General features: G+C 39.7%; 1 protein-coding gene across 5 annotated transcripts; it reads right to left on the reverse strand.

Annotated features, from left to right (window-relative positions):
* Window positions 1-6,543: 6,543 nt before the first annotated feature.
* ARHGAP12 (Rho GTPase activating protein 12) lies at window positions 6,544-118,088 on the reverse strand. Of its 5 annotated transcripts, XM_059909905.1 has the most exons (19): window positions 117,949-118,088; window positions 100,694-100,732; window positions 98,333-99,087; window positions 53,750-54,013; window positions 47,825-47,965; window positions 46,666-46,746; window positions 40,323-40,448; window positions 36,982-37,056; window positions 29,982-30,043; window positions 25,826-25,907; window positions 19,990-20,091; window positions 17,286-17,384; window positions 14,404-14,506; window positions 12,742-12,858; window positions 10,852-10,950; window positions 9,457-9,534; window positions 9,223-9,357; window positions 8,891-8,993; window positions 6,544-8,054 (listed from the first exon to the last, which is right to left on the reverse strand). In XM_059909905.1, exons 3-19 carry the CDS (start codon window positions 99,008-99,010, stop codon window positions 7,880-7,882), a joined length of 2,520 nt encoding a protein of 839 aa, XP_059765888.1. In that variant the 5' UTR covers window positions 99,011-99,087; window positions 100,694-100,732; window positions 117,949-118,088; the 3' UTR covers window positions 6,544-7,879. The 5 variants fall into 5 exon arrangements, with proteins under 5 accessions (XP_059765888.1, XP_059765848.1, XP_059765879.1 ...); XM_059909865.1 differs by lacking the exon at window positions 47,825-47,965 and having other exon boundaries at window positions 117,949-118,085; XM_059909896.1 differs by lacking the exons at window positions 47,825-47,965; window positions 53,750-54,013 and having other exon boundaries at window positions 117,949-118,086.
* Window positions 118,089-144,179: the final 26,091 nt, after the last annotated feature.

The following is a 144,179-nucleotide window of genomic DNA, read 5'->3' on the forward strand; positions in this document are numbered from 1 at the left end:
GATATTGGCCAAAATGGGCCCTTGGAACTTCTGGGGGTGATGGAAATGGTCTTTGTCTTGTTTGTGCCAGTGGTTTACACAGGTGAGTACGTTTGTCACTAATCAAACTATACACTTAAATGGGCATATTTTATTGTATGTAAATTGTACCTCAATAACGTTGATTTAAAATGTTACCAGGTTTTCCAGTTGTTCTCAGCTGGAGAATCTTGATTCTCAGGGACCCAGGGGATGACAGAATTAGGATATTCCAGAAGTGTTCATTTGTTTAGTCTCCTGTTACACATACACCAACCAGAATAATACCACCAATACAATTACTAAAAATATTTTTGAATTTTTGCATATGTCCTCCCCATTCATCGTAACAATGGTACTAAATCTTCATTTGGAAGGGTGTATGTAGTCATTAAGGACTATCTATCCTCCCTGTTGGCCCTCATTTAGTCTTATTTCTATTATAAGTAACTAAATATTTAATATTCAACCACCAGTCCTTATGCTGATGTCTCCAAGACATTTTGGTAGCCTGAAACTCTGTAATCTGTAGTCTGTAAACTTCTGTAATCGATTCTTAAAGATGGGATCATGAGAAGAGCCTTTCTTGAATTCTTAAATGCTGATAACAATTTGTGCCTTTTATATTTCAAAGTCCGTTTTGTCAGATAGGAAATCCTTGACTTTCTTTTCTTGAGAATCTTAAACACATTGCTCCACCTGCATCTGGTATAAAATAGTATGGTTGAAAATTCTAATAATCTAGTAATTTCCTCCTTACAGTCCAGTAATTTCACTAGAGTACATCTTGCTGATGGTTATTTTTGGTCAATATTAGTTATCTGATGTGCTCTTTCAATACATAATTTCTTATTTCAGGGAAGTACTTCTAAAATATTTTTAATGTCTTTTTCTTGCCTTGGTTTTCTTATGAACTCCTACTGGTACTATGTTTGACCTTCTTTACCTATCTTCAGTGTCACTTTTTAATCTTTTAAAAATCTTTAAGTCTTTCATTTTTTATTTAAAAAACTTTTACACCTTCTATTTCTTTTAAGGCATTATCTGTTTTATTTATCTGGTCTTATGTTTCTATTTATGATCCTAAAATATTTTATTTCTAATTCTTTCCTGAGTTGTCATCTTATAATTCTGATTTGATGTTGTTCTTTCATGTCATACTATTTCTTAAAAAGCTCATTTTGCAATAAAAAAATACAGTTTTCTTTTATGGGCACATGTTTCTGGAATGCTCCCATTTTCCATAGGGGTGTTATTCTGCTTATTCTTTTTCCTTATAATTTCATATGGGATTTGGCCTTGATGTTATTATTTTGCTCATTTTCATGTAAAATTAATTTTCCTGAACTTATGGACTAAGGAGTCAGGAAAGCTTTGTTAACTTCACAGATTCATTCTTGTGTTGTTTCTGCGTTGTATTAAAAAGTATGGCAGCTTGATTCCTGGGACTTCCTGGCTCTACTTCCCCTGCCCACCTTGAACTAGACAACCTCCTTTATCTACTGTCCCTAACCCACGCAATTTTGATTCTATGCCCAGCAACTTTTCTTCAGTGTGAGGCCTTGTCCTGGAAGGGATCTCTGGCAAGTTAGTTTTGAGAATTCCTGGGGTGACAGTGACTCAGCCCCTTCAGTGCTGGTGGTTATACTGTGGTTCTCCTGCCCTCAGGTTTATCAGATGCTACCCTACTGCCTCCTTCAAATACTGTACCCTTCCAGATCTTGCAGCTGGTGGTGCTTTATCCCCAGCTGCTCGTATTTTGGGGGATGTGAAGATATCTTGTTACCTAGCTTTGCTGTCAATGTCATCTTGCTGTTGTTTTAACATGGGAATTGAAAAACTATGCCATCACCACTACCTCCCCGGAATCCTTTCCATATATTAATTTTCGTACAGGAGGTATGATGTGGATTACTTGTGTGACCACTAACAATGTTGTTAAATGCTTTTCCTGACATTTTAGTTGAGAATGTCCCACTTCACATTTTATTGCTTCATGCCACGATAATCCATCTGCTGTTTAAAACCAGGCCTCATCCATTGAAACGATGCTTCATCAAAGCCTTTGACATCGCCTGTATTTATTTGACAAACTTGCCTAACTTCAACTCCACAAGTACTCAAGGATTATGACATTCTCAAATCATACCCAATCACGTAGCAATAAATCTTAGTTCAATCTCAGCAACCTGGCCTGGCCACTAGTAGCTGACTGGGAAGGCACATTTATAATAAAACTACTGAGACTGACCATTTCAATTCACCCACTCCATAAGGGTTTATGTCAGAACTAAATATATACCAGTTGTCATAATACCAATCTCAAAACTAGAAACATGGGACTTTCCTGGTGGTCCAGTGGTTAAGACTCTGTGCTTCTGTTTTGCTTACCACTACATCCCCAGAGGTTAACACTATGCGTAAACACCTAACACAACGTCACTGAATTTGTTGAATGAATAAATGCGATCTTAGCAGGTTGTTTATATTAAACTCTCTTCAGTGGGGGATGTTGCAGTACTACCTGTTATTTAAAACAGCACTTTCATATTGTATGATGCTGGCTTTGTGGAACCACTGATGCCAACTGAATATGCTCCAGCCGCTTCCGAGTGTGGTAAGATGGTAAGAAGGCTGAGCTGCTGGTACTGGCAGTGCTCAGGCAATCAATCTGGCTAACGTAACAGGCCAGAAGACAGGGCCGTCATAAGATGCAGCCAGGTGTCAGAAACACCACATCTGATCTGGTTCCCAACGTAAGGCATTGAATTCAGGGAACCTCATAGTCAGAACTAAAGCTATTGGTATCTTTAGCTATTGTCCCCCTTTATAACGCAGCTGTACTGGCTTCTGTAGAGGCCTTTGATTCCTCTTTAAGTCCACCCTCTCCAGGAAACCTGGACACTGTGGACACAAGGGCCTCAGCAAGCCCCAATACGGCCTGTCTGAGTAGGCACACATCTGACTGTCCAAGGCAAACAGCAACTGCTGAGACAGGCCACCTCCAGATCATAAGAGATGTACACAACATATAAAAGAAAGAAAATAGAAGTTTCAACACGCCCCATAAGTAAAAATTTAGCTTGAAAACAGATGTCCACAATAGGTAGACAAGCTACGTTTCCTCCTCAAATGATATTATGTGAACATGCCACAATATGCTTTACTTAAATTCATCACAAACTTTTTTTTTGGCCACGCTGTGTAGCATGTGGGATCTTAGTTCCCCAACCAGGGATCAGGGATTGAACCCGAGCCCCCTGTGGTAGAAGCGTGGCGTCTTAACCACTGGACCGCCAGGGAAGTCCCTGTCACAAACTTTAAGCAGAAATAACGTAACTAATCAAGATCCCTCAGGCTTCTGAGCCGCTAACCAGCCATCAGGCTGTAGGCACTCACGTGCACCCTGGGCCTCCGTAACACAAGACTGTGAGTGTGAGAGTCCCTATGGTTCTGGCCTGCTTTATCCATCAGTGAGACTCAGTTTTACGTGACTGTCAAGATACCCATTTCTCTTGACTACATATATAAACAATCTCTCAAAATGCCCAGGAGAAGGAGGCCCTGAAGGTCACGCAGAACCCGCACTAGTCATGACCCCTGACCAGACAGCTGTTTTGACTTCTACCTCCGCAAGGGCTCTGTTGATAAGAGCTTCCACGGCGCCGTCACTCTGGTGTCAGTAGGTTCCATGAACATTACAAGGTTCACGACAATTTACAAGTTTCAGTGCTACCTGCAGTGCCAGCCACAAGGATTAGAACCACCTAGAAGATCTGGCTGTCGGTTAAAACCTTTACCAAAGACTGCTCTTCTGAAAACGTGGAGAGAGCAAGTAAAACAGAGGGAGCGGCAGGGGGATGAGAGAAAGTAGGAAACCAAACTTCTTTAAATTCGTATTGTAGTGATTTGTTAAACAGTTACCTTGTCCTGGAAGTGCTCTGTTTATGAGGACCATGGAAGTGCTTTTTTTCTTTTTTTTTTCCTGTGGGAGAAGGGAAGCAATGAGGGAAATGAAAGAGTTCATTTAAGTGCCATATTCACATAAGGCTAATTTGTAAAAGCTCAAAGCAGCTGAATACATTTACAGCCAGCACTGGTCCACAAAACTTCACTTGAGAAGGCTAATTGAGATTCTTCGGGAGAACTCCCGGCCTTCAGTAGTTACGGAACGTCTCATTAGCATTCTGAACCTCCCCCTTCTCTAGAAGGCGAAGTCTGACTCTGCCCGGCCTGGGTTCACGGCTTGTGAATTTCCAACAGTGTCTAATCACTATCATTGTAAGGCTGCTGATGTGGTTTTGCAGCCCCTTTGCCTTTTTTTTCTTCCTTTTGGTTTCAAACTAAAGTTGCATTTAACACGACTGTATTAGTTATATAGGAATACTGTTTAAAAAAAAAACAAAAACAGAAATGACGCCCCACCTCCAGGACCGTAACATACAGGCTGAACTCGCTAATTAAGACACCCCTGTCTCAAACTAGAGGCGTGCTTTCTATAAAAGGGAATCATTAGAGCTGACGGCTGGAGTTCAGAGACCCGTAAACTCAATAAAATCTTATTTTCTACCATTTTCAACTCTATATAGATGCAGTATTTGAGCAGTTGACTTTTTAAGATCAGTGAGAGGATGACACCCATTTGACTATTCTTATTTTTTACTAAAATGACATGTTGTAGGTTCCTCTGTATATATATATATTTTAAATGCTCAAAGATGTTGGAGCAATCAGTGTCATGGGAAACTGCATGTTTACTTTAAACATTTAATTAGAAGCCTCTCCCACGAACTAGGAAAAATTTCCTCTCACTGCTATCTTAATATCTATTATTACAGGCTTACAAAGAATCACAGGATAAAACTAAAATAGTACAAAGGTCTCCAGGTATCTGCCATGATTATTATTGATGCGTTTTCATTTGTATGTAAGCAATGACACGTACACACACACATTTACATACACATATATGTGCATACGTGTATATAACACAACTGCCTAGGCCCAAAGTTTGGCTGAATTATTCCATCTGTACTTTTCACATAAGAAAAAAAAAAATCTATAGATTTGCCTCTATCTAAAAGGTAACATCTTTTTCCCAGAAATATTTCATAATTTTTCTAGAGTAAAAGGTAAAATTTCTTACTGCTGTAAGATTTAAATAATAAGTATTTTCCTTCTATTGGATTATAATAACATATTGAATATACTTTTTCCTTTCAATTTCCAACGACTTTTTTTAATGACATTCTGAAGGAAAGCCCATTAGTAAATGAAATTCCACTGACAATTTATTTCAGCCTTTAATATATTTTCTACTAAAAATCAAGCTGTCAAGACAGAAAAATATTACTGGTTTTGTTATGACAAGAAAACAAGTGAGAATTTTTAATTCACAAAGGGAGAAAACACTAGACATTGATCTCATTATACATACAATATTACAATAAGCTGATTAGCTGTGGACTATTAAAACATTTAAGACTTCACATACACACAGGTGTACTTTGAAACAAGAAACACAGGACAATTTTAATCTTTGATATGTCATAACTACCAAGAGAAAGAACATCACTGATTTGAGTCTAATTGTTTTCCTGGCATACAATCACTATATAGGCCAGGCCTAAAGCATACTGTATATTGTTAAGGACATCTTTAGGCAAATATAAACATTCTCATTTGGGAGCTTTTTCTCCCTACCCAAAACAATGCTTTCCCATTGCTGTCAAGTAGCTTGGTTTGTTATCAATTTAACAAGATCACAACAACAAACAACATTTTCACCACAAAACTCAGGTGAGAGGTTTTTACGCAGGTCATACAAAAAATATTTGTCCCCAAGAAAAGTAATCGTAAATTGCAGATGCAACCCTAAGAAAAAGTGTCTTGGCTACAAATCATTCACTTTCAAATATTGATGAAGAAATAAAGAATGGAGGGGGTGGGAGGGGTGGGAGGCGATGGGAGGTGATGGGAGGCGACGGGAGGTGATGGGAGGGGATTCGAGGGGATGGGAGGGGAGAGGAAGGGATGGGAGGGGTGGGAGGGGAGGGAGGGGGTGGGAGGGGAGGGGAGGGGAGGGGAGGCGTGGGAGGGGTGGGAGGGGAGGCGAGGGGTGGGAGGGGTGGGAGGGGAGGCAAGGGGTGGGAGGGGAGGGGGAGGTGAGGGGTGGGAGGGGTGGGAGGGGAGGCAAGGGGTGGGAGGGGAGGGGGAGGGGTGGAGGGGGAGGGGTGGGGTGGGAGGGGAGGGGTGGGGAGGGGTGGGAGGGGAGGGGGTGGGGAGGGGTGGGAGAGGAGGGGGAGGGGAGGGGTGGGAGGGGAGGGGGGAGGGGAGGGGTGGGGTGGGTGGCAGAGGCACGGGCATGGCAGGGAGCACAAAAGGTGTGAAATGAGGAAAACATTTGCCACAGGAAGTACTGGATTCAGTTGATTTTTTTTTTAAATGAGGTATTATAAGAGTGTGCCAGTAAATGCAAAAACGAAACAAAATTAAAAACCAAAACGCACATTTCCAATGGAAAAATCTCTAAACCTCTTATAGTTTTCTTTATTCAGATTAGACATTTCATATACAGCAGTTAATCTAGAAAAATACATTTTAAAAAATCTTCAGCAGACCATGCTCTCTGTAACAAAACCTTCCAAACCCTGTTTTATTATACAAACCAATCTACAATAGTAATGTAAAAAGAAATTCTCAAATTTAGCAATGTCATTTTCAATCTGACATCCCTCTAATTTACATATGGGTTTCCACTATTCGTACTGCAGAGTTAGAATTCTGTAATAAATTTTTTCTAATGTATTCTGTACATATTAAATAATCTAAAGGGTTCCTCTTGTAGTGCATTTACCATTTAGCAAGTCTATTCAGCATTGTTCCAGTACCATTTGCATTACAGTGATTTGCCTGTAAATGTAATTAAAATCTAAAAGTGCACACAGTTAACTTTCTCAAATAACGGCCTATTTCTGGAGGAAACCTAATATTCACGGAGAATTACCAATATCGTGATTAGAAATGAGAGGTTAGAATGTACTCTGAGACTATATAACACAATTATATACATAAGCTAAAGGACAGTGAGTCTTTAGCCTGTATTTACATCAAATAACGTTGGTTTCCACAGGGTCATACCAAGAACTCAGTATGGCACCAGGTAGATTAGGATTGTTAGCTACAAGTCAGTGTAGCACAGACAGCCCCAAAATACCCTGAACTGGCTTATGCTAAATTAAACTCCAGTATATCACAGTGTTTTAAGTACTATTAGTATGCTGCTGTGCTACTCCGTAAAGACAGCAAGCCTTCATCAAGGGATCGCATCTGGGTTATAATGGGTCCTAGCAATCAGACTGCCACTGCATGCAGAAACCCCCCCCCAGAAAATACACAGGTTTCAAAACAGCTATACTTCATTTTGTTTTAAATGCCCAGGAGCGTTTTCAAAATAGCTGATATTAAGTATTGTTCTATTGAGTGATGAACCTATTGAATCATGAGAAGAAATTCTACGTTATCCAGTTTGAGGAGAAAAAATGTAGTATTCTTACCAAATTATCCAGTGTATATGACTGGTTAGAATCGCAAGTTTTGCTTTTTACTGAAATTCAGAGTATGAAATGCAAACATTCAGGATAAAATTAATTCAAACGTACACACAGTTCTATCAACTTGCAACAAAGCAGCAAATATGAGGGCCTATCACACATCTGGACTCTCCCATTCCCTTCTGATCCCTCAGAAAAGTGCAAAATCAAAGAGTCACTGCTTGGTCCACACACAAAATACATCAGGTATAAGGACTTGGAATCTGATGAAATCCGGCTTCTATTCCACAGGTTGTCTTCAGTACGAGTCAGCGTCCGAAGATGGAATTTATCTCGAGAAGAATTAACTCTACAATCTGATTCTGGTAGACGGTATGAACTGCTATGTTGCCAGTCTCCTTCTCTGGCTTTAACAGAGTAGGACCAAACACAATTGCTATACTCTGATACGTCATTCTGTTTTTTTCTCCGTTTTCTATAACTCTAAGAGGAAAAAGAAAAATTGTTAAAAGAGAAAATTTTAAAATAGGGGAAATTCTTCAAAGAGTATTATAAACAGCTTGCATTTAGAAAAGAGAAATAATGCTCATTTTCCTAAGGTATGTATAAACTATTTAACCAAACAGAATTCAGTCTGAATAGCATGTAAAGCTTTCTTTTGCATAAACACAGCTGAAAGGTATACGTATTCTCACAAACTTTAAATGTGTGATATTTCAGCTTAGTTTTAAAAATAAGACATAGACTTGAATACCTATTACAATTCAGGGAACAATGATTCCTCCGCTAGGGTGACAGGGGGAAAATGTCATTAGGGCACAGAGATTAAACTTTGAATTTTACTCATTTTATGCTATTTTTAAAAAAAATCTCTCATACTGTGATCACTTATTTTAGTAATCTCGTGTTCTTTCTATCAGAAGTTTCAGAGTGACTATGTAGTAACTTAGACCTAATTACCTTGACTTCAAGGTAACTGAATATTCCTCACTTAACCAATCTCATCTTCATCATAATTAACTTTTAGCAACAATTTCTGAACACTTACTACTTGCTAGGCATTATATAAATGCTTCACATATGAAATCTACTTCAAGGTATTCTTTATACCAAACCATTTTACCTACGAGGAACTGGGGCTCAGAGAAGTCACCTTTCTCATGTTACAAAGACAGCAGACAGCACAGCCGGGCTCTGAACCTAGGTCTGCGTGGCCCCGCCCGGCCCCGGGGGGCCTGCACCGCATCTCATACCTGTGCACTCCTCCGACCTTCTTTTTCCCCCTAATTACTCCTTCTCTTTTGTGGTGAGACTCTTACCTTTTGAGATGTCTAAACAGAGTCTGCATTGTGTCCTGATTTGGCTTTGGCAACTGTTTGATTAGATCCTTCACAGCAGAGACACGCTGTCTTGGTTCTTGTTCTGAAAAAAGACAATGACTGGAGATTTTGCATGAAACTGAAAGCAGTGACATTATTTTGGAACCTGGTATTTGGTAATACACAGTGACACCTGGTGGTTACATTTAAAATTTCTGGAGTAGAACAATCCTTTGAAAAAACTTGTTTAAAATATCAAACAGTGTTGTAGCAGCTACAGAGGGTTTTCAACATCTAGGGAAAAAACTGAGTGGCATTAATTACATACTTACTAATTGCATTAACAAAATCATTAAAATGATTAAATGTAAAGAGAGGTTCTGGTAATTCTCGAAAAAACATTTTCAGTGCTCCAGTGATGACATGAATATCTTCCCATTTACTATCCTTCAAGTCCAATTTCTCATCTGGAAAACAGTAGGAACGGGAAAGTTTTTGAAATTATTTTAAACCAATTCTAACAGTCATGAGTTATTTATTCTGTATGTAACAATATATGATCTTACCATGATTGACTGTAAACCTCAGCTTCTGGATCACTGCGAGGTTGCCACTAACTCTATAAATCCCATCAACATCCAACCCTAAGAGACAAATAACAATAATTTTATGTTTAAAGTTCTTGTTGTCTTCTTCTAAAGATGCTTTCATGTTTTAGAATTCTTATTAACATTAGCCTAAAATAAAATTACTCTTTTCCTCTAAATGGCTTTTTATAGATGCTTGGCAGAGAGAGAGGGGTGGAGATTCACTCTGAATTGTCTGGTAAACAGCAACAAATCTACTTTATCATGTAGACTGTGGATCACCATCTCAAGGAAATCATCTCAAACTTGAAATACTAGCAATTTAAGATAAACTTCGGCAAACACCTGAAGATAATTCAAGAAGTAAAGGAAGCCAGTAGATAAAATCAGCCCACCCGTTTCTTTGCACGTCATTTGAGAGTGTAAATGTACATATTAAGGTGCTCTCTGAATCAAAGTGCTTCTCATATTAAGTGCTTGTAATAAATAAACTTAATACAAGCCAGCAACTAAAATAATGGTTCTATAACAACTGATAATTTGATAGTTATTAATTTCTTTTATATGTGAAATAGAATCATTTGAAATTCACACAATGAAGCCCAAAAATTCATATATTCAGTAAATGATAATGATGCACACACTTAACATTATCTAATGTGCTACTCATTTAACTTCTAGTAAAGCCAAGTAGCATGGCATCTCTATTGTCAGGCTGAGAGTCAGAGATCTGTGACTAGCAGAAATTACATTTTATGCAAATATTTTAATTACACGAGATATTTCTGATGATATACTGATATAAGTTAATGGGACTGCAGTCAAGATACTGTTATTTTAAAAGCTAGTATAAATATTATAAACATGTTAAAATTAACCAAAACAGAAATTAGTTTAAGTCTTCAGAAGTACAGGAAATGACATAAAGAGGATTTGTCCATTTGCACACTTTAGAGTTGATTTAGCAGTTTGGGAATGTCATCTCATTTTTATTATAAACAGAAGAAACTTCCCCTTAGTAAGCAAACACTCTCTCCTCCTGTCTCTTACACTGCTGGATCATTTCTTAATAAACACAGTTTCACAATCACCACGTCCATTTTAAGCCAATGCCAACTCCCAATGGCTTCAAGGAATACCATATGCTGAATCAACCCTAAGTACTGAACATGCAATAGATGACTGCAAAGGTCTTAATTTGAAACAATACCAAAAAAATAAGTTTTTTTGCAAAAAAGATGCTTTTCTTGACAACTTATGACTATAAAGAACTTTTGGTTGCAACACTCAAAATCATAAAAATCCTAGGGATTTTGCTGGCAAAACAATGGGTTGTGTGCTTAACTTTAAAAAAAAAAAAATTCATTTTCTTACCATATTGTTCAACATGTTCAATGCACAACTTCACAAATTTTGGCACTGTGCCATTCTCTCTCTGACACAGATTAGCAAGGTTGGCTCCAAATACCTGATCTGAAAGAGATTTCAAGAAATGAGTCACCTTGCTAAACTTTAGTTCACAAAATGGCTAAATGATGCACAGTGCAACAGAAGATACCCCTGCACGCAGACACTTTCACCACAACGCACGCCTGCCTGACCTGCACTCGCCTAGCTCTTCCGACTCCAAGCTCCGAGAACACCCTCCTTCATTCCTGCCGGGCTCCCTTCTTACCTTCTCCTCCTGTGCAGAGATCAACCTTCCCCCAGACGGAGCTCCTTCTCACCACTCCTGGTCTCAGCTAAAATGTCACCTCCTTTTAGGAACCCTCTGACCATCCTAAGGCAGCCCAGTTCCCGTCACTCTCTGTTTTATCACTGTGTCAGATTCTTCACGTAAGTCACCATTATTCCGAATTACCTTGTCTGTCTCTCATCTTTATAGAAGTTTCATGCGGGCAAGGACCCTCTAATTCTTGAATGCCAACAGGTATTCCCAGCACTGAGGTTCAAGTCCACCACTTAGCAAATACTCAAATATTTTTTAAACTATTAAAACATGCCCATCAGATTGGGATGGATATATATACACTAATATGTATAAAACGGATAACTAATAAGAATCTGCTGTATAAAAAAATAAATTAAATCTAAAAAAAAAACAACACATGCCCATCGTGTGCCAACATCTGATTTCACAAAATATATCAAAGTCCGCTCTAGTAATCTTTCAACCCAACAGTTTTGAAATTCCACATGAGTGCTAAATATTCAGGAAAACAAATAAAATACAGTATTTGAAGTGGATGAACACCACCAGAAAGCGGCAACCGTTTATATTTCTCATTGAAAAGGTCTGACGAACAATGAGCCGCAGTTTCTATTCATTTATTTGTCAGGCTTTTTTTTGAGGTTCTAAAGCTCAATGTGCTAAATTCACGTGCATTATCTGGGGGTACCTGTCTACCCTTAACTCTTTAAGGTCGCTAATTTGAATCACTTAATTAGCTGGACTCTTCCTAGAAGTTTTAAATAGCTTTTTAATGAAACTCATTTGTGTATTTTAATCTAGATGCTTTGCATAACAGATGTTTCTGCAATGGTCTTTGTTAGAAACTTCATAATCAAAGACAGCTCTAACATATATGGTATAAATTATGTTACCTTTTGCTATATTTTTATTATGAACAAATGTCTCTGTTTTGAGTCATGTGTTAGAAAATTTTATCTTTGGAATTAAACATGCTTGTAAAAACTAAAGGTATATACAAGTATATGTGATTTTAAAGAATACTTTCCTATTAAGAAAAAATTCTGTTAGTACATTATGGTTCTTATACATGAAAATAAAACGTAAAAATTAGTTAGAAAAAAACACTTTATCCTAATTTTAAAATTACCTTAAATGAGAACTGAAGGCAAACAATCAAGAATAAAATTGTACATTATTTTTTCTTTCTTTCTACAGCTAGTGATTATTTATTTGAAATTTCTTCTGATCTGTGCATCTCAAAACTAAAAATCTGTCATTCTGAAAATCTGCCACGCCATCCCATCACATCCATGTAGCTCCTCTGGTACAGGGTTTCTAAAAAGCTAATTTGGTATTTATGTCTGTTTGATGCTTTAGTTAAAATAAACTCTTCATGTCCATTAAAAAATCAATTTTAATTACTCAAATGTATTTTAATCACTGAACCTGATAACTTTATGAATAAAGAATGAGACATTTTTGCCGTTTGGAAAATTTTCAGCTTTTAATGTAAAATATCTTATTTCCGATTTGGGCCAAAGTTCATTATTATAAACATCACTTCTACCTACCTTTAATATAACCTTTTTCACGAACAGCTTGCAAAGTAGGGCGTCGTGTAAGAAACTTCTTTAAGTTTTTCTTGGTTTTTTTCTGTTCTGAAGAATCTATGCTAGATACTTTCGTGGCTTAAGACAGATAGATATTAAGCATTTTATAAAATACTTTTTTGATGAAAATTTTTCCACCTAGTACTCAAAATGTATTAATCTCATATATAAAAAATCACCGTATATAAATTGTTTTTCTAACTTTAATATGGTTTAAGAGTAACACATGAAGAATCAAAAACTAACACAATTTCAAAGTGACAAACCAAATGAAACATTTCATTTTTATCACTAAACACTGAACGCAAACTGTGCCTTCTTTAGTATATGTGCCAAGACATTTTAAGTCATTCTAATTTATATTCATTATTTCACAAATGATATAGTCTTGGACTCTCCATCAGGTTTAGACGGTAAAATGACCAGCAAAAAATAAAGTAGCCAACCCATAAAACATAAACAAAATCGCTACCCTTCCCCATCCTCACTGAACTAGGAGTCAGGGGATATATATGTATACATAACCATCACAATTATTTGTACTTCAAGCTAAGACTCTTCATAATTATCTCTACTCCGAGCTAAGGATGGGACCACCTGGATTTCCACATTGCCTGCAGTCCTGATTTCTCTTTGGGTTACAATAATAAAAATCCAGAAAGTAAATTTCTTGAAAATAACCATATTTGAAGAAAGTTGAGAGCACAAACAATATATTAGTAAAGAATTAAAACAATAAAAGTTTCGTGGTTTACACTATTATACAGTGACAGTGTCAGTAATAGGCCTAAACTTCTTAAGAATGTGGGAGAAAAAAAGGAGAACTGATTTTCTAATCATTCAGTTAATGTGAAGACCAAAAATTTCTCAGTTAAATGTGGATTTGTTAAAATAGATTTAAGCAGGTTCAAGTCACGGGTAATGGCCTATTTAAAGCACATAATTCACAAGAGGCCTGTGTTAGAAAATGCAATCCTTGGGAATTCCCTGGCGGTCCCGTGGTTAGGACTCCGTGTTTCCACTGCAGGGGGCACGGGTTCCATCTAAGATCCCCCATGCAGCATGGAGTGGCCAAAAAAAAAAAAAAAAAGGAAAGAAAATGAAATCCTTACAACTGCTGGTGTCTCTGGTCCTGTACACATAACATGTGGTCTGCAGATTAAACGCGCAGACATAGCCCGGTCTGGAGACGCCTGCCCGGCACCCAATAGGGAGCACAGTTCCGTACGTACCACAGGCACATGTCCCGTGACTTCTGGCTTCTTAACGTCTAAGGGTCTGTCTAGGACCTTAAACAGTAATCATATACTTTCCAATCAATAAAGTTCAGCTTCCTAGAGACCTCAACATAAGCGCATTCCGTTGTGCGCATTTTTTTCTCTTGAAAGGGTATCATAATCTCTTAAAATTAATATGATGCCATCGGGGTGCATACGATTAGGCTGAAAAATGATGATGAGTTAATGAGGAGAGAGAACACTGAACCAGTGAGGCTGCAACTCCTGAATCTCAGAAGTCTTGTGACACTGGAGAGTCCACTCAGCTTTTATATATTTACTCTAAACCTTTGCTAAGAGAATAAGCTCACTCAAACCACTAGCAACACAGGGAAAGAAAACTTACAACGCAATTTCTTCAGATCCTTATGGTCCTTTTCTTTATCGTGCTTTTCTATTCCTGGTGAATCTGGTATATCCTCCTCAATCGCTTCATCGGGTTCTACTGTCTGTTGGTTAGAGATTTTCCAAACACATATTACTTTTGCTATTACTTTAGATGTAATTCTCAGAATGATCAGTAATCAACTCTTCCAAATGATTTTAGGGAACCAATTAGTATACAGGATATATGATTTAGATATTTGATAAATCTTTAAAAATACTCTTCTCCCCACCCCCACTGATGGCATTAACTCTGAATTTCGATAAGGAAAAAATTACTGATAATTCACAAGGATAATGCGCTTGTACTGATGGTGATGCTATCTTGCCTCATTTTGATCAGGTGACAAGTAGTAACAGTTAAAAGGTTGGGCTATAATCTGTGGTGATAGAACAGGACGATGCTACATTGTTGATAATAGGACAGATAAAGCTAACTAGCAATGGTACCTTAACTGCTTCACACCAACAATCTTTTAAAATTGCACTTTGTGTCAATTGTTAATTGACATTACTCATTACTCACAGACCTACGGATATCAGGAATTGAAAGAAATCCTAGAACTCATTTACAGCCTAACTACGGTCACTTTTACAAGTTAAAAAGCGGACTGAATTCTCAAAGCTAAAAACACTGCTCTGCCTTTTACTCTGAGGTCCTTTCTCCACCCAGAGTTTATTTTTGTGCACAGTGTAAGGAAAGGCTCCAATTCTTCTCGGACATCCAGCTGACCCAGCACATGCTCTACCTGGCACAGAGTGTCCAAAGGTACGTGGGTCTGTCTCCAGGCTCTTTATTCTGTTCCACAGGTCTGTATATCTATCCCATTATGGATACACAGCTTTATAAGGTCCTGACATATGCTACAGCAAGTCTTCTTCAAAGAAGTCTTGCATATTCTTAGCCCTTTGCATTTCTATATGAATTTTAGAATAAGTTTGTCAAGTTCCACCAGAAAACCTACTGGGATTTTGAATGAGATTCCAGAATCTCAAACCTACAAATTTATAAGTCACTTGGAAGAATATTATATCTTTACATAATTGAATCTTTTAATCCATGAACATGATATACGTCTCATTTAAGTTTTTGTCAATGTCTCTTAATAAAGTTTTGTAATCTTGCCCATCTCTTTGCCCTCAGTATCTTTTGCCACTTTGTAAACAGTATACATGTAAAATTTTTAGAGTCAATTATATGTTCCTCTCTTTTCAGTTGGCTTATTCCCTGAACCCTTAGGCCTTAATTTAAAAAGCCACTTTCTCTGCAAGGCCTCCCTTGATCCCTACACTAGATTAGCCCCTACTTAGTCAGAGTTTTTATATGTTCATTATATTAACTGTTCAGTTGTCTGTCCTCCATAATCTTGTCTTTGACTGCAAGCTCCATGCATAAAGGTGCAGCATCCGGTTGCACGCTGCTATACCCCAGTGCGTAAGGCACTCACACGTGTGTGAGATGGACGCAGGCACCCTTGCTTTCAAGGGGTAGCGAGCACATCGCAGTGACTAGACCTGCAAGCCCGTCCTGGGTAGAGTAGAAGGTACATTTGAGAAGACAGACTGGGCTCAGGTTGTTGAATTCTAATAGGAGTCACGTAAGGTTTCTGTGCAGGGGAGGATTATAAAAGTGACGTTAGGAAGTTTCATACAGTAGTGGCATTAACAATGCATTGGTGGGGGATGAGATGAAATAAGGAAAACTGTTTAGGAGGTTACTCTTAATATCAACATTTAAAGGCCTGTCCATGGTTTCAGGAATAAATGGAAAGAAAGGGACAAGGTTCAGAAATATCACACAATATTGCAAATTGCAAAGGAAGAATTCACATCTAGATGGGTAAATAATTTGCTAGAAGAGGTAAAAGTTGGAGGCGGAAGAGTTAAAGAATAGTCAGATTCCAAATCTGGGTGATTTGAACTGGGTGAATCATAAAATTTTGGAGCTTAAAAGGATACTTGCAGACAATCCAGTGCAATCTCTCTATTTTTTTTAAGTAGAAAAACTGAGACCCACAGAAGGAGAACACCTTGGTACAATCACAAACCTTATGAATAATGAAGCATCACCTATAAAGTCTCTGAAAGACATCTCCATCTCTACTAAAGCCAGTGATTCCCCAACTTTTTTTGTCTCCATTTAGTTTAAAACCTGTATCACATACTCCCGTAAGTATTCACTTTCATTTCACTTCTGTCACTGATACATGATCCTTAATCAGGAACCATGTCCCCATATGGTGAGGGGGTAAGAGTACAGTCTAAGAAAGTACAGCTTCTAGTTGTTTATTACTGCTCTTACAAACACAGCTTCAGAATATAAATGTGAGGTTCTTTTTGGTTGTAATACACATGAGAAGAAGTTTTCCAGGAACATGGGGTACTCTGAGTAGAAAGGTCACTAGGAAAGAAAAAGTATGAATGACAAGACGACAGCTTCATGCATCTCACCATTTTGCTCAGGACCTGTTTCCACCAAATAGGATGATTTCCAAAGCATTCGCTCCATGAATAAATACTACGTACTAGGCACAGTTAGACTGTCCCTACCTCCTGAGCTATTTTTTTTTTTGAACCAATGCCTCATGTGAAAGTTATGTGAAATCTACTGGTGGCAAAATCCTATAAATGACAATGTTAAGTCACTCATCAGCCCCTGGGAATTGCTAAACTAATCACTGTCTTTCCTACCTCTGTCAAAATATGTATTTTTTAAAAGTATTTTTTCAAATATAAATTGGAAACTAGATATATAATAACCAGTTAGAAAGCCAAAAAAAAAAAAGGAAAAGAAAAACAGCTCTAAAGTCAAAAAAAAAAAACTTACCTGAGTCAAACACATACCTGATTACTGACAGTGCTACTGAGAACTTTAAACCACTCATTAATAACAGCATCGTTATCAGACTGAATCAGCAGTTCTGTTCCTTGACGGGTTTTCAGCTTTAGAGATAAGAAGGAAAAAAAAAAAAAAAAGTATGGTTAGTGCTTTCAATGAAGTAAATAAATACATTTAATTCAAAGTCTACAAAACCACCAGAAGATTGGATGCCATATGTTATATTAATAGTGGAAAGGTTACAGTACTCCACAGTGATGGAATTATCTTTTATTTTAGTATAAAAGAATACCAGCCGGATTATTTTACAAAACATGACGTTTTTCTCACAGTAAATTCTCAATGAAAATCTAATAATTTAGGATCCCAAACTCCGTCACACAAACAACATAAAACTTGCTGGAATCTAGAATACTTTATCATTAAAAAATAAGTTGAAGTATCTACGCTGTGCATTTTAAATGAGAATTGAAACATAATTTGTTAAGAAATAAAATCTATAAAATTTTAACATAAATTTGAGAACTTCTCTCTCTGGCTAAAAAAATATATGTAGAAAGAGAATATATAAGAGTTAGACTTTCAATATTGACTATATAAGAGGAAATTATAATGACTTGGTACAAAGAGAGGGCACAGACAATAAATGTCACAACCCTTTTGGACAGAAACATCACTAAATTGTCAAATCAAGAACTAACTAAAGTAAGGACACTATGTATGATTCTATATGAACGCAATAACCCATTTATGTATGATCTCCTGGGCTCAAAGTTTCTCACACCTGACTGAGGAAGAATTTTGAGGTATTTATAGAAATCATTCCTTCTATTTTCTGTTTGGTAAGTGTCTGATTTTCTTTTTTCCTAGAGAAACATATGGCAATGTTTCCCAAACAACATTCTGAGATATATTCCTCAAACAGCTCCTGAAGTAATGTTTTAAAAGGCATTCCTCAAAAAAAATCAAGAACTCATTATGTGATGTTAATTTGGGAAATGCTGGATTGAAAAGAGCTAAACAAGATTCTATCCTTCGAGACCTCTCAGGGTTTTGCTATTCCAGGGCGCACTGTGACCTTGTAACAGAGGAATAAAATATACACTATTTCCCAAATTTAATTGACCGTGGGACCTTCTTCATTCTGGAATGAAACAAGGCTATCTCAGGTAACAGTGACTTCCTTTCCTGCATTTCTTCTACAGAGTGGGCCAAGGTACTCTGTTAGAGGTTCTCACTTTATAAAAATAAGGAAAAACATGCAGTCTCTTTGCTCGAAAAGAAAATTTTTTAATAACCTAGCGGGGGAATAATTTACAGATGACGAAAGCTCCAGGTGCATGAGAACAAGTGCTATGTACAGATGATGAAAGCTCCAGGTGCATGAGAACAAGTGCTATGTTAAAGCTCCAGGTGCATGAGAACAAGTGCTATGTTAAAGCTCCAGGTGCATGAGAACAAGTGCTATGTTAAAGCTCCAGGTGCATGAGAACAAGTGCTATGTTAAAGCTCCAGGTGCATGAGAACAAGTGCTATGTTAAAGCTCCAGGTGCATAAGAACAAGTGCTATGTTAAAGCTCCAGGTGCATGAGAACAAGTGCTATGTACAGATGATGAAAGCTCCAGGTGCATGAGAACAAGTGCTACGTTAAAGCTCCAGGTGCATGAGAACAAGTGCTATGTTAAAAGCATAAAGCAGCAGCATCTGTGCTGTGGTAACGTTTCTTGTGGGTCTTGGAAGAGAGGGAACATTGGACAAGGAGAGACCAGCAGCCGTTGGTATTAAAGGCAGGTTCATCAGGAGTGAAAACCCGGGTTCCACTCGGGAAGTATCAACTCTTCTAATCTGCCTGGACGACAGGCAGGAAAGACCTGAGACAGGAGAGATTCTCTGCAAAGACGGGCCGAGCGCCCTCTGCTCTCCGCCTACGCAGCCCTGTGCAGTGTTGCCGCCCCTCCACCAGCGGGGGACCGTGAATCCTCGGCAGCCCCGCGCCCTGCTTTAGGCCACGGAACACACTGCTGTTTCACTCTCACATCCGGGCCCCAAGAAGCCTCGCGGCTTCCACTCTGGCCCGCCTGGAACCCTGACATGTGAAGAAGCCTGGGGTCACCTCCTTGAGGAGGAGAGATGGTGAGAAGGAGCCCAGCCAACAGCTGGCACCAACCCTGGAGGTGGGAACTAGACTGTCAGCCCCAGTCAAGCCACAGGATGACTGAAGCCGGGTGACCGGTCCGGGGTGAGATCAGCAGAACCATTCACCTCCGCACAGGCCAAACCAAACAAACAAAACGGTTCTTTCCTCAGGCTACTAAGTTTTGGGATGGTCTGTTAGGCAGCAATAGGTAACTGATACAGGATCATGTATTACCGCAGCCGGCTTTTAATGACAAATAGGAAGGTTTTAATTTGCTCTTTAATATTAGAGTTGGTAGGCAAAGGGAACCACACCCTTTTATTGTTGCTGGGGAAAGGCACGACTTGTGGAACAAAGGCTTGTAATACATCATCTGAGATCCAATGACTTATGCAAATGAAGCCAGATCTTTACACCAGCTTTTTTCCTTAAATTATGATACAAAGTAACTTAATGACTAACTTTGCCTTAACTAGTCACACTGAAAGACCATTTCCCGAAATAACTCAAAACAGAACATGAAATTACTATGGTCAAGAATGTGGATTATACTTAGAGAATAATTTATTACCTCAAATACATTCTTTTTGCTGGATTTATCCTTTGAAGCCATCTCAATCGTCGCCCCCTTAAGGTCCACCGTGAACTCTGGTTTGGACTGATTACTCCCAAACTTCGTTTTAGAAAAAAGGAAAAACCTTTATGTTATATTCATGTACATGTGTGTATCCAAAAAGAATAAGGCCAATTTTATATTAACAATAAATCAAAAAGGTGGTCACCTCAAATTCCTCTTCTCTTTTTGTATTATAAAATAACAAATTCTACTTTAAATTGAAATTGAAAAATGTAAGACATGATTATATATAGTTCATAGAAAAGGAAACAAAATGGCTCAACCTCCATCATTATAAGAAAAATACAAAATAAAGCCATAGTAAAATCTTTTTTCACCCATTAGTGCAAAAACAACAAAAAAAGTTCGATGAAAAACTGCATTGGTGAGGCTACAGAGTAATAGGCCCTCATGTGCAAGTAGGATATAGATTGGAACTCCTAGAGAAGAAAAATTGCTCATACTATATTTACAAATTTATAAACACACGTATCCTTTGGCTTAGCAATTCTATTTTTTGGAATTTATTCTAACCTATCTATGACTAGGTAAAATGATGTGTTCAAAAGGCAATATTCTTATATACGTATAAATAATATCTGACAGAAAACCAAGTTCTTTTCCACCTAATAAATATTCTCTAAACCTGATTTTTGTGCTTTCAAGGGTTATTTTCTTATCAACTATTTATGTTGTCGACAACTAACAATAACTTGTAAAAGCAAAATCCTAAGCCCCATGTTCTTCTATTCAGCCTTTGCTAGAAATAAAAACTAGAGCCACGTGCTCTAAAGCCTCAGCAATTTAATGAGGAACCGTGAACAGAAGAGGAAAACAGCTGACATGGGTGGTTTGAGAAGAAGCCGCACTTAGCTATTATATTTTGTTAACCAGATAAGGAAAAGATTAGAAAATATCAGAACATTTATGTTAAATATAGACCTACTCTGTATCTTGCCATCATAACTTAAATTTCTGTTTAGTCTGTTAACTGAGAACAGAAAATAGCATTCCTATGTTAGTGTAGGGTTTGGGGGTTTTAAAATCTTTAAGGGCTGATGAATTGTAATCTTTAAGGTCATAAAGATTTGTTACAGGAAATTTCATTTGCTAAAATATTTTCAAATTATGTTTGTCATTGGAAATGGATCTTACCCCCCCCCCATCTTGTGGTAACTTACCGCTATTCATAACATTAATGACTACTTCGTAGTTTCACATTTAATAAATGGTTTGATTTCATCTGTTCCCGCTTACTTCATCTTTTCAGTGTGGACTTAAATAATATACTTGTTATAACGAAACAAAACTTAGGATAGTATATGAAATTTATTAGTGGAATCAAAACAAAATTTAGGGTATTTCATGGAATTTTATTAGTGGTATCATAATAAAATTCACAACTAAAATTTCAACAATTCTACAAAGCCTTTGCCTTCCTTAGTACCTTCTGTCATTCAAAAGACATGTAATTAATCATAAAGCTATGATGGGTACAGATAACTTTCTGAGCAAATTTGATATATCTCAAACGTCACAAAACTTAAATGGACACATTTAACAAAATGATAGAAATCAACTTAATTTGTCATCATGACATGCTCTGTAGATAGTTAGCTATAAGGTAAGCTATAAGTAGCCAACCAAATAAGTTATAGCAACCAAATATAAATGTCAATACAATCACATGACATGGAATGCTATAAAAATGCTTCAATGTGGTTGGCAAAATTTTGGGTTTGTTATCCATTATTTCTCAAAATCTAGTCCTGCTTTTCTCTACTGTAAATCGCTCCAATGCATTCATGGCAAAGAAAACAGAACTACCGTGGCAAAGGACATGCAACAAGAACACATACAGTGACAGCGGACACAGGAGCAGATTTTACATATGCGACAGCAGGCCGGCGGCTGACAGAGTTTGTCCAGGAAGAAAGCAGCGAGAGCAGGAGCTCAGAGACTGAACCCTGCCGGCAGAATGACTTGATGGGAAAAGGGAAGAAAATGACGATGTCATTACAGTGCACAATGGCAAAGTGACGTACAAGAGAAAACCATAACGGAACCAGCGAGGACAAAAACAGGACTCTGTAAGCAGGTAACACAGGCCAAGCTGCACCTCCAAAATATTTTTCAAAGGCCCTAGAATTTATCTCAGAGTATTTTCTGACTTCTGAATTTATTCTATAAATTCACGTTTTATTTTTAAGATGAATGCTTCATACAACTTACTTTAAGCTAACTTGTTCTCCTGTATACTCACAATGGAAGCCTTGGGGGAATGGAGAGGAGTCCCTGAGCCCCTCCTGTGGCCTGCGGGCCTTGTCCTCTGGTCCCTGTCTGCGTCCTCTCTCGGGAGAGGCCCTGCCACCCAGCTTGCCCTCCCCTTCCTCTAGGACAGTGGATCTCAACCAGAGGCGATTCTGCCACTCGGGGACGTCTGGCAATGTCTGGAGACGCTTTCAGTTGGAGGTGGGGTGCTGCCGTTACCTGCTGAACTCCCCAATGCATAAGACAGTCCCCACAACAAAGTATTATCTGGTCCAAAGAAGCCACTACTTTTAGAAATTTGAAAGCATCGTGTAAATGAATTTGAACAACTACCAATATCTGTGGAGTGACTTTTGATATACTCAAGGAATATGAGTATTTAAATCTGCAAGGAACACAGTGTATGTCGTGTCGTCTTGTGACTGTGCACGTGCTGGTCCCCCTGTTACAGTGTAAGCTCTGAAGACGGGGGTCACGTTACTCACTTCTGAACCCCCAAGCCTAACACCAGGCCCAGAACAGAGCAGGCTTTTATGTCTGCTGAACAAATGAGGTGAAGGAAGTAAGAAAAGGGCAAGTAAAATTTAAGTTACTGATATAACAACCCGGGAGATAACTAATATTTTCCGGAAAACAAGTGACGTCTACCTATCCCAAGGAGAAGGAAAGGCTCGCTGGATTCTGGATGATACAGCATTGGTGTAAAGTTATCTTAGAGTGGAGCTGCGTGTGGCATATGCACATTTCATTTACTCAGTTTTTACTACCCATGCAACCAAAAATAAACACAAAGCATGAATGGTTTTCTAAACACAGAGCTTCAAACAGTACGGATGATTTTGCCCAGCATCCCATAGATGAGTATATGCCCTGGGGTCGACTGTAAGATTTGAACTGGCTATTTCTTCCAGTGGATCTCGGTATAGGTTTTTGCACCAGGTGTGAAACTAATCTATAAAGAACCATACTTCTCCAGCATGGCCCCGGAACAAACCATCTGAACCCAACTGAAGGAAGAGCAATCTCTTCTAACATCAAAGGAAAAAACTGGCTCTGCGAGAGACTAACTTCTCACAGCATCTTCCTGAGAGACACTCAAGGGAAATTTTCACTATAGGTGATTTTTGTCTTTTGAGCTTATGTGTTAGCCTCAGGTTAGGTGTGATTTCACTGTATAAACAGGATAACGTTTTACCTACGAAAGATCTAGCTGGTGACCAAGCATGGAAACAAAGCTAGGATTCTTTCAAACCCTTTTTGAACAATCCTAATTACAGAGTTAATTAAGAAGCATCTTGCATATTTCATCAATTTTTAATATTCATGAGTGTTGTATATGCCAAAATATATTACACATACTTACACACTTTTTATTTGAATAATCTTACTAGCTTTTACTTAGGTCACTTAAATTAGTTTTCGTTCTCTTAATATGTATTACATATGGGAAGAAAAAGCAAGGCAGTTTGAGATTTTTTAATTAGCCATAAAATAAAAATTAAGAATTGACTGTATAAACAAGCATTTTATCATATCTGTTTAGTTTTTAAGACTATAAAACACCGTATGACTATATTTTATTTAATTATACCAACCTGAAATGATTACCGTAATGTACTGTATTATTAACAACATATTAATAAAATTTCATTTAAGGGCAAAAATTCAAAGAGTAAATCTCTAAAGTTAAAACTCCATTAAGAATTCTCCAATTTCAAAATTAGCTAGCTCAGTGAATTTTAAGCTACGCTTCTGGTAATGCAATAACACAACTTTAGCTGATAAACAGAAATACCCCACACCCTCTGTCGGCATTAGTTTTAATTATGAGTTCTGAGTTATGTAAGGTCTTCAAGAGACCTTCATAAAATGCAACCAGCCTGTACTAATGGTTCTGTGCCAGGGTATTCACTTAACATCTTCAAATTTTTTTTTTAAATTTCATTTTCTTTAAATCACATACATTATCTGCCTACCTCAATGATGCCTCACTTACCAAAATGATCTATGTACTTGCTTTATCTGTATATACCACAACCTTCAATATTTAGGGGTCAGTAATTATCAAACAAATGACCATTATCCAGCTTTCTTCAGGAACTTTTTTTATTATTTTAATCTCTAATTGCTTCTCCATTCCTTTTCTTTCATTCACTTCACTCAGTTTCAAATAAAAGTTGAGCCACGAGTAGGAAGAAGAAATTTAACTGCATCTTCTTCTAGAAATGCATTAATATAAACAAAAAAGTACCATATGCTTCACCTCAGGGGAAAAAGGAGAAATAATTATCAATTTACTTTAAGACAAGTCAAACAAAAATTTCAGTCTTTTAATGTGGAAAGCCTATCACAGGTCAGTTCCACTGTACTGGCTGACCAGAGAGCAAACCAAAGCATCAGTCAAGCAAAAGGGAGGAAACATTCCAGAAAGTTCACGTTCGTGCTCAATCCAGCAGATTTTTGGGGTTGCCATATCAGAGTATTAGAGGACTAATATGCTTTGTGGCAGTCCTGGGTCAGAACAATGTTACACGGTTGCACTGTAAATGTGGATGACTAAAATTTGCTTGAATTTTACAAATGGATTTCTCTTTTATCAAACGTAACGTCAATAGGTCCTGTTAATTTTAAATCAACTCCGTAATTGTAAGAAATATTGGTTAAGGCAGGATATAAAGCAGACTAAAAACATTAGACTAATTTCATTTTAAAACCTTTTTGGAAATACCCAGAGCATGGACTCTGGAGCCAAAATGGTACCCAGATCTGTCACTTAGTAGCTGTAAGACCTTGAGCGAGGCACTGAACTGTTTTCTCATCTCCAACAGGGTAAGAGGGAATGATAAACAGCACTCTCCCAGAGTTAAGAGGATAATATATATACCATCCTCTACACTTAGAACAGGACCTAATACATTTTCAGCATTCAAAAAATGTTAGCTATTATGATATGTCACAAATTATAATTTTTGGTATTTGTATTACAAATAACCAAGGAGTAACGATAGTAAACACTCAAATATACGAAAAGCTTCAAAGTCCCACAAGTAATGGTGACATTTCTTTTTCTTCTCAAAGCTGGCTGATATCATATATAGACATGGAAACCTGACTAGTCTCCAAGGGTCAGATCACAATTCAAGGTGGGGCTTGTCACATGACTGCTTATTTTCTGACTAAATATCTGAAAGAGCCAAGTCACAAACACAGGAAAGCTTTGACATCCTGAAAACAAACCAAGAAATATATCTGTTCTCTAATGCCCAAGTAGTAAGGCCACCTTTCAGTTCAATGCATAAAATATAATTGGTTGGTTTTAACAATATGAGTCAGACTTTTCTAAGTAGCCCTTTTCTTTCTCTTGTGAGTCAAAATGCATCTTTAACTAAGAAAACCTCATTTACTCTTATTTGCAAGCTAGCGGTAGCTAGGAGGACTCTGGAATACTTCGTGAAGTTCAGGTGCAACACCATCCACATAATTTAAATGTAGAAAGCCTCCAAAGAAAAGAAATACTTACCCAACTTGTGCTACTTCCTTGAGTTTTGGTAAACAGTAAAGATGAACCCTGCAACACGGCCCAAGAAGACAACCAGTTCTTTCTGTAATGATAAAGATGGCCAATTAAAGCTCCATATCCAGTTTTTCCCACCAAATTTAAAAACTTAAAACCTACGTAGCTGTTATCAACGTCGTCCACAATTTACAGTCATACTGACATTCTAATTGTTTTTATTGGGGATATAATTCTAATGGAAATTACAATCATTTAACGGCCCCAAAACAAATGAAGTCAATGAGAGATGTAAGTTATCAGAATAACTACACACCTAACTATGTGCACTGGGGGTGATCCAGCACATCTGTGATCAAGGGCACTAATTTAGAGTCACACGGACTGAACACTGCATTTGGCAAGAATTCTTATTCACAGTTCAAAATTCGACAAGCATGCTCATCTTACCTCATTCTCTGTAGATACAGATTGTTTCATATCTCTTAGTTATCTTCCTTCCCCTAATAAGGCTACACCAGGTAAGCGGTAGATCGTATAAATTACATGCTGGTTGATAACTAAGGTTACTATTACTAAAATGAGGCTTTTAAAAAATCTTCCCTAAATTACAAAATCAACACACATACTCCATCAAAACTCTGAACGTAGAAATGTATACAGAAAAAGGCCCCATTTCTTCTCCTTCAACCCTCTCTCCAGAGGTAACCAGTGTTTACCTTATAAGGCAATATAACTGCTGGCAGGCTAAAATGAACGTCAAATGTATCTTCCACAGGAATTTATTAAGGCTCACCTTACAGCCAAACATATGGCCAGTTTTGTGAAAACTTTATAGGCACTCAAAAGGTTTATTCTCCATATTCAGAATGTAGAATTTAATATCTACCAATTAGACCTACTTGATTATTTTATGTCCACTTGAACTTGAAAAGCGAAATAAAGTTTACTCCTACTGAGTCTCTATTTTTCCTTTTATTTCCTGTTGTTTTGCTTATGGTCATTAACACTACTTACTCAGTGAATGGCTATTTCTAATGATGAGATCTTCACTGTGGACTGATCCACAGTGCTTTATCGTTTTAAAGATGCTCAGTGCCTTCCCCCTGAGTTGAACCTGTCTGCTATTAAGATCCCTATTCCTGCTTTACTTTTTATGCCTTTGATATGCCTTTTTATTTGTTTTAACTTTTCTGAATCATTTTTCAGATGTCTCTTTTGTATGTAATATTGAATTGGGTTTTGCTTTGTGTTTCAGTCTGAGCACCTTTTTCTTTCAACGGATGAATATAGTGCATTTACATTATTTATACTGATATGACACATATGTTTGGTACCTGTTCTGTCATCATTTTATTATATTTTCATTTTATTTTATTATTTTGTTTTGTGTGGATCTCAAGATATTTTGGAAGGATTTATTTTCATTGGTAAATTTATTTTATATTCAATCTTATATTTCTTTAGATAATATCTAACTTCTCTATGCTGAAAAATGCTAAAATATATTCCCACTTTAAAAATATATATGTATGTATTTCCACTTTAAATAAACTTTTTGAGTTTAATTTTCAAAATCAAAAAAACTGTAGAATGTATATCTCAGAACAAATATTGAATATTTGGATACTGAATGAATGACAGTATCCAAATATTGAGTTGCAGGTAGAATTAGTCATACCTTTTTCATGGAACCAATTTTTTCCTGAACAAACAACTGACGGATACACTGTGATTATTTAGACTTGACTACTTGGCAGGTAGACATTATCTCAAAAATAAATGAAGTGAGCCTTTCATTTCAAGGAAAAGAAATGATAGTATATGTTCACAGTAACAAATTAAAACTTTCAAACAGAAAGCAGAATTTTGGAAAACTTGGCACATCTGCCACTGTGAGGTTGACAATATTCCAAAACTTACTGACTTTGATGATGATATTACTGATTTATGATTCTTTGATATTATAAAATAAAATGTGCCAACATTTGAAAAATGGGCAAACTTAGTAAACCAGTATTTTCCAAATGACCTACAAGATGCTACAAAATTATGTATAGGTAAAGATTCATTCACAATGCAACACAGACCCATGGATTTTAACGTAACTGAGTACTGAAAATTCAAGGATAGTTTTTCAGAATCTTCATTGCAACTAACATTTTTGGCGTTTTGGTGTAGCAGAAAAATACGCACAATTATCTGAGAAGGCTATTAAAATATTCCTCCCTTTTCCAACTTTATCTATGTAAAGGAGCATTTTCTTTATATACTTCAACCAAAATGATATGTCGCAACAGACTGACTGCAAGCAGAGATGAGAATCCAGGTGTCTTCCATTAAGCCAAATAGTAAAGATTTCTGAAAACATAAAACAATGCCACGCTTCTCATGGAAGTTTTCTGCATTAGAAAATACAGGGGGTTTTCTTCATAAAAGATGTTATTCATGTTAACATGTAACAGGTTATTAGTTTTAAAAGAGTTAATAGAGATTCTTAAAATTTCTCAGTTTTAATTTCTTACAGTAAATAATTCTAGATAAACTATATAGACAAAAGTTCTTTGCACTAACCAATAATTTTTAAGAGTTTAAAGAGGTCCTCAGAGCTAAATGTTTGATAAACACTAAAATACAGGAAATTAAAACACCACTGTGCTCAGCTCTATATAAATAAATTTGAATATAATGAAATGGATGATATTCCTAGGAAAAGTATTCCAAAAAGTATTCCAAAATAAGTAGAAAATCTAAAAAACTAATTATCACAGGAAAAATGACAACAATGAAAACAGGGAAAGTGGCCAAAGACCTATCTGCACTACATACGCCCAAAAGGGAGAAAAGAAAAAAAGATCCAATTCACATGATTTCTACCAAGGAACAGCTTCAGGAACAGATAATTGCAGTATTTGTAAAACTATTTCAAAGCACTTAAAAGAAAAACTTCCAAGTACCAAAATCTGACAAAGACAGTTCAATTAAAGCAAATCTTAAAAACTCAACTACATGTAAATTTTAAACTCTTTCTTAAACAACAGACTGATCTCACTTTGGCTATAAAACCATAGCATTTCAGCAGTTTTTTAAAACTGGGGAAAATGCAACTTATCTTACAAAGAGTTAATTTCCTTAATTTATTAACCAAAAAAACCCAACAACCCAACAGAATAAGAGACAAAGGGTATAAACTGATAATTCAACAACAACAACAAAAAAGAAATATAAATGGCTTGTGGCACTCTACCCCACTAAAAAGAAACACAAATAAAAATACCATTTTCTCTCAAATCTCTATTAGCAAAGATCAAAGAGTTTGACAACACACTGAATGGGCAAAGGCATGGAGAAATCCAAGGCTCCTGAGGTTGGAACTGACTGAGGGCCTTAGGGCACAATTTGGAATTGTATGAAAATGACCAACTGCATATGGCCTAGCAATTCCACTTTCATAAAATATGTTCTACAGGCATATCTACATACTTGCAAAATGAGCTGTGCAAGACACGGAGGGTAATACTGTTTGTAATAGCAAAAAATGGAAACATCCTAAATGTCTACCAATAGACAGGTATATTTACATACTTTCAAATAAATAACAGTTAAATAAACTATGATGCAACCATACAACATACAACTATGCAGCAGTTAAAAACTATGTGCCAGCTGTACATGCAATGAAATAGCACAATCTCCAAGATAAACTGTTAAAAGATTGTGTTAAAAAAAATTTCATCTATGCACATATAAATATATCTATTTTCTATCTCTGGAGGAAGACAGTACATCTCACTAGACATAACTGGTTACCTCTGGGGAGGGAAACTGATGGCTGGTGACTGACTTTTGACTACATGTTTTGTGTACGTTTGTATTTTGTCATGTGCATTTATTACTTATTGAAAAAAAATTTTAATAAAGCTAATGCCTGCTCAGAATCCTCTGCCTTATCACCTCTGAATTTAATCTTACCTTAAGAAATACGTCAAGGCAAAGAAAAATTTTCCTCTACTTCCTGACAATCTTATATACATGATATTAGAAAATACATTTGAAATTCTTTGAACCTGTTAATCACTTCTACTAGAATATAATTATATTCAGTTTTTATTTATATCAATCAGATGAAACATGTGAGAACATTAATGATCTGTGTACTTACCGAACCTTTTTCCCATTTTCAGTAATTTTTGTTACATTTAATAATCCATATTTCTCTTGACCCTATGATATGGAACAGAGGTATTACTGTTTATAGATCATTCATACAATGAGGTCCAAATTCTTACATAGGACTGAATCAAAATGATCTGGTATTCTAAATATTAGCTTAAAAGAAAAGATCAGTCAGTGTGTAACATGGTTAGTTCTAGACTACCTTAAGAATATAATTTCTTAATATGTCTGTAAAGTTTTTTTCAGTTATTTTTGTAATTAAACACTTGGTCTTCTCAAGTAATAGCAGCCATAAGGTGAAATCAAATTAAATTTCCATATGAATGCTACAAGTCAGCACTGGAAAAATGATTTATGACTTCCTGTTCAAAGCAAGTGATACGATGCTATAAATACCACAAAAAAGGAACTGTTTACTTTGCTGTCATTTTACAACAGTATAGTCTGAAAATTATTTAAGATACTAAGCTACTTTATCAGAATGTGAAAATAAGTAGGTAGAACAAATGCAGTGACTGTATTTAATAAATTACTTAAAAGTAAGTGGCACTATGCATAGAACTGGCCTTAATGTGGCATAAAGAATTCAATATGTACTTCATTAAACATATTATCAGATGGCAAATTGGGCTCTGGACGAACTAGATCTATTAGTCAGCTGATGTAAAAAACAGCAACACAGCTTTATCATCAAACCCTAGGAAGGCAAAAGTCACTGTGCTCAAGTTAAATGTTATCTTAAAATTCTTCCAGGTGGAAGTGAAGAAGCACTTTCTCATTGCTCTAACCTTCTACAGTCAAATGAATTTAATCAAAATGAGTTTGTGCATACAGCAATCATCCATTAGTGAGCACTGTATGAGAACGACAAAGCAGTCAATTTTACTTCAATTAAAACACACACACACAATACACACACATACAGGAAAAAATATTCTCCATTCAGAATTTATTTCTAACTATTTACCTCAGCTATTTTCTCAATGTACTTTAATTAGAAAAAAAATTCTTTCTTGTATGAGAGATAAACATAGCATTATTTTCTCACTAATGTCTAAAAGATAATGTTTGAAAGTTTCGCCTGGTCTGATAATAACTCACATCTATAGACAAAGCTGACAAACTATTATGCTATTCACTTTTGTTATACTGGGAACTTGGGAAATATCCATATTACTATAATTTTTTCACAAAGCTTAGGTTGGATCTCCTTAGATATGGAAGCCTGATACGTTTCATAAGAGCTCTCTGTTGCCTCTCAATAAAAACATCAATGACACGGTGATAAGTATGCACAGGATGTTACGTAAGAACTTTCCCAATTTACCATCAGAAGCAGGGAGGGAAAGAAAACCTTTCAACGATCCAGGAACTAAGTCACATTAATCTGGGAGCACAGGCGCTGGAAGGGCGGAGGTGGGAATAAGCCTATTAAACAACACCAAAGCTGGAACTATGCAGGGTAAAACAGCCGAGACAGGAAGGAAATACCAGCATCCAAACAGGAAGAAAAATGCAAGGGACAGCAGCAGTGACAGACGGCCAAAGCCTAAAGGGGAAGGAGACACTCTGGATCAGGGATTCTTACCTGGGTCGTGGATGGACCAACACTGCACATAATCGTGCATGTACACGCATCAATCAAGGGAAAGGCCCAGAGCTCTCATGAAGTTCTCACAGGGATCAAGACCCAAGCACTAATGCTCTAAGTAGTAAGCACTCTAACGTGAACATAAAATAAGAACACAATGTGCCACGTCCAAAATGTACCACTGCAATGACCATGACCACGCGGTGTGAGAAGTGCTCTGAGGAAGGCATCCTTAACTCCACCTGAGAGGGGAGTAGGGAGGAAGAGAAGCTTCCCGGAGACCCTGAGCCAGGAGTGAGGAACAGGAGTCGGCCAGACAGAAACGACAGACGGGTAAAGGCACAGACGCTGGAAGGGCATCATCTCTACGAGGCTTAAGTTCCCTCAGCGTACGTGGTGCAGGGAAACAGCAGCAAGAGAGAGGGGGCAGTGGAAAGAGTGAGGCAGGAGCAGGTGACGCAGAGCCACCGGAACGCTATTCTGATAATTCCTATCAATGCAAGAGGTGCTGGCGGCCTGGCCCAGGGAGAGGCCGTGAGAGGGTGAAGAGAGGCCACACGTGAGAGCGAATCGGAAGACAGAACTGACAGGGACGAGACGGGACGGGAGGTAAGAGGCAAGATCGGGGAGACTCCCAGCCTGAGCAGCTGGGTAGCTGGGGGCCCTCAGCTGTGACGACAATCTTTAGAGAAGCCGCCCCCGACCCCTCCGGTAAGAGCTCCTCCGCCCTCCAGTGAGTGACGACGGCCCCCAGTTTGTTTCCTTCGTCGCACCTAATGCAAAGCACAATTACATATTATTTATTCGCCACCTGCTGCCAGGCTTTGCGTTGGGACCACATCTGCTGTGCTCACCATGTATGACAGCGCCCAGCACAGCGGCGAGCACGGTGCCGGGGCTCAACACGTGTTTGCTGAAGTAATTAAGCAACAAAGCAGCCGTGCCATCACACTACCAAGAAATGTAAGAGAAGGTCAGTGATGGAGAAAATAAAGCTTTAACTCTTAAACACTGAAGTTCTGAATTGGACATAAAAGTGACAAGCAGGCAGATATAGGTTTGGCTATACAGGTGTAGATTTCAGGGGGAAATTTAGGCAGATTATTATTTCATACTGTTTGGTATACTTTTCTCTACTTAATATGATTCAAAGTCATCCAATGTTTTTGTGTAGCCTACTAAAATAACTTCATAAAAATACCTTGTTACGTCCTGTAAAAACTGCCCATACTCACACATGAATATTTCTTAGTCTAAATATGTCGATACTCCAAAGGAAACTTCGTGTTGAAAATAAGCAGGAATGTTTTAATATGAACTGGCAAAATATAGTTAAATTTTAACCAAAAATATTGTAGTAAGATTGTCCTATCCTAATTAAGGCAAGAAAACAATAAAATGTCAGTTCTATTGAGTAATCTGGGAAAACTTCCACAGGTTCATAATCACTTTGCAGGCTCCAGAATTTCTAATTGATTTTACATTCATTTAGTAAGATAAGCATTTCCCAATTTTGGCTAATAATTATTATATATCAAAGTCAATACCTCCCATTAAAATCTTTACCTTCAGTTAATCATGTTATAATCATGTAATAAAAAGATTCTTTCTATACAGAGTGAGTAACCTTGCCCTGTGATATAATGTTGAAAAAGAACCAGTGTGATAAAACTTCCAGAGCAGGTAAATCCATACAGACCTTCAAACTAGAGGTTGCCATGGGGAGGGGAGAAGAGGTGGGGAAAGGTGCAATGACTCTTTAATGGTAGGGGTCTCCCTCTGAGGTGATGAAAGTGTCCTGAAACTGGGCAGGAGTGACAGCTACACACATTGTAAATACACTAAAGCCACTGAACTATATACTTTAAAGTGGTTAATGGCTAATTTTATGTTATGTGAATTTCACCTCAATTAAAAAAAAAATGTTTAAAGAACCAGTGTTATAAAAATTTGTTTAAATCATGTTTTTAAAAAAGGCTTTAGAATAGTAATATTCAATGAAAAAAATTAGCCTATTTGTCCACTAAACCCTTTTCGTAACGAACATGTTGAAATGTCCTTTTCTCCAAAGTGAGTAAAGCATTTTAATACCATAATTGGAAACACAAGGTCAAAAGCTCAAGTTTCCAAATTATATACTTAAAATTGTATTCAGTATTCAGTAAATGAGAACTTTAAAACGCATATCCTCATAGGCACATTGGGACAAATAGAATGAGGTTCTCAGATCAGCCTACAAAATCCTGTTTAATCCATGTTGCAGTCAGATTTTAGAGAAATATCAATTTTAAAAAAATGTATACACTACCTATTTCAAAAAAGGACTTGAAGTGACTATGAAAAATAACAATGCATTTGAAAACTGGAAATACAACAAGAAAAAATGAACATGTTTAAAATTTATATTAAGGGATGAAATTTTAATCTGGTTTGATTAGAGGAGACTGAATGAAAACATCCTATGCTGCGTGAACAAAGCCTGTCAAACAAGACCATGTATTCTATGACTCTACTCATGTGAAGTGTCCAGAAGAGGCACATCTCGTGAGATAGAAAGCACATTACTGGCTGCTTAAGGCTTGATGGGATGTGGAAGTAGAGGGGTGACAGCAACGAGTACTTCTTTTCGAAGTGATAAAGATGGTCTAAAATGACTGTCCTGATGGGTGCACTTATCCGAACATACTAGAAACCACTGAACTGTATACTTCAAACGGGTGAACGGTGTAGTACGTTAGTCATATTTCAATACGGTTTTAATAAAAAAAGAGAGATTCAAGAGGTCAATAGGCAATCTGCAGAGATTGAAAGATGCCATCAGGTAACGAACACTGATTACAATGTCAGTTTCTTTTTCTTACCACTAAGGCTTTACACCAACCAGATTTTAACTCACAAAGAACTAAAGAAAAACATCTGCTTGTATTAACTGGGCAAGAGTGGGAAAGGCAGGCAAAAGACTCCGTTCAAACAGGGCACGTAGAGGAGAGGGGGCAGAGGCTGCAGGAGGAAAGAAGGGGCTCCGGGGAGCAGAAGCCTGGGGGGCCAGACCGGGGCTTGGGGGGGAGGACGCTGCACACTTACAGCGAGACAGAGCTGCATCGGCAACATTAACAGAGCTGCTCCTGTCTTCCACCTGAAGGCGAATGAAGAACGAAACGCAATCCTGCTGACGCAGTTCCCGGCCGTGGCCATGAGAGGGGACCCTGAGTCCGGGGCGGTCAGGTGACTGGCAAGCTCTTGAGGAAGGGGTAACTGCCCGGGGAAATAACTTGCAAACCGTCCTTTGTAACTCCCATGCGAACACTTATAAACTCATGTTTCCAGGATTACCGAGAAATTCCCTTTTACCAAAATGTAAATAATTTATAAAAGGTCTTCTCAGAAGTTACGTATTACCCATATTTAAAATAAGTTAAAAAGGGTTTCTGCTTCTTTTCTAGATGGATGGATAGATTAAGAATACTGCGGTAATAGCACCTTACATTCACACAGGAAATCCTGACAAAACCACTAAAATCATGTTCACTTTGATCTTTATTTAATGTTCATGCACCCAGGACTGTGTTAAATAATGCAAAAGACAAAAACCATTAGAAAGCAGCCCCTCTCTCTCTGAGTCCCTTCAGAGTTTAAACCCTTAGCAGAGAGCTGAGGGGCACACGAGGTAACTTTCACACCATTAATGCCATCAGTGACTTGAGAGCTCAGAGAAAAAGAAGAGCTGTTATTATGCCGAGGTGAGCGTGGGCAGGCCCTAAGGGGTCACCCACTGGTCAGCACAAGATTAAGTGTAGGTGCAGAGAGGCTGAGGACCATGGTGGGCAGGGAACCCGTCCGAGCGATGTCAGCAGGACCGCTGGACAACACATGATGGGAACCAGAAGACCTGATTTGCTCAGGGGATGGAGAAAAGAGCATCTGTGAAAAACCTGTGCCTGTAGAAAATCAGAAGTATCCTAATAACCAAGAGTCTACTATAGTTTCTTAAAATTAAGGAAGTAACAATAAAAGTTTGTCTTCTGGAAAGCTTTAAAAGTTTCATTTCTTCATTTCGGCAGAACTCCACGGAACAGCTGCTCTATGGCGCTGGGGTTACTCTGGCCCTGCTCTAAGGAGTCTTTCCCTTGTCTAGTGGGGAAGACATTAACTGAGGGTTGGAAGTTCCTTCAAGAAATAGGAAATGAGAAGAGTTACTCGATTTTATGGAATCAAATAACATATAATTAAATGTTATTAAGAGTATCACTGGGAAACCTGACCAAATCTAGAGGATCTGAGGAAAATTCCGAGTCTGAACCAAGCTCTAAGGAATGACCAGAAGTTGACCAGGCAAAGACGTGGGGGGAGACGGGTTTCAGGGCGTGAAGGGCCTGGAGCTGAAGAACAGGCTCCTTTGCAGAGAGGAGAGCAGCGGGGCTGCAGGAGAACACGCAAGGGGGGGCAAGGAGGGGGGACGAGGACCTGGGACAGGCGCCGTGCTGCAGACCTCGTCACAAAGTTGAGTCCTCCTGCTAAACGGAAAGGAGAGCCACTGGAGGGGACGAGCAGGAGGAGCAAGTCACAGGGAAGACCTGGGGACGGGGGAAGCTGCAAACACCGAGACCAAGGAGAATTCCTCCAAAGCTACGACTAAAGAGAAGGGCTTCCCTGGTGGCGCAGTGGTTAAGAATCCGCCTGCCAATGCAGGGCACACGGGCTCGAGGCCTGGTCCGGGAAGATCCCACATGCTGCGGAGCAACTAAGCCCGTGCGCCACAACTACTGAAGCCCAAGCACCTAGAACCTGTGCTCCACAACGAGAAGCCACCGCAACGAGAAGCCCGCGCACCGCAACGAAGAGTAGCCCCCGCTCACCACAACTAGAGAAAGCCTGCACACAGCAATGAAGACCCAACGCAGCAAATAAATAAATGAATGAATGAATGAATAACTAAAGAGAAGTCACTGTATCACCAATATTACCTGGCCTAGGCTGGGCAATGCACTTGACAGCTGAGCGGGGAAAAAAAGGCATCTAAGCTCGTTAAGAAGGAGGGAAATGATTCTTACCTTTGGACTGCTGGCCTGAGGAAGGAAGGGTAAAGTGTAATTTGACAGTATTCTCCAGGGATTTTTATATTTATGTTTAAAAGCCAAACATAAATTCACTGCTTACAAATATGGTATACAAGTTGATCACGAAGATACCATATTTTGCATAAAAGGGGGAATTTTTACATCAATAAAATCTGACTTTTAATTTAAACCTATTATCTGATTATTTTTTGAAAGACCAATGAAATTTAATAGAAGCCCAAGAGATATTTTTAAACATTACACTTAGAGAAAATTAATTTACTGAAATTGATTGAAATAATTGGACTATATTATCTATATGCTGCTATCATACTAACTGTATCTTGGTTCTTTGGTGAAGAGGGAGAAGACTCATTTTCAGGATAGCAGGGTTTTGAGGCAGTTGGAGATTCCTACAAGAAATAAGTAATGAAAAATGTTACTCTATTTCATATAATTATATTTCTCCCTCTACTCACAGTGGGAAAGCTTAATAACGGAGGCTAAGAAAAATTTTTTCCTAGTTATTTCCCTTCTATATTCAGCTATGAAACTAATATGGTACAGATGTGAAAACTACAGATGTCATAAAGTTTATGAAATATGGCATATTTTATACCAATTACAGTAAATTTAAATACCACATACGTAATTACTCAAAAGAAATGATGCATGTTGCCTTAAAATCATGATGTTGCATGAGCTTAAATTAACCATAGTTAACATAAGTAAAATCTGAACACTTACGGATAAAAATGTAACAGTCACCATACTAACGTGCTCTTGGTATGAATCCTGGTAGGATTAGGCAAGGAATAGTCACAGGAACTACTTGGCAACTGCCAGAATGAGAACTTGTATTAAGAAATTAAATTAAATTGCTCTTAATATTTAATGTAATTTATAGCGAACTTTCCAATTATTAGAAATAAGCAAGATTGTTTAAAATGCAAAGAAGAAACCTCAGATTTACAGATAAATAACTCACCAGGAAAAAAAAAGAAATATTTTAATGTCTAAGCCTACAAGAATATATAATAAGAACAAACCAATAATGTGCATTTTTAAAGCAATTCTGCTTTGTCAATATTAAAACACGGTATGTGATTTCTACCTCAGATATTTGTAAAACTATTCATGGAGGATAAGACTGAAAAAAACATTTTTTGGTACCAACAGCCAAGCTCTATTTTTCTCTGTTCTCCTAGAAGCTTTGAATAATTTCAGGTAAAGAGAATTAGGAAAATCATATGCCAATGTCTATTATTATTTTTCCTATAAAACCAAATAATTTACTTGGACATTCATCTTCACATCTGTATCATCTACTTTACTATACTTATGAAACTGGATAACGTACTGTTGATAAGCCTGGGAATTTGTACTAAATCACAATACAAAAAACCATTAATAAAATCCATTCACTTAGAAAAAAAGTCTTCAGGTTTATATCCTGTACAATTCGTAAATACAGAAACCAGGTAGCAGTGAAACTGTACAGGGAAAATCCTTGAAGGTAACAACCTTAAAATCCAAGACCTACACTAAATGGAGAAAACATTAAAATCATTATCAAGTATATCTTTATAAAAATTAACTACATTTAATGTCCAAATATCAGTTTAGCCTCATTTAAGTATTTTTTCTAACAGCTTCAGATGTTTTACTTTTCAATTTCTTGACTTCTAAAGGTGTCTAATATGAAAACACTCTGAGAAAAAGAGGAAAGATTTGATGACCCATAAACTAGAAAATAAGTAACTGAATAAAATGAATGGTAATTATAACTTATTTTTCATGGCATCAGTCCTACAGAAATGAAAACCATAGCAAATGGAGTAATAATGTAAACACAACAATTATAATTATTATAAACGAACAATTTTACATTTACACATTTGTTTATGTATACTTATAAATGTATATGCATATATAAGTACATCTTAAATGTCTACAAGCAGCAGGTTTTAGTAAAAATCATACATAGGCAGAAACAAACAGATGTATCCATACACACACACACACACACACACACACACGCACACGCACACACACACACACACACCTAGCCCCACCAAGGTTGTCTGGCAACTGAATTAGAACCCATATCATCATAACGACATTCGCTACATAGTATTAGGTTTCTCTGATTACCTTTCAAGTTATACGCATTTCACCCATTATCATACATTAGTCAGCTAGTTTGTTCTGGTATAGTCTCTCTTTTACAATCTCAAATCTTAAAAACGTGTATACTGTGTGATGATAAAGAGAAGAGTTTACTTGGTGAAGTAGCTATCTATGACTCCATTTACAAAAGTGGCGGGTGAAGACATGTCTACCAAAAATAAGAAGAGCTCTGGTCTCAAGAAAATCATGTTATCACAGGCTGAAACAATTAGATGGAAAAGGATATATAATAAGAACTTCATGCAGGTTATTCTAACAATAGACTGAAAATGAATCTCAAGAAAGACTGTAAGGGAGTAACGAATTTTAAGTCTACATCACTAAAATAACCATCCTTTTTGTTCTAGTACGAAGAGGCAGTAGAGTTGGCTCAACAACGGCTTTTGCACTAGAGCTTTCATTACATACAGTAGGCGCTTTCTGTATACACTGAACTGTAATCTGGTTCTTGGAGTTAAATGAATTTTTCTATTAAAATCTCTAGGACTCTTACCTACACAAGTTAACCTCAATGCTAGTATATTGGGTTGGCCAAAAAGTTCGTTCGGGTTTTCCCACAAGTGCTTATGAAAAACCTGAATGAACTTTTTGGCCAGCCCAATATTTTCAAGCATTCTTCAATAGACAGACTCCAAAATTTCATTCCTTTAATATGCCCCCTACATTCAACCACATAACATCCTTACAAGTAGAAATTCGAAGTACCTGTCTGACTGACTGAGATAATTTAGAAAGGAATTTAAAACTGAAAGTACACAAACACAGAGAAATATGCCTCAGGAGAGTTCATCCTGTTTTCACTAACTACCTAAAAGTGCAGGAAACCTATTAATCATGTCAAAGGAGCAGCCTGGTGGTAAAATAACAGAGAGTCCCCAGCGACAAATATTTTAGCTTTAGGGTGTTGCCACCACCCTCAGATTTTAACATTAGTATGTCTGCTGTTCTACAAATTCGTACTAATTTCCTATTCTATCCCCAAAATGAAGCCACAATGTAAAGATGTAACTCACAGGGAAATTCAAAACTTCATGGCTTTTCCAATCTCATGTTTGCATCAAAATGCATTCCCTATTTGAAACAGAGAACATGACTTCTCAGAAGCACTTGTGCAAAGAGCACTTAGGGAAACAGGAGGAGCAGGGTTCCAATCTTCCCTGGGATGGGAAAGTTAGTTAAACGTCTTTACCATTAAACCTCCTAGAGATTGAAGACAAACAATAATGGATATGTGACTTTAAAAAGAGATGATGAAAAAACACCTGTCACCTACTAGGCCCAAATGTATCACGAAACACATCGTTATGCCACATGTAAGTCAGTCCACTGTGCAAAAATCAAAAAACTTCAAAACCAAACCCCACTTGGGGACAAACTGATATGACATACAATAAAACAGTCATCACCAAGGTATGAGATTCAGCCGAGGAGAAAATACAGAACAAAGAACTTGGCAAAGTCCGCAGCAGATTTTCTCAGACGGTCCTACCTTGTCATTGGTGTCCAGCACAATGGCGCTATGTCTCCACTTTGTTAACACTATTGGTTCTTGCAGCCGCCTGTCCAGACTCCTACTTTTAATAATTTCTCTTTGCTGCTGAGATGAGGCATTATACTAAAGAAAACAAATTATACCTCATAAATAACAGAAACAAAAGGGGAATCTAAACATGCTGGCTCCAAGTGACACATGGTGTTAGGCAAAATTCACCATGTGACACTAACCTGAGTTTTCTCATCTTTGACCAGCACTGTGACACAATCAAGAAGATCAGAGATTTGGGTACTGGAGAGACCAAGTTAATGTTATCTTTGGCAAAACACTTAATCTCCACAAGGCTAAGTTTCATCAACTATAAAACAGATATAATAGAAATAGGGTTCTAAGGATTAAACAGTATAAAAAGTGCCAGATGTAGCCCTGATAGGTTCTCAATAAATAGTAGTAGTTATAATTTATAAAACGAGGTCATTGGACAAATTAATTTTATAAGGTTCCTTCTACTTCGAAAATCCACATGAATTCAATTTGTGGTTCAGGTTTTTTTAATGATGCTTTCATATACAACAGTATTCTCGCATTTAAAGGAGTTTTTGTTTTTACTTTTACTTTCCATATATAGGCCAAACACACTATTATCTGTTTCTCTGAAGTGGTAAAACATAACCAAGTCAAAAGGTGGAGATGGTACTAGTTCCAAACACCAATCCTGAACATATCAGTTGTGTACAAAGGACAAGTAATAACTACCAACTGAAAATGAAATATAAAATTAAGAACACATTATCAATAAGGTATTAGGTCTTGTGAGTGTCTGAAATGTCAAGTAGACCACCAGGCATAAACATTTGAGAAATGTGAGGTTTAAGAGTTATGCTGTTTTATACAGGCAGTTTTAATAAATTACAAATAATAAATTATAATAAAATGACAAAAGAAAATTCATCTACTTTTTAAGGGGTACATTCTTCTCCTGAAACCAAAGGATACCTAATATCTACTTCTCTAAAAAGCCCAGTGAATCTTAAATTTTAATGACTCGTAATTTCAGTGAAATTATGTTTTATTATATGTTAGTTATACTACTAAATCTCAGTAATATATTATTATTTATATTGTTTTTAATATTTAAAAACCTTCCAACATCTTTCTCCATAATATGCCATTTTTTCACTTTCCAAAATGAGTCCAGACAGGTCCCCCAAACTGTTTCCAAAGCTGTTACTTTGTTTTTTACATTAAAAATTTGCCAAAGCCAGGCAATCACATATGGGTATATGTTTTTCCTTCATTGTTGCTTAACAAACTGCCATCTTAAAATTTGTCACAGAAGTTCACAAAGGGATCATTTCTAGAATGAACAAAAGGCAAAGCTTAAAGGCTTCCCCCCAAAAAATTCTGCACCGTAAATCGCTAAATGAAAAGAGACCGAGTTATTAAGCAGAGCTCCTTCCAGACAATCATCGTTAGCAATAATTAAAATGTGTAGTTGCGTGTAAGCTTGTGTATGAACTTTAATGGATACCTACCCTAGCTGTTGAGCTTTATAACTACAGTTGTTTAGAAATCCTTTCCAAGGGGCAAAAAAAATAATGTAAAATTAAACGGGGTAATATTCACAATTTAAAAGGTGCTGGTAATTTTATTAGGCAACAGTATGTTCATAAAAGCAAATAAACCACCAATAAAACGTCATATAAAATCTAGGGTAGACAGAAGACAAAAATAAAGTGTCACATAATCAGAGAAAAGAAAAATAAGATGACACCACAGCTAAAATACACACACACACACACACACACACACACACACACACACACGTCTAGTTAAACAAGATGGCTAAAACAACATTTTAGAAATCTTTTTAGAACACCTTTTCTCTTTTAAGAATTTTAATTGCGATTTTCTTTGAATTATTTCAAACATACAAAAGAACAGCGACTATAATAAAAACCCACCACAAGCTTCAGCACATCTAACATAAAACAGGTACCTTTTTTTTTTAAAGAAAAAAAATATTAGAGTCCTCTGAAGACATCTTCCAGATTCCATTCCTCTCCCTCCCTCCCCGACAGTACCATATAGTTCCGTGCTCACCATTCTCACACGCTTTACACTTTAGTACATATGTATGTATCTATAAATACACAGTACCTGTAAGCTTTTAGATTTTATATAAATGGAATCATATCACATGCATCAATCTTCGACTTGCGTTTTCACTCAATACGTTTTTATTAAAACAAAAAAACAAAAAAAACTGCGTCCATATTGGTGAGTATGCAGCTCTAACTCATTTGTGTTTCACTTCTATGTAACACTACATTATACGCAGATACCACGATTTAACCATTCTGTTATAAATGGACATGTCTGAGGTGGTGGTACTAATTACACTTCTACCAGCAGAACATAATACTTTGGACTGCCCTACTTGGTACTGTTGAACTTATATGCATTTGTGTATATAAAATAAATGTATGTACATGTGCACAAATTTTTAAAATTCTATTAGAAGAGTGAAATGTTACCTCTTTTTCATTCTCTGATTACTTATAAATTTGAACATCTTTTCAAATACTTATTTCATGAATCTCCCCTTCTCTGTATTGCTTAGTCATATATTTTGCCTATTTTTGACTGGGTTCTCTCTCTCACTAGTGTGTACAGAAAGAACCAGGAGGCTCTTTATATATTTAGGCTTCTAAGGCTTCGTAAGCTATGTGAGTTGAATGTAGCTTTTCCGAGTCTGAAGCTCATCTCTTGCCTTTTGTGTATGGTATCTTTTGTATCAAAAGGTGCTCTGTTGAATTTTATGTAGTTATATCTGTCCATCTTTCCCTTTATAATTTTTCCTTATACAGTCTTGTTTAAGAAATCCTTCCCATTCTGAAGTCAAAGATATTCTTTGACATATCATTCTTTAGCCATTAAAGTTTTGCTTATTATGTTGACAACTGTCATCTACCTGGAATTAATTACTAGGTAGGAAGTCAAGATCTATGTTTATTTCATTTCTTCATGTGAATAACCAATAATCTTCGCAACATTTATTGCACAGCTCATGCTTTATCTGTTGATTTGTGATGCCACATCTGAGATTCCTATTCTGTTCTGCTTGTCTATTTCTCTACACATGTGCCCACAACTTAATCACTACAGCAGGAACCCCATCCCTGCCCCCAGATTCTCCCTACTCAGGAATATTTTGGTTCTTCATAGACCTTTGTTTGCAAAAAAAAAAAAAAAAAAGGTAGGGACGGCAACAGGAAATGGAAATACAGTGAATTTACAGATCAATGGGGACATTTATAAAATTAAGTCCCAACCCAAGGTCATAATGGTGTATTGCACCATTTCAGGTCAACTTTTATGTCCCTCAATTCTGCTCTGAAATTTTCTTCATTAAGATCTTACAAACCTTCTACAGGCGTATTCTTAGTTATGACTCTTCTTAGTGTTGCTGCTGCTTCTAATGTAAAAAAGATCTTTATTCCTATCACATTTTCAAATTGACTTTTTATTAGAGACATGGGTAGTTTTTAGGTTGATTTTAATATCATCACTCTTCAGTTTGCCGAATCTCCTGATTTTCTAATAATCAAAAGAACAACTGAATCTTTCAATTCATTTTTTTTTCTTATTTTATTGTTGAATAGAAACACTGATGGGAAAGTTATAGTCTAGGTCCTAACTCTATTGGCAAATCTTCTGTAATCGCACGATGAAGTATGAGATTTATTGTTGATTATATGATAAATAACCTTTAGCATGATGTAATATATCATTACATGTGAAGTGATCTTTTTGTAGAAACATATAGTTGGGTCATGGTTTTTTGTCATTTCTGAGAATCTTTTAACAGCTGTGTTTAAACCATTTACATTTAATGTAATTATTTATATGTTAGGATTTAAGTCTATTTTATTTGTTTTCTGTTCTGTTTATCATTCCTGTTTCTCCTTTCCTGCCTTCCTGTGGACTACCCTGAGGAGTTTTTACTATTACAGTTTAATTTACCTATAGTTTCTTGAGTCTATCTCTTGTTACAGTTTTTTAGTGCTTGCTCTAGGGATTACAATGTACATACTTAATTTCTCACAGTCTACCAGTATCAGCATTTTACTATTTCAAGTGAAATGTGGAAACCTTACCAACAATTACATCACACTACTCTCCCCTCTTTATGATATAGTTGTTTTAAATATCATCTCCACCTACAATGAATACTTCTTCAGAAATGTTATAATTTTTGTTTTAAAGGTCAAACATAATTTTTAAAACTCAGGACAAAACTCTCCTCAGACAGTCACCCTTCCCATTGTACTTTCTTCATTCTTAATGTTCCAAGTTATCTTCATTTATCATTTCTCTTCTGTTTTAAGGACTTCCTATAGCAATTCTTTGAGAACAAGACTGCTAGTAATATATCTCTTAGTTTACTTTCATCTGAAAATGTCTTCATTTCACCCTCATTCCTGAAGGATATATTTGCTGGACGTACAATTATGGCTTGACAGGTTTTTTTTTAAGCATTTGTAAAATGTTACACCACTTCCTTCTGGCTTCATGGTTTCTGATAAGACATCCACTGCCATTCAAATCATTATTACCCTACAGGTACTGTGTTGTTTCATTGAGCTGCTTTCAAGATTTTTTTTTTGGAGGAGGAAAAAGGGAAGTCTTTAATTTTCAGAAATTTGATTACAATGCATCTGGATGTGGATTTCTTTGAGTTTATCCTGTTTAGTATTTATTCAGCTTCTTGAATCTGTTGATTTGTCTTTTGCCACATTTGGGTGTTTTCAAACATTGTTTCTGCATATATTTTTCAGCCTCACACTCTTTCTCCACTTTTTCTTGATTTCTGATGAAATGAATGTTAGATCTTCTGTATTTTCCCACAGATCTCTGAGGCTCTGTTGATTTTCTTAAAATGTATTTACTCCTTCTGGGTCCAGGAGGCTACTAGCCTGGTGCATTCCTCTCATGGCAGTGGCAGAAGCCGAAGAGCAAGCCCTGGCGCACAAGCCCATTTCAATACCATGTTTGTGACACATTTGCTCATGTCCCACCAGTGAAAGCAAGTCACATGACTAGACTGGATTCAGTCATGGTAACAGCAGGACAATACGCCCCATCCACAGCGGGAGGCCACTACAAAGGTACACAGCAGACAGCACAGATACAGGAGTGGGTAAGGAATGGGTCCAATGCTGCAATCTGACACCACAGGTAATTTGGCTGTCTACCCTTTGATGGCTTTTAAGATTGTCTCCTCTACTGAACTTCCATAGATCCAGTAAAATCTGTCAACACGTGTATTTATTTTTCTCTCTTCTGGTCCGTATTGAGGGCGTATTTTCCAGTTAAAAATGCATGCCTTCCTTTAGTTTTAGAAAATTCCCAGCAATTATACTTTCCAATACTATTTCTCTACCATTTCCTCCATTTTCTTCTTCTAGAATTCCTGATATAGGAATATAGGAAACTTTCCACCCATCTTCCATTTCTCCTAACCATGCTTTAATATTCGTTACCTTCCTGTCCCTCTGTCTATAGTTTACACTATCCACTGCACTTTATGTTTCAATGATTTTTTTTCTATATCCATGTATCTTTATACTAATAATATTTTTCTTTAAACTGACTTACTCCAGGACAAAGAAAACTAAAGTCTATCTGGTAATTGACACTACAGATATGTCTACTTACACTTGTCTTCTAAAACATTAAAATAATGTACCAATTAAACTTTAAATGTTTGCTCAGATTTCACTTAAAATTATCTGAATACTAGTAGTGATAAGTATATGACCACTATGAAACCTCCTGCTTTAGATAAACTCAGCCCTGGTGCACTTAGCTCGAGAGAGCCAGTGAGACCCTAGATCTCATTGCCACAAGCTGCTGATGACTGACTCAATTACAACACGCATCTACATACAAGAATAAACTTGAATACTGAGTTGCTTTTCTTTCTTTAAAAAAATAAATATAAGACCAACTTCATGTAGAAAACGCAATACATTCAAGGGAACTATTGGCATTATTGGCACTGAAGGGGACACTGTATCCAGGAACAATGAAAAACTGATTTCAAGTTAAACCAAAAGAATCTTTAAATAGGGATTATCAGTATTATATAGCTATAAGATAATGCACATCTTAGAAAAATTTAGCCAAAGGATTCTCGATGAATTCTGAAAAAACTAGTCTTGCTGCTTTTTAGACGTTGAATAAAAATTTAAAAGTGAATCTGCTGTAACCATTTTCAGATATTATTTCATCTACTATTTCTAAACAGAAATCCAGTGTTAATGTTTATTACCTTTGGCAACTCCCATTCTGACCGAGATCCATCTGCACTGTAGTAATATTGTCTACCTTGATCATCAACATGCTTGAGCCACTATAAAGACAAAACAGGTGTTATGTTTTAAATGTACATAAAATTGAGTTTAAGCCTATACAACCAGAGATATTAGATGACAGTCTTATGAATTTTATTCTACTTGCTCAAGACCACTGCAAAAGAAATATAACAAACCTATACTAATAGACTTGCATTTTAAGTTTGTTAAAAATAAGTAAACTAGGGACTTCCCTGGTGGTGCAGTGGTTAGGAGTCTGCCTGCCAATGCAGGGTACACGGGTTCAAGCCCTGGTCCAGGAAGATCCCACATGCTGTGGAGCAACTAAGCCTGCACACCACAACTTACTGAGTCTGCGCTCTAGAGCCCATGTGCCACAACTACTGAGCCCATGTGTCACAACTACTGAAGCCCGCACACCTAGAGCCTGGGCTCCGCAACAAGAGAAGCCACCGCAATGAGAAGCCCGCGCACCGCAACACAAGAGTAGTCCGCGCTCACCGCAACTAGAGAAAGCCCGCACAGCAAGGAAGACCCAATGTAGCCAAAAATAATTAATTAAAAAAAAAAAAAAGCATATCTCCATTTATTCCCAAGGGTCTTATTCTTTAAACTAGCACAACAACCCGTTACCTTCTCTGATGATAAACACATAAAATTTCAACATGCATTCTCAAACTAGTTAATTAATCATAAAATACTAGATTCATGGTTTTTGTTTTATGTAACTTGGTTACAAAAGAAAAAGGAGTGTAGGAAGTGAGGTGGTATGTCATAACAGCATGTTGAGAAAACTATTCCCAAAACACTATTCCCCAAGAAAAACACAAAGAAATATGTTTACTGAAGAAGTGTAAGCAGACTGACACTCAACGGGTCTACTCTTCAAAGGGTCTGTCTTAAACAGGTTGACACCACAAACATTACTGTAAACTGGAAGTAGTTTAAAACCATGAATAAGTAGTTACACTGAGTTTTCATATTGTCAGTTGACATGATTACAGAATTACAAGAAAATATTTTCATGAGTTTTAAAAATACTACTAAAGCTGCAGTACACAATGATTTTATGAGAGGAATCTGCCAAGAAAACTAGATGAGAGAAAAAGAAAGTACCTTTTCATTAGTACAGTCACTGGTATACAAGGTGTGCCCACGTTCATCCAACTCTTCTGACCAACCCCTTGGAGGAGAACCATACTGACTATCTGACTGGCTGTAACACATGCTGTGGTAGTTTTCTTCCGATGAAAGAAGCTATCAATAGTCAGAAACATAAGGAGTTTTCTTCTTTGAACATATATATATATATATATATATATATATATATATATATATATATGTATGCAGCAGTTGAAAATCTAAGCAATTGACTTTATTTGGCTATACATACTAATATATCTCGAATATATTTAAATATTTAGTTTTCAAAACAAATTGTTTAGTCTTTCTAATGGTACACTGTAAGTGGTAAGGTGAAATTAGTAAGTTATTTTATCGCATTAATGCAAGCCTAGAAAAATTTACTAGAATGAAATTGAGGACAATGCTTTCAGACTGAGAGATAAAATGCTGCCTTCTATTTAATGCTGCTTTTGAACTGAAATCAGGTTAAAAAATGACAGGGGTGCATGTGTGTGTGTGTACACACATCTATGTGTAAGCAAAGCAGGAGGTGAGGGCACTTCATTAGACTGAGATTCTTGAAACTTCTCACCTATTTATTGCAAGTTCCTAGCCAAATGCCCCGCAAAAAGTGCTCAATAAATATATCTTGAACTATTTTTTTAAAGCGTGTGGGATGGAGATGGGGGGAGAAAAGACACTAGCTTTGTAACACTCTATTTTATGTTCTAATTTACTGTCAAGTTTTCTTAACTCACTCAACCAAATGCTTCTTAAAACTATTCAAAACTACACTTTGAAAGAAGAAAAAATAATATTGAGAAAATACAAACACAATACAGAAAGATTTAAAAATTCAGTATGTAATATTTACTAGGCTAACTCTAATGTGCAAATGACCCTTCCAGGGTCACGTTCAGGTAAAATAGCTTCTACAATTAAATCTACTCAATCAGACTGGATTTTCTACCATAATTTGGTCTGAAACACTAAGATGTGTAGATTCTCAATGCTGTAGAGGTAACATACGTAAACATCCTAACGTTAGTAATATGTTCACAAAAACTGACATAGACAACTTAACAGAAGCCTTGTGTAGAGTGAGCTATATATGTTTTGTAACAGTAATGTTTTTAAAAAATGAAACACCTAACTCAAAAATCAGGATTTATTTTAATTTAATTGAGACTACTTAAAATGTAAGCTCATATAGGAGAGGTACAATAAAATCTTTTAGAAACAGAATAAAAGAAGGCAATCTGTACAGGAAAATATTATTCAACCATCAAAAAAAAAAGAAGGAGGGCTTCCCTGGTGCTGCAGTGGTTAAGAATCCGCCTGCCAATGCAGGGGACACGGGTTCGATCCCCGGTCCGGGAAGATCCCACATGCCGTGGAACAACTGAGCCCATGCGCCACAACTACTGAGCCTGTGCTCTAGAGCCCACGAGCCACAACTACTGAAGCCCGCGTGCCTAGAGCCCATGCTCCACAACAAGAGAAGCCACTGCAATGAGAAGCCCGTGCACCGCAACGAAGAGTAGCCCCTGCTCCCCGCAACTAGAGAAAGCCCGCGTGCGGCAAAGAAGACCCAACGTAGACAAATAAATAAATAAATAAATAAGTTTATTTTAAAAAAAGAAGAAGAAGAATCCAGAAAGGTAAGTAGAATAAAAAAGCAGCTTCCTCCTTGAAGGCATTTGCCAAATCCTGAACTAGAACATTAGTTTTCAAGGCCATGCAGAAGTGCTGGGGAACAGGACTCGGAACAACCTAAGGCAGTGAGTCCCACAATAAAGAAAAGGGACCCCAAAGAATTATACCTGCAGTTTATGGGGTGAACCAGAAACAAATCTTGGCCCTTTATTCCATGCTAGGAAAATCACAGGACTAATCAGGGGAAACTGGGGGAGAACGCAACAAGCCACTCTTCATGCAATCCAAAATTACTACTACCTTAGGTGGCCTGTGAAAACGCAAACTGAAAATTTAGTTTCAAATGTTCACAGCATACTAGTTTCCTCAGGCACCTGGCAGAAACAAAAGCAAATCCTCTCTGAAGGAACAAACTTTCAACCCTAGCATTAAACTTGCTATATATGAATTTCCAACAACTATAATCTCACATTAAAACACACACACACACGATGTAAAACAAACACCATGAGTGAGAGTCAGTAGAAAAACAGCATATTCAGACTCTTAAAGACTATATACTGAAATTATCAAAAATAAAGTAGAAAACAAGACTTAAGAAAGATATGACAAATGAATGCAATATATGATCCTTCACTGGGTCCTTCACTGCAGGAAAAAACTATAAAGGATATGAGTTGACAAGTGGGAAACACGAACATTACCTTTGTATTAAATAATATATTAATATTAAATTTCTTGGGTGTGATAATGTATTTTTCACACACACACAAAAAGATTTTGCTGGAAAAAGTCCCTATACTTAGAGAATAAAATATTATGTTGTCTGGTCCAAATGATTCAGAAAAAAAAAAATTACTGCAGAGTTAGAAGGGTAAAAGGAGGGAGAAAGTAATAAGGCAAATGTGGTAAAGTGTTAACAACTTGTAAATCCAGATGAAGGGTACCTGGCAGCTCACTATACTATTCTTTCTACTTTTTTTGTATGTTTCAAACTTCTCAAAATAATAAGATGGGGAAGCTCCCCCAAAACAAATTAAAAATAACACATTTTTTAAATTCAAGGGTTGGTTTAATATCAAACAAACATACATGATGAAGAGAAAAACAGTAAACAGGAGCTTGACTTGGAAATGACTGGGAACAAGCAGAGAGAGACACAGCAATAAAATGTTAAAGTATAAGGGAAATCAAGAGACATGATAAACGGAGTAAGCAAATTAATCGTTCATCTAATCAAAGTCCCAAAACAAGAGGAAAGAGAAAATGGGACAGGAGCTGTATATAGACAACGCCTAAGAGTTTTTCCAGAACTAATCAAAGATGGAACGCCTCAAATTTGGGATTCCCAACAAAGCCCCGGAAGGAAATAAAAAAGATAACTTCACCTAATCACATCATAGTGAAATTACAGACACGAGATCCTCAAAGCCACCCGCAAGAAGAGACCTACAAGTTGAATCTTCCACATCAACAATGGAAGCCAGAAAACATGAGAATAAAGTCTTCAACGAACAAGGGAAAAATAAAAAGCAATTAGCTTAGAACTGTGTACCAGGCAAAGATATTCTTGAAAAATAAGGATGAAAAATAAATTTGCAGGCAAATGAAAACTAAGATTCTATCACTAACAGAGGCTCACTAAGGAAATTTAAAAGTAGGTACTTAAGACAGTATAAAGTTATCCAAGATAACCTAATTTGCCTAAGAAATGTGAAAAAAGAAAGTGGTACGTATGAGGATAAATTTTAAGAGTCACCATGTAGAACAAGTAGTAAGGGAGCTAAAAAATAGAAATAAAATAAACAACAATAGCACCACTGCACGTATAGTTCTTGTACGGTTTCAAGGAGCAAGAAGATGCTGATTAACCGCAGACTTTGATAAGTACGCCAGTTACAACTTCTAAGGCGGCGTTTCTCATCAGCAGCACCGTGGACAGTTAGGGCCAGATTGTTCCTCGTGGTGGGAGCTGTCTTGTGAATCACAGGATGCTCAACAGCTTCTCTGGCCTCTACCCACGAGATGCCAGTAGCCCTCGCTGAGTTGTGACAACCCAAAATATCCCCAGACGTTGCCTAGGTCCCCCCGGAGACAACACTGCCCCACGTGAGAACCACTGTTCTAGGGCAACCACTGAAATGACAAGCTTCTGAGTTCGGACGAGAGGGCGAGCACCTGCCCCCTCTCAAACCCTACTAAAATAAAAGTATCGAAACAAGCCTAGAAAGACCCGAACCGTCAAGAACAGGGAGAACACAAGGAGACACAACAGCCACAAAACTCTGGAGGCTGAGAAGCAGAGGAACAAACACCTAAATTATCCGCAAAGAAAGCAGAATCTAAACTGGTAGAGGGGGTGGGCGCCGGGGAGGGAAGATGAAATCCAACAGGTCTGCAGAGCGAAATCTTCAAATGGCCCAGGAACTGACAGTATTAGGTCCTCCTGGAACCGCGGGTACTGAACTGAGGGCTGAAATCGCCAGACTCCCCTTCCTCATGCCTGGCCACTAGGTGTGCACCCCTCCCTCATTCCAGCCCAAGTGTAGGGTTTTACTCCCTCTCAAGAGGGATGCTGAGTTGGAAGACAACAGGCACGGCTGGGACGCAGGTACCAAACAGAAAGCGGGGAGACTAAGGAACTACGTGCAAACTAAACGCCGGGTACCAAGACCCAGGCGGCCCTTACTGTCCAGGCGTGAAGACTTCTGCAGAGACGGGTCAGCCTGAAAGGGAAGACCGAATGGTTCCAACCCTGGAGACACCCCACACGCAGCCAACTGAGATCGCCGTAAGGTCAAGTTCAAGATGCCTTGCAACTGTGAGAAAAAATGATTTCCAACCTAGACTTCTTCACTCAGGCCAACTATCGATTAAATAGGAGGGCAGAATACAGACTTCTTCACACACAAAGTCTCAGTGTTGCCTCCCATGCACAACCTTTCTCAAGAAGTTACTGGAAGATATGCTCCAGCCACTCTGGAAATACCTATTTTACACAATACCTGCAGAGAGTGAGTGGTGTGAGCTCAGACTCTGACATACTAATCACTCCCATCTAGTCACTGAAACAGAAAGCTAAGAAGGGTTGTTAAAGTTCCCATGTATACTTCAAATCTCTTTAAATTATTCTACAATTTGGCCCTTACCCTAAATTTTCCAAATTATAAGATTTTACTTTGATACACAGGACAACTTATTTTCAAATCTTTCTGGACACACAAATTCAAATAACTTTCCTAACATTTTCCTATTATAGTAACACATGAACAATTTCTCACTATCCTCCACCTCATTCCTGAACACTAAAAGTGCAAGTTACCACCAAAGCAAAGCTATAAATATACAACTGAAAAACGGGATAAGACGAGGGGTCATTAACTATAAGAAGCTTTCAGATTCTGCTAGATACAGGATGTGTTACCTGACTTCTCCAGCTCCTACCTAACTGGAGTTCTGTTCTTACTGTGCAAGCCAGCCGCTCTCTCTAAGAGCAGGTGTCCTGTGCGGGTGCGGGGGCCGCCGTCTACCAAACAGCAGGATTCAACTCCACTCTATCCACCCTGCCCAAGCTTCTCCTGCACATCTGAACAGTCCCAAGGACTCTCTCCAGGCCTCGGAGATAAGTGTTTCTCAAAACCCCGCTGACCAATTCACCGCACCACCCTCTGAGAGGTGGGAGGGGGGTGAGACCAAGGCAGGTGGGGAGACAGCATGGACACGTGTTAGAGAAAAGAACGATACAGAGTGAACTGTCAGACTTCGAGGGTGGTCCGTTCACAGCAAAGGAATTACACTTATTTCCCCTACATAGAAATAAAAAGTGATCTTGTATCTCTAACAAAAACTGACAAGTATCTTGCTAGCCCCACCAAACCATAAAGAAAAGTGTCAATTAAATAACTTTGTTTTTATTTGTTTGGCTAAATCATATCACATATCTTCTCTCCTTTTTCTAAAAGATGTCACTCCTTGGGCAATAACAATGATTGAATTAGTATCTTCTAGCGCATGAAGGAAACTACTGGCTCTAGGCAACATTAACCCAGTTAATTCCGGAACTAGTAAGCATGCTACAAGGCTAGCCGCTGTCCACTAGTTAGAGATTAGGAAGCAACAAGCAGTAATATAATAAAACGTGGGAAAAAGATTTAGTATCTTAGAGATTTCAAGGGTTAGAAGCAAACCTATTCACTTCTTTGAGGAACAAGAAGAGAAAAAGCTTGGTAACTCACTGGTTGACCCCCTAACTCCTCATACCTCTTGATCTCCTGGACTCTGGGAATCTCCTTTGCTTATGTTTGTATCTCGAGTCCAACGAGGGGGTTTCCAAGTTCTTTCCTGTGTTCCTCTGTTATAGTAATAACAACGCCCTGAACTATCTTTATGAGTTTCCCATTCTCCATTAATCTGAACTGCTGGGCTTCCAGGGATCGGGGGGGGAGCCGACTGGGATATTTTCAGTTCTTGCAGGTTAGCGTAGACAGGAGAATCTGGCCGCCCTTGATTTGGAGGTGTTGTCGCCTGTGAAAAATGTGAAATATCCATGTTTAAACTGGCATAACGCTTATAATTAAACATGAGATTTATAAACATAAATACTAATTCATTTTAAAACATATATACAGGTGTATATATTCTTTTTAAGGAAATAAGAATTTAACAGTTTTAATATTCATAGTTTGAAAAAAACATAAGCTTTAAAGAGAATCCAAAGTGTGCTTGGGCTTCCCTGGTGGCGCAGCGGTTGAGAATCCGCCTGCCAATGCAGGGGACACGGGTTCGAGCCCTGGTCCGGGAAGATCCCACAGGCCGCAGAGCAACTAAGCCCGTGCGCCACAACTACTGAGCCTGCGCCCTAGAGCCCACGAGCCACACCTACTGAGCCCACGAGCCACAACTACTGAAGCCTGCAGGCCTAGAGCCCGGGCTCCGCAACAAGAGAAGCCACCGCAATGAGAAGCCCGCGCACCGCAACGAAGAGTAGCCCCCGCTCGCCGCAACGAGAGAAAGCCCGTGCGCAGCAACGAAGACCCAACGCAGCCAAAAATAAATTAATTAATTAATTAATTTTTTTTTTTTTTTAAAGTGTGCTTAATTACTTCCCCTCACCCTGAAAGAATACTCGACTAGAAGTCAGGAGCTGTGGGTTCCAGTTCAAGATCTGGCCTAACAAGTTGTAAGACAACGGAAAAGATCACTTCATCTCTCTGAAACTGAACTATTTAATCTCTGTAAGTGAAGAAACTGGATTAAACCACGTAGGTCCCCATAGGCTCTAAAATTCTATGATTTTAGGCAATTTTTAAAATATAAAAAGCTTACATATGGGTAACTCAGCATTTATTCAGAAAACTGTCAAAAGAAAGATTTCATATCCTAAGCTCTAATATTAAATCAAGAATATAAGTAAAAGACAAAGGAGATACTGCATTTAAGAATTTACCACATACTACTTCTCAGCCATAATTTCTCAGTAGCCATAAACAAATCTTTCCTCTCTTCCTAGTCTACTTATTTGTGAATTTCCTAAGACTGGAAAAACAATTAGTAGTAACTCTGATTTACATGCTTATTCAGTCTCAACCTTCAGTTTTACTTTTTATTTTTAAATGTCTCACTAGATGTCAGTCAAGAGCAGAACACTCTTCATACACTTTGCAGAAGGACACTGTAAACCGTAGTAAGTTAGAATTATAACTACTGAAAGAAAAAGTACGCCTTTTTAATACTGTGTGTTTGTATCTGTGTGTACATCTTTCCTTTTACAAGAGGGTTTCTCAACCTCAGCACCACTAACATTTGGGAAGAGATCATTCTTTTTGCGGGAGGCTATCCTGGGCGTTGTAGAATGTTCACTAGCATCTCCAGCCGCCACCCACTAGATGACAGTGGCTTCCCCTCACTGTGACAATTAGAGTCTCCAGACACTGCCAAATGTCTCATGGGGACAAACTGCCCCTGGTTGAGAACCTTTGCCATATTAGTCCTAGAATTATTCAGATGTTCAATTACTTCTATAATACACCGTTTTATGAACACTTGAAAACACTGAATTAAAAAAGGGAAGATAGAATGCCCAGAGATAAACCCACGCACATATGGTCACCTTATCTTTGATAAAGGAGGCAAGCATATACAGTGGAGAAAAGACAGCCTCTTCAATAAGTGGTGCTGGGAAAATTGGACAGGTACATGTAAAAGTATGAAATTAGAACACTCCCTGACACCATACACAAAAATAAACTCAAAATGGATTAAAGACCTAAGTGTAAGGCCAGACACTATCAAACTCTTAGAGGAAAACATAGGCAGAACGCTGTATGACATAAATCACAGCAAGATCCTTTTTGACCCAGCTCCTAGAGAAATGGAAATAAGAACACAAATAAACAAATGGGACCTCATGAAACTTAAAAGCTTTTGCACAGCAAAGGAAACCATAAACAAGACCAAAAGACAACCCTCAGAATGGGAGAAAATATTTGCAAATGAAGCAACTGACAAAGGATTAATCTCCAAGATTTACAAGCAGCTCATGCAGCTCAATAACAAAAAAACAAACAACCCAATCCAAAAATGGGCAGAAGACCTAAATAGACATTTCTCCAAAGAAGATATACAGATTGCCAACAGACACATGAAAGAATGCTCAACATCATTAATCATTAGAGAAATGCAAATCAAAACTACACTGAGATATCATCTCACACCGGTCAGAATGGCCAGCATCAAAAAATCTAGAAACAATAAATGCTGGAGAGGGTGTGGAGGAAAGCGAACACTCTTGCACTGTTGGTGGGAATGTAAATTGATACAGCCACTATGGAGAACAGTATGGAGGTTCCTTAAAAAACTACAAATAGAACTAGCATACGACCCAGCAATCCCACTACTGGGCATATACCCTGAGAAAACCATAGTTCAAAAAGAGTAATGTACCAAAATGTTCATTGCAGCTCTATTTACAATAGCCAGGACATGGAAGCAACCTAAATGTCCATCGACAGATGAATGGATAAAGAAGATGTGGCACATATATACAATGGAATATTACTCAGCCATAAAAAGAAATGAAATGGAGGTATTTGTAATGAGGTGGATGGAGTTAGAGTCTGTCATACAGAGTGAAGTAAGTCAGAAAGAGAAAAACAAATACAGTATGCTAACACATATATATGGAATCTAAGGAAAAAAAAAAAAAAAAGCCATGAAGAACCTAGTGGCAAGACGGGAATAAAGACACAGACCTACTAGAGAATGGACTTGAGGATATGGGGAGGGGGAGGGGTGAGATGTGACAGGGTGAGAGAGTGTCATGGACATATATACACTACCAAATGTAAAATAGATAGCTAGTGGGAAGCAGCCGCATAGCACAGGGAGATCAGCTCGGTGCTTTGTGACCACCTAGAGGGGTGGGATGGGGAGGGTGGGAGGGAGGGAGATGCAAGAGGGAAGAGATATGGGAACATATGTACATGTATAACTAATTCACTTTGTTATAAAGCAGAAACTAACACACCATTGTAAAGCAATTATACTTCAAAAAAGATGTTTAAAAAAAAAAAAGGGAAATGTGGGCCATCATCAAAAAATCTACAAACAATAAATGCTGGAGAGGGTGTGGAGAAAAGGGAACCCTCCTACACTGTTGGTGGGAATGTGAACTGGTTCAGCCACTATAGAGAACAGTATGGAGGTTCCTTAAAAAGCTAAAAATAGAGTAACCATATGACCCAGCAATCCCACTCCTGCGCATATACCCAGACAAAACTATAATTCAAAAAGATACATGCACCTCTATGTTCACAGCAGCACTATTCACAATAGCCAAGACATGGAAACAATCTAAATTCAGCAGAGGAATGGATAAAGAAGATGTGGTACATATACACAATGGAATATCACTCAGCCATGAAAAAGAATGAAATAATGCCACCTGCAGTGACATGGATGGCCCTAGAGATTGCCGTACTGAGTGAAGTAAGTCAGAGAAAGACAAATATCATATGATATTGCTTATATGTGTAATCTAAACAAATGGTACAAATAAACTTATTTACAAAACCGAAATGGAGTCAAAGATGTAGAAAGCAAACTTTTGGTTACCAAGGGGGAAGGGGGAGGGAGGGATTAATTGAGAGACTGGGATTGACATAGACACACTACTAGATATAAAATAGATAACTAATAAGAACCTATTGCATAGCATAGGGAACTCTACTCAATACTCTGTAATGACCTATAAGGGAAAAGAATCTAAAATTAAAGAGTGGATATATGTATATGTATAACTGAGTCACTTTGCTGTACAGCAGAAACTAACACAACACTGTAAATCAACTAGACTCTAATAAAAATTTTATAAAAGGGAAATGTGGATGGATACACTGAATCAGTTTTACTGAAATTAAGGTACTTTAACTTCTAAAATATTATTTGCCTATAAATTAATTATAATGAATCTAAATTACAGAATAAGCTTTACAAAAGAAAACAGTAGGGACTTCCCTGGTGGCTCAGTGGTTAAGAATCTGCCTGCCAATGCAGGGGACACGGGTTCGAGCCCTGGTCCAGGAAGATCCCATATGCTGCGGAGCAACTAAGCCCGTGCGCCACAACTACTGAGCCTGCGCTCTAGAGCCCGTGAGCCACAACTACTGAGCCCACGAGCCACAACTACTGAAGCCCGTGCGCCTAGAGCCCGTGCTCCGCAACAAGAGAAGCCACTGCAATGAGAAGCCCGTGCACTGCAACGAAGAGTAGCCCCCGCTTGCTGCAACTAGAGGAAGCCCGCGTGCAGCAACAAAGACTCAACGCAGCCAAAAATAGAAAAATAAAAATGAAAGAAAATAGTAAAACTAACCCAACACCTGAATACATTTATAAAACGGTTACCTTTGGTCTTTTTAAACATGGTAATTATGCAAATATTGTACTCAGTGATACAAATTAGACCATTTTCCTATAAATGTTAGCTTTGAATTTAGACTATCACCAAAGAGCATTTTTCTATGAAGAAAGTCTATCCATGAAGACAGATTTCCATGTGTTTCTCTTCCAGACTAATTCCAGATCCTGATGACTTAGCTGGATAACAGTGCTTCTCTGACTAAAACCAACTCTGTTAATATAACAAGCAATTCTATATAGTAAATCATTTCCCAGGACCTTATCTAGAAAATTCAACAAGTGTTAAAGTTCTTTGCTCCTGATACTTCACTAGACTTGGGGAAATAAAGACGCCAAGAAACAGCAACTTTCTAAACAATGTTAGAGACACATTGTACTACAGCTTTAAGAAATAACTCATTCCTGTCGTTTAAACAATTCAAATTTAAACAGTTTTCCCCAATTTAAAAAAACTGAAATGCCTTAACAAAGTTTATAAGGCTAGCATAATTCTGAAACAAAAGCAGAAAATTAAATGAAAGAAAAGTACAAACCAATCTCACTTATAAATATAAATGAAAATATACTAAATAAAACATTAGCACTCAAATCTAGCACTGCATTAAATAAATCAGGAAAAAGCAGAAATATTAAGGGAGTCTGTCTTCTGGAATCTCTTACTGTAATTCTTTACATTAACAGATTAACTTGATCATCTCCACAGACACCAACAAAGCTATTGATAAAATTCAACATGGATTCAGGATAAAACTCTTAGCAAGTGAGGAACAGGTGATGCCTCCTTAATTTGATTTTTTAAATTATTATTCAAAATAAACATCATACTCAGCAAGACACTGAGAGAAGCATTTTCATTAAAGTCAAGAATAATTCCAGGGGGAGTTCCCTGGCAGTCCAGTGGTTAGGACTTGGCGCTTCCACTGCAGGGGGCCTGGGTTCAATCCCTGGTCAGGGAACTAAGATCCTGAAAGCCACGCAGCACAGCCAAAAGAAGAAAAATCCCAGCATGCCAAGTACCATGGCTTTTATTCAACAAATGTACAATACTAAGATATGAAATGTACTGAGACATGAAAAATGAGTTAACTCATAAATACCCAGTAGGAAAACAACCCTGATATTTGTCACTGACATAATGAATATTTGAAAACCTAAGTCCATGAAAACTACTAAGAAGTTTAATAAGTTGGCCAGATAAAAAGATCATTTAAAATCAGTTTCTGATACATGAGCAATGACAAGTTAGAAACTGTAACAGAATTTTAAAAATCTCATTCACACTAAGAATTGTTAAAACACAGTTAATAAGCTTAACAAAAAGCTTTAAAAAAAATAAGCTTAAAAAAAAAATGAGGAGTACTTCTAGATAAACTGTTGTTCCTTAATTTTGTAAATGTGTTCCTTCTCAAAAAATTAATCTATAAATTCTATAAATTCAATGCAATGTTTGGCACACAGTATAGTTAGTTCACAGCCTTGCATACAGGAGCACTGAAGGAAATTTGTTGAATCAACAAACAAGTGAACAAAAGAATGCAAACATATATACCCAAGTAAAAGCAAAACTGAAGGACTTGGAAATGGTTACACGTGATAAAGAGAGGAAACTAGGAATCATCCACATTTCTAGCTTGGGAACAAGGATGGACAACTGTGTCACCATTTAAGACAGGACTAAAAGTGGACTAAGCGTCAAACACGCAGCGGTGCTAAGGTTACAAATACGATTAAAAATTAGTCTTGTCTTCCAGGACCTCATAATGTAGTAAAAGAACGTGAAACAAAGGTCATTTAAATGCATAACAGACCTCATGCTAGAGCTACACATGGGACAGTGTAGGAGCAAAATCAAAGAGACTTGGAACCAAGGGAATGAGCCTCAGAAATGAATACATCAGAATTAGCCAGGTCAAAGCAGGGGACACAGGGGGCAGAAGAACAAACGTCTGAAAAAAAAGCACGGTGCACTCAGGGAAGGATGCCGGCTCAGAGGGCAGGTGAGAGGAGAGGCACGGGAAAGATGTAAAGAGAAGCAAATGCCAGAACAAGGAGAGTTTGTGTGTCATGTTCAGCAGCAGACGTTACCCAGCAGCATGTAGGGAATAACTGGAGAAGGAAAGCCAGGAAGTACATTCTGAGTCAAAATTTTGAAATACTGCAGATTTTAGATGAACACAATTAGAGGCAGCGGTCAGTTAGGAGGTCGGTACAGACAGAAGACGAGAGAGGCAACAGGACAAGAGGAGTAGGAATAGAGAAGCAGGGCCAGGTGCGAGAAACAATTAGGAAGCTATGTTAGCATGCAGATTGTATGTCTGTTTATGTGAAGCATGTTTTTTGGTGTGCGTGTGTTTAACCCTGGGTTAAGTAATGTCGAGATGAAGAGCAGGATGAAGAGAGGAACACAGAGGAGCTCCACTTAGACTGTGGTAGGCTGGAACTCCTTTTCAAGCCCAGGTGGAAACGCTCAGACTGCCAGGTACCCAGATGGGGAGCTCAGTACAGAATCAGCGCGAAAAACATAAAGGCCATCAGCACACTGGTGGGGCCAGACCGTAAGAGAGCGCACAGAGGGAGAGGGGACAGGCCCCGGGGAGCACCACGCAGCCGCGTTACGAGGTAAAGTGAGGACACAGGCATGAAGTTAGCCTGCGGCCTGGCACCGTGACCTCTGGCGGTGTTACTACAACCACTGATGCAATTAATATAATTAAGGTACTAAGCAAAGTAAGAGGATCCACTAAAGGAAACAGAAAGTCAGAAGTAGACAGCCTGACAGGAAAAGATGGTATTTAAAAGTCAAGGAGAAGGAAAATTTCAAAAGAAGGGGAACTTGTTTCACTCTGAAGACTTCAATACGAGAGCCGTGAAACAACCACTAGATTCAGGAGTTAAGAAGACATGACGGGGCTTCCCTGGTGGTGCAGTGGTTAAGAATCCGCCTGCCAATGCCGGGGACACGGGTTCGAGCCCTGGTCCGGGAAGATCCCACATGCCACGGGGCAACTAAGCCCGCGAGCCACATGCACTCTAGAGCCCATGAGCCACAACTACTAAGCCCGTGTGCCTAGAGCCCGTGCTCCGCAACAAGAGAAGCCACCGCAATGAGAAGCCCACGCACCGCAACGAAGAGTAGCCCCTGCTCGCTGCAACTAGAGAAAGCCCGCACACAGCAACAAAGACCCAACACAGCCAAAAATAAATTAATTAATTTTAAAAAAAAGAAGAGGTTTACTGATGGTGGATGAATGGTAAAACTTTAATATTTCACGCTCTTACCACTAAATTTTTGGACAGATGTTCATTTGAAATATTGCTTATTTGCTGTTACAAACAGCTTCTAGTAGAAATAAGAACTTTGTTTTCTTAATAAATTAACTCCAAACTTACGATCAGCTTAAACCTTCAATTTCCAAAATGTGCAGAAAGAGAACAGAAAAGGACCCAGTATTTTTAATATTCTGATCTGTGGCAAAAAGACACTGTCCCTGTTAATTATCAACTACTCAAACCACTGAGAAAAATTCAAGGGAATGACCACTGATTGATCACTAACAAGTTTCTTCAAGAACTCATGAAAACTTAAACTCTTGGTAGAAAAAATACTTAGTATAAAATATCAAACTTATTTTTACATACACCCAAAACATGTATTAACCACAACAAAGGATGTTTACATAATTATATACCATTTTGTCTAGTGAACCAAAACTATGGGTTTTTTTTAAATGAACACAATGCTGGTGAAGATGAATGTTAACTCTAGTTTACTGCTGGTAACTTTAACTAGATGAACCCTTTTGGAAAACAGTTTGACAGTATGTTTCAAAAGCTTTTAAAAATATTTGTAGGGGAAAGGGGAGAAAAAAATTGTATACATAAAAAAAAATTTTCCCACAAAGATGTTCATTCCAATGTTATTTATCAGAAAGAAATTAGCAACAATCTAAACATCCAACAACAGAAGAATAGTTAAGTAAATAATGATCTAATATATAAGGCAATACTATAAAAGCAATGAAATGTTAACGGTTTCTTAACATGATAAAAAAAAAATTGAGGTTAATGAGAAAAGCAAAATATAAAAGTGCATCGAACTTCCAACTTAAAATGTTAAAGTGTGAAGAAAAACAAGCTAAAACATTATGAGTACCTGGCAAGGTTTTCACTCAGATCTAATGGAGAGATCAAAAGTTTCACAGACAAGCAAAAGCTAAGAGTTCAGCACCACCAAACCAGCTTTACAAGAAATGTTAAACTGACTTCTCTAAGAGAAAAAGGCCACAACTAGAAACACAAAGATTATGAAAGGTAAAGGCAAATACACAGTAAAGGTAGTAAATCAACCATATATAAAGCTAGTAGGAAGGTTAAAAGACAAAAGTAGTAAAATCATCTTATCCACAGTAAGTAATTAAGTGATACAAAAAACGAAAAGGTGTAAAATACGATGTCAAAAACAGTAAACCTGGGGGGGGAGGGAAGTAAAAATGCAGGGTTGTTAAAATGCGTTGGAACTTAAGAGATCAGCAACTTAAAATAATCATAGATAGATAGATAGATAGATAGGTAGATAGATAGATAGATATAAACCTCGTGGTAACCACAAACCGAAAATCTATAATAGATACACACAAAAAAGAGAAAGAAATCCAAACACAGCAATAAAGATAGTCAGGAAGTCACACAAGGGAAGAGAAGACAGAAATACTGAGTCACTATTTTGTGTAACAGGACCTAACATAGTGTTGTAGGTCAATTATACTTCAAAAACAAATAAACTCATTAAAAAAGAGATCAGATTTGTGGTTGCCAGAGGTGGTTCTTGGATGAAGGTGATCAAAAGGTATATAAGATAAAGAAGTACTAGGAGTGCAATGTACAGCATGATAAATGTAATTAATGTTGCTGTCTGTTATATATGAAAGTTGTTAAGAAAGTCAATTCTAAGAGTTCTCATCCCAAAAAGAAAATTTTTTCTATTTTTAAATTTTGTATCTATATGAGAAGATGGATGTTCACTAAACTTACTGAGATAATCACCTCATGATGTATGTAAAGCAAATCATTATAATGTACACCTTAAACTTACACAGTGCTGTATGGCAATTATATCTCATTAAAACTGGAAGAAAAAATTTTTTAATTAAAATTTAAAAATTTTTAAATCAGTTCTCTCGGGAATTCCCTGGTGGTCCAGGAGTTAGGACTTGGCGTTTTCACTACTGAGAGCTCGGGTTCAATCCCTGGTCGGGGAACTAAGATCCCCAAAGCCACTCGGCATGGCCAAAAATTTAAAAAATCAGTTTTCTCTGCATAATGCAATTATATTTTTTTCTATGTGCTTTATTACCCAATTTCATCACAATGAGAATTATTACCCGTAGAGTTTGATTAGGACAAGAATCTGGGGCATTCGTCTAGTCTACTGGACTCATAAAGTGACAGCAATAGTATTAACACTATACAAACTAGTGTTTCTTACGGGATGGTCAGTGGATCATCCATAGCAGACTCCTCTAGGGGTGCTGATTAAAAGTCTTGTTACTGGGGGTGGACAGTAATGGGGGTGGGAGTCAAGAATCTGTATTTTTAAGTACCCTATGTGATCTTTATGTATACTATTATTCAGAAGATACTCAATCTTTCTGAATGGACTTAGGGCAAACCGGGCCCCTGGTCCAATATACTTGTATTATAAAAAAACATAAAAAACTTAAAGACAATTCTTAAGTCCATACCACCAGCTTCTTACTCTGCAGATAATTCAAAGGAAGAAGTCTTAAAAGAATAAGCAACAAGAAGTACTTCCAATACATGAATCAAATAAAAATTAGTTCTCAAATATTTATGACTTAAGTATTACACACTTAAACTGAACGAAGAGCCTTGTTCATTAACTGTCAGCAACAAAAATAAGTGGATTTTTCATACCAAAAAAAACATCTTTAAAAGGAGAACACAGAAACAAAGTTAATTTTATGGGTCATATCTGTCATTAATTAACAACTGAACTGGGACCTGTACCTCTGCACATGACCCAATTTAATATTTAAAAAAAGACCTGGCCTGTTCCACTTCTATCTATATGCAGACGAAAATAGTCTTCCCACTATCCACAGAAAGGAACAACTGGGGAGCCATATATAAAGAAGGTAACTTTAAACTTCGATTGTACCTGAATTCTTACTTTAATACCAAAAATACTGAGATTTGGCCCTCTTTACTTTTGACATTCAGTCATTGTTTCTAAAATAAACTTCAGAGAACAGGAGAATACATATTAGCTACACTTCTTGTTTCTTAATTAGCATATGCTACTCTGTACTAATACTTAAGTATTATATCTACCTTACCATAAATGCCAAATTATATCTATATTACTGAATAATCAGTAATTTATGTTACAGAATAATCAGTCCCTGCAGCCTATAACCATACCTTTAGATTTAGATTTATGGGAAAAAAACATATACCAAAGTATCAAACTCCAAAATGGAATTCTAATTACTTTTTAAACTCTATTTTAATTCATGTGGAAAAAAGACATTTATGTGCCTTTGGTAATTTACCTGCTTAAACTCTGCTTTACCATAATTGCTAATTATAATAACACTGGGTCAGTTAACAGAATGAGGACAAAAAGAAAAAATATGGTCAACAAGCCAATATTCAGTTAAAATAGGACTGAAATTTGTTTTAGTTTCACAACTGAAAATTGCACATCAACTTTATTTATTTATTTATTTATTTTAAAAATTTATTTATTTTAGGCTGCGTTGGGTCTTCGTTGCTGCATGTGGGCTTCTCTCTAGTTGCGGCGAGCGGGGGCTACTCTTCATTGCGGTGTGTGGGCTTCTCACTGCGGTGGCTTCTCTTGTTGCAGAGCACGGGCTCTAGGCGCGCGGGCTCAGTAGTTGTGGCGTGCAGGCTCAGTAGTTGTGGCTCATGGGCTCTAGAGCGCAGGCTCAGTAGTTGTAGCGCACGGGCTTAGTTGCTCCGCGGCATGTGGGATCTTCCCGGGTCAGGGCTCAAACCCGTGTCCCCTGCGTTGGCAGGCGGATTCTTAGCCACTGCGCCACCAGGGAAGCCCTGCACATCAACTTTAAACTGGAAAATGCAACTTTCCAAAAGACAATATTCTCACTTAAAGTCAAATTTTAGGGGGAGGAGGGAAATATATTACCCTTTGTTTAATAATTTTTAAATACAAACACTTGCAAGTTGAAGTGTTCATATCTTAAAGCATGGCTGCACTGAGATTTCAAGCTCTGTACAGTATTCTGATATTTTCTGCAACTCACTTATTTAGCTATCATTTAAGAACTAATTATGAGCCCGGTGGGAGAGGAACATGAGACAGTCCCTGTCCCTCAGGGCCAGCAGCCTAGCAAAGAGGAAGAGACAGGCAGAACACGACTCTAGGGGCAGGAGCTGAGAGTTATACAGAGAAGCAGCACTCAACAGAGAGAAGAGGGTGAGATGGGGTGGTCGGGAAAAGGCTCCCGGCAGGTTTAACTGCATCTTTAAGGAAAGCAGGAGGAAGCCAGGGACGCCGAGAAGTGGTGAGGACCCTCCAAGAACACTCACGGTCTTAGGTGTTTAAGCTGACATAACACAAGGAAATGAAACGCAGTCTTTCAATAATGAAACATAACTGGTAGCTAAGTGAATTCAATGCTGTGAAAAGCTTTCACAGATACTATTTTCATGGTAAATAAATTCTTTTTCTTACTGGTTTTCTAGTTATTGCAACCCAAGGCTGCCCAACTCCTCCGGGGCTTGCTGTCTTACATTCAGCTACTAAGGGCTCCCATTCCACCTGGCTTCTGTCCTCCCCCTGCTCCGCGGACCGTGGCCAACAACCTGAAGGAGCCCTTCACATCATCACAGGTCCGTCACTTATGCCTCCTCCCCGACAGACATAAACAAGGCAGGTCCCAGGCGGGAAAGCACGGAGGCCTGACGGATGCTCTGGGAACCACACAAACACACTGGAGTCATTCCTGTGCCACCAAACCTGCCGTAACCGCTGCCAACAGAGCAACCAGGCCACGCCATCAACAGAAATCACTGTGGTTCAAGACTCTGGACCTACAGGGTGGGTAGACAGCAGCTGACAGACACCACAGCGAAGAGCCCAGGGTCCTGGGGCCCAACACATACATAGTCGTGAGGGGGTGTGCGTACAGTTGGGAGGTTTATCATAAGTAAAAGATCTGCCAAAAAGGGACAAGTGACAAATTTCCCCTTGGAGATCAAGCCCACACCTCTCCAGTGTCAGCTTCTGTTGTCCTCACGTGGGCCCTTCCTGGGCCTAACTACCCTGCAGCTTGTCGTGGGACTTACGACACTGCAGTGTCATCCCACATGGACTGCCGGCCTTTCCCTCTGGAGCTCGATCGCCTTTCTGGCAGAAACGTCTGCCTGGTTTCTCGCTTCGTCTTTGGCGCCAAGCACAGCACTCGCGCACGGTAAACACTCAGGATGTTCTTAAAGGAAAATTACTTTATAGAACTAAAGAAGCTATCATGAAATCCATGCACTAAAGTTAATTTCCTACTCCTGTGTTTACAGTCTCCCTGGGAAATCTCAACTGACTCCATTGCTTCGAAAAAATCAAACTCTCTCTCAAACACCCACCTCCCTCCCCTGAACAGCAGACGTGTTGTGAAAGACCTACTGGCATGCATCCTCCGGACGCTCAGACTCATCACCTCCTCGGCCTCAGCCTCTGTCCATAACACACTACCCTAGTATCCTCATCAGTTCGAACAGCGGCATCGCGAGCTCCTCAGGGGGAGATCTCAAAGTCACCCTGTGTCTCTTCTCTTTACCCCAGTGAGCTTCTACTAACTCTTCCCCCTACTCTGTCTTGAATTCCTTCCTCTCCTATCCCAAGACAACCGCCTTAATCGAGGCGGTGAATAAGTGAGGACAAGTCCCATTTCTCCACCTTCTCGAACTGATCCTCCAGTCCCAAGAGTTATTCTCCAAAAACAAATCTGATCTCGTTACTCACCCACTTCAAAAACATCAATGAATATTTCATTGACTGTGGAAGTTCAAATATCACAGCAGAGAACTGAAGGCTCCTAAAAACTTCAGTCCCAAACAATCTTTTCTGCCTTTTATTGCGACTGTTTTTACATTCTTTGTCTAAAACTGCCATGTTACTCACAATTCTATTAATGTCATGCTATTTTCCCTTGTTACACCTTCAAATCATTATCCCTCTATCTACAATATACTGTCCCCAACCACCAACCCGTGAACCACATATAAACCATAACGAGTTGGTTCAAAGGTCACTTTCTCTTTGCGATGGACCTCTATTCCTCAAGGGCAGAATTTGTAGATTTCCTGTGCCTCTAGGGCAGCACTAACACAAATATCACATGAGCTAGGTGGTTTAAAGTCTTCCAATGACCACATTAAAAAGGTAAAAATAAAGAGGTGAAATGAATTCTAATATTCATTCAACCCAATATTCAAAATATTAGCATTTTACTGTATAATGAATATCAAAATTATTGAGATATTTTATTTTTTCTGGACTAAGTCCTCAAAATCCAGCATGTATTTCATAGCATATCTCAATTCAGATCCTAAACTTTCATCAAAAATACTTGATCTGTATACAGATTTCGTAAAATTTACAGTTGAAAACTAGATTCACAGACTCAAATGATTCCAAACAGTCTTAAAAGTTTTCCCATAAATGAATCAAGTATGAGTTTTAAAATTTTAACTTGGAGTAACTGAAATAAAATAAAATAAATTGGGCTTCCCTGGTGGCGCAGTGGTTGAGAATCTGCCTGCCAATGCAGGGGACACGGGTTCGAGCCCTGGTCTGGGAAGATCCCACATGCCACGGAGCAACTGGGCCCGTGAGCCACAAATACTGAGCCTGCGTGTCTGGAGCCTGTGCTCCACCACAAGAGAGGCCGCGATGGTGAGAGGCCCGCGCACCGCGATGAAGAGTGGTCCCCACTTGCCGCAACTAGAGAAAGCCCTCGCACAGAAACGAAGACTCAACACAGTCATAAATAAATAAATAAATAAATAAAAGAACATGAATTTCTAAAAAAAATAATAATAATAAATAAATAAATAAATAAAATAAATTCAGTTCCTCAGCCTCACTAGCCACATTCAAAGTGTTCGATTACCACACTTGGCCAGTGGCCGCTAGATCAAATAGGGCCAACTGGCAGCACTTCGTATTCACCTGTACTAACTGTTCCCAGCACACCCCACAGTAATTACTTGCTGTTCTTCTGCCTCCCAGTAAACTGTAGGTCCCTGAAGAGTTCAGAGCAAGACCACGTCTTAATCATCATATGCTCTCAAAGTCTAGAACTGAAGATCCCTTCTCAAGCCCTGACTCAGACTCTGATGATTTCTGTTTTCCCAGTAACTGCTTTCCCAGTCCAGAGTATGTTTTAAAGTAGAAAGGTAAAGGGGATAGCGGCTAGATACTAATATTTATTGATGAAACCTCATTATTAATCTGTGTTAAAAGTATTCATCCAGAGTTGCTTGTCCTTGGTCAGTTAAGCAAACAAAATTCCTCAGCAGGACATAATGCTGAGATAACAAGACTTAGTTACTATTTTATGCTGATGAAGCAACAGTGCAATGGCCTGGTGCACTGCCATTCATTGTTACAAATCTCCCTCCCTGGGAACTTGAATGGTAACTCTAGGATCAGCACCCAGGGGATGACTAAAGAATACCCTGTTGCTGAAATTTCTAGAGGGTAAAAGTTTATGGTACAATTACAAAGGAAAAATAATTCATCTGTGTTTAATTATTGAAAGCATGTACTACATGTACAAATCTAAGCTTAGAAGCTGAGGCATCTGGCAACAGCAAAAAATATAATAATTTCAAAAAGGTACAAAATTAATCCATAGTAATATGGGATACATTTAAAGGGCTGACATACTATCTTTCCTCTAATTTTCTGACAAATGACTATTCCTTTTTGCTTTTCAAAAATAAGATTCTGGAAATAAAATATTTTGAAAAACTTTCATTATCTAAGGAAAGTAATTTATAAATTGTTATTTCGAATAATACAACTAAATAAACGGGTTTCTAACTTACCACATGTCCTAATTCATTAACAAGTCTGCATGAGAACACTGTAATACAACTCCTTGGATAATCTATTATTATATTAATTCCAAACTGAGTGTTAGTTATGTTTTAAATCATTACTTCCTTAAAGCTATACTGAAAGAAGGTCTAAGTATACAAAGTGAATAAAAAATTGATGATTTACCATCATTTCGATTGCCCAGCAAGAAATACTTAAGCCCTGAATTCCTTAAAAAATATTCAAAATACGTATTAAAATACATATAGTATGAATCTATACATATAAAAATATGTGTATACTTTCACACACATACATACATGCATGAAAGAAGATCAAAACACTACGTAAGGGGCTTCCCTGGTGGCACAATGGTTAAGAATTCGCCTGCCAATGCAGGGGTCACGGGTTCGAGCCCTGGTCCGGGAAGATCTCACATGCTGTGGAGCAACTAAGTCCGTGCACCACAACTACTGAGCCTGCGCTCTAGAGCCCGCAAGCCACAGCTACTGAGCCTGCGAGCCACAGCTACTGAAGCCTGCGCACCGAGAGCCTGTGCTCCGCAACAAGAGAAGCCACCGCAATGCGAAGCCCACGGACCACGAAGAAGAGTAGCCCCTGCTCACCACAACTAAAAGAAAGCCCGCGCAGCAACGAGGACCCAACACAGCCAAAAACAAAATAAATAAATAAATAAATTTATTTTTAAAAAAACAACACACACACACACACTACGTAAGATTTTGCAATTTATTTCATGGAATTATGGCTGGTTTTGTTTTGTTTTTGTTTATCTGTATTTTCTTTCTCTTTTTAAAAATTTATTTATTTATTTATTTTTGGCTGTGTTGGGTCTTCGTTGCTGCACGCGGGCTTTCCCTACTTGCTGCGAGCGGGGGCTACTCTTCACTGCGGTGCGCGGGCGTCTCATTGCAGTGGCTTCTCTTGTTGTGGAGCACGGGCTCTAGGCACATGGGCTCAGTAGTTGTGGCTCACGGGCTCAGTAGTTGTGGCTCGTGGGCTCTAGAGCGCAGGCTCAGTAGTTGTGGTGCACAGGCTTAGTTGCTCCGTGGATGTGGGATCTTCCCAGACCAGGGCTCGAACCCGTGTCCCCTGCATTGGCAGGCGGATTCTTAACCACTGCGCCACCAGGGAAGTCCTGTATTTTCTAATTTATTCTTCAAGGAGCACATTTATTTTGAAGATTAAAAATCTGTGGGAAAAAAAAGGCCATTAGTTTTAAACCCACAAAACAATTCTGGAATGACCTTTAGGAAGTTCTATAGCCTAAGCTACAAAGGCAAGAACATTTATGATATCCATGGATGTCAATACTCAAAACTTCAAGTTTACCCAGAAAGTCTAGAGCAGGCAAGGAGGAAGGGCTTGTTCATGGTCATCGATATTTTGGGTTCATTCTAAGCCAAAAATGTAGTCACTGAACTTAGAATTATGATCCTCATAATAAGCCACAATGAGAATAGCGTTCCCTTTAGCAAGTTCTCCAAGTAGCTAATGGATAAAGCAGGGTAGGTAGAATGGGATTGTTCTATAATGACAGTGATCAAAAGTCTAGCACCTCTTTGAGCCGTTCATCTTAAAGTTTCACAAGCTGAGACCTGTCTAGACATTGGGTAATCATTCCCAGCCCTTCTTTCTTTAGAACCATCAATACCATCCATCTCCAGAACTTTTTTCATCTTGCAAAACTGAAACTCTGTACCCATTACACAATACTCTCCATCCCCCTCTACCCCAGCCAGTGGCAACCAACATTCCACTTTCTGTTTCTATGAATCTGACTACTCTAGGTGCCTCATATAAGTGGAATCACACAATACTTGTCCTTTTGTAACTGGCTTATTTCAGTTATCATAACATCCTCAAGATTCACCCATGCTGTAGCATATGTCAGAATTTACTTCTTTTTAAGGCTGAATAACATCGTATTGTATGTATGTACACCCAAAATTTTTTCTATGCATCTGCTGATGGAACTTGGGTTGCTTCCACCTTTTGGCTATCATGAATAATACTATGAATATAGATATACAAATATCTGTTGTAGTTCCTGCTTTCAATTCCTTTGGGTATTGTGATGATTGACTGGATGTGTCAATTTGACTGGGCTAAGGGGATGCCCAGATAGACAGTAAAACATTACTTCTGGGTGTGTCTGTAAGGGTGTCTCCAGAAGAGATTAGCATTTGCATCAGCAGACTGCGTCAAGAAGACTGTCCTCACCAGTGGGGGTGGGCATCATCCAGCAGTTCAGGGCCTCAACAAAACAGAAAGGCAGAGGAAGAGCAAATTCACTCTCAGCTTGAGATGAGACATCCACGGCTCCTGCCCCAGGATGATGGCTCTCCAGGTTCTTGGGCCTTGGACCACGAGACATACCCCTCCCCCCACCCCGCCCCAGGTCTCAGGGTGTCTGACTTGGACTGAATTACGCTACTGGCTCTCCTGTTCTCCAGCTCGCATACGGCGGACTGTGGGACTTCTCAGCCTCCCGAACAGCATGGGCTGATTCCTGTAATAAATATGCTCTGATATGTATCTACATATACCCTGTGGGTTCTGTTTCTCTGGAGAACCCTGACTGATAGATTTATACCCAGAGCCCTTTTCTCTTGAAACTGATTAAGTAAGGCTTACCATTACCTTTAGAGGTCATTACCTAAAAATAACACTGATGCTTTACATGTTTTCCGCTTCCCAACATCTTACACACACTGAAGACCATTAATCCAAAAGAGGCGGGAAAATCAATCAGCAGCTATAAGTTTAAAAGCAATTTGTTTTTGCTCCTCTTGACCTCCTCATATAGCCCCATTCCCAGGGAGAAAAATATAAAACATTCTACTTATATTTTAACATGCAGGAAACAAAATCCACCTAACAAATGTACTCCAGGTCAACGGAGAGTTAAGCTAGTCAAAGCTGCAGTTTGTTTTCCAAGATCCTTGGTCTCCTTTTAGAGCCCCTTCCAACCTCTCTTCTTCATCACAGCTAGCTCTCAGTTCAGAATTTTCAGAAAAGATTCCTAAATACAAAAGACATGTTTCCCATAAGTCAAATTAACCCCAATCCTCATCTAAGACTCACAATTACTCTACCCTGTTCCAAGGCTCACTTGAGACACGGTGGCTCCCTCTGTTTCCAATCAGCTTTTTTTTTTTTAAGATTTTTTTGATGTGGACCATTTTTAAAGTCTTTATTGAATCCGTTACAATATCGCTTCTGTTTTATGCTTTGGTTTTTTGGCCATAAGGCATGTGGGATCTTAGCTCCCCGACCAGGGATCAAACCTGTGCCCCCCCTGCAGTGGAAGCGCAGAGCCTTACCCACTGGGCCACCAGGGAAGTCCCCCAAATCAGTTATTTATATGTTTGTTCCTTTTTATCAGGTATCTGAACATTCACAGGAGAAGTAAAAAGGTTTTCATTCAGGGTTCAGAAGTCTCTAGAGAACAACTGCGGCAGAGATCTAAATTCTTTATTAACTTCTTGCCTAGTTTGTCCTTTTGGGATACTGTTGTTCTTCAGAATGAGACATACTGAAAGTGGCATAGAGACGCCTGGTTCCTTTTAAGAGAAGAAAAGGCTGGCCACAGGAAGGAACAAGTCTGGTTATCACAGTTTTCAGGCTCCGCGTTCTATTTTGGTGAATGCACTAACATAAAATCTATGATACGTATGTGTCAGAGCAAGTAACTATTTTAAGAGTATCCATACCATTTTTCTAATTACAGCATATTTAGTTTTTATAGGAACACTGAGATTTATTAATTCCTATTTAAATCTTTAAAGCTGTAGCTAAAAAGATAAAAAGGTCACATTCCTCCCCACTTGATTATGTCACGTGTTCTTTAACAGCTGGCGATTAAGTTATTGTAAGTGAAGAATAAACTGATTGTTTTTCTCCATAAACTCATTTAAATTATAGTAACAAAACTGTCAATGAGAAAAATTACTTTAACTAAAACGTAAAATAGATGGTTTTTCTATAAAAACAAAAAGTTTTAATCTCTATGTATATGTTACATTACTTGAATATTTAGCAATAACATCCACATGACATGGGTCTTTCTCAATGCTTTTCTACAGTAAGCATAATAAATCAAGTAAAGGAAAACCTGACATACTCAAGGGAGATATTTTGCAGATAACTGATAAAATTTTGAAACCATACTTTGCTGGCTAGAAAAGTGATGCATTAATAAGCTGCACAAAATGTTAGATTTTAATTATAAAATACAGATATAAAAGGCAAAGAAGAAATCTATCTTCCTTTTATAAAAAAACGGAAAATAGAGACTAGAATTAAAAAGGAAAAAAAAAAAAAAAGCCTCCATAAAACTATTCAAGTATAACCTATTGATGTCTCCAATGAAGCTGTAATCATAATAGGTGCAGGCTGTGACCTTTTGCTTAGAATTTTTAACTTTTAAACATCTTGCACTTCCATATTTTCAAAATCAAACTCCTAAGCTTCCTTTCATATATAAAATTTGAACTGTCTTATACCAGCTGATGAACTTTTTGAGCAAATAATGGCAACAATTCTGTTTCAGAAGCCTTAGATTTCTCTGTATAGCAATGTTTCTGCAGTCTTGTATTTGAGTATTTTACTGAATTTTATACTTTTTAAAATAAGGTAAAACTATGAAAATGGAAAAAAAATACTGCGGCATCTCCCTATTTATAGTAAAGGGACAGGCAAGATACGGTCCAAATGCAGCCTGTTGCCTGTTTGTGTAAATGAAGCTTGCCGGAAGCACAGCCATGCTCCTTTGTTCCCACTGTCTCTGGCTGCTTTATGCCACAATGGCAGAACTGAATACTTGTGACTGAGACCACATAGCTCACAAAACCTACAATATTTGCTCTCTGGTTCTTTACAGAGAAAGTTTGCCAACTCCTGTGAAAATGCCCTCCTCAAGTTAAGCTAGATTTTATTAAAACCAAGCACACAAAAATTAGATGGATATGCATTGTGCTGCATTCTTCCAAAGTAATTACTTCAAATAATTACAAACTTTAGATTCCTTCAACCTTGACATTCTCCTTCTCTAGAAACCTCAGAAAGGACGGACAGAAAGTGCAATCTTCAGCTACATACAAGTGTCACTTCCATGTTAACAGTGAGTTTCAACTGATTTTCTTAATTCACATGTTAGTTTTAATACCTATTTCAAAGATAAGAAATTTCCTCTTCCTTAACTACGGAAATAAACACTTATCACAGAGAATTTCAGTGGTTTCCTTTAAAAAAGGAAAATTTTATTTAAAAAATATAACTTTATTAGACCTAGCCTAAGTCAAATAGTCACAAAAATTAAGTGCAGAATCTCTAGCTTTCTTGCTAAACTTTATTATTTAACTTATTTAACTTATCCTTCCCCATGTATCTTTCCTCTGACCTCTGATCTTGTATTACGTAGTTCATTGCCTTACCCTACTAATTACCTGCACCCCCACAAAGCACCTAACACGCTCACGTCCGGCTCCAGTTTTAAAAAAAGCCAATATAGACTAAGAGACTGACACTAGGCTGGCAGTTTTTATATCAAATGTATTCCTTAACTAAAATCGCCGCCACCTGCACTACCAGAGCCATACTAGAATCTCCTACACAGCTCCTCCACAGTTACAGTAACGGCGCCTACACGCTTCTACAAGGTTTCCGGCAATTCTCTGCAGGTACTTTTAACAACCCCTGGCGGTCAGGGAATGTCCAATTAAAATTTTCTTATGGGAGATAATAGGTAAGCAACAGAAATGATCCACTGTTCTACATAGATATCCTGTATGCATTCATAAAGTAGGGCTCTATTAAAAGATATGCTCTGTGCTCACTGTCAAATCCCCAGAACCTCGCACGATACAAGGTACACAGCTGGTGCTCAACAAATATTTAGTGAATGCGAATTATTTAATTATTCCATTAAATCTAAAGTTATGGTTTTTGTTTTATTTTATTCTTTTCCATCAGTGTTTTCCTTTCTAAATAAAAAATGATTAAAATATTTAACAAATATATATGAAAAAAATCTAACAGTTCTATTAGAGCCGATAGTTCACAGTGGGTATTAAAAAACTATTGTTTAGGGCTTCCCTGGTGGCGCAGTGGTTGAGAATCTGCCTGCCAGTGCAGGGGACACGGGTTCGAGCCCTGGTCCGGGAAGATCCCACATGCCGCGGAGCGACTGGGCCCGTGAGCCACAACTGCTGAGCCTGCGCGTCTGGAGCCTGTGCTCCGCAACGAGAGGCCGCGATGGTGAGAGGCCCGCGCACCGCGATGAAGAGTGGCCCCCGCTTGCCGCAACTGGAGATAGCCCTCGCACAGAAACGAAGACCCAACACAGCCAAAAATAAATAAATAAATACATAAATTTATTTTAAAAAAAAAAAACTATTGTTTAGTGGTGATCATTTTTTTTAAATTAATTACTTTTTTTTTTTTTTTGGCTGCGTTGGGTCTTCGTTGCTGCATGCGGGCTTTCTCTAGTTGCGGCGAGCGGGCTTCTCACTGCGGTGGCTTCTCTTGTTGCGGAGCACGGCCTTCAGTAGTTGTAGCACGTGGGCTCAGTAGTTGTGGCGCGCAGGCTCAGTAGTTGTGGTGCACGGGCTTAGTTGCTCCGCGGCATGTGGGATCTTCCCGGACCAGGGCTCGAACCTGTGACCCCTGCATTGGCAGGCGACTTCTTAACCACTGCGCCACCAGGGAAGCCCCTAGTGGTGACCATTTTGTAATGTATAGAAATATCAAGTCGCTATGTTGTGCACCGGGAACTAACATAGTGTTGTAGGTCAATTATACTCCAAAAAACAAACTCACAGGAAAAGAGATCAGATTTGTGGTCACCAGAGGCGGGAAGAGGGTGCTGTGAGGGGAGGGGGAACCGGGTGGAGGGGGTCAAAAGGCACAAACTTCCAGCTCTAAGATAAACAAGTACAAGGGATGCAATGAACAGCATGGTTAATATAATTAATGCTGCCGTATGTTACCTATGAAAGTTAAGAGAGTGAGTCCTAAGAGTTCTCATCAAACTCTTTTTGTTTTCTTTTTTTTAATGTTGTACCTACATGAGGTGATGGATGTTCACTAAACCTACTGTGGTCATCACTTCATTATGTGTATAAGTCAAATCATCATGCTGTACAGAAACGTACACAGCGCTGTATGTCAACTGCATCTCGCTACAACTGGAAGAGAAGAAAAAAACTACTGTTTCATTTGATGTGTCCAAACCTCTCTGAAACACAGGGAAGACACTGCAGATTCTATCTTCAAATATCCTGACTTATGGTCTCAGAAAAATGCTTATCCAGAAAACGGAGCCTGACATCACTTCATAGAAAAGAACCAAATGTAGATACACATGTAACTATCTACATCAAATAACCCTAGTAATTAAGTTCTACCTTTAATATTTTGATCAGATAGATAATTATACTTCTATGACTTATACATTCATCCATTCACTTACTAAGTAAACTTTATTTCCTACATAATTAAAATAGGCTTGTGCTATTTTTCTTCTATTTTTAATTAAAATGTCAAAAACATATAGCTCTATGGGTATGTTTGAGATCAAAGTAGTAAGAGTACACCTACACATAAATATAGAAAACACTTAACAGTATATTTGTGGACCAGGCACTATTCTAAGAACTTATATAAATCCAACTAATCTTCATAAAAACCCTATGACATAGGTACTACTATTAGTCCCATTTTACAGATGGGGAAACAGTTCCAGAAAAGTTTGGGTACTTGTCCAGGTTTGGACAACTAGAAAGTGATCAATCTGAACTTTGAACCCAGCCAACCTGACTCTCTGCCTCTCTTATACTGTGCTGCCTCTATACTTGATTAATGGGAGAAACTTTTATGAAAGTTATAAATATAATATTGAATTCTTAGAAAGAGTTATTAGTTATGAGCTATAAAAAGTAAAACCACACAAAAATTCATGTCTTCTTTGGAAATACATTATAGGCTAAATTGGAAAAACAAGAAAAGGACTTGTGCCAGTGAATAAAGTAAGATTTCTGTTTGACAACACGTATGTTAATTAAGAAACAGAACTGAGAAGTCATACTCTTTAATGTCTTTTGATTTAACTAGAGGCTTTTATGCTCTCCTTCATTCACTTACTCATTCAAGAAATGTTCAATACATCCTGATCGACAGGATAGAAAAAGGTAACAGACAAATCCCTGCCCTTGAGAGGCTCTGCAACTCAGGAATGAGAAGCAAGGCTCAAAGCAGTAAAGTGTATTTCCCAGACTTTACATCACAGGCTTTCCCCCCAAAACTATATCACGTCAGCTTTCCATAAGGACATTAAAACTGACAAAGGATTATCAAATATAATATATAAATCTAGTGACCAATGTCATGGTTAAAAAAAAAAAAACCTGCCTAAGAGAGTAACATTATCCCTATAGGCTGAGAAACGGGAATAAATGCCCTGGGCCCACAGGTATGTTACAAGAGGCCCAATATAGTATACAAAATACATAAAGCACACACCCAGATAAACTGATTCTAACCCAATGTGCCAACTATGCATTTCTTAAAACTTTTTGCTTGTGTCCTTGGAAGTTAGAAAATCTCTTTTGAACGGTCTCAAATAGAAACCCACAGAGTTTAGAACTGTCTTTTTTTAAATAAAATTTTACTTTAGCAATAAAAAAAATACTACATAGCAATGAATATTTACTAAGCATATACTCTGTTCGAGGCACTTGACTCTCTCATGTCATTAATGTCCTCAGCACCCATGATTCCTCCCTCCTCACAAGGGAGTTGTTGAACCAAGATTTAAAACTAGGTCTGTTTGATTTCAAAGTCCACGCTATTACTCACTACCTATACTGTCCCTACCAAGTACAAGTGACAGTAATCATATCTTACAGCTGTGTTTAATAAATACTCTTATTACCACAGTGTAAAATATTTTCAAATTTAACAACTGGCACATTCTCTCTCCCTAAAGTTACACACAGAAAAACACTAACAAGAAATATTAAGTGCTAAGTTATTCCACTTTAATTTCATTTTGCCTATCTTCCAGTGAAAGATTTGAGAATACTGGTCTATAATTTCTAAATCATGCCTGTCACGCAAAAGTAAGCAATAAATACTTACCTAAATAAATAATGCTCTCCTCTCCATGAGCATGGCAACCATTTGACGCAGTTCAGATTTCAAATACTACCTCCCACTCGTCCCCAGAAGTACATTCTCACTTACGCTCATCAGAACAAATGTTGTGACTTTTGGTTTGGTAAGTACGGCTGCCTCACCACGACACTACCAAAATTCCAAGCTCAAAATGCTGCCAGCTCTCCAGCTAAGTGTGCAATGCAAAATAAAAGCAGGATGATTAACAGTGCGGAAGTGTGTTTCACTAGGAAACAGATTCCTTGATTCAATACCCCAAGTCACTGAGCACCTGTAAATATGGGACACTAGGTAATTTTAAGTGAAAAGAGAATTCTCAAGATTCATTTCATGGCTCTTCAGTATGCTGAAGTAACAAAAAAAATCACAATCACTTGGGAACTATAAAATAACTGCCAAGACACACCCACCATTTTTTCTTTTAAATGACCTTCACATACATTTCTGCCTACAGGTGCCACACCTGTCTGCTCTCCCAAAGCCAGGGATGGGACACCTGCCCCCAACTCAACTAGTTTCCCAAAGAGACAGGGAGGCTGAACTCCCCCCACTGACAACCTTCCACTAGATTACGTGCTTGGGTACTTATGAGATTCTAACTAACACAACTCTGGTCTTCATCTGTGGAGAAGCTATTAGACAAAAACATAAAAAAGGCCATGGGACTTCCCTGGTGGCACAGTGGTTAAGAATCCGCCTGCCAACGCAGGGAACATAGGTTCGAGCTCTGGTCCAGGAAGATTCCCACATGCTGCGGAGCAACTAAGCCTGTGTGCCACTGAGCCTGCGCTCTAGAGCCCATGAGCCACAACTACTGAGCCCTCGCTCTAGAGCCTGTGAGCCACAACTACTGAGCCTGCAAGCCACAACTACTGAAGCCCGTGTGCCTAGAGCCCGTGCTCTGCAACAAGAGAAGCCACCGCAATGACAAGCCCGCGCACCGCAACAAAGAGTAGCCCCTGCTCGCTGCAACTAGAGAAAGCCCGCATGCAGCAACGAAGACCCAACGCAACCAAAAAAATAAATAAATTTATATTTTAAAAAAAAAGAGATAAAGAAGGCCAGACATATGCTCTGGGCTCTCAATAAGAGGCCAAGAATGATATGTAAAATTCAGAGGGTAGAGTCACCAAAGTAAGTCCACATCCATAGGATTTTAAGTGAATGTCAGAATAATGAACACAGAGATAAAGAGATCACAGAGTAGGAGAAACAAGTGTTTTGGTTTAGATGTATTTTTTTTTAATCAGACAAAAAGAAAAGTAAACATACACATTAAAAAAAAATTATAGTAATTAGAGCCTATCTAACCAAAACTGTTACCTGGAATTTTTCAACATTTTCACTTTAGCAGAATTAGCCAAATGACACCTGACAGTACAATTATTTTTTTTCCTACAGAAGTAACACTGAGTATGCCCTGGAGACACTATGAACTAACAAATATACTATGTACTATACAGACAACTAAGAGTAATAATAACGATGACTACAAACGTCTGATTCTTTGAAGGAAGGTTCAATAATCTTTCATACACTAGTTTTACTATTTCTGGAGAGCAGAGTGAAATACACTAAACTATGAGCTCCTTAAAGGCAGAAACCAGACTAGACGTGGCATCTCTTCTAGCACATAGAAAACCTTTAATAGGTGCTGAATGAAACATAGATACTGGATATTCAATTAGGCAAAAATTTCTATCCCCCAGAAAAACTGAGGTTTCAGTGCATTAAAAGCTACCTATTTATTTACTCCCTAAGACTCATATTAATTATCTCCTTGCCTGAACGTGCTTCAAATTTTAGTTCAACAAGCTAAACAGATAAAAGAAGAGAAATGGTGTTAATTCATGTTATAGGAAAGGACTGAGAAACAGTCCCAGCACTGACTGAGCCGTCTCTCACTCTGCCTAAGGAAGAACAGATTCAGAAGGCAGACTTCCCCCCAACCCAGCCCCTTTGATAAGCTTTCCATTTTCTAACTTCGGCACAAAAAAATATTTAAAACAGTCTGACTGCGGGAAATCTTCCTCTTTTCCATCCTTACTAGAGACACACGTCTTTCACTTCTTGGCATTTCTATTTTTGCATGGTCAGGGTTTTCAGGTCTTGAAACTCAGTGTGCTCCTGCTGTGCCCTCCCTGTGGGGATGGGACTTCATGTAAACTATATATAATTTTATATGTAAGTATGAACAATTTCTAATGCAGGAAATTTCCAACATTTTAATATTACTATAGTTCATAACACTGCATATATGCTTACAGCAAAAAAATTAAATTTAATTCTATGTATTGTTAAAAGACCACTGACTATGGGCTTCCCTGGTGGCGCAGTGGTTAAGAATCCGCCTGCCAATGCAGGGGACACGGGTTCGAGCCCTGGTCCAGGAAGGTCCCACATGCCACGGAGCAACTATGCCCGTGCGCCACAACTATTGAGCCTGTGCTCTAGAGCCCGCAAGCCACAACTACTGAGCCTGCGTGCCACAACTAATGAAGACCGCGTGCCTAGAGCCCGTGCTCCACAACAAGAGAAGTCACCACAATGAGAAGCCCACACACCGCAATCAAGAGTAGCCCCCGCTCGCCACAACTAAAGAAAGCCCGTGCGCATCAACAGACCCAACACAGCCAAAAATAAATTAATTAAATTAAAAAAAAAAAAAGACCACTGACTATATGTCTACCAAATTAACTGATACTAGATTTTAACAAAGAATTCATCTCTCTAACTGAAATAGAGTTCAGCCAAAATGTCTCTGGCCAAATTTTAAAACATTTTACCAAAAAATTTTATCATCATCAAACCCTAAACCACTAACATACACCCTGAACCTATAAATAAAGGCATTAGATTCTAAGGAGAAGAATCTTGTGAGGCCTCAGTCAGATACTACTTTCCCTTAGCTAAATGCAGACCCTTTCACCAAAATAGCATTCTCAAACTTTTTGATCCCGGAGCCCCTTTACCCTCTTAAAAAATTACCTGGGATACAAAAGAGCTTTTGTTCCTGTTCAATATCATATCTATTGATATTTACCATTAGAAGTTAAAACTAGGAAATTTTTAAATTATTTGTTAAATTTATTTAAAAATAATAAACCTATTGCACGTTAATATGAATATGTATTTAGAAAAATAATGATAGCCTCCCCCAAAAACATCAGTGAGGAAAACAGCACTGTCTCGCAGTTTCAAATCTCCTCATTACCTGGATTCTCATACCTGCTTCCACATTAAACCTCTTGCAATATGTTGTTCTGGCTGAAGCACATATAGAAAAAATGGTCTTATACAGACATGCAGACAATAAAAGGAGAATTATTTTAGTAAGCTTTTCAGATAATTGTGGACATTCTTTAACATCCTCCAAAACTCAATGAGTAGCAGTTTCTTAAAAATTAGTTGCAATGGGGAATCTAAAATCACATCAATTAACGATTTGTACTTTGTCACATTAAAATCCATTGGTCTATCTTGCCTCTGAATGATTCTTGTATCCATCATGCATTGGTCATTTGAAAAATATTAATTCACTGAGTTAGGCTTATCTTATTTTCCAAATGTTGGAACATTCCATTACACAGTATCAAAAACAAAAAAACAAATACAAAATCTTTAACATCACCACTGCTTTCATCAGGAAAGTCTCGAGATTGAAAAACTATAAGCTCACGGCGGCAGATACAAGTTTTCAAGATTCTAATTTTCACTTGAAAGCTTGATTTTTATCATTTGCAACAAAAACCAATTTTTTTTTAAAGCAATGGCCTTACTCTGTTCATTTTTGAGAAAATGTCTAACAAATGCCCTGCTATGAATAAGCAGTCTGTCAGTCATTCTTTCAAGTCAAACTGGTGTTCCATTAAAAAAGTAACTGGTTAAACTCACAACTCAATCAAACAAGGTTAGGGGACTTCCCTGGTGGCCCAGTGGTTAAAGACTCCATGCTCCCAATGCAGGGGGCCTGGGTTCAAACCCTGGTTGGGGAACTAGATCCCACATGCATGCTGCAACTAAGAGTTCACATGCCGCAACTAAGGAGCCTGTGAGCTGCAACTAAGGAGCCCACGTACGGCAACTAAGGAGCCCACGCCTGCCACAACTAAGACTCAGTGCAACCAAATAAATAAATATTAAAAAAAAATCAAACAAGGTCAGAATTTTGATATAATTATTTTTAAGTATTTTTAAAGGTATAAATACTCCCCTGACTTCATAAACTGAGAATATGCCAGTTTCTTCAATGTAAAAGGAAAGTTACCCCTACCTGCCTTACAAAGCAGCTGGGAAGCAGCCACACACGGAAGCATCTATTCTAGTGCCTGACACAGGAAAGATGCTCAACTAACCATGGTTAGTTCCTTCCATCATCCTGCCTCTCACTGTAATATTAATATTAATGAATCCCCTCTAGTTCTTCATTTTTCTATTTCTCTTCTGTAACCAAGTTGTCACTCACCTACCTTCCAACCACTTTTAAGTTACTGAATTCCTCTCTATGAGACAGAAAAACAGACAGGTAGTATTCAACCATAGGTTACAGAAAGAGGGCTTCAGAAGTCAAGCATCTTGTAGAAAGGCTCTGAGACACAAATTTCTCTGGTTTAGAAGCCTAGCCCTTTCCCTCTCCCTTTAATGTACCAAGTTACATTCATGATTCTCCAGAAATGTGAGCTCGAGTGTTGTTATAACACGCTTCAAAATAATTGTTGTGATAAAATTGTTCAAGGAGTCATCCTGAGTTTAAACCATCTGTCTGGCATTTACTGAAGCAGTTGCTAAAGATATTCTATGCATACAGATGAGATTTTTCTCAACAAAAATGCAAAAATGTTTCCACATCTGTTGTTTTTGTTGATATGTCACCTAGATTAGCAAATTCTTTCCTACTAAGAAAACAGGGTGAAAACACAGAACATTTTAACATTTTTAATGAACACATTTTTAAATGACTCTTAAAATTATGTCATCTTTCCAACCATCTTTTTCTACTGCTACTCTACTACAATCATACTAAAATTATGTATGTGTGTATACATACATACACACACATACACACACATGCATACGCACATACACACATACATACACATACCCACATACACACATACATACACACATTCATACACGCATACATATGTACACACATGTGTGCACATACATACTCATTCATACACGCATACATATGTACACACATGTGTGCACATACATACACTCATACACACATACACGCACATACAAACGCACATACATACATGCATGCATACATACATCTAAAGAGACAGAGAGAAATTTCCAGTATCTCAAGTCAACTGACACTGTGACTTTAATCTTTAAACATGTCTAAGACTTAAAATCACAAACTGGAAAATTCATGCATTAAAGTCCATCAGAACTGGTCTACAGAAGTGAAGAAATTTATATGCAATTGATGTCACACAGTATCCAAGAATTCTAAAACATAAAGAATACACTCATTCCATATTCCAAAAGATAGATATATTCCAACGTGTAGCAAATACTTGTGCCATGTGAACATGTATTGCTTTGACCGCCTAGCAGGCCCTCTTTTCAGGTACGAGCACCACCGCCGGCCTTTCTTCGGGTATCTGCCCTCCCCCGAAGGATGTGATTCTGATGGTACGGCCAATCATACTGCCCTGCGCACCTCACGCCTTCTTTGTGATGGGCTGGCAACAAGGACAGTGCTGACGCATCAGAGTGCTCAGCCCGCCTACCAGAGGAATTGGTCCGGAGACGAGCACAAGACCTGATTACGCTAAGGCGAGCTGTCCCTGCAAAGGATTTCGCGTACGCACTTCAGGTCTTTCTTCTGGATCTGACTGTGATGATAAAAGCGTGGCGCAGTCAGCGGCTGTAACCTGTATATTAGGGTTCTCCAGAGAAACAGATACAGGAAGATGTGTATAGACAGGCAGACAGACAGACAGACAGATAGACAGACATAGAAAAAGATTTACTTTAAGGAATTGGCTCATGCAAGGGTGAAGGTTTGGCAAGTCCAAAATCTACAGAGCAGTCTGGCAGGCTGGAGACCAAGGGAAACATAGCAGTTCGAGCTCAAGGGTGGTCTGGTGGCAGAATTCCTTCTTACCAAGGGGAGGTTCTATTCTCTGTTCTATTAAGGCCTTCAACCGATTGGATGAGGCCAACCCACATAATGGAGGACAACATGCTTTACTCAAAGTCCACCAATTTACATGTTAATCTCATCCAAAAAACACCTTCACAGAAACATCCAGAATAATGTTTGACCAAGTATCTGGACACCATGGTCCAGCCAAGCTGACTCTTAAAATTAACCATCACAAGTTCACCTCTTATCAACTGTAGACATATCATGTTAAGCACATTAAGTTGCTTTTTTTAAAATCAGTATTGCCTTCACTATACAGATTCTTTACTATATTATTTGTTGTCAGAAGTTTGCTGGCAGAAATGGGTAGGATACAATCTTTGGCTTTAAAGACTACAATCTGAAGAGAGTAGGACATGCACAAAGGGAATATTACTTTGCTCTTCCTACGCTGAGCTAGAATCAGTCTGATAACTCTGTCCTGGCCAGCTCTTCCCCTGGCCTTCATGGCACTTGACAACTGACCTGGCACAGAATGGGTGTGAACTGGGAAGACCTCAGAAGAAGAAGACATGGTCGACAACTATTATATGCCTGCCTGGCACCTCTCCCTTATTCTGGGAACAGCACATCTGCCACTTCTGAGGGGGAACTGCTTCTCCTCAAATTCCAACTACGCAGTTTGGGTATGGTCCAACCATGTCCCTGGTCATAAGCATAAGCATAACCCAAGCCAAGCCAATTCTTTCTCCAAGATTTTCTGAATTAGAACTAAGGGAGGAAAAATAGATGCTCTAATAGAAAAACTAAGGATGTGACCCTAGCACTTGCCAGCAACTTGTCTACAGCCATGTGGAAGAAGTCTGTTTGGAAGAATGACAGAGTCATGGAAGGGGAATCAGAGGTAAGAGAGAAAGGATAAAAGGAATCCTGACAGTGAGAAGGCCTTAGTTCCAATCACCCCTAATGCCTACATGAATAAACCCTTCCTCTAGTTTGGTTACATGAGCCAGTAAACTCCCTTTTGCCTAAACTAGGCACAGTTGGGTTTCTACCACTAAGTTCTGACTAACAGACAGGAATTAAAGCAGAAAAGGGTAAAATAAAGCCAAGTGCATCTAGGATCATGAGGCAGAAGGACAGGTAAAGTTCATAAGAAAGGTAAAGAAGAGACCAACTTGTCTCAGAAAAGGCAAAGGCGAGAAAAGGGTCAGGAAAAAGGTGAAAGGGAGGTGGACGTAAAGAGTTTCCTGTGGACTGTGAACCCAGTGGTACCAGACGCATGAATATACACGCAGGCATTTTCTTCAAAAGATGGTCCACGGCTTTCACTAGGTCCTCTGAAAGGTCACAACCAACCAAAGAGGAAGGAGCCGATAAACAGATCGATGCTAAATTAAAGCAGTCTCTTTATTCCAGAAGGAAGTTAATGATAGATGATAAAGCATTTACTTTCTAATATCAAGAGTTTCTGAGAAAAGACCGCCAGCAGTTGGAACAAGGTGTTCTTCTCATGGAGAATAGAAGGCATGCCGAAGAGAGTAAGAGCAGTCATCCTAAGAGATCTCAATTAAATTTGCCTTCAGGTTTGACCCAAATGTCATCTCAAGCAGATCTAGCTCCTCTCCCAAATTTCCATCTAATTAAGACATTTATGCCTAAATTTCCTTAAAGAGGATTCATCAATTTTCACTCCATAATTACTTTGCCCAAAACTTTCACTTTAAGAACCTGGGTTTCTGGATACCTTGAAATTAGAGCAAAATTTGATGTAAATGTGCATTTCTTGAGAGAGGAGTTTGCATTTTTCACCAAATTCTGATTGCATTTTTCATCAAACTGCATTTTTCATATAAATCCTGTGACGTTATAAATATGTATGTAGTCAATCAAATAAAATCAAAAAAACTTTATTCTTTCCTGTTTTGATTTAGTAGAAAGACTTGACAAGAAGATGATCCTAGAAAGCAGAAATAGAACATGGAGTTCCCCAAATGCTATTCAGAGGAGGAAAATACAAAGAAAGGAAAGCTAAAGGACACTGTAGTTGAAAAACTTCATAAGTTTGCCTAAATATGGCTGTCTTTATTTACAGCTGATTATAAAGGAAAAAGTCAAACTAACAAAACCACCCAAAAAAGCACTGCAGATCTCGTCACTCCCAGGGATGTCACGAATTAAAATATTACTGAAATAAGATTCAATCTTAATACAAACAACTCTCCATATGTGGCGATGATGACCATTTCTGCAGATCATCAGAACCCTTTTCTTTACTTCCCACCACCCCTTTAGTACTTTATATGCTCAAGCAAAGGACAGTCCAAGAACTGGAATGGGACTAAAATGCCAATCAATTACTACTTGCTAAGGTAAGTTTAAAGAATAAAAAAAAGATTAACGAGGGGAGAGAGAAAAACTATTTTATTATTCCACCTGCAGATTTCACATTAATACATTTCCTGTTCAACACAGGCAGAGATTATTAAGGGCTTACTATAAATATGTTCGATTTCATGTACATCTATTCTTATATTGAGTCTTTTATTTATTATTTATTTTAGTTATTTAAATGTAATGTCAGTTGCAGTTTACCAGCTTTTTCCCTTTTATTTTCTAAAGATTAAGTCACCAGATACACCTATCTTGGTTGTCTCAAAACAGTCAACTGTTTAACTAATTTTTCAAGAGTCAAGTACTGTTAATACTAGATTATGCATTCTGGGCAGGGGGATATAGAAAACCCAGAATCCGACAGTAATTTAGCTGGCCAGCCTTCTAAAGCAAAGCCACTAAATATACCTGCCAGTTGCTTTGATTAAGTAGATCTGCCACCCATGAGATCGCCTTTCTGAAATTAGGTAGAGATATTAATCACTCCAGTTTCTGTGCAAAAAAATATACCACCAATTCTACTAATAATTATCATCAAAAGGAATACAAAGTTCACCTTCGCACTCAAATAAGTAAAGGTACAGCTTTCTACTTTATAAAAACATTTAAAAATAATTTTGAAAATTGTTTAAAAATCCAGGAACCACTGAAAATGTTCATCTCCTATGATTCAAGGTCTAAGAAAGATTTTAGTGATGTTTAATATATATACTAACTTAAAACATCAAGTTTTAGAAAACTAAGGGTTCTGAAAGAGCAGTGAAACCCTTAAACATACTGTGTCTGGGCATTCTAATCTCTAAGACTGCCAGCAACTATAAGACTTGGAGAGAATAGAACTAGTATCATGCTTGGGGCTTCCCTTTGTGCCAGATACACAAGGAGTTCCACACACAGTATTTCATTGAATATAACAACAATTCTCAGTTCATTTTTAGAGGTAAGAAAACTGAGGCTCAGAGATTAGGGGACTTGCCCACGGACATACAGCTACACAGCAGCAGATCCCAAATCTTAAAAGCCACATCTGTCCTAACTCAAGTTCAGACACCACATTGCCCTAAATTTAAAAAGTAAAATAAGGTTTCCCTGGTGGCACAATGGTTAAGAATCCGGCTGCTAATGCAGGGGACACGGGTTTGAGCCCTGATCCAGGAAGATCCCACATGCCGCAGAGCAACTAAGCCTGTGCGCCACAACTACTGAGCCTGCGCTCTAGAGCCCGCGAGCCACACCTACTGAGCCCACGTGCCACAACTACTGAGCCCTGTGCTACAACTACTGAAGCCCGTGCACCTAGAGCCCGTGTTCTGCAACAAGAGAAGCCACCGCAGTGAGAAGCCTGCGCACCACAAGGAAGAGTAACCCCCGCTCAACGTAACTAAAGAAAGCCCGGGTGCAGCAACGAAGACCCAATGCAGCCAAAAATAAATATAAACAAATAAATAAATTTATTGAAAAAAAAGAGAGAGACATACTTTGAGAGCAAATCACAAAAGACAACAACAACAACAACAAAAAAAGTAAAATAAACAATATCAGTACTCAAGAGACAATTCCAACCGCTTTGAAATAAGACACTGAACTTCATCCATACTTTACCAAAGAAAATCATGATATGAATGCTGAAGATCAGGTTTTCAGACAAATTCACTAAAACTTATTCAAGCCATTATATAGTATAAGCCATCAGCACCCAAATCGCCTAAAATTCCTAATTTGGGAGCTGCTCTAAGCAACAAAGGAATTAAACAGGAAGTTGTGCTGAGTCTGAGCAGGTGACAAAGCAGCATTTCAGAGAATTTTAAGGAAGCTACGTAATGACTCCACGGGTCCCAGCAGCAGGGCAGCGGAGGGCTTCACAAAAAGGTCTACCAACAGCGAGCCAGGATTTGGACGAAAGGGGACATTATTAGCTGCCGCTATACAAAGCTAATTTACGTCTGTTTTCACATTCAGCACCATCTTTGTGGAAACAGATTTAGGAAAATCTCTAACAAACACTGAAACCTTTTATACCTAATCCTGAATTAACCAGAAAATCCAATTAGCCTGAAAAATTACACCTCTCAGCATTCTTCTTTGTTTAATAAATATTCTGTTTGCATAATAGATATTTTGAAAATACTCCGTATGGTGAAACTGCACATACGGTACGATTCTTACTTTGTAAATACACAGATATATGTATGATTGTATAATTAAAATCTGTATTTTTAAATACAATAACCATCTGTATTAACAGTCCACATAATATGGGAATAAAGACTAAAAACAAATATTTAAATATTTTTCAATTAGAAACAAAGCTTCAATCTATAACAAATTACAGAATTGATTTTGTGAACCTCGTGTACAACACCTAGAAATGCTGATGAATTGTTCCATATAAAAAATTTTCCAGATGAATTTAATATTAGATTGCAAATGCCAGAAATACATTAGTTTAGCACTGTCAATGAAGAAAGTCTTTCTATAAATATATCTGCCAACATAAAAAAGCTAGTATAGAACATAAACATTTCTAGATTCATAGTCATCATAAACATTCATATTATATTTTTAAAATAACATGATTCTCAGCTTTACAGTATTTTGGCCTTCTTCCTGAAGTCATCACTTCTTCTGGCATCCTGTCAGCCTCACAGACGAAGGTCTACCATCTTGACTTTCCAGCTTTAGACCTCACTTTCTAACTACAGGGAACCAGGAAACTTGATACTCAAGGCTGGTAAGACACACATATTAAAGGAATATTAATGAGGTCATGAGAGAAAAATAGGGCATCAGGAGCAAAGCATATAATTTTTAAGGCTGTTCTAGGGTTTGGAGCTCGGAACTAACACTGATTTTTCAGTTTCATCTTCGTATCAACCATTAGTATAAACTTTGAAATGACATAAAAACTTGCTCTGTTGAAGACCCTGCATATGATGTATCCAATTTAAGGGGGGGTGGGGGAGACTGAATTTTATGATTTTTTTTTTTACTCAAATTTTGGAATCTCTCTATCACATTACAGTTTTCTACCCCCAACTTCACCTCTCTAATAACATTCTTCATAAAGCCTATGCTGTGTCAAAGGTCATAGCACTGCTGGATGGCTGTTTTTCAAGCAGAAACATGCATCTTTGATGGGACATTAATCTAGGTCTCCCCTTCCATGTATTTGTGGCTAAACACTGGTCATCATTACAGAAGCATTTAGCACATCTGCTATGTACCAGGGTACTATGCTAGGCACCGGACAGACAGAGATAAACAAGACACGGTAGATAGCTTGGCCTTGGAGACCACAGACTGACTAGTGAGAAGAAAGAAAACAATCATAAGTGTGATGAGTACAGCAAAGGAAAAGGACAGGGCATGATGGAAGCTTGTGATGAGAGGATCCCCCAGAGAACGTTCACCACTGCCAAGTGGCAAAGAGGCCATCCTCTAACCAAGACTGTTAGGAGGTCAAGACAATGAGTACTTAAAAACTACCATTAAAAACTTACCAATCACTTCCAGTTCTGGGAAAAAGGAGGAAATGTACTTTACCCTATTCCTCACACCAGGTATAAATAAAAACATAATATATAAAACAAAGAGAAGACGACTCTGAAAGGCAGAGAGAAGGTAAACCAACTGTGACCTCACGACCCAATGAACAACATGCTGGTGAATTCCCTGGGTTTACTTGTGGCTTCATACACCTCAGGTTTGAAGAGGGAAGTCAGGGACTTCCCTGGTGGTCCAGTGGGTAAGACTCTGCACTCCCAATGCAGGAGGCCCAAGTTCGATCCCTGGTCGGGGAAGTAGATCCCACATGCATGCTGCAACTAAGAGTCCACAGGCCGCAACTAAGAAGTCTGCACGCCGCAACTAAGAAGTCCACACGCCACAACTAAGAAGTCTGCACACCGCAACTAAAAACAGGCGCAGCCAAAATATAATAAATATTAAAAAAAAAAAAAGAGGGAAGTCAGCAACCCAGAAACACCAACAGGCACAGACCAAAAAAGCCCCAACAAATCCCTGCTCTACATCTAGCAGAAGAACCAGAAAAGGGGAAGACCAGCAAGACTGAAAGGTTTTGGATATTACCGCTCTAGTCCAGCCAAATGCCACAGGACAAACCACCGATTCCACCCACAGACCACCAGCGGCGGCAAGCAGGGCTGTAACAGGCACCCCAAGACCCCCGCCAGGGTGGTGTCAGCGAAGACGGAGGCAGCAACCAGGGCGGTCACCGCCAGACAGTCACAAGACCCCTCCCACCTACGTACATACACACAGAGGGCGCTTACTGGAGACTCAGAACCTGCACCACCGCCGAGCGGCAAGGAGGCCATCCTCTTACCAGCATGTCGGTGGAGGGCATGTGGGCCAAGGAATGAGGCATTGCCGCCGCCCCCCGTCCCGGCCAGGTAGGCAGCAGGGAGATGTACTGGGGGGCCAGGCACTAATGAGGAACTCTCGGAGAAGGCCAAAAACATGGGTACTTGAAGAAGTTAAAGCCTCTGTCTGGTACCTACAACTACATCAAACCTTAAACACAGTCCAATTTCTAGCCCGTTGAACATAACACTGCACACTAGAGGCCTATTTACTTCCATTCCTATTACCCAATAAAACATGTCTGGCTCTCAACAAAAACTACAAAGCATGGCAAAAGGCAAGAAAAAAAACCATCTAAAGAGATAAAGGTAGCATCAAACTCAGATATGGCACAGATGTTGGAATTATCAGGCGGAATTTAAAATAACTATTATTAATATTTTAAGGGCTGTAAAGGAAAAAGTAGGCACCATACAAGAACAAATGAGTAATGCAAGCAGAGGGATGGAAAATCTAAGACAGAATCAAAAAGAAATGCCACAAATTAAAACACTGCAACAGAAAAGAGAAAATGCCTTTGATGTGATGATCAGTAGACTGGACACAGCTGGGAAAAGAATCAATGAGCTTGAAGGTACGTCAACAGAAATTTCCCAAACTGAAAGCAGGATAAACACCAAAAACTTACACAAATACCAAAATACAAAAAAACGCACACAAACTGCAGAAAACCAAAGATGAAGAGAAAATCTTGAAAGAAGCCAGAGGCAAAAACACTGAACTACTAAGAACAAGAATAAGAGTTACTGCTCACTGGAAACCATGCAAACAAGAAAAGAGTGGGTAAAATATTTCAAGTGTTGAAAGAAAAAAATCACCAACAAGAACTCTGTATCTAAAGAAATCATGCATCAAAGTGGAGCACTTTCCTGAACAAACAAAACTGAGAGAATTCAGCACTACCAGACCTGCCTGCAAGAAATGTTAATACTGTTAAGACGGCATTACTCCCCAAACCAACCTACAGATGATCCCTATTAGAATCCCAGCTGGCATCTTCACACCTCCCTCTGCTCCATCTTCACACCTTCCCTCTGTGTGGTGCCTCTCTGCCTCTCTATGGACATCTGTGGTTGCATGTAGGGTCCAGGATAATGTCCTCATCTCAAAATCCTTACCTTAATCATATCTGCAAAGACCTTCTCCCCCTCTTCGGCCTACAATAGCAAAAATATCTTGGAAAAAGAAGAAAGTAGGAGGAATCAGTCTACTCAATTTCAAGACTATTATATAGCTAGAGTAATCAAGCCTGTGTGGTATTAGAGGAGGGACATACATGTCTCTGAGTGAAACAGAAGAGATGGCCCAGAAACAGACCCATACAAGTGTGGCCAGCTGATTCTGGACAAAAGTGTAAAAGCAATTTATTGGAGGAAAGATAGCTTTTCAACAAACAGTACTGTAGTAATCTGATACCCACAGGCCAAAAAAAATGAACCTTGATTTAACCTCATACAAAAATTAAACTCAAAATGGATCACAGATTCAAATGTAAAACTATAAACTTTTAGGGGAAAAAACAACTTGAGGGAAATATTTAGAATCTAAATCTACTGTGATGGTTAATTTTGTGTGTCAACTCAGCTGGGCCAGATATTTGGTGAAGCATTATTCCAGATGTTTCTGTGAGGGTGTTTTGGATGCAATTAACATTTAAACTGGTGGACTTTGAATAAATCAGGTTGCCCCCCCCCAACAGAGTGGGTGGCCTCATCCAGTCAGTTGAAGGCCCACAGACAACAGAAGACTGACCTCCCATGCAAGAATAAATTCTGCCAGCAGACAAACTTCAGATCTGAACTTCAACACTGGCTCTCCCCTGGGTCTCTGGCCTACCATCCCACCCTGCAGGTGTTGGACTTGCCAACTTGTATAACCACATAAGCCAATTCCTTAAAATAAATCTCCCTCCATACACACAAACACACACACACACGTCTTACTGCTTGTTTCCCTGGAGAACCCTGACTAATAGAGCGATATAGTGAGTTCTTAGACTTGACACAAAAGCCTGATCCATAAAAGGGAAAATTAATAAATTGGACTTTATCAAAATTAAAAACTTTTGCTCTGCAAGAGACACTGTTAAGAGGACAAAAAGACATTGGGAGAAAATATTTGCAAATTATATATCTGACAAAAGACTAGTATCTAGACTATACTAAAAAAAGACTCTCTCATCAGCTTGATGCTTTGTGACAACCTAGAGGGGTGGGATAGGGAGGGTGGGAGGGAGGCTCAAGAGGGAGGGGATATGGGGATATATGTATACATATAGCTGATTCGTTTTGTTGTACAGCAGAAACTAACACAACATTGTAAAGCAATTACACTCCAATAAAGATTAAAAAAATAAAATAAAAAGTAAAAAAATAAAATAAAATAATTTTGAAACTCTCCAAACTCAACAGTACAAAAGTCTAATTAAAAATGGGCAAAAGCCTTGACGAGACATTTCAATGAGAAGGAGCTATTGATGGCAAATAAGCACATAAAAGATGTTCAACATCACTAGCCATTAGGGAAATGGAAAGTAAAATCAGGAGCAATTACTACACACCTATCAGAATGGCTAAAATAAAAAAGTGACAACACCAAATGCTGGTGAGCATGCAGAGAACCTGGATCACAAGCATTGCTGATATAAATGCAAATGTACAGCCACTCTGGAAAACAGCTTGGCAGTTTCTTGAAAAATTAAACGTGCAACTGCCATGTAACTGCTGTTTAATTTTCTTGAAAAGTGAAACAGCAATTATACACATGGGCATTTATGCCACAGAAATAAAAAAGGTACGTTCACACAGAGACCTGTGCAGTAATGTTTATGCGTAGCGGCTTTGTTTGCAATAGCCAAAAACCGGAAACTCAGACATTCTTCAGTGGGTGAATTATTTTTAAGTACGGTACATCCGTACCATAGAATACTAGTCAGCAACAAAAAGAACAAACACTGATACACACAACACCCTGGATCAATCTCCAGAGAATTATGTGGAATGATAAAAGCCAATCCCGGGGACTTCCCTAGTGGTCCAGCGGTTAAGAATCCACCTTCCAACGCAGGTTCAATCCCTGGCTGGGGAACTAAGATCCCACATGCTGCAGGGCGACTAAGCCCGCACGCCACAACTAATGAGCCCACACGCCACAACTAGAGAGCCCATGCATCGCAACTACTGAGCTTGCGAGCCACAACTAGAGAGAAGCCCACGTGCCGCAAAGAGCCCGCACACTGCAACAAAGATCCCGCGTGCCGTAACAAAGACCTGACGCAGCCAAATAAATAAATAAATAAATAAATTTTTTTTTTAAAAAGCCAACCCCAAAAAGTTACATAGGCTGTGAGTCCATTTATATAACATTCCTGAAATGACAATATTATAAAAATGGAGAACAGATTAGTGGTGGCGAGCGGTTAAGCGGCGTTGGGGGTGGGAGGGGAGCGGGTGTGGCCATTCAGAGGGCAACATAAGGGGTCCCCGTGTTGATGGAAATGCCCAGCACCTCGCCTGTACCAACGTCAACACCCTGACTGTGATACTACAGTCCAGTCTGGCAAGACGTTACAACGGAGGCAAATGGACAGAGGGCACAGGGGACCCCTCACTATGGTTTCCTACCACTGCTTACGAAGCTACAATCATCTCAAAATGAAAGTTTAATTAAAGGAGACTGATCAGTACTAACATGTCAGAAGAATGAAAATCTCCTAGCAGAGACACGGCGGGGAGGGTGTAGATACCGAGTGGGAAGGGGCTCATGGCTGTACCTAAGCACAAATCCATCAAGCCGCACATTTAAGATCAGGACAATTTACACACGTGATTACAGGCTATGCCTCAATGAAAAATTATTTTAAGTTGCCTTTTGATTATTAATCTTGTTCACTGTAATCATGACGTGATTATGTACAAAACTTTTTTTTAACTGTCTGTACATTTATCAACAATGAAACAAACCGTGGGCAGCTTTTAGCAGAAGCTGTTTAGATGGGGTGGTGAAGCCATATGAGACCAGGTTAAGGAATGAGCAGGAAGTGAGCAAACACAAAGAAGCAAATACGTGCAACTCTTTCCAGAAGTTGCCAGTAAAGAGTGATAAGGTGATACTCGGAGGGGAAGGTATTGCTGAAGAGCTTTACTGAAACAGGAAAACATGAGCAAATGTACATCCTGAAGGAAACAACTTGGTAAATAATGAGTCTAAAGCCATATGAGCCCAACGCTGCACAATGTTTAGCAAAAGGTTTGTGAGAAAGAGGGAAAAGCAAATATGAAGAGACCGCTCGTTGATAGAAGATGCCCCGCCTGCACTGCCTGTATTGGGGGAGATCACCCATGACACTGGTGCACCTGTAGGTTTCATGGCGGGAATAACTGTAACAGAAACGACGACAACAGTAATGGCAGCTCTGTGTGCTGAATGCGTCCTGTGATAGCCCGCCCCGAGGTGACCCTCAATGTCCCGTAGCCTGATATTCACACTCTGTGCTGTATCCTCCACACAGAGCAGGGCTGAGCTGTGTGATCGCTGAGACACGACAGGGTGCAACTTCCAACATCGGGGCATAAAGGACAATGCAGCGTCCACCCTGTTCCCTCTTGGATGGCTGTGTCTCGGGGAAAGCTAGTCACAACATTCAAGCTTCTGCAAAGAGGCCCAAACAGCACCACGTGAGTGACCATCCTAGAGGCAGCTGCTCCGGCCCGGCCAAGCCTTCGTAAGACGCCAACCCCGTGAGAGACCCTAAGCCTTTAAAACCACCAACTAAGCTGCTTCTGAATGACTGACCCACAGAAACTGTGACATAATAAATGTTTACTCTTTTAAGCCAGGAGATCTGGGAGTAATTTATTAAGCAGCAGTAGATACCTACTCTACTTGCTTAAGTGCCAGGCACAGTTATAAGCGTGCTAGGTATACAGGAACCCACTTGTGATCCCCATGTCAAGAGGAGGAAACTGAGACACACAGAAGTTAAGTAATTGGCCCCAATTATCACTCAGCCGGTAAGTGACATGGACCCGGATTCAAATCTAAAGACAGCTCGATTAACTGCTGTGCATACATCCTCCCCAAGCAGAAGCAGTTCCCACCCCACAGTTTTCACTTCTGCCGTGAAACAGGAGGCAAGACTATCTGCTAAGATAGCAGGGAAAAGCAGGTGAATCAGAGAACTGAATAAAACGGAAAAGGTTTGAAACAGCTGCCACGAAGAGCTAGGACGAGGTCTGGCTAGAGAAATCGAACAGGATTTCCAAACAGTCCAGGAGAGGTTAGGAGCCTCGACCTTCCACGTAGTGCATTTAAAACGAGCACAATGAAGAGAACACAGGGCTGCTAGTGGACCTACACATGAAGCGTAAATTCAGGTGTGAAACACTGGTGATGGCCACATGGAAGAGAAAACACACGTCTTCCCCAAGTCCAACTAATACACAAGGAGCCACACACAGAAAAATTCCAGGACACATGAAAGAAATATTCTACGTCAAAGTATCACGTAAGGACTGAAGAAAAGACTAAGACGAATGATGGTAAACTGACAGTAACTGCCTTGATCTGAAGCATCAGAAGTTTTTCTAGAGAACCTTCCCTTTTTCCTATCTCCATTCAAAATGTCACAGGAAAAATTAAAACCTATAAAAGAAAAAGAACATACTAGTTCCATTACAATCAGACCACACCTTAAGAGCAGCCTCACTGACTTAATTTGATGAATAAATCTTACAACAGAGCTTTAGGCCCAAACTTATCAAATTCACTAGTAATTAAACTTTTCTAAACACATTCAAGTTTCAGTTTCACGCATGTGCTTTTAAAATTAGTTCACTTTACTTGACAAACTGACACAAAGTCATCTCAAAATAAAGTTAGGTAAGGGGGGGGTGGATATCAAACCACAGATGCAAAATTTTTTCAAGGCTAATATTCAATGCAAGACACTTAAGACACAAAAGTGCATGAACAGAGATAAAGGTGTGTGCATTCTCTCTCAATATATATATATATATATTTAATATTCAAAGTTAATAAACAAGTTTCAAAGAACAAGAGTTAGTATTAGTAGTTAATATTCCTGTGACATTTTTCCTCTTATATCCATTATTACCTGAAGACTTAGTGAAAACAAATCAAAATGAGTGCAGCTAGAAAACGTACTTTTTCCAGTAAAAGAAATATCATCCCTGGATAAACTAAGTAAATCCTTTCCACATAATGGGTAATCAATAGAGAGGGGGAAGAAAAGTGTCCACACTTCTGGAAGTTCTAGTCCTATAAAGGAACAAGAAGAATCAGAGAAACCCTAAAGTGAACCTCCATCATCCCACAAGTTATTTCACATATTCTCTGTCTCTCTCAGTTGGGATAAACCCACGTACTCTGAAAACATAAGGCAAAACAAACAATTCCTAAGTCTTACAAAGATTTTAATTAAAATAAAACCTATAATTAAGAATGGATAAACAACAAGGTCCTACTGTATAGCACTGGGAGCCTACAGTCAATATCTATAATAAACCGTAATGGAAAAGAATATAAGAAGGTGTGTGTGTGTGTGTGTGTGTGTGTATATATATATATATATATATGACTGATTCACTTTGCTGCACACCAGAAACTAACCCAACACTGTAAATCAACTATACTTCAATAAAGTAAATTAAAAACAATAGTAACACCTATAATTAAATGGTTATGAAGGTGGCACAAGTGCTCCATCACCCACTTTCAGTCTTACCCTCGTCTGCTCAGTGGAGCTGCTGCTAAGCTCATCACCGGACTCCGAATCCTGACGTATCCGTTCCGAGCCTTCTCCTGCTGAATCACAAGACTGTTCCTGGGAGAAGCCAGCTTTCTCTACGTCCAAGAACTCCGGACCAGGAAAGGGACCAAATAACCGTGTCCTATTCTGCCCAGAAACTTTGGGAGAATGTGAGTCACTGTTGAACTTTCCATGATTATGGGTCAGGTCCAGGCTGAGGTTGGCAGTCTGACCTGGAATATAACTGGGTCCAAAATTCTGATTGGCATCACGAATAAGACCTGTTCCTTGAACAGGCGGCGATGGCTTTCCAAAACTTGAAAGCTCGGGCAATTTGTTCACATTTTCTGTTGACCTGTGAAGGTGGAGACTCTGCGTCGTTTTCACAGAATGATTCGGCAGCCCCGCTGCCTGTTTCACAGGCGGCATCAGGGCTCTGCGGCCGACCTCCCTCACGTACTGGGCAGGCACATAAAACGCTTTGGAGTTCTCGTCCAGCTTGACCTGCCACCAGTCATCGTTGGTCTTCTTCACCAGGATGTACCGCTCCCCTTGCTTTATCACGACCTTTCTGTCCTTCACTTTGTATTCGTAATCATACTCCACTTCAATACACACCTGCCCTGGAACAATCTTCCCGCCTCTGTCAGCCATCTTCGTTCCGTAATATTCACCTCTCAAAAAGGATGCTTTGCCACATTATGGCTCTGTGGCTTGTTGGACCAATACGGCTATTTTTATTTAAATGAAGGAAGAGAATGAAGAAAAAAGTTAACATAGTCTGGATTTTTAATATTCATTCACAAGCATCACAGAATAAAGAACATTACCTTCAAATCTCAAACCCAGAAATTAAACATGTGTCTAATATTGTACGTATGGTCCTGCATTACAAACGCTCTCATTCTAACTGTAATCTACATTTTTCAGTCGTTTATGACCAAAACTGAACCAGTGACTGGAAGGGTAAATACGCTAACCAACCAGACGTCCGACTATCAAAAATAAGAGGTGGGAAGAACTTTCCTTCCTTTCATGACTACCTCAAACCTCCTTCACTTTCTTAGAAAGGCTCACTAACAATCACTAATACATATTATGCATTTACCAAGGCCAGGCATTGCTCTAGGTTCACTGTATGCCTTATCAAAAACCCTCTTTGAAGCTAAGGCTGAATTTCAATGACCCTGAATTTCATTCACTGACCCTGCATTCTTTATTTTCTAAAATGATCAAGTGCATTAGTGAGCTTTAAAAAAAAGTTATCCAAATATATGTTTCATTTTCTAATATAAACTGATTAAAAAGCAGCATTGTTACTTTTAGGCAAAATACACACAAACAGAGAAAAGAAACTGCTAGTTTACTTTTGTTTCCTCTTACATCCACCCCAGGATGACCACATCCTCGTTAAGCTGAATCCCACAAATCCCAGCAAATAACCAGTCTTTTTATTTGTAAATTTTACACACACACACCATGCAAAGTCTACTAGAAATAGCCCTAAAATGGCTTGAGAAACCTAGGATTCACTTTTACAATTCCAAATATTTTAGTACCTCATAAAACACAGCATTCAAGCTTCAGAATGATCACAGCATCTCGATTTTGCTACAATTCAAGTCGAGCCCCAACTACTGTGGGATGAACTGTGTTCCCCAAAAAGGTATGTCTAAGTCCTAACACAGGACCTGTGAATGTGACCGTACTTGGAACTAGGGTCTTGGCAGATGCAATCAATCTGAGATGAGTTCACATTGATTAGGGTGGGCCCAAAATCCTTGGAGACAAGGAGAGGAGACACACAGAGGGGAATAAGACCCGGCAGAGGCAGAAATGGGGAGTGAAGCAGCTACAAGTCAAGGAATGCCAGCAACCGCCAGAAACTGGAATGGGCAAGGAAGGATTCTCCCGTAGAGCCTTCAGAGGGAGCACAGAGGACCTCTGGCTCCAGAAGAGTGAGAGAATAAGTTTCTGTAGTTTTTAGGTCACCCAGTTGGTAGCACTTTGTTACAGCAGGCCTAGGAAAACACGCTCAACCCAGCACTCCAGGATCCTCGGGCAAACCAGAGTAACTCTGACTAGTGAGATGTACCAGAAATGTTCCCACAAGGTCGCATAGCCTCCCAGTTTTCCTCAGCACACTATTTACACTATATGTGCAGTAACCACCACGCCCCTGGGGACAACATCCTCTGAAACAGACAAAGCCCAGGTGATAACTAGTTAGGCATACAATTTCAGCAACTAAAATTTACTTTCTAGACAACCTACTTGAATAATTAATTTAATACAGTAATGTTGTTTCAAAAAAAATAATAAAAATAAAAAACTTACCTTAGAAGGAGAACTAAACAGCCAGTCTTACATTTAAACCTATAGAAAAAAAAATAATAAAGTTCGTTAACTTTAACCAGGATTGCTTAAAGAAAGCTAAGAATGCAATGTTGCTCGTGGTTTTAGAAGCATAACTTTTTTTACAACAGCTGTAAGGAACACAGTACAATTTTACATATCACGACTGTGTCCAGCACCGCCCTCCAAACAAACTACACTTTACCACTGCCCCTCCTACTTCATTTCCACTTCGTTTCAACTTCATTTTCGCCCTTAGTTTTTATCCTGACAGAAATATCTTTTCAAACTTCTAATAACATGAGAAACAACTTTTGTAAAATCGTTAGTAAAATACAAACCCAGAATGTGAGACATTCTATGAGAAACATACCTGAACTCTTCAAAAACTCAATTTCATGAAAAATGAAAGAGAGAGATTCTTCTAGATTAAAGGCGACTACTGACACACAACAACCAAATCCACTCAGTGTCCTAACAGGTACCTAAAACTTAACCATATCCAAAATCTACCCCGACCCTGCCCAATCGGCCTGGTCTTTCCCGACACAGTAAATAGAAATTCTAAGCTTCAAAGCAATCAGCCTTTATTTTCACGCATTACCAGGGCATTAGTCACTATGAACTTTAATCCTTTTACCTACATAAAAGGTTTTCACTACAACTTTTCAAAGTTCCACATTGAAATACTTATCCTCAGGTGACGTTTTTTTCTTTTACTTTCCAGGAAGTAATAAAATAACTTACGAAACATCTTTGAAGATACTGAAACAAGTCAGGGAATACACAGAAGGCTACAGGAGCTCAGGTGTACCACAACTGCTCAGACACTGATCCGCAGGAATGGAGAAAAGGGAAGTATGAAGAATAAGGAGTAAACCGCATGGTTTCCTGGTAGCAGGGGAGGGGCCCTGGGGTGGGGTGCAGCCCAGGCTAGAGGCGTCCACGCCCGGCCTGCCACTGCCAGGCTTTATGACCACACCTTCCCCACCGACTGCAGAGGTAAGGAGGAAGAGCAGCCAGGGAAAACGGTAAATCAGTTTCACCACGTTCAACATGGGACACCCAAACTAAAGTTGTCAGTACTGTAAAGGAAATGAGAAGTGGGAGGACAAGAAAGACGGAGAAGCAGTCGAAAGACATCCAGATAGAACAGGCAGTTGCTACAAGGCAGACAACATGAGCAAGAGTGAGCACAGGGGTAGCAGGAGCTGAGAACAGGTTTCTAGTTAATACGGGGATGGGGGTGGGAGACGAACTGGGAAGCCCGAGACGACTGAAAAAATAAACTTCTAGAAAGTCACGCAGCAGGAATTATGTATCACAATCCAAGGTCTAGGAAAAGTGAGATAAAATAAATATGAAGAGAAAAGCCCTATTATAAACTACAGATTCAAATAAAATTAAAATAATTGTGGGGTAGCTCTAAAAACTTGGATCTAAGGGAAATTTATCTGCATATATGTGAATAATATATGCTACCTATTTTTATTTAAAAACATAAGCTGTATTAAAACAAATGTTTGTGGGGTTTTTTTTTTTATAAATTTATTCATTTTATTTATTTATTTTTGGCTGCGTTGGGTTTTCGTTGCTGCGCGCGGGCTTTCTCTAGTTGTGGCGAGTGGGGGCTGCTCTTCTTTGCGGTGCGCGGGCTTCTCATTGCGGTGGCTTCTCTTGTGGCAGAGCATGGGCTCTAGGTGCGTGGGCTTCAGTAGTTGTGGCGCACAGGCTTAGTTGTTCCACGGCATGTGGGATCTTCCCAGACCAGGGCTCGAACCCGTGTCCCCTGCATTGGCAGGCGGATTCTTAACCACTGTGCCACCAGGGAAGCCCTGTTTGTGGTTTTAATTTTGGTTTGTTTCTTCGTCTATTCCCCAAACTGTGGATTCTTTTTTTTTTTTTAAGTTTTTTATTGAAGTATAGTTGATTTACAATATCATGTAAGTTTCAGCTATACAGCACAGCACTTCAGTTATATATATTTTTTTCTTTTTTTTTTTTAATTTTATTTATTTATTTATTTTTGACTGTCTTGGGTTTTTGTTTCTGTGTGTGGGCTTTCTCTAGTTGCGGCGAGCGGGGGCCACTCTTCATCGCAGTGCGCGGGTCTCTCACTGTCGCGGCCTCTCTTGTTGCGGAGCACAAGCTCCAGACGCACAGGCTCAGTAGTTGTGGCTCGCGGGCTCTAGAGCACAGGCTCAGTAGTTGTGGCTCACGGGCCTAGTTGCTCCGAGGCATGTGGGATCTTCCCAGACCAGGGCTCGAACCCATGTTCCCTGCATTGGCAGGCAGATTCTCAACCACTGCGCCACCAGGGAAGCCCTATATATATATTCTTTTTCAGATTCTTTTCCCTTATAGGTTATTACATAATATTGAGTATATAGTTCCCTGTACTATACAATAGGTCCTTGTTGATTATCTTTTTTTTAAAATTAAGAGTGATCTCTTTTATTTTTAATTTTAATATTATTTTGTTTATTTATTTTTTGGCTGTGTTGGGTCTTCCATTGCTGCGCACGGGCTTTCTCTAGTTGTGGTGAGCGGGTGCTCCTCTTCGTTGCAGTGCGCGGGCTTCTCACTGTGGTGGCTTCTCTTGTTGCGGAGCACGGGCTCTAGGCGCACGGGCTCAGTAGTTGTGGCACGCACACTCAGTAGTTGTGGCTCGCGAGCTCTAGAGAGCTGGCTCAGTAATTGTGGCGCACGGGCTTAGTTACTCCACAGCATGTGGGATCTTCCCAGACCAGGGCTCGAACCCATGTCCCCTGCATTGGCAGGCGGATTCCTAACCACTGCACCACCAGGGAAGTCCCTTGATTTTCTATTTTATACAGAGTAGTGTGTGTATGTTAATCCCAAACTCCTAATTTATCCCTCCCCCCACTGTGGATTCTTCTCTTTAGATTAGGTTGAGCACTGTTTATCCTGCTATCTTAACCTCTCAAGTATTTCGGTTAGAATCTTATTCAACTACAACGCCCTCTGAGCACAACACTCCTCCAACTGAAATATATTCTATACTTATCACCACACTCCTCCACCCTTTTTCATCACACACGCACAACTACTAAGTACCCAACCACCAGGATAGAGTTTTTGCGCATCTACTATTAGGTAACAACCACTGCTTTTCTTTGAGGCGTGAAAAGCCTCTTACCAGTGGTCCTCTTCCTCAAGCTTCAACAAGAACAGACACACCCAGAGACACACAACTTTTTACAGCTTTTACTTCTTTCCCCCCCTCCAAAGTCAGATTCATTTCTACCAGGCTATTTTAATACCTAATGGCCTCCTCCTTTCTGTCTACTAATTTTTCTCATTTTCTTTCCTAGCACAAATTACACAGCCAGCAAATGTTATCTTCCTCCCCCAGGACATCTGCTTTAATCAACTACATCTCACAGCATGAGATCCTTACCAGGTACATCAAAAAGTAAACAAGTCAACAAAGTCTTAAGAGGACTGGGATAAATGTATCCATAATTAATGACCTTACAATTTAAGTCTGATACATACGTGTACAACATATTTAGCAATTCTAACACCATGAACAACAAAATGCTAATATAGCCTCACACACGTATTAACCCACTTAAAAATACCACAATTTAAGCACCGATTCTTGACACCAAGTCCTCCAGTAGCTTTAAAAGTACTTGTTTAAAATTAACACTCCTTAAACAACCCTCTACTAAAGAAATCAATTAAACTTAATGAGCACAACAAAAAAGTTAAAAACAACTCCAGCATAAGTTCCACAATAAGAAATTATTCCACCAAATAATTTTGTAGATTGTATACTTAACAAGAAATCATAGGCCATGATAGGGCACCTAAGGTTTTTTTCTTAAGGCATGATCCCTGTTTTCTAAGAATACAAACGTATAGAATATAAGATATATCTTTAGGCCTAAAGAAGAGAAGCAAAATATACTCATTGCTACTATAAACTATTCTGGTCATAAAGAAATAGCAAAAATAGGAACAGCAGAAAGGATACAGGAAATAATCAGGTAAGTGGAAAGCAGCAGAAAACTCAGCCAAGCATAAACTGGTAAAGGAAATTCAAAACCAGATTGAAATATGAAACAAAAATGAGGAAACAACAAAAGAAGTACTTGGGAGAGCAAGCATATTTTAATAAAAATGATATTTGCATGGGGTATTTCAGAAAGATTTGTGCCATCAAGTCTTTCTTAGAAATGAGGTAGGGACTTCCCTGGTGGCACAGTGGCTAAGAATCTGCCTGCTAATGCAGGGGACACAGGTTTGATCCCTGGCCCAGGAAGATGCCACATGCCACAGAGCAATTAAGCCTGTGTGCCACGACTACTGAGCCTGTGCTCTAGAACCCGCGAGCCACAACTACTGAGCCCACGTGCCACAACTACTGAACCCAAGTGCCACAACTACTGACCTGCGCTCTAGAGCCCATGCTTTGCAACAAGAGAAGCCACCGCAATGAGAAGCCCAAGCACCGCAATGAAGAGTAGTCCCTGCTCACCGCAACTAGAGAAAGCCCGTGCACAGCAACAAAGACCCAACACAGCCAAAAATTAATTAATTAATTAATTATTTTAAGAAAGAAAGAAAGAAATGAGGTGGACGTAAGAAATTTTTCTTGGATTGTTACAAGAGTGAAGAAAATATTCCAATTTAAAAAGGAAGAAATATGACCTTGGGTTTGACAATGTGAGTCTTTAGATATACCACTAAATGCATAATCCATGAAAGAAAAAATTAAATAGGACTTTATTAAAATTAAAAACTTCTGCTCTGTGAAAGGTAGTGCTGAGAGAATGAAAACACAAACCACAAACAAGGAGAAAATATCTGTAAAATACATATCTGATGAAAGACTTTTATCCAAAATATAGAAGGAACTCTTAAAACTCAAAAGAACCAAATTCTTTAATGGAAAATGATCTGAAAAGAGACATCATGAAAGAATATATGCAGGTGACAAATAAGTACATGAAAAAATGCTCAACATTATGTCATTAGGGAATTGCAAATTAAAACAATGAGATACCACTGTACAACTATTAGAATGGCTAAAATCCAAAAAAACTGCCACCACCAAACGCTGATGAGGGTATACAGCAACAGGAACTTTCATTCACTGCTGATGGGGATGCAAAATGGTTCAGCCACTTTGGAAGACAGTTTAACAGTTTCTATTGATACAAAGCTGAATGTTGTCTTAACCATACAATCTAGCAATCACACTCCTAGGTATTTACCCAAATGAGTTGAAATCTTATTTCCGCAAAAAGTCCTGCATGCAAATGTTCAGAGCAGCTTAATAACTGCACAAAACTGGAAGCAACCAAGATGTCCTTCAATAGGAGAAAGGATAAACTGTGAGACAGCCAGACTTACAATACTATTCAGTGATAAAAAGAAAAGAGCTATTGAGCTACGAAAAGACAGAAATGAATCTTAGATATATTTTGCTAAGTGAAAGAAAAAAACATAGCCTGAAAAAGCCACATACGGAATGATTATATTATATGACATTCTGGAAAAGTCAAAACCATAGAGACAGTGATTGCTGGGGTTAGGACGAAGTGGGGGGGATTCCATAGATGAAGCACAGGGGATTCTTTGAGGTCAATAAACTATTTTGTATGATACTGCAATGGTGGACACATGACATTATGCCCTTGTCAAAACCCATTAATCTTTACAACACAAGCATGAACTTCAATGATTGCAAATTCTAAACAATCATTTAGGAGGTCGGGGGAATCCCAGGATGGAAAGCAGATGTGACAAGATAGTCTAACGGTATTACACATACATGGAACGACCTCACTGAATGGAGAGGGGATGGAGGGAGAGGCTGACCTCACTCATTCTGGAAATAAGTGAGGTTTATAAGAACACAGATAAAGGAACTGCACATAAGTACTGTGTTCTAACACATAAAAAACATTTCCCATGGGGGTATGAATTAAAAATCCTGATACTGCTACATGTACACACACTGGACTTGAAGAATTAAGTACACAGAATGCAGATGTGGGCACCAAGTTTCCCAATGTTGGAATATGAATTTATAGACATGCAAAGGGAGAAGGCTAGAATGGTCCTGGGATAACACATTAGACTTGGAGACAGAAATATGAACTCACTTTTAGCTTACCACAGATACAGATGATTACATAAAGAAGTATTACAGGGCTTCCCTGGTGGCGCAGCGGTTGAGAATCTGCCTGCTGGTGCAGGGGACACGGGTTCGAGCCCTGGTCTGGGAGGATCCCACATGCCGCGGAGCAACTGGGCCCGTGAGCCACAACTACTGAGCCTGCGCGTCTGGAGCCTGTGCTCCGCAACAAGAGAGGCCGCGGCAGTGAGAGGTCCACGCACTGCGATGAAGAGTGGCCCCCGCTTGCCACAACTAGAGAAAGCCCCCGCACAGAAACGAAGACCCAACACAGCCATAAATAAATAAATAAATATTAAAAAAAAAGAAGAAGTATTACAGGTATATGTCTATACACTGCTCAGTACACCATACACAGATCCTTGCTGTCAGTAAAAATGACCCCCTGGCAGCAAGAAGCACACCGAGCAGCCCGACTTGGTGTCTACTGCCATACTCTCCGAATAAAGGGACCGAGGCTCTCTGGAGAAATGACTGATTCAGGGACTGGGGCAGGAAATACACAAGGTGAGCCTGGAGCCTGCAGTGACACATTCTCCCCACCTGGTTTTTACGTACTTGATTTAAACGCTTCCTATCATCGGACAACTGTCTCCTTAAACCGTAACTCAAATTAAAAGTGGTATCATGCATATTTGATATTCCTATTAACATATCTTACATTATGCTGTCCCACCTTTAAATAAGTTAAACAAAATTACATGTCTTTTGTTCTTTACTTTTACACACTGCTTTTCTCATCAAAATACAAATTACAATTATTTAAGAGGTATTAGGAGTTCTCCATTATCACCGGTTGTTACAGCTTCAAAATCATTCTAAAATGATCTCTTCTTATACATGGAAATGTAACTACTGACCCAACTGACACTGGGCAGAAAGTGAGGAGCGTACTGTATTCCAAAAAATTTCACAAATTCAGTACTTCAGGAAAACAGCCCTGATCAAGCCCTTCAGACCAAAGACTATTAAACTGGCTTTTAAACCCCTCGGATTCATTTGCACACACTAAGAGTTTTAATGTGATGATGCAGGATACCAAGAAGATAGCCTAAAGGTAAAAAACGCATAATCAGTAAAAAGTCTAAGGAACAAAAAGAACTTCTTCTTGAACCAATAGGTTAAACTTCCCTTTCCTCCATATTCTGTGTCATCAAAAGCTACCTATACCAACAATAGCTCCACATTAACCTTTAAAACCAGCCTTCTATGATCATCATTCAGCCTCTACATTCTTCAGCTCTTTACTCCCTGCTACATGCACTCGAGTCAATGGATTCTTCCTCCTATATCCTCATCACCTGAGTCCCATACTTTAATTTCTCACTAAGAACTTTCTAAAATAATCAGCTAAGGGAGTTCGCTGGTGGTCTAGTGGTTCGGATTGCCAGCGTTCACTGCCGTGGCCTGGGTTCAGTCCCTGGTCAGGGAACTGAGATCCCGCAAGCCGTGTGGCCCAGCCAAAAAAATAACTAAAATAAAATAATCAGCTAAAAAAAATCCAGAAGAAAGAAATGAACACATTTACAGTTCACATAATTTTCCTCTTGCCTCTGTGGCATCTCGCCCATCCTGCTTGTTGTAACAACCCCATGCCCAGGCTCTCAGTCCACATCATTATACAAGTTGTTACGTATTAAGGAGAAAATCATAATCTTGGTCTTTAAGAAGTTTAATAGGATTTCCAATCCTCTAACAATTCACTTTAGAAGAGAAACTCCATTCACTTCACAACTCTACTGGCTACCCAAGCATTAACCACCACCCCAACCCATTCAGATATTCCTCTAAAACTATACACACTACCATCTCAATCTCGGAGATGACTATTTACATTCAACCACTTTCAAATGTTTACCTAATCCCATGCTTTAAAAAAAGATATAGTCCACAAAACAAAGACAAATACAGCTACAAGTACAGTGATTATTATGGTCTGGTCACTGCAAAGTTCTAGTCAGACATCAGCAACTTACTTAAAAAAAGAAAAAAGTACTCATTATAATGCTTAAATTATGCCAATCTACTTCAAATTAAATTGTGATAAGGACAGTCAGGTAGGCAAAGGACTTGAATAGACATTTTTCCAAGGAAGATACACAAATGGCCAATAAGCAAATCAAATGCAAATCAAAACCACAATGATAGGGCCTTCCCTGGTGGCCCAGGGGTTAAGCATCCGCCTGCCAGGGACTTCCCTGGTGGCCCAGGGGTTAAGAATCCGCCTGCCAGTGCAGGGGACACGGGTTCGAGCCCTAGTCCAGGAAGATCCCACATGCCGCGGAGTAACTAAGCCCGTGTGCCACAACTACTGAGCCTGTGCTCTAGAGCCCACGAGCCACAACTACTGAGCCTGCGTGCCACAACTACTGAGCCCGCGCGCCTAGAGCCCGTGCTCCACAACATGAGAAGCCCGTGCACCACAACGAAGACCCAACAGCCAAAAATAAATAAATAAAATAAATTTAAAAAAAAGAATCCACCTGCCAATGCAGGGGACACAGGTTCGAGCCCTCGTCCAGGAAGATCCCACATGTCTCGGAGCAACTAAGTCCATGCGCCACAACTACTGAGCCTGTGCTCTAGAGCCCACGAGCCACAACTACTGAGCCCACGTGCCACAACTACTGAAGCCTGCGCGCCTAGAGCCTGTGCTCCACAACAAGAGAAGCCACCGCAATGAGAAGCCCGCACACGGCAATGAAGAGTAGCCCCCGCTCGCCACAACTAGAGAAAGCCCGCACGCAGCAACGAAGACCCAAAGCAGCCAAAAATAAAATAAATAAATTTATAAAAACAAAACAAAAAAACACAATGATACACCACTCCATACCCATTAGGGTGGCTACTGTAAAAATAACAACAGAAATAACAAGTGTTGGTGAGAATGTGGAGAAACTGGAATTCTTATGCATCACTGGTGGAAATGTAAAATGGAGAATGCAGTTTAAATCACCTTATACCTGTCTATCCCAAAACCATAAAAATCACTAAAATCCTCATATAGCTTTTACAAATCCTCTTTCAAAGTAAATATTAAAAGGCAAATAAACATTCAACCTTTTAGGAAACTGAAAAGTAGCACTTCTGTGGCACACAGACAATGATGAACTACTACTGCTACCAACCCCCTAGAGGTTTCTGTCCTCTACTGGGGGAAAAAAAAAAAACCCACAAAATTCCATGACTATTAAGTTTTATTCCATTTAAATTATTTTACAAACTGTTAAATATCCTATAATGCAAACTAAAACCAAAACAAGATATCACTACCCACCAACTATAATAAAGTTATTTTTAAAAAACAAAGACAATATCAAGTGCTGACCAGGATACCAACAACTGGACACACATTCAGTGCTAGTGGGAACGCTAAATGGTACAGGCAGGCAGTTCAGTAGTTTCTTAGAAACATACATTTTCTCTCTTTCTCTCTCTTTTTTGTTTTCTTTTTTTTTGGCCACACCGTGTGGCATGTGGGATCTTCATTCCCGGACCAGGGATCGAACCCATGCCCCCTGCATTGGGAGCATGGAGTCTTAACCACTGGACCACCAGGGAAGTCCCTAAGCATACATTTTTTGTTGATTATATTCTGGGCCATGAAACAAATCTCAATAAATCTAAAAAGACTGAAATAATATGAAGAATGTTCTCTGACAATTGAATTACATTATAAATTAATAAAAAGATATCTTAAAACCCACAAATTTGTTGTTGGAATTTAAACAACATACTTCTAAATACCTCAGAGGTCAAAGAAGAAATCAAACAGGAAATTTGAACCGGATGAAAACGAAAAGGTGACAGTTCAAAATTTGCGGGATGCAGCTATAGTAGTGCTTAGAGAAAATTTATATACTAAATGCCCATAATTGGAAAAGAAAAAGGTCTCAAATCAGTGATGTAAACTTGCATTCTAAGAAACTAGATAAAGAGCAAATTAAACCCAAAGCAAGCAGAAAAAAAGACCTGATAAAGGTCAGAGCAGAAAGCTGTAAAAGAGAAGACAGAAAATGTTAGAGGGAATCAATGAAACCAGAAGGTGGTTCTTCAAAAGGATCAGTAACACTGACAATCCTCTCGCCAAAGTGATCAAGAACGAAAGAGAAGAAACACAAATTACCAGTATCGGGAATGAGACAGGAGATATAACTACATATCCTAAAGACACTGAAAGGAAGGTAAGAGAACATTATGAACAGCTTTACGCTGGTAACTTCAACAACTTAGTGAACCAGATAAATTCCTTTGGCAAATTACCAAAGCTTGCTTAAGAAGAAACAGATAACCTAAATAGTCCTATATTTATTAAATAAATTGAATCCGTCTTTAAAAATCTTCCCACAAAGAAAACTGCTGGCCAAGATGGCTCCACTGGTGAATTTTACAAAATGTAAGGAAGATAATACCAATTCTACAAACCTCTTAAAGAAAATTGAAACGGAGGGAAAACATCCCAACTCATTCTATGAAGTCAGCATTATTCTCAAACCAAAACCAGACAAAGACGTTATAAAAAAGAAAAACTACAGACCAATATCTCTCATGAAAACACACAAATGTCTCAGATACAAACTTATGTCCAACAAAGAACTCATATCTAGAATATATAATAACTGTACAAGCCATTAAGAAGACAAATGACCCAATTAAAAAGGGCAAAAAGATAGGAACGGACAAGTGTTCATATCCAAGGAAGATCTATAGATGGTAAATAAGCCCATGAAAAGATGCTCAACATCTTTAGTTGTTAGGGAAATGCAAATTAAAAACACAAAGAAATAACACCACACGTCTACTAGAATGACTAAAGTTAAAAGACTGACGATACCAGTATTTCTGAGAATGTGGAGCAACCAGAACTCTCAAATACTGCTGGTGGGGATTTAAAATGGTACAACCACTTTGGGAAAAGTTGGGCAGATTCTTAAAAGCTTGAAATATACATCTACCATATGACCCAGGGATTCTACTCCTAGGTAGTCACCAAAGAAAATGAAAACACATGTCCCCACAAAGACCTGTATGTGAATGTTCACAGTGGCTTTATTTGTAATAGTCCCTAATTGGAAACAACCCAATGTCCACGAACAGGCGACCGGATAAACTAATTGTGTAATATCCACACAATAGGATATCACTCAGCAATAAAAAGAACTACTGATATACACAACAAACTGGATGAATCTCAAAATAATTTTGCTGAGTGGAAGTAAGTCAGAAAGAGAAAAACAAATACCGTATGCTAACACATATATATGGAATCTAAAAAAAAGGAAAAAAATGGTTATGAAGAATCTAGGGGCAGGACAGGAGTAGAGACGCAGATGTAGAAGATGGACTTGAGGATATGGGGAGGGGGAAGGGTAAGCTGGGACGAAGTGAGAGAGTGGCACGGACATATATACACTACCAAATGTAAAATAGATAGCTAGTGGGAGGCAGCTGCATAGCACAGGGAGATCAGCTCGGTGCTCTGTGACCACCTAGAGGGGTGCAATAGGGAGGGTGGGAGGGAGATGCAAGAGGGAGGAGATATGGGGATATATGTATATGTATAGCTAATTCACTTTGTTATAAAGTAGAAACTAACACACCATTGTAAAGCAATTATACTCCAATAAAGATGTTAAAAAAAAAATTTTGCTGAGTGAAAAAAATCCAGACAAGAAAGAGTGCATACTGTATGATTCCAACTACATAAAATTCGAGAAAATGCAAAGTAATACATAGTGACAGAAAGCAGATCAATAGTTACCAGGGAACAAGGGCAACAAATTACCTTTGGGCTCAAAGAAATTGGGAGGTGAGTGATGAATATGTTTGCTATTCTGATAATGGTGATGATTTTAGAGGCATAGCTATTCATATGTCCAAACTCATCAAACTACGCACTTAAAATAGGTCCAGTTTATTTTACAGCAATTATACCTCAATAAAGCTGTTAAGACAAAACCCTTGTAATGCAATGGCTTTATGCAGGGGACATGAGTTCGAGCCCTGGTCGGGGAAGATCCCATATGTCGCAGAGCAACTTTATATATATTTAGAATGGCTTTACATACATACAAAGGATATTTTGTAGGGTAAGGATACCAGCAACTGGAATTCTCATTCACTGCTGGTGGTAATGCAGAGTGGTGCAGCTACTCTGGAAAGCATTTGGGCAATTTCTTATAAAGTTAAACATACATTTAACATATGATCTCACAATTCCTCTTCTAGGTATTTACCCAAGAAAAATGAAACCATAAATCCTTGAAAAGGCCTTACATGAACATCCATAACAGCTTTATTCATAACAGCCAGAAATTGGAAATGACCCAGAGGCCTAGCAACTGGTGAACGCCTAAACTAACTGTGATACACTCATCTGTAAAACAGGAAACAATACAAACTTCAGAAGATCCCTGTGAAAATGGGTAGAGAAAACATGAAAAAGTACTTAGTAAATTATAAAGCGTGATAAAAAGCATCACATTAATCACAGCTTACTCAAGGAAGCCAAATGGAGACAAAAGCATATATACATACAGTATGTAGCCTTTCATGTCTGGCTTGTTTCACCTAGAACATTGCTTCTGAGATTCATTCATGTCTTTGTATGTTTCCGCAGTTCACCCTATTTTATTGTTGAGTGTTTTATTTTACTGTATGTATATTTTAACTCAAAACTGATTTTTTTAAAAACAAACCAGTAATATACAGCAAAATACAGGTAATTTTCAACTAACTTTAAAGATATCACTCTAACTTCTAAATGTATTCTGAATTCTCCTGTGGTAAAGGACCAGAGAACTCAGGGTCGGAGGACTGAAATTTAAATCAGGATTTGCCATGTATTAGCTCTCAGGCCCTCAGCACCTGAACTATCTGTAAAACAAAAGAGACAACACAAACCTCAAAAGATCCTTGTGAAAATGGAAAGAGAACACAGTACTTTGTAAACTACAAGGCATGATACAGAACATCCACATTAATCAATGCTTACTCAGAGAAGCAAAACTTGTAGAGAAGGAAAACACTCACAAATGAACTGAGTGCTTTTAAATTAGTCCCTCCTCAAACATCCCTGTTTCTGCCTCTTGCTAGCTGTGTGACCTAAGACAAGTCACCTAACCTCTCTGAGCCTCAGTATTTTTTCCATTTGTAAAAAAGGAGCTAACTAATGGTACATATCACATATTGGGAGAGTTAAATGAGTAAATATGTGTAAAGTACTTGGTATAATCCCTAGCACATGCTAAGTGTTTTGTAAGTTTTAGCTCTTATTACAAAAATACTATTATTGGGAATTCCCTGGAGGTCCGGTGGTTAGGACTCTGAGCTTTCACTGCAGGGGGCCTAGGTTCGATCCCTGATCAGGGAACTAGGATCCCCGAAGCCATGAGGCGTGGCCCCCCCCCAAAAAAAAAAAATACCATTATTACCCTACGAGACCTAACAGCAGCCTCCATCCTGCCCACCCAAACTGCAGGCAGGTCATATTAGCGATCTAGATCACTGCTTCTCACTTTTAGTGAAAGATGGCATCACCTGGAGAGCTTCTTTAAAAAAAAAACATTTAGATGAGCTTTAGATTTACAGAATTACTGCAAAGATAGTACAGAGTTCCCATATACCCTGTACACCGTTTCCCCTACTACAAACATCTTACATCAGTATGGTACATTCGTCATATTCAATGAACAAATACTGATACCTAATAATGTCCATATTCCTTAGTTTTTCCCTAATGAACTTTTTCTGTTCTGGGATCCCATCCAAAACATCACATACATATTTTGTAGTCATATGCTGCAAGTTACTGAAACTCCAGATATTCTAATGAGAGTAGGTTTGGGGGGGGGGCCCTAAAATGTACATTTCTAACAAGTTCCCAAGGGTTGCTGATAGGGCCAATCTGCACACACACTTAGAACAGCACTGATCTGGATTCTAGACTCCAGAACCGTGCTGTTCAACACAGTAGGCAAACGTGGTTACTGAGCATGTGAAGTATGGCTAATCGAAACTGAGACGTGCTGCAAGTGTCAAATACATACGGGATTTTGAAGACGTCTTGTAGACAAAAATGATAATGAAATTTATTTCATGGTTTCTTTTTAACTCTACCTATCTTGTGAGTACTAAAAACTTGAGAATTACACAGGTGGCTGGCATTACATTTCTACCGGACAGCAGCAGTCTGAAGTCCGGGCAGCATCGGTATCACCTGGGGCTCGTGAGAAGTTCAGGTAATTCCCGTGCACAGAGAAATCTGAGAAGGACTAGATTGTCAACAGGGGAAGGGCGCTTAGAGACATCAGTGTCCGGCGGTTCAGTTCAAATGAAAAGCCGCTCAACTGCAAACTGAAACTGCAAAATATTGAGTCAATAAAATAAGAAAATGGCTGAATCACTGCAAAGCCATCCACAGATGAGGATGTGGCACAATTAGAACAGTCAACAATTGAAGAAAACACAAAGATAGTGGCCCAATGGGTTCCTCAAAAGAGAATGACTTGAAAAGCATGATTTGAAGCACAATGATGCTGTGTGGTACCATCCTGCCCTCACATCTGATTCATTCTACAAAGCAGCGCGTATTTGCAATTACGACTAAAACTGTTAAGTATAAGATAAAATAAACGTTTAATTTCACTTTTCTCTCCCACTATTATAAAACTGTAATGCCCATTTTAGGCAGATTTACCTTTAGGTGCTTTTTCCTAGTACCAATTTTCTCAGATAAACAAAAATCAGTACTACCACTTAGTAATTTTACACATCACCACATTCACTGTTTGAATTAATTTAAACTGTTTATTATCCTTTTGTGCTCAGAAATGTCAACTGCATTACTTAAAGAACTTACATTCGTAAAACCCATTTTCTGTCAACCTATTAAAAAAACCACTCAGCAGATACTTTCTAATTAATGAAAGAAAAGCCAAATGACTGACTACAAATAATACGCTGTTTTTCTGCAGTGTTTACATATTTTCACTTGTGCCTCACAACAACTAGTGCAGTAATTGGAAAAATCTAAAGGTATATAAAATATTGACTATATATGGACAACTATTCTATAAAGGGCATCATATTAAGAATCAATGAGGGACTTCCCTGGTGGTGCAGGGGTTAAGAATCCGCCTGCCAATGCAGGGGACACCGGTTCGAGCCCTGGTCTGGGAAGAGCCCACATGCCGCAGAGCAACTAAGCCCATGCGGCACAACTACTGAGCCTGCGTTCTAGAGCTCGCGAGCCACAACTACTGAGCCTGCGTGCTGCAACTACTGAAGCCCGAGCGCCTAAAGCCCGAGCTCCACAGCAAGAGAAGCCACCACAATGAGAAGCCCGCGCACCGCAACGAAGAGTAGTCCCCGCTCGCCGCAACTAGAGAAAGCCCACGTGCAGCAATGAAGACCCAACGCAGCCAAAACTTAATTAATTAATTAATTTTAAAAAAGAATCAAAATGAGTTAGCAATCTTCTCCAACGTCTGTCGCTGATCAAGTATAAATAGAAACCTATCAGCCAGTACTGGGGCATGCACACGTAATCTGGTACATTAGACTGTATTTAACTCATTTTTCCCCAGAGAGAGAGCCCCCCCTGAGCAGCAGAGCTACTACCTGCAACCACGGGTCACACCTACATGCCCAGCTTCTCTGGCTCTTCGGGGTGCCCCACTCAGGGTCAAGTCTTCAGAGCCCGGCTCACTACTCTGGGCTCCCAAATACCTGCTGTGAAACATTTCCAAGGCATTTTTAAGACAGAGAGAAAAAGAAAGAGAAAATACTGGAACCAGCAGCCAGACTGTCTACTGGGACCAAAAGATAGACAAAGATGCCCCATCCTGTAACGCACCCTCCTGCGGATCAGGAAAGAACACTGGATATGGACCAACATACACCTGCAGGCCTCCGTTTCCCAGCGTTTAAGCGGGAAAGAGGCGTGGCTAGGAGCTGGACACTTGTTTTAACCACCTTTCACTGTAACACTGAAGGGTCTTCCAAGGTCTCGCCTTTAGACGCGGGGGGCAGAATCTGAACCCGAGCGACTCCTCATTAAAAGCTCGTTCCTCTCTACGTCACCTCCCCTTAGGAGCATGTGCGTAATTGCTCAATAAAGTCTACCTCCTCGCGTCATGATTAACCATAAGGCAACACGAGTGTTTACAGGCTCTACCGACAACACACACTCTACTTGGAAAGACATCAGAACTTTCATAAAGCCACGCTCTGAACATTTTTGTTTTCGCCTTCGCAAGTGCATTGAAAACTGCGGCTGCAGTCAGAAGAAAAACATCACACGCCTCGAGAACGCCAGGAGGCCGTGCCCTTCTCGGGGCTGATGACCCTGTGGCCTCTTCGTCTCAAAGGGTCTGCGGTACCTTCAGCCGCAACACGTCAAAGGCAGTCATGCTTAGAAGACAACCCACCACCCCCGAGGACAGTGCACAGCATTCTTTAAACTCAACGACCCGGAGGAGATTCCTCGCAGAAGGGCTGGAAAGGAGCAAGAGCCCACCGAGCAGGGGCGGGGCACCTCTGAGGGCTGCAGGGCCCCGCGTGCCCAGCGCTGAGGTCAACAGCCCTCGAGGGGAGGCCCCGGTCGGCTCCCGGGGGAGGGAGGTTGCAGCCCCCGCAGCGCTGGCGGAGCGGGCACGGCGGCGGCGGGAGGCCAGGAAGGAGGGCGGCACCGCCGGCCTTTTACACACGCACACGCACACGCACACACACACACAACCCAACACCCTCCTTCCTGGGGGCGGGGCGGGGCGGCGATCACTGCCCTCTCACAGGAAGTCAGGACACCCGGGGGGCAGAGGAGCCGCAACTTCCAGCCATTTATACCCCTTCGCCCCCGTCAGCCGACCGGCCGGCAGCGGCCCCCGGCCCCGCACCCGCCCCGCGCCCCGACCCCGCCGGCCGCGCCCATGGCCGCACCTCTCGCACCCCGGCGCCACTGCGCGCCCGCACACGCCTCCCCCGGCCCCGCAGCCCCGGCCCCGGGCGCCTTTGTGCAGCGCCTCCCCGACCTGCCCTCCGCCCGCGGCCCGCCCCCCCCCCTCACCGAGGGCCCGGCGGCCTCGCGGGGGGCGGCTCCCTCCTGGCCCGGCTCGGCGGCGGCGGCGGCGGCGGGGCACCCAGGCGAGCCCGAAGGGCGCTCACTCGGCGGCGGCCGCGGCCGGCGCGTCCCCGCAAGCTGCCCTCCCCGGGAGACAAGAGTTCCAGGGCACGTCGGAGCGCGCCGGCGCGGGGGCGGGGCGGGGCGGGGCCACGTGACGGGGGCGGGGCTCGGCCACGTGACGGACCGGCGGGCGCGGGGGGGACCGGCGGCGCGGAGCCGGGAGGGGGAGGGGAGGCCGAGGGAGGGGCGCGGCGGGCGCGCGGAGCTGCCGGCGGAGGGGGCGGCGGCGCCTTGTAAACGCGTAGTGGGCGACGCCGAGGAAGCGCTCGTGGGGAAAACGTGGGACGGGCGCACGGGAGACGGCCCGAGCGCGGCGTGGCGGAAGCGGGGCCCAGGGAAGGAGGGTCTGCCCCGTTCCTCGGCCCGCTGGGAGCGCTGCCGGCGTCGGTCAGCCGTTCCCGCGCCCGGAAATCCCGCGGGGAGGCTCGGGAAAAGTCCGCACGCGACCTCAGCGGGACGGAACGCAACTCTGGAGGCCCTGATCCCTGACCCGGTCCTTGCGAAGCTGTCCTTCGCCAGGACCACCCGGGCAGAGTGCGGGGCCATAGCGCACACTCCGCGGGCGGGCGGCGCCAGGGCGGCCTGACCGCTCACCCCGCGCCCCGCCGTCCACCGGCCTGCAGTGTGCAGGCCCCGGGGGGGGCCACGGTGTCATTGCCCGAAGTCACCCCAGCTTGCAGCGCTTGCAGGATGGCAGCACAGACTCCGGAAGTCAGAGGCGTGAAAAGGTTTCCCGTGGGGATCCGGGGGCGGGAGTTGTGCTGGCCTGAGAATCGAGAGAGACCTGGCTTCTGCCATTGTCACTTCACCCTTCTCGCTTCAGCTGTCAAAGGAGCATGTTGACAAGTCCGAAGTCTCCTTCTAAACTCTAAGATTCACCGACTGAGAAAACTAACTGATGTGTATTAGGACTGCAGAAACCATTCATTAGTAACCAGTTGTTGATCGTATCTATTATGGCTGGGATGAAATTTTAATAATACCAGAAAAAAGGCCAGGCTGTGATTCAAGAGCCACTCTCTGGAACTGGCTCTTTTCTATTCTTCACCTCATGCTTGAAGATGCCATTGGATCTGGATCTAATGGGGGTCTAAAGTTGAACGATATTCTCCTTTTAGAAAGAAAAGATACATAAGCCTGAGACCATACTATCTCTGCCAATACACTCGATACCCCCTTTCCTTGGCATTAATGGTCTTTTCTGTCTCCCTCAGTTTCTAACAAGTAACCTTTTCCACGCCCTTGTTCAGCAGACACAGTATTGCTGCTGTATGATTCTGACACTGTTTTCCATAAAATCCCTTGTGATCTCTTTGTAGAACCAAAACAGGGACAGACAGCAAGGAAACTGTGCCCTGATGGGAAGGTGCTGATAACCTTATCTTCCCTACGCCCCAAGCCTGAGTTGGGCACCCTTGGCTTCAGCTAAAGATAGAACTAAACAGTTTGCACATCCTTGCTGATCTGCCTGTAACCCCGCTTCCTATTTCACAACCTAATCTCAGATGCTACCACAATGCCCACAGCATGCCGATCACTACCAACAGCAGATGGAGTCAGATAAAACGAGCTCTCGCCCAAGTGTGTTGTTTAAAAGGACCTGATGGAAAGCTATGAAATCGTATGCAACATTGCCTCTAGTTAGTTTTTAAATCACACTGGTAGCGTATGTCTGGCGCCAATGCTCAGGATCGCAACGGATCATTTTCAGGATATTGACATTTAACTCGCTTCTTAAGAAGTAGCCTAGAGTTCCAAGATGTAAGCTCCACAAAGGCAGAGGTTTGAGTTTGATTTGTTTAGATACGTGTGTCCAAAAGCCTAAAAGCACTTGGCGTGCGGTAGATGCACAATAAATTTCTGTTGAATGTATCTTTGAGTGAAAATGTACTCTGTTAATTGCCACATAAACTTGTCTTGCTTCCTTATTCTTTAATAGGTAACCCACTTTTCACTGTGCATTTCTGAATGAAATGAAAAAAAGCATAAAATTATATCTGGCATCACTACTTTGGCTAAAATATAGAGAAACAGGAATTTGGCAGCATCTATCAAAATTACAAATGCACGCCTACTCTGAACCTCCAGTTTCACTTCTAGGGATCTAGCCCACAGATGTAGTTCCACACATGAGAAATGATAAGGTATTCCTTATCCTTCACTGAGAGTAGCAAATGATTGGGAACAACCTAAATATATCCATCAACAAGACACTAGTTGAATTATGATATATCCATCCATTTGAACACTATGTAGCTGTTAATATGTTTTAATATTAAGCTCTCCAAGATTTTTTTGTTCAATGAAAAAAGAAAAATGGAACAGAATAATGTATTGGCTTGTATATGCATTAAACTGAGACAAAGGAACTGTTGAGGTATGAGAAATCTGTGGATGGAAGGCATAGGTAGGACTTTTCACTGTATTCATATTTAAACTTTTTGATATTCAAACCGTGAGAAGGATTTATCTATTCAAACAAATTAAAATGTTTAATTTAAAAATTTTCCAGTATCTTTGTTATTAAAACATTCAGGCTTCATCTATTTTATCAAAGTTTACCTGGTTAGAATAAGAATATCAGGTAAATTATTACACGTACCAGGTAAACTTTTTTAAAAATTGAGTTATTTTCATTAAGTTCAAATATCTGTTCTTTACTATAATAATTTAAGATCCAGTCACTATATTCAGTTTGAGGCTTAGTATACATCGTATCAAATATAGGTACATTTTCAAGAGTGCTTTATTTTTCTTAAAGTGGGGCCTTAAGTTTTAACGACTTGGATCCTCTGTCTTAAACAATAAAATTAGAATTGTATGGACCATTTGTTCATCTCCTAATTAAGGTCGAGAAAAAACACCGAAGGCACGTGTTTCTGTGTGTATCTGTTCACTCACTCACTTTGTAATGTCAACTGCCTCCTGTTCCCACAGGTCACAGAGATGAAAAAAGAAAGTTAAAAAAAGAAAGTTTAACTCCATGGAAACTTAAAAAAAAAAATCATTATTTAAGCCACTTTAAATGCATGAACAACCTTTAATATTTGCCACAGCTAGACAGTAGTGCAATGTTTCAATATGAAACATAGCTAAGATAGAAATATTTCTCTTTTTTTTTTTTGGCTGTGTTGGGTCTTCATTGCTGTGCGCGGGCTTTCTCTAGTTGTGGCGAGCAGGGGCTACTCTTCGTTGTGGTGCACAGGCTTCTCATTGCAGTGGCTTCTCTTGTTGGGGAGCATGGGCTCTAGGTGCACGGGCTTCAGTAGTACTAAGTAGCGGGCTTAGTTGCTCCGTGGCATGTGGGATCTTCCCGGACCAGGGCTCAAACCCGTGTCCCCTGAATTGGCAGGCAGATTCTTAACCACTGCGCCACCAGGGAAGTCCCAATATTTCTTGACTTAAAACTAAAACTACTTCCCTAACTTTGGGAATGAGGGAAGGATATCTGCTTTCATCACTTCCAGTCAACATTGTACTGGTGGCTCTAGCAAGTAACTGGTGATAAGTAAATTTGCAGATAAAACTTTATGTAAATTTATGTAATTTGGTACAGTAGATAAAATACCCAAACAAATCACTTTACTAAAATCCATATGATTGGTATATCAGGGCAGCTGGGAGGATTAAATGAGATAAAACACCTAGCCCTTTTGGTGCCACCTGACATTTGGCAGGTGGTCAGTAAATGATAAAGCTGAAGTTCTGTAGAGTTTTTTCAACTCTTAGTAAAAGAGTAATTTGTTATAAAGTCGTGGAAGACACACCTTTACAGATTTACGCAGGAGATGAAAGTATACCTCTTTCTTAATTTGGGCTCCTCCAGAAGCTGACCTAGAGGCAGAGATTAAAGTGCAAGATTATTTGGGAGGTGATGCAAGCACCAGTATTGGCAGTGAGGAAGTGAGATAGGGAAGAAGGCAATTCATCCAGGGTGCTGAATCCAGCCTGCAGGCAGCTGGAGGTTAATCCCACTAGCGAAATTCTGGGAGCTGGAAAGAATAACCTCTCTTTCATTTTCAAATAAAACTGAGCAGCCCTAAGCTCAAATACATACTTGATTTTGTGGGATTTTCAAAACATATGTGCGCGTGGAGCTGGCCATCACAATCGTATTTTCCTGAAGATCCTGGATGTGCCCTCCAGCCCCACAATAGCAGGGGCCTTGGCCACTTTTAGTTGAGCCTGTGACATTTGCATTGCTTGCAGCCTTTGTACTTCCAATTCACCCTTATAATCGTGTATGATATTTGTTTGAGGACCTACTATATAGCACAGGGAACTCTACCAATACTCTGGAATAACCTATATGGGAAAAGAATCTGAAAAAGAATCAATATAGGTATATGTATAACTGAATCACTTTGCTGTACACCTGAAACTAACACAACATTCTTTTTTTTTTTTTTTAATTTATTTGTGGCTGCGTTGGGTCTTAGTTGCTGCGAGCGGGCTTTCTCTAGTTGCGGCGAGCGGGGGCTACTCTTCGTTGCAGTGCGCGGGCTTCTCACTGCGGTGGCTTCTCGTTGCAGAGCATGGGCTCTAGGCACGCGGGTTTCAGTAGTTGCAGCACGCAGGCTCAGTAGTTGTGGCGCACGGGCTTAGTTGCTCCGTGGCATGTGGGATCTTCCCAGACCAGGGCTCGAACCCGTGTCCCCTGCATTGGCAGGCGGATTCTTAACCACTGCGCCACCAGGGAAGCCCTAACACAACATTCTAAATCAACTTACTCCAATATAAAATAGAAATTTTTTAAAAAGAAATATCAAAAAAAAGAAATTAATGTTTTTGTGCAGTCAGAATTATATTAAAAATATTAGAATATTAAAATGCACATTGTCATCTTTATTGCTACATAAAGTATAACCGTTTTGTCTCCCAGCATCAATCCAAATGTGATGATATGACTACAAAACTGTAAGTCAGATCAACTACAAATCAGATATCTTGGCAATATAGACTATCCAAATAGCTGAGAACCAAAAAATAAGAAAAAAAAAAAAATGGTGAGTTAGCGCTAAGGTGGAACAGAGTTCATGCACAAAACTTTTACTTGATCCAAAATTCTGAGTTCAACAGGCTGGTTATTCTCCATCCCAACCACCATCCCCAGATGCATTCTCCACCCTTCTCTGTCCTGCTTTATGTCCTGGAGGCTAATCCCTTGGAATTGCATCACAACCAGGCTCCCTTGCCCCGTGGCTCTTGGCTGGAAGGCACTGACACAGGATAGAGGGTGGAAAGAGAGAAAGGTCAGGGTATTCATTCCTCTCTACTCCCTGCCTGGAAGGTTCTGCTGGAAAGGTAGCTGCTCACCTCCACAAATGCAGTTCCCTTAGGAAGCCTTTCTGTCATGGTTCCTGTTCTCTCCAGGCTCTGGAACACTGGTCTTTCCTCCTCCACCTAGAGTCCCAGGCCCAGGAAGGGCTCCTGGCTGTACTAATGTCTGCAGGCCTCACCACCCGCTTATCAGTTCCCTTATCCCTGCCCCCATCTCTAGAAATAGTTCCATGTTGAATCTGCTTCCATTAAATTCATTTAGCTGGACCTTTTCCTGATAGGATTCTGGCTGATACATTTGGTTGTTTTCCTAACCAGGAACAGTTTAGAAATATAACAGGCCTGGGAGTTCCCTGGTGGCCTAGTGGTTAGGATTCTGGGCTTTCACTCCTGGGTTCAGTTCCTGGTCGGGGAACTGGGATCTCTCAAGCCGTGTGGGACAGCCAAAAAAAAAAAAAGACAAAAACAAATATAACAGGCCATTGGTAATATGTTGTGCCATTGAAATTAGAAGGATTCCAAAGAATACTTAAGCGAAAATAATAATAATAATAATAATAATAACCAACATCCTGAGGGCAAGTGAAATGAAAGGAGAAAACACTATATAAAAAGCAGGGGAATAAAAAAAGCAACTAGTGCTCAAGCTGTTTGGAAAACATTTAGTAAAGGCTTTTCCAGAACCCTCGACGTCACTGATCTTTTTATGATGTTTATTTGGAGGACTCTAAGTGCTCCTGAGTAGTTGAAGCTCCACAGCAATCCTCCTAAAAGATACTGTAAACCTCCCCAAAGGGAGGTTTTTAAAATAAAAATACAGGTTCGCTAGGAACCTCTACAGCTGCTTCTCTGCTCTCAGGAATGGCTCTAATTATCAGAATGGAGGAAGGAGAGGGACAGAACTTACTCCTACCAAAAACACAGTCTCAGGACTTCCCTGGTGGTCCGGTGGTTAAGAATCTGCTTTCCAATGCAGGGGACACGGGTTCGAGCCCTGGTCGGGGAACTAAGATCCCACATGCTGCGGAGCAACTAAGCCTGCACACCACAACTAGAGAGAAGCCCACGGCCGCAACAAAGACCCGATGCAGCCAAATAAATAAATAAATGTTAAAAACAAAAAACAAAAAAAACCCCACAAAAGCACATCTCCACCATCAGGTCCTTACATGTAACAATTTACATCAGCTCTGGCACAGGTAAAACCCATTACCACAAGATGCCAGCTAATGCTCTAGGTATTCAGATTTGTTTTCTCAAATTTCAGTTTCTATAACTTTAAGAAAATTGATTACACTTTTCTTTTTTTTTTTTAATTAATTAATTATTTATTTATTTATTTTTGGCTGTGTTGGGTCTTCGTTTCCGTGCGAGGGCTTTCTCTAATTGCGGCAAGTGAGGGCCACTCTTCATCGCGGTGCGCGAGCCTCTCACTGTCGCGGCCTCTCTTGTTGCGGAGCACAGGCTCCAGACGCGCAGGCTCAGTAGTTGTGGCTCACGGGCCTGGTTGCTCGGCGGCATGTGGGATCTTCCCAGACCAGGGCTCGAACCCGTGTCCCCTGCATTGGCAGGCGGACTCTCAACCACTGCGCCACCAGGGAAGCCCTTCATTTTTATTTCTACTCAGATACTACTTATTTTAATTTCCAAAAATACAATAAGCACCATCATATGTCAATCACCATTCACTAGAAGGAATACATTTTAAGTAAAGAGACGAGTTGTATCCTAATACAGCTAGTTAAGAAAAAGGACATTACCAATTCTTTAGATCAACTCTGCCTAGTTATTGAAGCACTTGCAATGATTGAATCATTGAGGTTTTGAAAGGGAAGACTATTCAACTTCCAGGGAACACTGCACTACATCTGTTGATATTATCATGACAGCATTTAGGTAGCTGTCATGGTAACCAGAATTTAATCTTCCATTAGTGTCTTGGAACACAGGCGCCCCAGGGAGCAAGGAAGATGATTCAGCGGGTGGCACACTCCTGTCCTTGTGAGTCAGGAAAATACCAAAGCCCTCACTCAGCGCTGTACGCGCACCCTTATATGAGACATAAAATGCAGCCACTGTGTGATCTGTGACACTTTACACAAGAGCAAGGTGTTGGCTTCATTACATATTCCTGTAAAGTGTATTTTCGCTGATTCTGAAGCAAATTTTCACATTGTGCCAATGGGCAGGTTTTACTTTTCTTTTTGTCTTTTAGGCAAACATATATTTTTTTTAATAACATGCTGCACTTGTGTTTTCTGTGGTTGTTTGTTTGTTTTTGGCTGCGCCTCCCAGCTTGCAGGATCTTAGTTCCCCTACCAGGGATTGAACCCGGGCCTCAGCAGTGAAAGCGCCGAGTCCTAACCACTGGACCTCCAGGGAATTCCTTTTTTTTTTTTTTAAACATATTTACAACATATTCTTCATTTTCATCTTTCGAGTGCAAGGTCAGTAAGAGAGTAAAACAGCTCTTTTTGCTGCTTTACCAGTTTTGTTTGAAAGCAAGAGACAAGATTGAAACTAATGGCTAAAATGAGGTATTTTTTGTCTTCATTTCCTGGTATAACATCACAGAATCTAAAATGGTCAGGACTACCGAATTCAAATCCAAAGTCGTGGTAAAGTCTCCATGCTTTGCATAGTATTCTGCAAGGTCTGTGAGATCAGAGTGAACCATCTAATGGATCCACATTGTGCAAACTTCAAAAGATTTATTTTAACAAAAGCAATAAAAATAGGCAAATAATATGGTTACTTTGAAAATTCACCAGAAAAGTTCTTGCCACGTAGGACTTTCTCACCATTTTTTTCAGTTTGATTGACACGTTCATACTATTGCACATGTGTGTATGCCTGTACAGACCAAGAGAGGAGAGAATTTTGTATATCTAAATATATATTGGACTTCCCCGGTGGTCCAATGGTTAAGAATCCACCTTCCAATGCAGGGGACGTGGGTTCGAGTCCTGGTCGGGGAACTAACGTCCCACATGCCACGGGGTGACTAAGCCCACACACCACAACTACTGAGCCCACGTGCCACAACAAGAGAGAAGCCCGTGCGCCACAATGAAGAGCATGATAGAAAGCACAAGTTATTTAATAGTTGAATGGACCTAGAGATTATCATAGTAAGTGAAGTTAAGTGAGAAAGAAAAAGACAAATACCATATGATATCACTTATATGTGGAATCTAAAATATGGCACAAATGAACCTATCTATGAAACGGAAACAGACTCATAGACAGAGAGATCAGACTTGTGGTTGCCAAGGGGGAGGGGGGTGGGGGAGGGATGGATTGGGAGTTTGGGGTTAGCAGATGCAAACGATTACATTTAGAATGGATAAACAACAAGGTCCTACTGTAGAGCACAGGGAACTATATCCAACCTTCTGGGATAAACCATAATGGAAAAGAATATAAAAAAGAATATATATATATATATATATATACACACACACATATAAATAAAACTGAATCACTTGGATGTACAGCAGAAATTTAACACAACACTGTAAATCAACTATACTTCAATAAAAAATTTTTTAAAGACCATAATGGATAAGAATATTAAAAAGAATGTATATATATGTATAACTGAATCACTTTGCTGTACAGCAGAAATTAACACAACATTGTAAATCACCTGTACTTCAATTTAAAAAAATAATAAAATAAAATTTTAAAGTGCTTTAATAGTTAAAGAAATTGGGAGAGAAAAAGAAAAAAACTCCTTTGATTTGACAGATGGTCTCGGCTCTCCATCGGAGCATGTGGCTTCATTGGCACCACGTGTCTGAACTCTTGACCATCTGAGTGGATCCACTAATACAATGTCCCATAGCATCACACAAATAAACCAACTTGCTGCCTGTTCACCCAATCTTTGTTGAAGAAGATTCTCTGATGTACTGACACTCAGTTTCCTTATGGCAAATCCGCATCGTTCCTGTAGAGAGTCCACACACTTCTCCTTAAACAATGAGCTGAAAAGAAGGAGGTATTTTCTTAAATCACAAAGATTCCAGAACCCTCTTCCGGAGTGGCTAACAAATTTATTTCTTCGTGTCCTAGTCAACCTGGTGGCATGAGATTGCATTACCCTCTGCCAAACTGGTTCCACTTCATTTCGGTGACCTTCGTTCTCCTGGGTGTTTGCAGTCCCGCGCAGGCTGATAGAGAAGGCTAGTGCCTTGCCAGTGGGAGTCTCAAAAGAAGCTTCAGTTTGATTAAACTCTGCTCTTTGATGCTTGTTTCTTAAAGTTAGACATATAATGTTTTACATTTACATAAATTCACATTCTGTTATCAGAAATCTTTATATCCATAGTTTAGCCTGTGTGAAGTCATTATTTTTACTATGAACAAAAATTTAGCTCTGGTAGAATAAAAAGGGAGCTGGAAACAGTGTCTATCAAAGATGATAAGGAAATCAAATTGAATTCTTTACTTGATGACGCTTAGTAACTTTCTACACACTGGGGGAGGGGAAGGCAGTAGAAAGATTTCTTGAGGGAATTCAGGACTCCTAGATTAACATTCCAGCTCTGTCATTAATTAGCAGTATCATTTTATACAAGTGTCATGTTGGATAATTCCTCTCACAGCCTCAGTTTCTTCCTCAGTTTCTTCCCAGAGTTGGCTGGGATGATTCTAAGATCCTATTCATCCCCAATATTCCTTGATTCTCTTTATGACCTCAAGGTATTTGACAAAGGAAATCATTTTGGGGTCTTGACCTAAGTTTTAAAATAACATTACAATATAATAACACTTACTCTTCCTTTCAACCTCAAAATATTTTTCTTGTATAATGTAATCTGTAAAATACCCCTTGGATAAGAAGAGGAACTATTATTATTCCCATTTTCCAGATGGGGAAATTTGGGGAGTTCAGAGTCATTATCAACACTGGAGTCCCTTTTACTGGTCTTAAAGCTCTGTCATTGCCGGTCGGAGGCTTATCTTTTTTTTTTTTTTTTTTAATAAATTTATTTATTTATTTATGGCTGCTTTGGGTCTTCGTTGCTGCACGCGGGCTTTCTCTAGTTGCGGCGAGCGGGGGCTACTCTTCATTGCGGTACACGGACTTCTCATTGCGGTGGCTTCTCTTGTTGCGGAGCACGGGCTCTAGGCACACGGGCTTCAGTAGTTCTGGCATGCGGGCTCAGTAGTTGTGGCTCGCAGGCTCTAGAACGCAGGCTCAGTAGTTGTGAGCAACACGGGCTTAGTTGCTCCGTGGCATGTGGGATCTTCCCGGACCAGGGCTCGAACCCGTGTCCCCTGCATTGGCAGGCAGATTCTTAAGCACTGAGCCACCAGGGAAGCCCGGAGGCATATTTTTTGAGGCTGGCTCTCAGTAGTCACCAGGTCAAGGTGAGAATAAATAGTTCAGCTCCTCGCCCATCACTGCAAAGCCAAGGAGTCTGTATTTAAATCCCTGTCTTGTACTTGCTCTCGTTGCATCCAGGGAAGAAAAATACAAGGAAATGCCAGGCTTTCAGGAAGCAGTTACAAAACAAAGGATGCTACTCCAAGTTAAATTAAATTAAATAACATCTAAGTCATTTAAAGAGCTACCTGGAATGGTGACACTGTGGCGCCACCATGGCTTCACAGTGATTCACGCTGAGACATGTTCCTGGTGTTATTATAATATATATAACATGATACTTGAAAACGTGTAGAATGCAGTATTAAAATGAGAATTGGGTTTAGTGAAGGAAAAGAGCCTTTGAATCACGGTAACATGAACTTTCATTTCCCTGGTATAGCAGAGAAAATGCATCATTTATCTTTCCTACTCTTCCCAGTGTCCGCTTCACTCACTGTTCGGATGCTGAGTCTGAAATGACTTAGAAGGGGAGGAATTCACAGTGTTGCAGACAGAAGGCCTTTCTCTGGGCAGTGCTTGTTAGTCTTCTTTGTAAGTAGGGATAACAAAGACCCCCAAGATATGAACAGACAAAGGACATAAGTAAACAATTCACAAAAGAGGAAATTCAGCTGTGTGACAAACAGTGGGAAAAGATTCCATCTCACTAGTAATCAAAGATATGCAAATTAAAACACTAATGAGAGAGCATTTAGCGAAGCATTTGGTTGTTTGTTGTTTATGATGATACTCACACTGGCATCAGTGTGAAAGCTGCTTTCTGGCCCATGGCTAGCAGCAGTGGAAACAGATTTAGCTCTGTTAAAAAGAAAATTGGCAGTGATGCAAATCAAAATTAAAGCATTAAAATATTTTATGCTTTTTGAACTAGTAATTCCACTCTTGGGAATCCATTCTAAGAAAGTCCAAATATGGAAACCATTTTGTCTACAGCGATGTGTTCATCGTAGGGCTGTTTGTTAAACCAAGAAGGAGATACTAAATAAATGTCCAATGATAGGTTAATTAGGTATGACTTGTCCTGACCAAAATATTGTGAAGCAATTAAAATTGTTTCTAATCACATAGGAAAATACATATGTTATCATGTAATGTGAGAAATTAGGTCATAAAAACCATGAAAACAAATAGCTTTTTCTTAAAGATGAAAAAAAAATTATTTCTAGAAAAACAATAAAAGAAATCACTAATGTTAATAGGAGTTGTCTTCAGATTAATAACTCTTCTTTTTACTTTTCTGTATTTTGAATCGTTTCATATTGATCACTTAGGACTTTTTATAATGATAAAAGCATTTTTTAAAAAAAGATAAAAGCTTGGGATTTCCCTGGAGGTCCAGTGGTTAAGACTCCGGGCTCCCAATGCAGGGGGCGTGGGTTTGATCCCTGGCTGGGGAGCTAAGATCCCACACGCTGTGTGGCATGGCCAAAAAAAAAACAAAAAAAGATAAAAGCTTAACATTTTTCGTCATAGTCCCCTTTTAAATATATTGTCTGAAAGAAAAACTGAATTCCCTGGACCTCATCTCTCATAACTATTACTTTTTTTTTTTTTGATTTCTATACTAGCCTAACCTATACTAAATAGATAATTGATCTATTAACCAAAACAAAAAGAAATGTTCCTAACAGTTTCCTTAGAAGTTTTGTATGAATGTGCCCTAAAACACAGCTTTGTTTTGATTCTTTCCAGTTTACTTTGAACTCTAAAATTCTCATCTCCCTCCAAGCTAGAACTTCTTTTTAAATTTTAATTGTGAACATATTGTTATTTTTCAAAAAGGAAAATGGTAAAAACAATGATAAAAGTTGGTACTATTTAGTCTTCAAAAAAGAACAGCATGGCCTTTATCGGAGGCCTATCCAGTACTTAGAAACAAAGAACCCAGAGGAGGAGAAAATGACAGATATTCAGTGGGAGGTGGAAAGTCCCTCCACATAAGGCCTGTCAAGGAATAGAATTGTACCATGATTTTTTTTTTTAAATATCTTTATTGGAGTATAATTGCTTTACAATGGTGTGTTAGTTTTTGCTGTATAGCAAAGTGAATCAGCTATACGTATACATATAGCCCCATATCCCCTCCTTCTTGCGTCTCCCTCCCATCTTCCCTATCCCACCGTGTACCATGATTTTGGATGATAGCACATCACGGATAGTTTGCCTGAGACTGTGTAGTGTTGGCTTGGATTTTTGTGATGCCACCTAAAATCGAAACCAAGTAGATATACTAACTACACAGATTTTGAAAGACCAACAAAGAAGTATCAGCCGGACAGAGAACTGGCTCCCAGGTTGCATCAGCCGTTCCTGCAAATTCCTTTCCTCCTCCTTTTTCTTAAAATACCCTTCCTGAATTTGTGACTTCTGTTAGGAAAAATACAACGTCTTTTGGGCCCTGAATGTAATTAATTCTACTTAAATATCAACAACCTCTCCACTCTATCAGCTTTCCTTTACTATGTGATTCTGGAAACAAAAAAAAAGAAATGGTGCAGATTGTTTCCTTCTACCATTTGACGCTAATAAGTTAAAGATGAATGACGTGATGCCTTTTATGATGGTTGTTTTGAGCCCCCAGTGGGCCAGACTTAGCAACCCATTGTTTATCCTCTTCTCCTGGGGCTTATCATTTTTCTTACATTACACGTTGAGAGCTCACAGCTCTTTTAATGCTCACGCCCTTGTGTACATTCCATTCATCGTGCTCAGCCATTATGGATTATTGCCATCTGGTGGAAAAACAGGGTTGGCTACCAGATGGTAGTTTTGAAATTTCCGGAAGTAAAGTAGTTTTCATCGGGAGAAAAATGCATTCATTTCTCTCATGCATATCCTGGGGTTCTAAAACAACAAGCGATTGACATGTATACACTGCTATATTTACTTACTTATTTATTTAAAAGATTTTTTGATGTGGACCATTTTTAAAGTCTTTATTGAATTTGTTACAATACTGCTTCTGTTCCATTCTGGTTTTGTGGCCCCGAGGCATGTGGGATCCCACCTCCCCGACCAAGTATTCAACCCACACCCCCTGCGCTGGAAGGCAAAGTCTTAACCACTGGACCAAATGGATAACTAATAAGGACCTACTGTATAGCACAGGAAACTCTGCGCAATATTATGTAGCGACATAAATGGGAAAAGAATTTGAAAAAGAATAGATACATGTATAGGAATAACTGAATCCCTTTGCTGTACAACTGAAACTAACACAATATTGGCAATCAACTCTACTCCAATATAAGGTAAAAAGTTAAAAAAAATACTAAAATGACAAGCACTTTTCTATTCCATTTCACTTGGGGGGGTGGGTGGAGTATGCAACAAGTTCAGCTGCTGAAGAGATGAAAGTGTTGATTTTCTATAATGATCACAAGAGCAGTGCTTGTGAAAAAGTTGCACCACATTTTTAAGTAACCCTGTGACTGTAAGACAGAAAAATGACAAAACAAAACAGCTAAAATGTCTCAATTGCCTTTCCCTCCACCAGGGAGAAATACAGTATTAGATAGCTCCCACTTCTAAGTTCTGTAATAGCACACTTGAGTCACTGAGCAATTTTCAGATATGCTAGTTCTTAACGTGAGATTTATTCACAGGCAAAATTTAACATAGTCTTCAAAGTGACAGGATGAATATAATTCCAAAATAATGAGGCGTTTCTTTTTCCCAAGTTGTCATAAAATTTACTAACACAATTATAATTTCTAAAAATCTGAATTCAACAAGATGTCAGGCCTGAGCACCTCAAAACTGTCAACATTATAAAAGACAAAAATGACAGGGGGATTGTTTCAGAGAAAAAGAGCTTAATGAGACATAATCACCAAAGGCAGTGAATGATTCTTGATTGGACTGTGGTTCTGGAAGAAGAAAGGGTAATTAGAGAAATTTGAATACGAGCTATATCTGAGCCAGTATTATTGTATCAGTGTCAAATTTCTTAGGGAGGATATGCTATTGTTATGTAAGAGAATGTCCTTTTCTTGGAAGATGCAGGATAAATATTTAGGTGTAACACTTACTTTTAATTGGTTGAAAAATAGAGAAACATGAAGTATACGCAGCAAAATATTAATAATTTGTGACCCTAGATGAAGGGCTTATGGATTCCATTGTTCAAGGTTTTCAAATTTTCCATAAGTTCACATGTTTTAAAATAAACAATTGGCACCCAAAAAACTGGAGACTAGTCTATAACAGGGAGCTTCTTTGTCAGCCCATGATACAAAGTGTCACTGATACACAGCAGTTAATTGACTGAGTGTATCAGTCTAATTATAGGCCTGTTTGTCTGGTTCTTTGGTTTTGTTTTGTTTTTTTCTTTTTCTTTTTTATGTGGCTATGCCGTGTGGCTGGTGGGATCTTAGTTCCCCAACCAGGGATCAAACCCGGGCCCTTAGCAGTGAAAGCACCGAGTCCTAGGGTCCTAACCACTGGACCACCAGGGAATTCCCTGGGCCTGTTTGTCTTGTTACTAGATATCACACCATGAGTAAGGTCACTCAGTGGGATCAAAAAGCATCAAGTGGTTTATGCTTCCAGCCATGATGGAATAAGAATTGGATTTACCCTCTTAACTAAGAAACTGGACAAAATATATGAAACACTGGTTCACAGATATTGGCCCACAAGAATCTTAAGACAATGTTCCTGGGACTTCCCCGGCAGTCCCGTGGTTAGGATTTCACTGCCGGAACCTGGGTTCCATCCCTGGTCCGGGAACTAAGATCCTGCAAGCCAGGCAGTGTGGCCAAAAAAAATAAATAAATAAAAGACAGTGTTCCCTCAGAGAAGGAAACACGTGAGGGGAACTCTACCATCGTCCCAGCTCACTGTCTGCGCTTTCCAGGCTGTAGCTCAAGGAGGAGAAACACAAATGGCGCCCAAGGGATTCTTTGCGTCCAGGAAACAGAGTTGAAAATGATAGAATTGAGATGCAAGTGGTTAGAATGTGCAGGGAGGAGTACTGGAGAGCTAAGAAGACTACAAAAGAGAGCTTTGGGGAACTGCAGAGGGTTCCCCTCAGGTCTTCATGTGTGTGATCAGCACATTCGTGTGAGGAAACGGCCAGAGGCTAGAGAAAGTTGAGAACACTCAAAGGTGCGAACGTGCGTTCCATCAACGTCAGGCGTGAGTGGAATTGCAGATTGCCCTCCGTCTCCTATTGCTGAGGACCCTTCAGCTCTACCATCTCCCACCTCCTCTCCCTCCTCCACTCAGTAACTCTTCTTGCCTGTTGACTCGATGCCAGCCCCCGTATGCCAGCTGTTGTACTGGACTACTGTGCTTTTCAAGGTACTGTACTGTAAGATTAAAAATGTTTCCTTGGGCTTCCCTGGTGGTGCAGTGGTTGAGAATCTGCCTGCCAATGCAGGGGACACGGGTTCGAGCCCTGGTCTGGGAAGATCCCACATGCCGCGGAGCAACTAAGCCCGTGCGCCACACCTACTGAGCCTGTGCGTCTGGAGCCTGTGCTCCGCAACAAGAGAGGCCGCGATAGTGAGAGGCCCGTGTACCGCGATGAAGAGTGGCCCCCGCTTGCCACAACTGGAGAAAGCCCTCGCACAGAAACGAAGACCCAACACAGTCATAAATAAATAAAAATTTAAAAAAAAAAAGATCTTTAAAAATGTTTTCTTTATTTTTGTGTTTGTTTGTTTTTTATGTTCTATTTGTGTGAAAAGTATTCTAAACCTATTACAGTACAGTCCTATATAGCCGATTGTGTTAGCTGGGTACCGAGGCTAACTTTGTTGGACTTAACGAACGTGCTCTCGGATCAGAACTCGTTCAAATGTAGGGGACTTACTGTAGAGTTCCCTGTGCTATACAGTGGGTCCTAGTTGATTATCCATTTTATATATAGTAGTGTGTACATGTTAATCCCAAACTCCTAATTTATCCCTGCCCCCCTTCTCCTTTGGTAACTAAGCATAAGTTTGTTTTTATAGTCTGTGAGACTATTTCTCTATAGTAAATAAGTTCATTTGTATCCTTTTTTAAGATTCCACATATAAGTGATATCATATGATATTTGTCCTTGTCTGACTTACTTCACTTAATATGATAATCTCTAGGTCCATCCATGTTGCTGCAAATGAAGAGTTTTTAATTAAAATGCAGATACTCCAGAGAGAAAGAAAGAGGGAGCATAACAAAAAGTAATGTTTGTAGAAGACTTTGCTTTAAATTTTACTGCTTTGGAGAATTAGAAAAGATATTAGTTGACTTGGAAAGATATGGGGTGGGAGGAGATTACAATTTACAAAGTAGCAGGTACGACGTAAGATACATATGATATACTTTGTGATATATAATATGTGATATATAATACACTCTGAGTGGTGTGATGATAGGTGATTATTATTTACTTGCTCATACACATATTTTGTTTCTTTTACAGTTAACATGTCCTATTTATGTCAGTTATTTTTCAGGTAAATTTTGTTGTTTTGTTTTGTGGTCGCTCTGTGCAGCATGCGGGATCTTAGTTCCCCGATCAGGGATTGAACCCTCGCCCCCTGCAGTGGAAGCACGAGGTCTTAACCACTGGACGGCCGGAGAAGTCCCGGTAATTTTTTTTTTTTTTTTTTTTTTTTTTTGGCTGCGTTGGGTCTTTCTTGCTGCTCACGGGCTTTCTCCAGTTGCGGCGAGCGGGGGCTACTCTTCGTTGCGGTGCACGGGCTTCTCATTACGGTGCTTTTTCTTGTTGCGGAGCACGGGCTCTAGGTGCGCGGGCTTCAATAGTTGTGGCACGTGGGCTCAGTAGTTGTGGCTCACGGGCTCTAGAGCACAGGCTCAGTAGTTGTGGCACACGGGCTTAGTTGCTCTGCAGCATGTGGGATCTTCCCGGATCAGGGCTCGAACCCGCGTCCCCTGCATTGGCAGGCAGATTCTTAACCACTGCGCCACCAGGGAAGTTCCCCTGGTAAATTTTTTATTTAGATTAAAAAGGAAAGCACTGAGGCCTCAAGTAGGTTTAAGCTCAAACTACACAGTGTGCTAGAGGTCTGGGAAGGGAGCAGTGGGGGGATCTTACCATACGAGAACATGTGTAGTCCAGGAAGGACACATGATGGAATCTCAGAGGTCTAACTCCCGACAAATCTAATGTCAAACTTTAGCATCTATTTCCACTGAGTGGCCATTGCACCTCCATAGGCTCTAAAGCACTGCTAGAGACGGTGGTGTGACTTTGATTCGAGTCAGGGAAGCATTTCACCACATGAGGAAGCAAATGATGAAGTTGTCTGCTTGGAGTCTGCGGTTGCACTCTTCTCAGCATGAGCTGTAAATACACAAGCCCTTTTTCAAAATCTGTGACACACTGAAAAGAGCTCATGTTCAACAAAAGCAACAAACCAAACGCACAGACATATGCCAGCCGTCTGCCACCCTCCTCAGTAGGAGGGCTTGAGGGATACGCTTCTAACTAAACTACTCTGGTTGAGAATCGCCTCAGTCTGATGGCTGAGAATTTTGCTAATGACACACTTGACTCAAAGACATGTAATATCAGAACTTCAGAATAGAGGAATGTTTAAGTGATAGCCCATTTTTGCAGGTAACAGCTTATAAAATACTGTGAAATAAACAGCGAAGATTGTTCTCTGTTTGGGTATAATTATATACAGTTTTCAATTCCTTTCACCAAGCATATGTTGAGCACCTGCTGTGTTAAATTCCAAGATACAAAGGTGAATAAGCTCTGAACTGCGCACACAGGGCTTGGAGGTCATTGAGGGGACCAGCCTGCATAGTGTGTGAATGATGTCACAGAGCACAGAGGAAGAGTGCTTGTGCAGGTGTCAGGGCACTGGGAAGGTCTGGGAGGAGCTAATGCCAGAACTGAGTCTTGCCAGGCAGACAGGGTGGAAAGGAAGGACATTGCAAGCGGACATAAAAGTGCACAGACATTCAAGAACCCAGAGTTTTATTTTTTATTTTTTTACTTGTTTTGGCTGCGCTGCGCGCATGTGGGATCTCAGTTCCCCGACCAGGGATTGAACCTGTGCCACCTGTAGTGGAAGTGTGGAGTCTTAACCACTGGACCACCAGGGAAGCCCCAAGAGCCCGAAGTTTTTAAAAGCTGCAAATAGTTCCAAAAGATTCAACTGGACTTCTACTTCTGGCCAAGATGGAGTGACGGTGACTGGCTTTACCCTCCTCCATCTGAAACAATTTCACAAGGAGGAAAAATGCAGAAAACAAGTGTTTTCAGACACTGCATACCAGGCAGCAGAGGACAACGCTCCCTGAGAGGGGGGAGACAAATGAGATGAGCGCTGTGATTGTCTCAGCTTCCTGCCTGGAGAGTTTCCAGGGGGCACCTTAGAGAACGGGAGCCAGCGTGGAGCCTGGGTGTCTGGGGAGGCCCTGGCATGGAGATCTCAGGCAGCATCACAGGGAGGGGAGCACGGCCCAGGGACAGAGCCCCAGAGACCTGCACAGGGTCCCCGAAAGTCTTCAGGTGAGTACTGATCAGCACCTGAGTGTGGGGAAGCTACTCAAGGGTAGGACCAGAGGGAATAATCTTGGAAAGAAGAACCTTGTAATTCACAGGGCATCAGGTAGAGTATGCATAAGAGCATTGCCTCAGTGGAATGGCAGAATGAGCTCCAGAATAAAGGCTGTTCTCATCCTGCCTGACAAAGCTTAAGAGAAGCGTTGAAAAGACTGAACTGTTTCCAAGTAATTTAACTGCTTCCCAGAATAAAGCTCAAGAAGACATTTATAGGAATAGAAAGATATCCAGCACCTAAGAAGGTAAAATTCACAACATCTGGCATCCAGTGGAAAATGACCAGGCATGCAAACAAGCAGGAAAGTACAATGAATAATGAGGAGAAAAAGCAATCCATAGGGCTTCCCTGGTGGCGCAGTGGTTAAGAATCCGCCTGCCTGTGCAGGGGACACGGGTTTGAGCCCTGGTCCGGGAGGATCCCACATGCCGTGGAGCAACTAATAAGCCTGTGCGCCCCAACTGCTGAGCCTGCGCTCTAGAGCCCGCGAGCCACATCTGCTGAGCCCTCGTGCCACAACTACTGAAGCCCGCGTGCCTGGAGCCCGTGCTCTGCAGCAGGAGAATCCACGGCAATGAGAAGCCCACACGCCGCAATGAAGAGTAGCCCCCACTCGCCGCAACTAGAGAAACCCCGTGCGCAGCAACGAAGACCCAACGCAGCCCCAAAATAATAATAATAAATAAATAAATAGATAAATAAATAAATAAAAATAAAGTTCCCTTTAAAAAAAAAAAAAAAAAAGCAATCCATAGAAGCAGACCCAGAGATGACAGAGACATTAAATTAGACAAAGATAGACTTAGTAGACAAAGACATTAAAACAGTTGTTATATTAATAATTATATATGGCTATATATTCCATATGCTTAAGAATCTAAACAAAAGATTAAGCTCATTAAGTAGAGAAATGGAATAAAGTAAAAAACCAAGCAACTTCTAGACACAAAAAATATTATATCTACAGTGAAAAATATACTGGATGGGATTAGTAGCAGATTAAGACACAAGTGAAGAAAAGAGTAGAAATGCATAGTAATGGAAACTTTCCAGAATGAAACACACAGAGAAAAAAGGTTGAATGCAAAAAGTGCAGAGCATCAGTGAACTATAGGACAACTTCAAATTACGTACATTGTAACCCTGTATGTGAGGCCAAAGTTGACTGATTGATGGGCGGACACCTTGACCCTGGCCAGGCCAATGACTTTCTTCTTTGGGATTTTGAACTGAAGACACAGAAAGAATCAGGTCAGTCTTGCTCCGTATGACTGAAGCAGGCAAAATGGAAATCTTTGCTGTTTCCCACCAGGTAGACGGAGAAGCAGAGGAATTTAGTCTGTATCAAGGGGAGCTATGAAACAGATAAATGGGGGAATGTAGAGGTATAATTTGGAGAGAGAAATCATCAGGATTTTAGGTCCTAGCTCCAGGTCTTTCTGATCCTAGCTGTACTGCTATCCTGTTCAGATTCTCCTTAGATTCCACGAAATATGGTGGGTTTCTTTTTGTTGTTGTTGTTTGGTTGGTTGGTTTTGGTCACCTATAATGAAAAAGGCCTCGGGAATTCCCTGGTGGTCCAGTGGTTAGGACTCCACACTTCTACTGCAGGGGCGCGGGTTCAATCCTTGGTCAGGGAACTAAGATCCCACAAGCCGTGCAGTGCGGCCAAGGGGAAAAAAAAAGGCCTTAAATTATATAGAGATAATGCATTTGATTTTGGACATGTTAAGATGTTCTTTGATTTTTGACACAGGTTTGGAGCATCTATGGGCTATCAACATGGAAATATCCACTAGGCAGGTGAATAGACTCATCTGAAGCTCAGAGAAGAAGTGTGTGCCTGAAATTTACACATTTATGTATTGCTGTTATGACTTACATTTCTATCAGTCTATAGAATAAATAGACAATCTAAATCCAAGGGAGGACATGAAATTGACAGTGGAGAACATTAGAGGGAGGCACAATAAAACCAAGGACAGAACCTGGAAAACAACCACATTAAAGAGACAAAAAAAGCCTCCAGGGAACGACTGAGAAGGAACATTTTCCAAGGCGGGATGGAAGCATGAAGAAAGGGGAAACCAATGACACTATCAAATTCCTAAAGGACCTGAGACATTCCTGACCCTTGACTGGCAACCACCAACTTCCTATATTTCTAACCTAACTTCCTTTTTTCTGCGCATATTGACCACACCTGAGTCCCTGTTTCCCTGTTTCTGACCTCAACATGCTAACTTAACCATAGTTATCCATCCCTTTTAGGAGAGTTTGATTTTGGCATTCTCCACCTTACATTATTCTACAATACCTGACAAGGATCAAAGACCCATCAAAGCAGATCCACAGAGAAGATCTGAGCCCTTCTCCCCCAAAGACAATTGTACACCAATTCACCTGGGGGAGGCAAGGAAGGAGCTGGAGGGGAACGTATGGTTTTCCAAGAGGAGATCAGGCCTCATCGATCTAATAAAGCTCTTGTAGGAGGTGCATATGCGTATGGACAAAAGCTCATGAATGGCATCCATTAAGATTTTCAAAAAGCCTTTCACAAAGTTCCACACAAAAGCCTATTTTAAAAATTGAGTCATCATGGTATGATGGAGACTGGGGTGACGCAGAGGGAAGTTGCTTAGAGATGAGAAACAATGGTTTAGGATTCAGGGCACTTCTTGGGGGAAGAAGTGTAAACATTGGCATTCTCCTATGATTAGTCTTGCTTAATGTTTTTGTGAATTATTTGGAGCAGTGATTATGAAAAGCCTAAGTATATAGGAATAACCTGAAGTTAGCGTGAAAATATTGAACTGGTCTTCATATGGGCAAAAATAAAGTCTTGAACTTAGGGAAGAGTAACCTCAAGGATACTTAAAAGATTCGTTTACTCATTCATTCATTAAACACTTACTGAGGATCTGCTATGTGGCCAGCTATTGCGCTACAAGTTGGACCGGAAATAATAATTAAGAAGGCATTTCTGGGGCTTCCTTGGTGGCGCAGTGGTTGAGAATCTGCCTGCCAATGCAGGGGACACAGGTTCGAGCCCTGGTCTGGGAAGATCCCACATGCCGCGGAGCAACTAGGCCTGTGAGCCACAACTACTGAGCCTGCGCGTCTGGAGCCTGTGCTCCGCAACAAGAGAGGCCGAGACAGTGAGAGGTCCGCGCACCGTGATGAAGAGTGGCCCCCGCTTGCCGCAACTAGAGAAAGCCCTCGCACAGAAACGAAGACCCAACACAGCCATAAATAAAATAAACAAATAAATAAAAATTTTTTAAAAAAAGAAGGCATTTCTCCCTGCTCTTAGGGAACTTAAATGGAACAAGAAGACATTTCCTGAATCTTGAGAAAAGTAAATTTAAGGTGAATAAAGGAAATGGTTCACACAATAGGAAAAACATGGAGCTTAATTTTCTAAGCATTATGCTGATAAGGTTGAAAATTTTAAATATACTGTAAGTATTTAGATAATTCCATAAAAGGTACTGCTATGATGGTTTTATTAAGGGAAGATAGAGTATTTGGGACCCCCTCCATGTTATTCATGGGGTCCCAAATGGTTCTAACATATGTCAGAACCATTTTTCTATTGCTGTTGCACGTGATAAAAACCCAATTCAAAACTAACTGCAAAAAGAAAAGTTAAGCCTGACTTCAGGCAAAGCTGGGCACAGACGGGCAGGAGATGTTATGAGGATTGGTGTGTTTCACTCACCCTGCTCCTCTCAGCTCTGTTTTACTAAGAATTTTTTCACATGGAGCAAAGGAGTCCTATATATAGACATAGAAGACAGAAGAATTCCAGTTTTCCATGTTTCACAGCACCTGTGATCTTAGGAGACCCTGTTTCTCCCAGCACTCCTGTCAGTTCCTGAAAAGGGCTCTGAAAGGCTCATCCTGGAACCACTCCCTCTGGCCACAAAGTTGCCCACCCCTCAAGAGCCAGGGTGAGGGGAGCTTTCAGTCTCCAGAGCCACACAGACTGAGAAGGAGGAAGAGGTCATTCCCCAAATAGACAGTAGGCAGACAAAAACAACAGAGCACAACTCGCTACTTCCTCTCCACAAGGTCACCATGGGCTGATTTTGGTAGTGGTAAGAGCCTCTGAAATAATCCCCCTCTGATCCCCGCCTCCCTTCCACGTGGGCTAGACTTAGTGACTCACTTCTAGAGAAGACACCATGGCAGCGGCGATGGCCTCAATGCAGAGATCAGGTGACAAAGGACTGCAGGTTCCATCTTGGACGCTCTCCTTCCAGCTCTCTCTTGCCTGGTTCACTTGGGGAAGCCAGCGACCATGTTGTGAGTGAGCTTGGAAGCTGATTTCCTGAGACTGATAATAAACAGGTGTGTGAGCTTGGAAGCCGATTTCCTGAGACTGATAATAACCAGGTGTGTGAGCTTGGAAGTGGCTCCTCCTCCGACCACCCACCCCTGCCCAGGTCTAGTCTTTAGATGAGACCCCAGACCTGGCTGTCAGCTCACCTGCAACTTCATGCCACTCAGCTCAGCTGTGCCCAGATTCCTGACCCACAAAAGTGGAAAGATCGACATTTCAATCTATAAGCCACTAAATTTGGGGGCAATTTGTTAAACAGCAATAGATAACTAATACACTGGGGTTGGTGCAATAAGATAATATTTATGTTCTTATGACCAAAAATAGGTAAATACATACAGGATCAGGCAAAAGAATCTGTTAAAATGTCATATGTGATTTCTGCCATGTGTTTGAATATTTTCTGTGTTGAATGTGAAGAAAATGAACTTTTCTTCCCTGGATGAAACGATGGGGTATTTTTTTTTTTTATCTGTAAGTAGGCTGACTCTATAGTAGCTGCACGCATCTTATTAAATACAAATCTTAAATCAAGATTCAGCAGTTAACAGCATCCTGTAGCTAGGTAAAGACTACATTATTTGGCTATGTTCTGGACTGTTTCTCTAATTTTTTCATGATTCAAATAAGGTTTTCAATTGTAATTTGATGTTAAAAAGAATCATTTTGCCAAGTTTCCTTTGACTCATTCAAAAGATCTGAAACAGATCTTCATGAACTGAAGGTCCGTATAAGGTCAACACGACTTTGTCTTTGAGATCTGTTTATGTCTTGTGTTTGTAGGTTACCTAAGCACCTCTCCCTGATGAAAAGCCTAAAATAATCTCCAAGGAAAAAAGAAAGAGGACGGAATCCAATATCAAAAGAATGTTTACTGAAGCCAGTTTTCTTTAGCAGCAGCTTTACAATAAAAATAAAAGATATTTTTAAATGTATAAATCCATAAGCCTGGGTATAAAAACCAGACTGACATCGCTCTATAAAAATATCAAGCTGTAGTCTCTGCAAACTGTGTAGGTCATAGATGTGTTGATTAACCTCAGTTCAAGGGCTTATACCTGCTACTATTTTCGGAAGTTAATAGCTACCCTCGGGCATTTTAAACTTATGAATAACATTGAGTGATATAGTCCTGTGATATTTGCCCTAATATTTCAGAAAATTCTAATTAGCAGCTGAGTACCATTCCATCCTGTCACCACATAACCTCACGCTGCTGCTGTAACTTTATTTCTTCAAATACGACAGAGGGAGGCTCCAACAAGTTCTGAAGATGCTTTTGATAATTACATAGCCCAGGGGACGATATTGCATTTGCTGTGATTTCTGTAAGATATAGCTGTATTCAGACAATTAGCATGCTCGATATAGAACCAAAACAAAGTTGATTTGCTTGTATATTTTGGGAGACCAGTGTCTCAAAATAAGCCTCTAATATGCCTCCCACCTTCTTAGGGGATCCAGGTTTTCTTCCAAGAAACTGGAAGCAGGGCCCTTTACTTGGAATTCATGGGAATTCAATGAATACTTAGAATTTATTACGAATAACCAGTAAACTCATTTTATGGTGCAAATTCCTTCAATCCTAACCAATTCTCACTCATGTGCATAGAAAATTCCATGTTTTAACATATATCGCATTCGGGTGAGTTGTGCTTTTTTTGTATGTTTTTCCTTTTCCTTCCTTATCTAACTTTCTACGACTGTAGAGGACTGTTTTGAAGCTATTTAATTTTTGTTGTTGTTTGTCAGTCCTTAGAAGTTTAATGAGAAAAATTGTATGAATATATACATGTTCATGCAAACATACCTCCTTGCTGCCTACAAGAGTGCCAGGTAACACGCAAGGTTATTGACCCCAAGCAACTGAAGTAGTATTGAAACGGGGCAGGACCCTATGTTCCCTGCCCCCCATGTCCTCAGCCTGCCTTTGGCTGTGGAACAACTTTAGCCAAAGAATAAGTTTAATCAGAGATGTGAGAAGATGCAGAAACAAAGGAAAACAGTCAAAGGAGACCAAATAATAACAGTTTAGTCATCAAGCATAGTCAAGGACTTTTAGTTCCTTCTCAAGGGCTATAGATACTAATCTGAGCCATGCCCTGTGAGCTGTCTTACAGATACCGAAACCCTCACCAGGTGGAAGAAGTTAACTACATGATGACCAGACTGTAGCCATGACCCAAGCTGCCACAATTCTGAGAACTGGTTGCAAAGAAATGGAAACAAACCGACCCTGGAACTGAAGATTAACTGTACTTAAAACGATCAAGATGACGCTGGTCAGACCACCGATGACCAATGTCAAGATGACGGTCAGAGCTGCCCGTGCTGTTTCTGCACGTAACCCCCTCCCTCCGCCTGTAGAAGCTCTTGCCCCCTGGCTGTCAGTGGGGGGAGTTGGCCTTGGACAGGGGTCTGCCCCACCCGCCGGTGGCCCACCTCTGAAATAAAGCAACCTTTCCTCTCCACCAGCCTGGCCTCTTTATTGGCTTTTGAGCGGAAGCAGCCGGACCCCACTTTCGGTTACAGGATTTGTGATGGTGGATGCTTTGCAGTC

Source organism: Balaenoptera ricei, chromosome 2 (genome assembly GCF_028023285.1).
Source record: "Balaenoptera ricei isolate mBalRic1 chromosome 2, mBalRic1.hap2, whole genome shotgun sequence".
Taxonomy (NCBI): Eukaryota; Metazoa; Chordata; class Mammalia; order Artiodactyla; family Balaenopteridae; genus Balaenoptera; species Balaenoptera ricei.

Bases quoted from the DNA above. Each gene is read 5' to 3' on its own strand.
- ARHGAP12 (XM_059909905.1), bottom strand. From the start codon at position 99,010: ATGGCTGACAGAGGCGGGAAGATTGTTCCAGGGCAGGTGTGTATTGAA. The intron at 47,966-53,749 runs GTATGAGGAGTT...GACTATTGATAG, and splicing joins AGAGTCCAGGAGATCAAGAG to CTTCTTTCATCGGAAGAAAA. The intron at 10,951-12,741 runs GTAGGTAGAAGT...AATCTCTTTCAG, and splicing joins TGAAAAAGGTTATATTAAAG to ATCAGGTATTTGGAGCCAAC.